We start from the raw sequence: 144,179 nt of genomic DNA, 5'->3' as shown, positions 1-144,179 counted from the left end.
CATTTTCAGAGTTGGTTGCATTACAGACAATTAAATGAGATGTTTAAGGAGGATTTAAAAAGGGTTTAAGCTATACAATTTCTAGATTTCAAAAGGAGGTTATAGAAGAAGACGTGAAACTACTGAAGAAAGCATACAGTATTCTGCTAGAAAGGGAAACGAAAGACAAGGAGGTCAAATCAGTTATGATCAAATGGGTGCAAGATATAGGACATAATATAAAATATTATTTAAAATATTCAAAAAAAATATAAAGTGTCCTAATCTTCTGGGCAATAAAATAATATCAGCTGGCATGCTTATGTCTGGTAATCAATCATGGGGATTTAACCTAATATTTGCTCAAGAGGCCGTAAGATATGGCACGGTTGTTTATAAAAAAACAGCAGTGCAACTCTATAATATTTGTATAGACATTTGAGCCTTAAACTAAATTAACAGAGTGAACCATGCTAATGGCACATTAAGACAAATAGATAAGTAACAGGGCACAGAATGTTCCTTTAACTGTTTTGCTGTTGTTTCAAGTGGCACCAAGTCAGGAAGAATGAAAATAAAGTTTAACCTTGTACTGCGCCAGAGGCAAAATGCTGAGGGGTGAAATTGTTCTCCTGTAAGAACTTGTGAGGATGGGGGGGGGGAGAATTTCTTAATTTAATATGCAGAGTTTGCAGATGCTCCTGGCTATGCTGGAGAGCGTCAGTCAACCTTCCAAGACAGCTTGCTGTAAATTGTATAAATACCTTGGAACAAGAGGAAAGGTGTCTCCAGTCAGGCAGCGCCGGATGTGTTTATGAAACCCTGATTTCAAGAGACACATGTTTATTTGACCTGTTCAGCAAAATGGAAGAGGCATTGCTGGGACAAAAAGGAGGGAAATTTCCATTACTATGATTGCTGAAATGTAGTGCAGTTTAGAGAACACATGTGCTTAACAGTGGGGCCTTCACAAATCTGTATAAAAATGGATGGAGAAAAAAGGAGGCAAGGGAACTAGGAATGGATGAGTGGGACACCAGGATAAACTCTTAGCATATGTACATGATTGTGGTACTCTGAAATGGGAAGGGGAAAGACCTGTGGTTCTCCAGATGTTGTTCAACTCCCACCAACCCCAGTTGTTGGCATCCATCTGTCTCGAGAGGCAATGGAGTGCTCGGCTTCTCTTCCTGTTTGTGATCCTCCACACCCTTCTTCTGGCCACATCACCATAGATCTGTAAAAGAACAAAAGCTAATGGTCTGATTTGTATTCGTGAGGCAAATCAATCTATGTACCAGCTCTGCTGAGTAAGTGAGATGCAATCCAGAACCTAGAGCCCTGCATGAGGCGTCACAGATACAGTGTTGGGACTGGATGCAAGGAGATCTAGAGCTTGGCCTCAGGTAATTACAACAAGTGAAGTGAGTCCAGCAACCAACCATAGCCGAGAACCAGGAAAATACACTGGTTCAAAGGTTTGGGGATGTTGTGTCAGGCTCTGCCTTTGTTGCCTGAAGTGCTTGCTGAAGGAAAGTACTTTCGTCTAAAAGGCCACAAAGATTTTCCTTATGGGTCAGAGGCTCAGAGCTGATACAGCAGCAAGAGTATGGCTTACCTAATCCAATATAAAGCACAGTAAGCTACAGCCTATAAGTATCATGTTCATAATGTTAATAAGTTCACATGTCTCTCACCCCATAACATCCCAGAAAAAGCATATTTCAAGCCAGCAATGGATAATGGAGATTTCCCTTTGAAAGGACTATCTAGCAGATGGATCCAACGGAAATAAGCCAGCTATGAAATCTTTGGCAAATTCCTCCGGACCACCATTTTCGTTTTCTAAAAAATCTGAAACAGCTGGCAGTGGCAGCAGATAATATGCATTTGACATTTCATTAAAACTAAATTGGCAATTACAATAAGATAGTGCAGAAACTTGTTTTTTCCCCCTCCTCCATGTGATATTTGAGCACTTCAAGTCCTCTGTGTTCCTTCAGTGGTTCTGAGAAACGATCGAGTTAAAGACTGTCTCGAAAAGAAGAGTTGACTTTGCATGAGCAAAGCAAATATCTGAGGCCCAAAAGGTTAATATGTTCTTGTTGCGTGCAATGAATATTTATTCATTATCTCCAGAAGGTGTTTATATTCTGTGAGACTTGGTAAGGTGCCTTTATTTGCCATATGTCTCTTAAATGGAATGCTTAACCTGTATGATATTTAACACATTTGTCGAATGAAGGAAAATACACAGAGAGTTGTGTTTTTGAGCAAACAACGTTGCCGTTTTAAATATTTTTTCATGTATAGCACAGCAGCTGGAAAATAGCAGCTGTGAGTTAGGGCATATCAACAGTCACTGCTTGCTAACACTGTATGCCCTTTTGAGAGGCTCAGTCTCTAACCCTGTCAGAATGATCTATTGGGCTCGTCTAATAGACTGGCCGTTTTTCCAGGGGGAGGAGACTTCAGAGACATAAACCATGTTATAATTAAAGAATAGTGACATCTAATAATGAATTAATAAACCAACCAGTTTAATAACCTCAAGAGGAAGGAAGGAACTTGAACTAAATAGGAACCATTCATGAGGAATAAATACTTTTTCCGGATATATTTTACTAGAGAAAACAGGAGTGTGTGCTTGAGGGGATATTTTAAAGTACATGATGTAAAACTAGATTTAATAAAGTTCAGCCTAATCTTACCCAACAAAAAACAAAATCTGAGGTTGATTTCTTCCCACTGCTGGCGCGCATCCTTCAGTATGTGCCAGATTTCTAAAATTGCAAGGTATCTCAGGTAGGTGTCTTCCTATCTTCATTTAATTTGCATGCTGCCTTTCCATAGTTTAAAACCATGCTCAAGGCAGCTTACAACATGAAAAGACTACATAATTGCAAACATAACAAAAGTAGTCATAAACAATAAAACACATCAAGAAGTACACAGTCATAATTGAACAGTTTCCACATAAGTCATTATAAGATCTAAAAATAAAGATACCGGTACAAATAAATGACATCAACACCCCCCCCCCAAAAAAAAACTCCTTAAAAACACCCCAGCCCAAGTATCTGTTCAGCAGCATCAGCTTTTGCAGTTGGAGTCAGTCAGGGCCCTGCCCTCTCAGGCCAGTTGGGAAAAGGCCTCCAAGTCAGGGAGCAGGTCTTAGAACTCCCAGCCAATCTTGTTTTCCAGGGCAAGAGAAGGGGTAGTACCAGGTTTGGTGAGTGGAAGGAAGTGCGCTATCCACACCAGAGCAAGAGTTGGCCTTGGCATTATAAGTAGCTAAAGAACGCAGGGGATGCTAGTGTAGAACTCCAAGCCTCTCTACCAGACCCCTGAGATTCTGACCAGGCCATGGCCCTCACTGGCCTTGTCCACACACGCCTAGATTACCTTTGTGCAGAAAACTCAGACCTTTACAGGGCTGCAATGAAGCCCACTGTACAAAGGCAAGGCTCACATCTGTTACCGTGCCCATGTTCACCACTGACCTCACATACTACTGGCAGGCTAACCGTGGAAGATTGTCTATGAGGAAATACAGACTTTGGTTGCATATTTGCATCCCAGTGCTCAGGTATTCAATTTGTCCAGCTTTAGCAAAAAGGGAATTTAAAAAAGAAAATATATATAGTGCTTTTTCTGGGGAGGGGTGCAGGGGTACACCTACCCCTAAACATTTTGTGAATCTAAGTTTGGCTTCATTGAGGGGCAGTATTTCAATATGAGTAGAAAAATGAGAGTACCCCTAAACTTTTTTTAAGAAAAAAAACCACTGTGTATATATCATAACACCGAACTGAACTGCAGGCAGTAATATATGTCGAGAGTTTCATGACTACAGGAAGATTAAAGAAGCAGCCAGCACAAATAGACTGGGTTTTCTTTTTTAATAACTGCTCTAGACAGAAGGGCTGTCTTGCCAGCCCCAGCCCAGGAAGAAAACAAACTGCTAGGTCAGCAGTGTGGTACAGCAACAGCAACAGCAACAAAAAAGATGAACAGCTTTGCCCCAAACCTGCTGCTCCAAACTAGAAGCTCTTGATTGTTTGAGAAAGGAGAATAAAATGGCCATGTTCCTTGTTCTAAACCAAATAAATTCCGTGCGATCTTTACAAACAAGTTTACAAGAGTTACTGCAGAGAGTCAAATTCCAAAACATAGCCCACAGTCTCCTAAAACGTTGTTTCCTCAAATTGAATTGATCACTGGAAGAAATCCATCAAAACTGGAACAAGACGCACAGCTTTGTCATTCTTCTGAGATCTTGTGTGTGTGCGCGATTAACCTGCCTCACCCACTGTACTAGTTTATTATATTTTCTCTTCAGGAAAAGTCAAGATGAATCTGCAAGTCTATAATTCTTCGTACATATGAAGTCCTGGCGGCTCTGGATATGAGTAATGGGATACAGCAGCTTTCGCCTCTTGAGTCAGTGCCTCAAATGTAGTCTACATTGGTTATGCATGAAAATCATTATTTTTTAAAATGCCCATTCTGAAGTAGTGTTGGAGGCATCTGTTCCACTGCTAGCTTGGGGTGGGGGGGTGGGGGTGGGGTGGAAACCTGTGTCCAACTGGCATTGATGGATTTTCCAGAGGTCTGAAGGCATTAGGGAAATAGAATTTTCTCTCTTTCTCCCCAAGAGGGCCAAGGGGTCTTGCAATGGCATATGAGGAGAAACCTCCTACTTCCTACTGACTATTCCTCAGTAACAAATCTTAATCCCTAAGGCTAGATTATGGTGATACATTTCCAAAAGTAATGTGTTTGGTTCATAACATAAGCCCTCACATTTCTGGACTCTCTCCTAGAGGAAAAAAAGAAAAGAAAAGAAACATATTAAAGGCTGCTATGGGCCATTTAGTCCCTCCAAATAACAACCGCTGCTTTATTGGCAAGATTATAAAGCTACGGTGGGCTTCGGATCTCACAAAATTGAACTGTCAGCATCCGTTCAGTGTAAAGTCTACTCTAGCTAGAGTTGCTCTGCACTGACAAACCTTTGATTCTAAGCTCTTGGGGCAGCGAGCTGTTATTTCTGCTCAGGCTGTGTGTACTCACTGTGCTGCATAAATATAATAACTTTAAAACAACAACAGATCTTTCCCAGGCATTCCTGCAACAATCTCAGCTCAGCACCCAGCGCTAATTGCTAAGCTTTTTGCTGTGTATTATACTTGTGTTTATTTGATAGGGTTCGGATTTAGGATGTGTTTCACACACAGCAGTTTAGCGTGCATTCCATGCACTTTGTGTGCTATTTCTTTTTAAGCACTCAACCCTGCTTCAGACTATCATCTCCCCCAATGTTTCAATGGGCTTTTTTCACTTAGCTGTGATTCCTCCATAGCAGGGGGTTAGAGTAGATGACCCTTGGGGTCCCTTCCAGCCCTACAATTCTATGATTCTACAAACTAGTTTTCCATGTTAAAAAAAAACTGATTAAACTCACATTTAAGCCCACCTGTGTACAGATGAAGGCAGATACAAATAGCACCTTTCTTTCTTTCTTTTGCAGGGGTGGTTCCCCATGACAGTGATGTACCAATGGGTTTGTACAGCAGCAGAACATCCCATTTTCTTCTAGAGCTGGTCAATCACCTTCATCTTAAGAGAGCCAGTATGGCATAGCGATCAGATTGTCAGACTAGGAACTGGGAGACCAAGGTTCAAATTCAAATACCCACTTGGCCACAAAGCTCACTGGGTGGCCAGTCAGTGCCTCTGAGCCAAACCTGCCTCACAGGGTTGTTGTGGGGAGAGGGAGGACTAGGCCCATCACTTTGGGCTCCTTGGGCTATAAAGGCAATTAATTAACATTTCCTTCTGCTTTACCAGTGTTGAAATGGCAGGCCTTCAGGTTAGCAATAGGTTGTGGTGTTTCATGGAAGTATCAAGAAGATTCAGGATCAACCGCGTAAAAAGCCATTGTAACATGGAAACCTTTAATTCAATGAGGGGACTGGAGGGTTTTTTGGTTGTTGTTTTAAAAAACCTATTGTTATCACCTTGCAGGGCTCAATTTAATCCAGGGTTCTGCCTTCAGACCTGGGACGTATGAAACAATAATAAAGAGGAGAGGGAGGGTTTGAACATGTACAGAGTGCCTGTATACCTCCCAAGTGGGGGCAAAGGGCTTCATAGAAGGAAGAGAAGACTTCAAAGCAGGTTTGGATTCTGCTGTGTCTCATGAGATGTTCAGCATTGATGGCATGGAATGGGGTGCGGTGTGGGGTTGATATGAATTCAAAAGAGTGCATGGGGGCAGTTTTGCAGTAACTTAAATCTACAGAGAGGGCTGTCCAAGTTCAGTGAGTGATGGTTCCGTGAAAAGAAATTGCTTGTTAGAAAGAATTAATTGGTATGTGTTAACAATTGGCATAGCAGGGAGGGGATGTTAATCGCCAGCCAATACTCATCCGTTTACTTTGGCACCGGGAGCATTTCGCATTTTGCTTCTGCCATTTCTGGAAACAATAACTCCGGGCTCTGTTGCCAAACAGATGAACAAGGCAGAGATTTAAGGTATTACATTTCGCCACTGTGTGTAGCTGTGTATTAGGTTTTTAAGCATGAGACACCAAAGATAACACGAGACAGTAAGTGCAGCACAAGGCAAACCTCCAGTTGCTTCCGTACCGTCGACTTTAATCCTGTTAGCATATTGTGACATAAACGTTTGCAAGACCCAGCCTGACACCTGGCAACGGGATGCTTTAATTGCTATTCAACTCGATGCTTCCACTGGGATAGCTGTGGTTACTCAGAGCAAACTCACTTCGTAAATCCGATGACTGAATAATAAAGAGAACGTATTCCTCTTCAGCCATAAATTGCAGTCATTAGGTGGTAAATATATCTGCATTATTTTTTAACATTCTCCCACATAAGAGAAAAAGTCTAGTGTCATTGCAAGGGGATGAGAGGATTTCCACTGTTCCGTTCTTTTACCATTTCTCTAGTTTGCTCTGCCCTGCTTTCCATGCCTCCTGAATTCCTAGGTAAATCAGGAGAATTTCTGAAACAATTCCAGAACTAGAGCATGTGCTGTTTCAACAAGCAGCAGGTGGTTTCCTAACACACACATTAGAATGGGTGACTCATTACAATGTTTAAAATATCACTTCCTTTCCCATAAGATTTAAGGAGACTCTTTGCTGTGCTCCATGTATAGGAGCCTTAAAGGTAAAGGTAAAAGAACCCCGGCAGTTAAGTCCAGTCACAGACGACTCTGGGGTTGCGGCGCTCATCTCACTTTACAGGCTGAGGAAGCTGGCATTTGTCTGCAGACAGTTTTCCCGGGTCATGTGGCCAGCTTGACTAAGCTGCTTCTGGCGCAACGGAACACCGAAACCACAGCAGCGCAAGGAAACGCCATTTACCTTCCCATCGGAGCGGTACCTATTTATCTACTAGCACTTTTGGGCGTGCTTTCGAACTGCTAGGTTGGCAGGAGCAGGGACCAAGCAACGGGAGCTCACCCCGTCCCAGGGATTCGAACCGCCAACCTTCGGATCGGCAAACCCAAGAGGTTTAGACCACAGCGCCACCCACATCCTAATAGGAGCCTTATGTATGCACAAAAGAGATGGTCTCTTTTGGTGGTGGCACCCTAACCAAGGAATGCTCTCCCCCCCCCCAAAAAAGCAATATCTCAGGCAGACACTATTTTTTCAGCACCCAGTCAACACCTGGGTGTTTTAGATTATACTAATTTGTGTGTTATAGATTATAACCAGGTGTTTTAGATTATACTAATTATTTTATTATTTATACCCTTCCCATCTGGCTGGCTTGCCCCAGATTGTAGTATTTTCAACTGGCTGAGGGGTTTTGTTCCTCTTCATTTTATTGCATTATTGTTTTGTATTTAGAATGTGTTTGTAATGTTCAACTCATTCATATACAGCCCTGAGATCTATTTGTAAAGGTTGGTTCATACAGTTAAATAAAGAGGGTTCATTTAAAAATATCAAGAGAATAAAGATGTCTTAACCTGGTGCTTAAAACAACCACAATTCAGGCATCAGATGAATTTCCCTGGTGAGGCAATTCTCTAAATATTGAAAAAGCTCATTTGATGTTCTCCTGTACATTGGCAAAGTACCGCACAAAAAGAATCTTGTTGCGAGTGAAGATTTGATCCCATTTATTGCTTTTCATCTGTGTGCCTGCGAATGCACACATGCTCATTGATAGCATAGACATATATGCACACGGAACTTCACATGCTTCATATAAATAATACGTAGAAGCAATTGCTGAGAGATAAAGAATTGGTAAGTAGCTTCTGCTCATCTAACTCTGATGAACCTCAGTAGTCTAGCACTGTAGTGTAGAAACTAGAATTATTGTTGCCATTATTAGTTTATTTATACAATGCTTTGACAGCCTAGTCCCAAGCAGGCTTCCTTACAAAACAAATGGAATTTACCTCCATGTTGCTGTGCAGCCTGGATGTACAATGGGCTTGCTTGCATGTTATTTAGCTTTTCCCTTCCCAGTAATGCATCCACTGCTGAAATCATGGCCAACATTCACCCCTTCTCGTCTAATTAGAAACTATCATGTGCTAGCTTAGAGTGAAACACCTATTTGGTCATTTTAAGCATAATGTTATTCAGTCCAGAAAAGAGTGGCTATGCCAGCGGTAAGCATCTTGTTTTGGCCTTTGCCAAACCCAAGCTTACTCCAAAACCTGCAATTTACAGGAAACGTCCCACTAAGGACTCTTTATATCATAAAAGGCATGATAGTAGTCCAAAACTCTACACTTCACATTGGTATTTATTCCAATCATGGCTTTCATGTGCTGTAGCTGTTCTGCTTTTATAAGGATTAATTAACTAGTCTGGTATTTTTATAAGGGGCTGATATCACAGACGTACATGTGTTTGGTAAAAGGAAGCGTCAGTGTCTTCAGACTATGGAAATACTATGGGATCCTAAACCATTGTTGTGAAGCAATTTGCTCCAACTTCTTTGGGATTTTTCCACGTGAGCCTGAACGTTAAGACGCCCATGGAGAACTGGCTGTTCCTTCTCCTTTTTATTTCCCCCCCTGGAACTGTGGTTTTGACATTTTCTACAACAGCCATTCGGTGTTTACTGCTGTTCCACTGGCCATGGCTGGAGGAGTTATGAGGCAGGGTGATGTCATCAAGTAAAATGTGGCAAAGGAGGAGGCCAAAATATCGCCTAATCAACATGTATTGTTGTAATGTTTAACTGGTCTGAACAGCTCCTACCTTATGCCAATGTTTCACACCCACTTTCCTTTACAAGGAGCCTGTGAAAAGTGACGTGAAGGGAAGAGAAAGATTATGAGAGGCCCTTAGGTGCAGCAGGGGTTTTTTGGGGGGGGGGAGTTTAGAGGAAAAGCCTCCACCAGAAATGGTATGAATTAAGAAAACTTCCTTTTCGTGGCAACTTGTGGGAGGCTTGTCTTCTTAATTAGCTCTGATCAATGGAGAGTTAACTCATCCAGTCTTAAGACAGATGTAGGAGAAGAGAGTAGAGGTCCAAGCACAATGTCTTAATGCATATTGAGATTTAATGGCAAGAAACACAAATTGCCCAGAATGAAGAGTGCAGAGACAAACGCTTCTATAAAGGTTGCATTTAAATATAACTTGAGGATCTGTGTTAATACCACAACTACCAAGTGTAACCTATGCACACATTGAGAAAATGTGTCCTGTCCACTGCCAAGGGCCAAACAACCTGAGGTGTGTATTTTGTGGTTTGAAAATAAAATCATACAAATGCCCCCTTTTTGAAGGTGAAATATGTATGTCTGGACTCTAATGAGTGTTTCCATTTACAGATGCGTGATGTGGCCAACATTGCCCTTTGCAAGACTTGTGAGGATGCTAGCATGTTTCAAAGCACACATCGGCCACAGTCCTATTACCTGGAAGTAAGTCTCATTGAATTCAATAGCACTTATGTTTCAGTAGACACATAAAGGATTTGCACATATGAACTCGGAGACATATGGAATTGTAGTAATTTGAGAACTACTCCTAAGAACATAAAAAGAACTCTGCTGAATTAAACCAGAGGTTTATCTAATCCAGCGTTCTGTTCTCACAGTGGCACTCTGGCTCCCCCTGGGAAGCCTACAGGTAGGACATGAGTGCAATAGCAACCTCCTGTTTGTGAACCCCAGCAACTAGTATTCCAAGGCATACCGCCTCTGAGAGCCAGTGTGATGTAGTGGTTGGAATGCTGGACTAGGACTTGGGAGACCAGAGTTCAAATCCCTGCTCATCCACTAAACTCGCTGAGTGACTTAAGCCAGATATAGCTATGTGTGTAGAACTTCCTTTTGTATTGCCAAGCTTTATTGGATGACCTCAGATTCCAGTATTATGAGCTAGGGCTCTTAAGAGCTATTTTAAATTTTCCTTCATGGAACTCACATTGATATAGGAAATGGCACGAAAGCTGTGTGTTCCTTCATGAAATTCGTTGTATGTACCCAAGGTATGTACACCATTCCATGTACACTGTCAAACAACCTCTCCCACTCAACTTATACAATCAAAAAGCACACATTATGTTTTCAAACGATTTTTGACCACTATACTTCCAAAGTGAATTTTCGAACATTCAGGATTCCGAAACCTCCTGAGTCACTCAGTTTTCTACTTGAGAAGGAATGCCTTTCTACATCTGCTCTAACAACATGGTCCCCCAATCTGAGCTGCTTCCAGTTTTGTTTCTTTCCCCCTGGCTTGCTTAGTGATCCCAGTTTATCTGCATCTGACTCCCCTTTATGTCGTACCAGTACCAGTACACCTGCTACTTTCTTTCATAATGAGTTAAAATAACCATTACCTCTGGTCAGGTTGATACAAGCATACAGACTATGTCTATGACATAGTCATTTACACCACACCAATTACTGGTGCTTGGTGACATATGTGAGCATTTATAGGGTGCTAACATGTTGGTTAGATTTGATTGTGCAAGAGTGTTTTGTTCTCTACTAGCATGCGTTTTGGTTTTGAAAAACACTTTTAAAAAAACGAGAACATAGACATGATATACTAAAACTATAAAACTATTTTTTTTAAAAAAAGATGAGAAATAATGGTTGTTTGTTATATCTTATATAGTGCTTGAGAAGTATTGATGTAGATTAGCCAGAGGTCTGAGTCTAACACAGTAAAATGTTCTCATTTTTATGCATAGCTCAATCATACAGGGCTTGGATTTTAAAGAACTACAGTTGTGAGCTCCTGCAGTTTGGGAGATCTGTCTGAACCAAGTGCACTTTGATTTCCTCCACGTTCCTGTGGCTGCTTTTATACCAGTCCACCTGGTCTAGTGCTAGAAACAAGAGTTTGAATTATTTACCTTTTTCTCAACTGCCTAACCATACTGATGTTAAGTATGCTTCAAATTATAGTTATAGAGGCAGGTGCATTGCCAGCAATTGAACAGTGAGGCTTCTCTTCACTAGAGCAGGCTGTAAAGAAGAGAGGTAAGAAATATCAATTTTATTCTGTTCTGCTTTAAGAGAGATGCATTGCCTTTGAGAAGTCAATCCTGTAGCATTTGGCATTGCCTGCTATACCACCTGCCTTTCTGTTTCTCTCCCTCCCTCACTCACTATCTCTGTGTGCAACCAGAACATTAAACAAGAACCAGCTTGCTTGACCTAATTAGGCTTATAAAATGGAAGGACGCCATTCTGCATCTCATTACAGCCTTCATAGTACAGAAGATAAAAGACAGATGAAGGAAACTTTCTTAAACCAATTGTTTATGTTTTCAAAAAAGTGTAGATAACTTCTATCTGGAGGGATTTCAAGGCCCTAGGACAGGGGTAGGGAACCTAAGGCCCGGGGGCCGGATGCGGCCCAATCGCCTTCCCAATCCAGCCCATGGACAGTCCGGGAATCAGCATGTTTTTACATGATTAGAATGTGTGCTTTTATTTAAAATGCATCTCTGGGTTATTTGTGGGGCCTGCCTGGTGTTTTTACATGAGTAGAATGTGTGCTTTTATTTAAAATGCATCTCTGGGTTATTTGTGGGGCATAAGAATTCATTCATTCCCCCCCCCAAAAAAATAATGTGTGGCCCACCACATGGTCTGAGGGACGGTGGACCGGCCCACGGCTCAAAAAGGTTGCTGACCCCTGCCCTAGGAGGCTATGAAAATGCAATTGTTTTCAACATAAGCAACTCACATCTTTGCGGGCCCATGCTCAACAGGCCGGGGGCCACTGAGGGGGTGACTGAAGATGTAGAAGCAGCAAAATGGCTTAGAGCCAGTGTGGTGTAGTGGTTAAGAGCGGTAGACTAGTAATCTGGGGAACCGGGTTCGCGTCTCCGCTCCTCCACATGCAGCTGCTGAATGACCTTCGGCTGGTCACACTTCTTTGAAGTCTCTCAGCCCCACCTACCTCACAGGGTGTCTGTTGTGGGGGAGGAGGGGAAAGGAGATTGTTAGCTGCTTTGAGACTCCTTCGGGTAGTGATAAAGCAGGATATCAAATCCAAACTCTTCTTCTTCTTAGAATCAAAATGGCCACAGTTTTATTGATTACAGATAAAACCAATCTGTAATCAATTTGGCATAGGCATTGGGTATGTATCCTGAATTAGCCAACCTGGTTGCTGGCTGATAACTCCTTCAGGGTTGATCCTAGGGTTAAGGCTCACCTCGAGATGCAAATCAAATAGGGCGATCCTTCCAGGTTACCATTTTGGGGTGTTCTATGGCCCGTTAGTCCCAATTTTACCAAATGCATCAGTTCCATTTTGGAAACTTGGCTAGGTAATCTGGAATGCTAATTCTGTGAGGGCATTCGGCCAATATTTTCAGAAGCATCCCTGGGGACATAACACCCCAGCTCACAGGACTGAATCAAAGTTCCACTATGAGGGCACATTCATACTGGTTCTAAGGCACAGTAATAGGCTAGGCCTTTTCATGCAGCGAAAGAGAGATTTTCCATGTCATGACATGATAAGAACACAGGGAGCTTCTTTACACTGAGCCAGACCACTAGTCCTTTCAGCTCAATATTATTTACACTGATTGCAAGTGGCTCTCCAGGGTTTCAGATAGGGGACCTTTGCATCCAGCATGCAAGGCAGATGCTCTACCACTGAGCTACAGACCTCCCTGTGTTTTTGCATAGCAGAAGAACATCCAGCCAGAAAGCAGCAACAACAACACTAATAATAACAACAATAACAACAGTGGCAACCATTTCTCATCTGCAGCTCATTTTAGGAAACAATATTCAGGATCACTGAAGAAGCATTTGTTTGTTTCATTCCTTATAATCTCAAAATTGTGAGCGAGTTTATTTTAATATATTTTAAACAATTATATAAAAGGCATTCAGACCCATCTCAGCTGCAATTAGAAATGCAAACAGAAAGCAGAAAATCTTCATTAGGAAATCGCGGGATGATGGCAAAATCTTATGCCTTTTAAGGCATAAAGAAAAATTGTATGCAGTATTTAACAATAAAAAGCAATGCATATGTTATACCCACACACAATATTATAATGTTTGCTGCAACATCATCATCATCATCTGTGACCTGTGCTGTGTTGAATTGTAGAACTGATCTTAACAGGTTGGAAAGCTTTACAGTGGCTCGGTTTATGAACACCTCGGTTTATGAATTTTCGGTTTATGAACGCCGCGGACCCATCTGGAACAGATTAATTCACTTTCCATTACTTTTAATGGGAAAGTTCGCTTCAGTTTATGAACGCTTCAGTTTATGAACAGACTTCCGGAACCAATTACACCCATGTTTCAGTTTATGAACGCTTCAGTTTAAGTACTTCGCGGACCCGTCTGGAACGGATTAATCCACTTTCCATTACTTTCAATGGAAAAGTTCGCTTCAGTTTATGAACGGTTACTCCGCGGACCGTCTGGAACGGATTAATCCACTTTCCATTACTTTCAATGGGAAAGTTTGCTTCAGTTTATGAACGCTTCAGTTTATGAACAGACTTCCAGAACCAATTGTGTTCATAAACCGAGGTACCACTGTATATAGTATGGTGTTATTGATTTCGGGTACTAAATGTATTTTCAATGCACAAGGTATTCTAACTATATAGATGTCCTAATATTTCTTTGATAAATGCATTCACCACTACCTGAGAAACTAGTGAACTATGAGCAAATGTCAGAGTTTCCAGAGCTGCCCCTCGTCCCCTTTTTTTAATTGGACCACATATTGGAGGTCAACACATTTCACATAATTAGCTCTCAAATAAATGATTTGGAGGTTTTCCTCTGAAGAATTTTGCTGAATGTCCTCCTTAATTGAGCTTTTGACAGGCAGGTGAAGAAACAGTGCTTTGTGCATAATTTCAGGGGTGCAGGGCCACACTCCTTACATTTCCATCCATAAACATCTTACCTCATTTCTGGTGTGTGATGACACAAGTCTATACCAAATGTTATGCGGTGCTGTGTGGCTACCCATTCAGGCAAATGAAAGGTGCCCTTCATAACCAAAAGCTCTGGACTTTATAGTGGTCCATTCGCTCACCTTTTAAGAGATTTCAGAGAGAACACTCAAGTCATTGTTCAGACGTATTTGCAGAAGGAGAAGAAGAAAAAAAGAGACCAGCTTAAAGTTGGATTGGTTTCCCCCCTAAAGTTTGAAGGACTGCTGCAGATTTGCAAGACAGCTTAACGGTGGCAATTAAACACTTTCTGGGGCACCTGTTTTTCCACGTGGGTGTGTGGTCAGCGCCCACCATCTTCGTTTGCATGCCAAAAATGGGTCAAAGAGGTTTGCAAGGTAATGCAATTTATTTATTTATGTCTCATTTTCATGTCCAGCCATATGGCAAAATTATCCCTCAGAGTGACTTACCATATACAGCAAGTTGCTCTGAGGGATCAGTTTGGTTCATATATATGAACCATATATATAATCATTGCTTTAAAAAGAACTATAGGAAAATAAGAATAAAACATAAACTAGTGAAGTTTGTGGTCAGAAGAGAACAGAATGTGAATTTATAATGGATATACTGACTCATTATACTACTGACTTATTTTGTATGATATTTTGCCTAATTTAAGCATTTTGGAAAGCAATGTTCCTGAACAGAATGATTCTTATACTTTATTTTCAGGCACATACACCTTTTTTGTATTCTTTGGTGGGAGAACAGTATTGCAAAATTCAGAGAAGTACAGATTTCAGGGGAGAAGTATGTTTCAGTTTGTGTGTCGCATCAGAACATGCGGATCTGGTTTGGATTAAAATACAAGCCAAACCAATTTCTCATCCATTCCTGGTAGCAGGCACCTATTAATAAGAATAACTTTAAAATATAGGGTAAATAGAAACTCCATGAGACATTAGATTGTGATTTGCACCCATGGCCTCCTGTTGTTGTTACTGAAACAAAATCAATAATTGGTTTAATCAGTTGTTGCTTTAAGAGCACAACAAAAGACTTTTTATGAAGGCAGATAATAACTTCAGCATACACTGGTTCTATTTGTTGCTGGACAAGTCCTTCAGAACTTGGTTTGCTGGGGGATGACAAGTCTTACACAAAAGTTCTTTTCAGTCAGTGCAATGAAAATAGACTAAAGCTGTCCACAAAAGGCATGCTGATTGACACAGCGACGAAGGCCTACTGTAAGGAATGAGCCTTGAAAGATGCAGCTTCGGATTCTACAAATGGCCACCCAACTCCAGCTACACCTTGAAGACACACACACATTGTTTATTTTTGTCTGGGATTTGCACTATGATTGATGCATGCTCAGAACAGAAGGTCTGTATTATTGACTGAGCAAAGAAAACAGTGCAAAGCATTAAGAACATCTGAAGCTGAAAGCAAGGATTAGTTAGCTAACTAACAAGGAAGGCCTATCTTCTGAATACATTTTCAGGCCAGGCTCAAAAAAATCTCAGGTGTCCTATGGATGGCCCAAACCTGAGACCTCAGTCAAATGACTGCATTTGTTTTTCCAGCTTGGGTATGAACAATCCTCTAATCATTTGTATCATTTTTGTGTGTGAATGACAATGTATGATATTATTTATATGGAGGGGTACTTCCTAATCCACCTCTAATCACTCTCATCAGCTTGGGGGTTGGATAGGGAAGCATCCCTTATGATTCCAGACACTGGACAGCAGTGGAGGCATGCAGCTAACAACAGCTCCCTCAGCACACCTCCGGGTGCCCAGATGGGGGAAAAAAGCACGTATCAGTTACTATTCCTATCAGCCGATTAAAGCCAGGGTGAGTTCACCCTCAGGGGAAACTGGGAGGTATACTCCCTTTTGTCTGAACTTCTTGTGATACCTCCACAGAGTGATTTTACCAATCCTATTTGCTGCAGTTCCTTGAGTTTGGTAATTTAATAAAGCTGTGGCTTTTCATGTCTTCCTTCCTGGGTGTGGGGCAATCTGATACTCCCTGCTCTAAACAATAGAACTGTTTTGAATGCTGAAGCTTACAACAAAAAGGGTGGGGAAATTGTGACACACTCTGTAGAGAAACACTTGGGAAAGTGCAGGAAATTTATGAAGAATTTAGAAGGGAAAGGGAATGTGGGAAGCCACTGTAATTAATGCACAGAATCATTTTGGAATTGACTTGGTAGATGCTGACTTGTCTGAATCAGCCCAACCCTTACTATGATGCATGCATGTTTACAAAAGAATGAGAACTTTCCCAAAGCTATTTACTGAGTTTCTGAAATTGTTGAGCTATTCAATGAAAGCACATGCATACACACAAACAATGGCATATGGGACTAGTGTTGACAGCAAATCCCCTTAGCTTTTGCTGCTGACCAGTATTTGATATTTACTAATAATACTATGGAATTAGAGAGTGAAAAGGAAAAGCCCGTCTGGAGGGCTTGGGAGCTGGGGGCACTGTCATGCAGTGGTTCCGCTCCTTCCTCCTGGGCCGTGTTCAGAAAGTGGTGGGGGGGGGAATGAGTGCTCAGACCCCTGGGCTCTCACTTGTGGGGTGCCTCAGGGTTCTGTCCTCTCCCCCATGCTTTTTAACATCTACATGCAGCCGCTGGGAGAGATCATCAGGTGGTTTGGGCTGCGGATGATACCCAGCTCTACCTCTCTTTCAAATCAGAACCATTGAAGGCGGTGAAGGTCTTGTGTGAGTGCCTGGAGGCGGTTGGAGGATGGATGGTGGCTAACAGATTGAGATTGAATCCTAACAAGACAGAAGTACTGTTTGTGGGGGACAGGAGGCGGACAGGCGTGGAGGACTCCCTGGTCCTAAACGGAGTAACTGTGCCCCTGAAAGACCAGGAGCGCAGCCTGGGAGTCATTTTGGACTCACAGCTGTCCATGGAGGCGCAGGTTAATTCTGTGTCCAGGGCAGCTGTTTATCAGCTCCATCTGGTACGCAGGCTGAAACCCTACCTGCCCGCGGACTGTCTCGTCAGAGTGGTGCATGCTCTAGTTATCTCTCGCTTGGATTACTGCAATGCGCTCTACTTGGGGCTACCTTTGAAGGTGACCCGGAAACTACAACTAACCCAGAATGCGGCAGCTAGACTGGTGACTGGGAGCGGCCGCCGAGACCACATAACACGGGTCCTGAAAGAGCTACATTGGTTTCCGAGCACAGTTCAAAGTGTTGGTGCTGACCTTTAAAGCCCTAAATGGCCTCGGTCCAGTATACCTGAAGGAGCGTCTCCTCCCCCATCGTTCTGCCCGGACACTGAGGTCCAGTACCGAGGGCCTTCTGGCAGTTCCCTCGCTATGAGAAGCCAAGTTACAGGGAACCAGGCAGAGGGCCTTCTAGGTAGTGGCACCCGCCCTGTGGAATGCCCTTCCATCAGATGTCAAAGAGAAAAACACCTACCAGACCTTTAGAAGGCATCTCAAGGCAGCCCTGTTTAGGGAAGCTTTTAATGTTTGATGGATTTCTGTTTTTTAATATTTTGTTGGAAGCCGCCCAGAGTGGCTGGGGGAACCCGGCCAGATGGGCGGGGTATAAATAATAAATTGTTATTATTAAGTACAGACTTCCAGAACCAATTGTGTACTTAAACTGAGGTACCACTATACATTAATCAACAAATGACTAAACTAACATTTTATGATGTGAATGCCATGTAAGTAGGCTAACTTTAGCAGGATAAAGTTATCATTAGTTGAGGGATTGCTATTAAAGAGTAGAAGATGAGTCACCACTTATCCAAGATGGCTACTGTTATCTGTATCAAATAATATGATGGGGAACTTGTGGCCTATTTGATGTTGTTGGAAGGGAGCATGTGAGCCTGCATGGGATTATATTTGTAGCCCAACAACATCTGAAAGGCCACAGCTTCCCCATCACTGGTGTAAAGTGCTGGCCAACAACATTATGTATGCATGCACTTAGCCGCTACACTAGGCCTACTGCAGGCCGAAACTGCTCAGGCCACTGGAAACAGGAATGCTATTTATATGGAAAGGGGGCTAGTTAGAAATTCTTGAAATCCAGACCATGACTCTGAATGAAGATGAAAGGTCAAGGGCTCCATTAAATGTAATCTAGCACATATTTTAACCAAGGCCAATCTCTAGATATAGATTCAAAACAAAACAAAACACTCTCTCCCTGCATTGTGCTGCTCTACCCCTTTTGCCTCAAGGCAACGAGTTATCTAGTCTGACTTTCGTAATATTTTGGCATTGTCCTCCCACAAGCTGATTTAGTACTTGGAGACGTTAATAATTAAACTGTGGGTTCTATATTAACTGAGGCCCTTGGCTTGGTCTTTCGGCTTTATTAAATGCCTCCTCCTTTGAACAGCCACATAAAAGTGATATATGGCCTCTCTTTACAAGCCAGCCACCTAGTAGCATTATGCTTTATATTACTTTGGCAACGCAAAACCCTCCCTGGTTAAATATAGAAGCATAACACAGATAAGACTAAGTAAGATGGCTTCTATGAAATCACCCAGTCTGGACTCTGTTAAGATAAGCAGGCTGGGGGAAGAAGGAAGAATGTTGTGCCAAATTGTTCTGTCTTCCCCACCTTACGAAGAACAGAATAGGAAACATGAAAACAAATGGAGCTGAGGCCAAAGATGTAAGTGGTCAGGTCTAGTCATGATAACACAATGAGAAGCTGTTGGCATTCGCTGGAGAAGTTTAATGGGGCTGTGAACTGTTACCTTGGCATGGGCTGTATTTTTAAAGACTCTTCTGTCAAGAAATGAAACAATTGCGCTCTCTCTGTCTCTCACACTTTTTTAAAAAAATCAATTTTTATTAGATTTTCACTTACAAATCAATCATCCGAATCAATTATTCCAAATTATACAAATATATATCTATTAAACCAAATATAATGCAAAATTATAATTTTTTTGCTTCCCCATGCTTCAAAGACCACATAACACCGCTCTTGAAAGTTCTACATTGGCTCCCAGTACGTTTCCAAGCACAGCTCAAAGTGTTGGTGCTGACCTTTAAAGCCCTAAATGGCCTCGGTCGAGTATACCTGAAGGAGCGTCTCCACACCCATCGTTCTGCCCGGACACTGAGGTCCAGCGCCGGGGGCCTTCTGGCGGCTCGCTCATTGGAAGAAGCCAAGTTACAGGGAACCAATCAGAGGGCCTTCTCAGTAGTGGTCCCCGCCCTGTGGCACGCCCTCCCATCAGATGTCAAAGAGAAAAACATCTACCAGATTTTTAGAAGACATCTGAAGGCAGCCCTGTTTAGGGATGCTTTTAATGGTTAATCGATTATTTTATGTCATTTTTCTGTTGGAAGCCGCCCAGAGTGGCTGGGGAATAAATAATAAATTATTATTATTATTATTATTATTATTATTATTATTATTATTATTATTTCAATAATTGCTGGCATTCTAATCAAAGTTCCAAGTTTTTCCCAATCCTTTTAATCCAACATAGTCCAGATCTTTTCCAACAGCCTCTGAAACGTTTTCAGGTGAGATGTCTCTCTCACTTTTATAATGTATCCCTGGAAGATTCCAGTATACCTGAAGGAGCATCTCCACCTCCAGCGCTCCGCCCGGACACTGAGGTCCAGTGCTGAGGGCCTTCTGGCGGTTCCCTCGCTTGGACTACTGCAATGCGCTCTACGTGGGGCTACCTTTGAAGGTGACTTGGAAACTACAACTAACCCAGAATGCGGCAGCTAGACTGGTGACTGGGAGCGGCCGCCGATACCACATAACACCGGTCCTGAAAGACCTACATTGGCTCCCAGTATGCTTCCGAGCACAATTCAAAGTGTTGGTGTTGACCTTTAAAGCCCTAAACGGCCTCGATCCAGTATACCTGAAGGAGCGTCTCCTCCCCCATTGTTCTGCCTGGACACTGAGGTCCAGTGCTGAGGGTCTTCTGGCAGTTCCCTCGCTGCGAGAAGCCAAGTTACAGAGAACCAGGCAGAGGGCCTTCTTGGTAGTGGCACCCACCCTGTGGAATACCCTCCCACCAGAGGTCAAAGAGAGCAACAATTACCAGACCTTTAGAAGGCATCTCAAAGCAGCCCTGTTTAGGGAAGCTTTTAATGTTTGATGGATTTCTGTATTTTAATGTTTTGTTGGAAGCCGCCCAGAGTGGCTGGGGGAACCCGGCCAGATGGGCGGGGTATAAATAATAAATTATTTATTTATTTTTTATTTATTTACTATTTGTACCCCACCAATCTGACTGGGCTGCTCCTGCCACCCTGAGCAGCTTCCATCATATATGAAAACATAATAAAACATCAAGCATTTAAAAACTTCAGTCTACATCTTCATCATCTTGGGGAAACGTATGGGCTTTTTTGCAAACTCATCTTGGTACATCGATATATCATGGGACTCAGTAAACTAGACATCTGCCAGTGTTTGTATGAGCAAAGTTAAATAAAAAGCAGCCTTCTAAAACATTTTGATCAACAGCTTTCAGTTCTTTTCTTCTTCTTCGTTTTTAAACTGATTATCAATTGGGAGGATGTCCCATAGATTTCATGGACCTTCTTCCTGCCAACAGCATTTTACAGGACATTTGCTGGCCTGCTTTAATTCAGTCGGTATAAAAGGATCACAAATTTCCCCATTGAAAAATAAGGCTATTTAGCCAATTATGTCAGCATGAATTGTACAGAAAAGACAGAAGATTATGTCTGACTTTCTCTAAAAAGTCTCTTCTATTGGACATTGTAGCAGCCAAGTAAAAAAAGCCGGCTTGAAGACTTGAGTGATATGAATTCACGTCTTCCCCCTCCCTTTCCTGTGCCATTTTGACATTACCTAAGTACTTCTTTAACTAATATAACTTTGAGATGTTGTGAAACAATACTCAAGGTCTGGGGTGATATAAGAACCGTGAGGATCCATATAAAACTAAGAGAAAACTAAGAGCATTTGTGAATCGGGTGAGTGGTTTTAAAAAATAAAAAATAAATCTTTTTTTTTAAAAAACAATTGTGTAATACATCAGCGGGTGGCACTGTGGGTTAAACCACTGAGCCTAGGGCTTGGCGATCAGAAGGTCGGCGGTTCGACTCCCCATGATGGGGTGAGCTCCCATTGCTCGGTCCCTGCTCCTGCCAACCTAGCAGTTCGAAATCACGTCAAAGTCCAAGTAGATAAATAGGTACTGCTACAGTGGGAAGGTAAACGGCATTTCGTGTGCTGCTCTGGTTCGCCAGAAGCGGCTTTGTCATGCTGGCCACATGACCCGGAAGCTGTATGCCAGCTCCCTCAGCCTGTAAAGCGAGATGAGCTCCGCAGCCCCAGAGTCGTCCGCAACTGGACCTAACGGTCAGGGGTCCCTGTACCCTTTAATACTTGAGCAGAATTTGATAACCAGTATGTAGTCTATGTATAAGGAAAATGCTGCTGCTGTTGAAAAGTTATTGCACAGTCCTTTAAACATCTAATACACAGTCTACTAATCCAGTCCTCTACTTTGCACCTAGATGCCCCCCTACAATTCCATCCCACCCTCAATGGACACATGGCACAATCATTTCCCATTTCCTACGTTTTTGAACTATTTGAAAATGCAGTACCTGCTTTTCCGATTTGAACTGCATTTCGTACAGCCCTACCTGACTTCTAATGCCTTAATAATCTTCACTGTCCTCCTCTAAATCTTTTTTTATTTCTCAAAATTACTGCACTCTAAGCAAGTTCTTATTTGTGCTTCATTGAGCAGAACCATTGCTTCCCAGATTTTACATACGTTTCTGCGAGGACAACCTAAAGATGACCTTAATTCCTTTTTTTCCTCCATTATCACATCACCGGTTTTCTCTATAACTCCTGAATATTACCGGTGTTCAGTGGTAAGTACCGTTCATTATGTTGTCAAAACAACAACATATTTGAAAAGCTATCAACATTATGAATTGATCAGTGATTCAAGACCAGTTCCCCATTTGATCTTCTATGAGGATCTAGAACACATTAGCAGTTCTCAGTTATTTGGCCCCCTGCTGTAGGGGAATTTCAGGGATTTTTTAAATGGAAAATGTGTTTATTTGACTAGAGAAGTTAAGGTTCAACAAATAATAATTACACCTCCTTTTTTTTACTTACTAAGAAAAAAGTTCACACAGCTTTCCCAAAGGTAAAAAAGATACTATTTCATAGTTATTAAGAAGCAAACCACACTGAAAGTCTTCTTAGTTTCATAATTATAAATTGTGACCTCCATGATTGCTTCTGTGTTTCTGTATGTATTTAGGGAGGAGAATGGGGGAAAGGAGATCAGAGTTTTATCATAAACGGTTGTAATGGGATTCAAATAGAATGCATTCTTGGGAAAGAAAATCTATTTATAAAATCTATAAACCAGGTCACATTCCTGAAATGGATCATAATGATTCAAAATACGTAGTTCACCCTTGGCATCTTTTCCCCACATCTTTGAAGTGCTTCAACAATTCTTCAAAGTGAAAAATTATTAACTGCAACCCAAAATAAATGTTCATCTGTTAAGATCATCCCTGAATCTGTGATGTATTTGACATAAAATATGTTCATACGAGTCCAATATACACATACAAAAAGCAGTAAGATAATATTAGAAACAACTCACTGTTAGGATAATGATTTACACAATTGAAACCTTGCTGTCTATCAATATTAAAATAAATAGCTCTGAATTGTTCTTGGCTTTAGAACAATAGAGGATCGAATAGTGGCAAACATATTTCTGTCACCACTGGAGAGGGGAAATGTAGTGCTCTTAGAAACCTCCAGAAAAGTTTTACAAACAAATTCAGAGCAGGCAACCACCATGGTTCTGAATGAGTAAGGACCAGTCGGCACATGGAATAAATCTTCCATACATCAATCCCTTTTTAATTAGGTTCCATATGTATAAAAGGATGAAACGCATGCACAGTTCATTTGCCACAATGGGGCTACATGCGTGGCACTGATTAAACTGATAGACAGAGTTATCAGGTCTGACAGCACCAACCATCGCTATCAGCATATGTCTGGCAGGTGAGAGCTCACAGATTCTTGCCCTCTGCTGTGCTCAAAGATCTTTGGATCAAAGCCAGTGCCGGATTTATGTATAAGCTAAACAAGCTATAGCGTAGGGCCCCACTCTCTTGGGGCCCCCCAAAAAATGTGAAGGAAAAAAAACTGGATGTGCATTTCCAAAATATAAAATAAAAAACAAATAAAATAAAACCTACATACAGCAACAGTGTTTTGTGTTGTGTAGGCTCCTATGATGTAAGTAAAGGGGCTGCCTGCTAGCCTGTTCCCTAAAGTATCACTGGTAATTATAAAATTACTTTGATAAAATACATATTTTGTTACGTGCAAATGGCTTTAGATACCTATTAGGTCCATAAATTATCATGTATCATATATTCAACACAAAAAACAGTGACAATTTGTTGTTGACATATAAAGGGCCCCATTACCTTCAGTAGTTTCGGCCTCATCAAACCTAAATCCGGCCCTGATCAGCGCTTAGAAATTTAAGAACTCGCTGTACAAAGGCAAGGCACACAACATCGTTCAAAGCCTTTAGGAATAACCAGTCCATATTGCAATGGTCACTTCAATCAGTCAAAGACCTTCATTTCAGACCACAGTGTAATCAAAGAACTCGTAAGGAACAACAATCTTCTCCATACAGACTGAACCTAACAAGCTTTATGTAGAAGCCTAATCTGTAGAATTTTCCTGGAAGGCACATTTTGCTGCAGTTTGGGTAAAATGTGAGTTTTGGTTCTGCTTCATAAATAAAAGATCAGTCTTCCTATGAGGTCAGGAAGTTTGAGCAGCAAGTCTCACCATTTCCAAAATGTACCTGCATGTGGTTCATATCAATCTGATTTCAACCTCAAGTACAAGAATTGACCCAAACATGTTCAGGTGTAAAGAAATGGAAGAATGCAAAGACCCAACAGAAATTATTGTTTAGGTCCCTCGATGGAATAAAACCCAAGAGAGATGCATGGGACTGAATCACTCCATTTGAAAACACCCAAATCTCTTAGACTTTTAGGGATAAGACGTTGTCACGTGACATTTGCTTAGACAGAATGTGTATGCTGTGGGATTCAAAGAAGTGAGTCTAGGCATGCATTTCTGCAACCCAGGCAATGCCATGTACCCTGTTGAAACTTTTGATAATAGCATATTGGAGGAAGCCAATATAGGAAGTTGCATTACAGTGATCTAACTTTTTCCCCAGCAGGCATTCCTAGAAGCTCCAGTACTCTGGCTAGCTTCCATAGAACTAACAAACTCAGCAGGGTCTTATATTTCCAAATTACAGCAAGCACCGAGGTCAACATCAAGCAAACAAAACTTGATATTTTAAAACTCCTAGAGCTGCAGTTCCCACTTAGTTGCTTGGTATTTCATTTATATGTATGATAACAAGTGCGGCCCTTACTGGGATTTGATACTTTTGAACAGACCACCAACCCATTTGAAGAATCTTGCACTTAGGGAGATGGAAGCTTAGGTGAACATCACTTTGAAAAATAATAGATCCAGTTCCCAGGGTACCAGCATGCAAATCACATTGCAAATGCAACTATACAATGAGCTAGAAAGTTGGCTTTTCTGGGTAGCTCCACTGTTCCTACATAAATGTACTTTGGCTCAATAACAGGAGCTGATTTTGCAATATGTGAATGATTGGAAAAAATTTTTTTAATGTAAATGGCCCGTGTGAGATTAGAGTTGCTTTTCAAATATTTAACCATCATGCAAAATGTAACCAACATCTGATTATGTGTTTCTCAGCTACTTACAGCCCAATATAAAGGATACAAGCCTCATCTATTCATTCAGGCATTTGCTGGCTATTAATACCAAGCTTTTGTGGTAACTTGAGATGTATGCTGGTGTATTTTACTGTATTTCATTTTAAAGTGTAGATTTTACTGAGAGCGTACTTATTTCATTGTGAACCAACCTGGTACCTTTAATTCGGCACCAAGCTGTTTCAAATCAATAAATACATGCCATCGTCTTCCTGTCGCCTGCTGAACCCAATGCAATACTTTTGGGAAGAACTGTTCTGTTACCAGTGCTTTCAAATTTCAGTGGCACCCTGTGCAATGCCAAAATTCAGTGCCACCCCACCTCTCAGTCTGCAGCAAGGTCACTGCAACTTCCATTCAGCAAAAGGCAAATGATGGTTTGGCTGGAGATTGTGGTAGAAGACAAATGGCAAGATAAAAAGTTCAGTTTTGATTGTCAGATCCCAGCTGGAAAAAATATGTCAAAATGTTCTTCCAAGTACAAGTTTCCCTGTGCTCTTTTGGTTTAACTCAAATGCCCACCTGTATTTTCATTCCTACTTCATTGCAGCCTAAAGGAAGCTTCACCTTTCTTTACATCAGGCATCCCCAAACTTTGGCCCTCCAGATGTTTTGGACTACAATTCCCATCTTCCCCGACCACTGGTCCTGTTAGCTAGGGATCATGGGAATTGTAGGCCAAAACATCTGGAGGGCCGCAGTTTGGGGATGCCTGCTTTACATCATTTTGCCATATGAAATCCCTGAGAAGTAACAAGGGCCACTGGAGATTAAAATGGTCCAATGCTACGATGTAGTGTAAGTCTTGCAAAGGATGCTTCTCTTTTCCTCACATTAGCCTAAGCTTCTGAGTGATTTAAACATTTGTTAGAATTTTTCCTGGAATCCTAAAGTTTAATTTGGAAGACTGTCATGGAGAAAGTATAGCAGTCAGCGCATAACACAAAAATTACAGTAGCTAAGGAGAGAAAGAACGAGGGAGAGGGAGACAGATTTACTAGAGGGCAATGATGGCAAATCCCACATTTGCATACAAATAAAAATGCATTTGTTTCACAACATTTCCACTTGCTTTCGATTCAGATTCTAGATTTCAAGTGAGTAGCATCAGGGCAAAACAAAATGTCTCTAGATGTACTTTGCCAAGTATCAGAAAAGAGGTTCTCTTCTCAAGTGAACCAAACACAATGTCGGAACTTGGATACACATGCTCTAAGTTTGTCTTTATTATGTAAGCAAATTGCATTTGTCTATTATGAAAGTCATTTTCTGCCAGTCATTTCTGTCTTTACTTTTTTGTGCTACTTGTCTTAAAAGAACACAAATTAACAGCAAAGAACACCATAAATCCTGCTTCCCTGGCTACAAATTGTAAGAAAGGCACAAAACAGAGCAGAGTCAGATATCAAACAGACATCTCCAACCAAGTTACCAGGATAGCACTATGAGGAGCAACATGGAGAAGCATTTATCCACGCCTGGGTGGTTCTTTTGTTAGCATATATATTTGCAATGTATACAGTAATGTTGATTTCTGAGAGTTGCACCAGTCAGAAGTGTCAGCTGAACTATATTTTAGACCTAATAGAAATCAAAATGGGCATCATAAGGAATTAAACAGCAGCTAGGAGATAATAAGCTAGGAGAGTCAAATAGCACGGAAAGAAGAGAACAAGTATCAAATGTGTGGGGTTCAGTACTTGTTTTTGTCATTTTGGTGGTTTCACCCCCCTGGGATTCAAAAGTGTTGTTTCATTCTCTTAGCAAACACCCCAAGAATGCTGAGTTCTAGTCCATTTCTCTCTATCAGGAACAAAAACCTGCAGCAGCCTTTAACCCGACAAAGCTTTTTTCCCTAAAGAAATTACAAAAAGCCTTGTGGCACACACTTCAAAGTCAAACAATCCTCATTTTATTTATTTTAAACTTGTGTACTGTCTTTTGAGAATACGGTACTCAGCGTGGTTTACACTACATACTAATGGCAAAATGTTTGCCAAAAATCACATTGCCGTAATAACAATTCAAAATATATATATAATAATAATAATAATAATAATAATAATAATAATAATAATAATGCTGCAATTTAGGAATCTATTTCATATATTGTCATGAACTGGCAGGGCTACAGGGAGGAGGAAGAAGATCCTGGTGAGGGATGTAGCCGGGACTGGGACACACCAGGGCAAGCTGGGGGTGGTGAAGGAGAGGTTGGTGTAGGAAGTACTCACAGAGTGATGGAAGATGACATGGGGAGGAGGGTCAGTTCACAGAAAGCAGCTGGACCCACCACCAGAGCCAGAAGGTCCCTGTCCATGAACACAGCAGGCTCTGAGGCATAGTGAGCAGCAGTCGGGGTGCTCCAGGAGGCAGAGGCAGGCAAGGGCCCAGAGCCCAGCTCCCTAGCTGGCCAGGTGGGGCTCGCTAGCTCTGGGAGGAGATGTGTGATTCCTTAGCTGGAGTGGGCTTGGAACAGGTGAGGGTCACCTGCCTCATCAAGCCCAGATGCTGCAATCAGCATGCAGAGTAGCAGAGCAGAGGTGCTGTGTCTGCTTAACTGCCCAGGCTGATGGACCTCAGCTTGGATGCTCCTGGAGCTCTATAAGGGACTGTGCTTCAGTTTGGACTTTGGATGGATCCTGGACTGGGCACTTGACATTCTAACTTGCCACAAGGTAGGCCAGGGGTTCAGGGCACATTTAGTATCATGTCATAATGACAAAACTATCAGCAAACCATAAATTGAATCTACAATTACACATTATTGTGTGCACACATTGTTGGAGTAGCAATCTCTTCTTAAAGTGGCCAACCAGATCCCTAAGGGAAGCCTACAAGCACATCTGATTCTAAATAGTCACAGGAATCACTTGGTTCAAAAACAGAAGAACCCGTGTCCCTCTAGATGTTGTTGGACTACAGCTCTGTAGTCTGGAGGGTCACAAGTTCCTTATTCCAGACTTGGTTGCTGGTCCATCTAGCGCTGTTGCATCCACGCTGAGTGGCACCGAGTATCCAGGCTTTCAGACTGGGGATTATCCAATCCCTCCATGAAGATGCCAGCAGAGGGCCATAGTTCAGTGGTACAGCATCAGTTCTGGATACAGAAAGTCCCAGGTAGAGCATTTCCAGGTAGGGCTTGGAGGGTCCCCTGCCTGAAACCCTGGAGAGCTGCTGCCCGTACGTGATGATGATGGTAATTTATTATTTATACCCCACCCATCTGGTTGGGTTTCCCCAGCCACTCTAGATCTAGATGGCTCAATATTTTGACCCTGTATAAGGCAGCTTCCTATGTTCCTATTGTTAAAACTTGAACCTTTTCTATGCAATGCTCCACTGCTAAACTGTGGCCATTCATCTGTAGTTATATCACTTATACATAGACCCAAGACATGTGGGGGTGCATTAGAGAAAAGGCAGCTTGTGTGTAACTAGGGGCACTTGAGTTGTCAGCTGACTGCATGTATTAAAAGAATTAACACATACATAACCACATTCCCTTCCTGTGCCTCAGCAAGAGATATTAGAATTATTTTCTTATTATCATCATAAACAGCTTTGCAATCTCTACAGGGAAAGAAATCTGTTGCACACAAGTTTTTTGCCTCAATGAAAATACTACAAATTCCCAGGGGAGAAAGGCAGGAAGCTTTGTAGCAGAGCAGCAGTTTGCACTATAATTAAGGATTCGTTGGGTCCTAGCTGTAGTAGTTCATAAAATGAGCAACAACAAATATTACACCACGCCAGGTGGGTTGGGAGTTCTGGAAGGACAAAGTCGGATTGTACACTGGAATGATGTCATGTAGAGGCTACAGAGTCTGAGGACATCAGGCCGAGAAAGGAAGTCTGTATGCTCCTGGGACTCTACAATTTCTAATAGCATAAGTCAACTCTTTCTTTAGCTCTCCCCCCACCCCCCAAGGTATATAAGATCTTAAAACTGTCACTGGCCGCAATGCTTAGTTTGGCATTTGACCAGGACTGGCGATAACAAGTCTTAATAGAGAATAATTTTTTGGTTCATGCTGCAGCCATCATTCATAAATACCTCTTCTATTTTGTATTACGTGGGGGAATGGCTAAAAATGTTTTAAAATAGAAAACGGCTACAATTTGAAAGCATTCCTAGATTTTGTTCAATAGCAATAAAAGAAAAAAATGGGAAAGGGGAAAGTACCTTTTGGGGAGTTGGGGAATGCCCAATTAATACAAAACGATTTAAGCAATTTCTCCTGAAAGATACAAAGCCAAGTTGACAAAATGTGAATGGACAGGATGTTTGAACAGCTGATTCAGCGGTAAGGCAAATGCCAAAGCCAGTTCCTAGAATGTAAGGATGGTGACAGGGCATGATCAAGGGTTAAGGGGATTCACAGCAAAGTGCTGTTCTGTAGACTTCCTTCCATAGGCACCTCTTCCAACGTCAGATAGCTTTATAACAAATTTCCAGTGTTCTGCAGCTAAGTGGCTTCCAACCACCATACTTGGAATTCCTTGGAAGTTAAAGCACTGGGACAGTGGGGGTGAGGGGAGAATAATCTGTGGCCATATGTTTTTGTGGGGGTAGTAACTATAGCTTTCCCCATGCAATGCACTAATAAACATTATTCATTACTGAACATACTATTAAACATGATTTGATAATGAACACAACTGGTGTACCCCCTATGAACTTTCTAGAGTTGGCCACCTCCAAATTGCACTCCTTTAGCATACTTTTCAAGGCTACTCTTGAAAGGCATCCAGAAAGTACATCTTATGCAGAATTCAGTAGCTAGACTGCAGATTAGAGCCCATCAATGATATTGTTGTGTTTTGGGGGGGGGGAGTAGGCTGTATGTTAGGCCCTTCTAACCACTGGATCCAGCAAGTGTTAAAATGGAAGCCAAGATAGCTTTCTGTGTTGACGTGATAGCCTGGGTGATGGGCCATTAAGGGAAACAATGGAAAGGAGCTCTGTGTGAGAAGGTCTGGTCCCCTTCCCCCAGCTCATCTTTAGAAGGATGAAGCCAGAGTTTAAAGTGGCAGTGGCATTACCTGGAAGCAAAGCAGCAAGCTGGAAAGAGAGAGGGAGAACAACGTCTTAATGCCGTGAAGCCCTCCATTGTAGGATCAGGTTGTATATATGTGTAAACAATATATCCTAAAGACACCACAGTCTCTTCTGTTCCTCATTTCCCAAAGGAAATGTGAGCCCTGAGAAAGTGCCCGGAACCACTCAGAGATCAGGGTGGCATGGAACAATATTTTACAAACCCCATTGTCTGTTTTTGAGCCCAATTCAAGGTTCTGGATCTCCCCTTAAAAGCCCTAAATGATCTGAGCCAGAAGACTACAATGGCTACTAAGGTCTATGTGGGCATTTCCATGGCACGTTATGATGTGGAACTGCTTCTCGGCAAGCCCTAAAACTCACATAGCCATTATTTGTACTGCTTCTCGTTCCACTACAAACAGTGTGATTTTCCCATCCTCATTCAATGACTAGGACAAACTATTTTTCTACTTTGAAGTTAGGTTAAATGCACACCAAAGTGGCGAATTAAACAGATGAGCAATGAAAATATTTTTGAAAGATGTGAAATACAGTACTCATAAAATAATAGCAGGAGTCTTGTAATGTAAGATGCACATTCTGGCAAGTGGAGAGGTTGTAGGAACACTACAACCTTAAGATTTTTTGACTAACCTTTTAAATATAGGCTATATTTTTACGCGAGAGAAAATATTAAACATAGACAAAAGCTGTACTGGTATTGAGTGCGAGAGAGAGGGGAGGGGAATTGTGTTTCTGATCTATTGCGATGTTACGAATGCTAATAAATAGATGCCCATGATATTTACAGAGACACATTTTTAAATGGGATTGCAAAAAGACTGGGTATATGTGTTGGGGTGAGACTTGAAATTTCCCAGCAAATTTCTTTGCATGGACACTACATTGTCAGGGAAGGCTGAGAGGTTTTTTTTAAAAAAAAAAAGTGGGGGGGGGGACATAGCTTCCCTTCCCCACACATGAAAATATATGTATATAGAAGAGATATATGTATATAGAAGAAAGGTTTATAGCGAGGTTTCTTAATAGCTGTTCCACAAGTGAAGAATAGCCTTTCCCCGAAGACTGAAAAAAGTACAAACTTGTGGCCCAAGCAGAAATTGCATACAATAATTTTCTTTTAGATGGCATTTAGTGGCCAAGAATAAATCATTGGGCAAGTTTAGATAGTATATTTCATATTTTATGATCTACATTAACTGTTATAACTTGCTCTGATGCCTTTGGGTAGCATATGCTGTAAAGAAAGTAGCAAATAAAATGAACTGATGGCAATACATATGAGAGGGGAATAAAAGGTTTTAGGTTTTCGTAAGAAAAAAACAATCAATGCTGTTTAGTTACAAGTTAATGATGGATGGAAAAATCACTCACTTAATGACTTTCAGTCATATTATATGCATGGGCATCACAAGGGTGGCCTGTAGCATGCAGGGACAGTGAGGCAATTAAGCACATCTTTCTCAGATCAACTGTTCCCTTGTCCCTTGGTGGAACTACTAATTTCCTGAAGAGATTTTCATTCCTTGGGATTCAGTTTACAAATGCAGGAACATAAGTACTAGCATGTTTGCATATTTATGTCTCTAGGTCAGTCTACCCCAGTGATGGGCAATCTTTTGAGCTTGGTGTGTCAAAATTCGCCAAAAAACCAAGCATAACTCGGATGGTGTGTCACTTCGAGAAAAAAACCATAATATCACGATATTTATAGTTTAAATAAAAAAAATGTATAATTGTATATATACCGGTAACTGTATTTAATAAACCAAAACCTAATTATTTAACCAAACCAAACCAAACCAAAAACCCCTTCTTTATCACAAAGTGCCCAGAGTTGTTGAGCTTTTTGGGGGGGAGCTGCTGACCAAAGTTTTGGAGGTTTTTTGGGGGGTGCAAAAGTTGCTTTGCTTTTTTGGGGAGGGTGCCCCAAAGCTGCTGCGCTTTTTTTTGGGGGGGGGAAAGAGAACAGAAATAAATGACGAATAATACCTTCACTGGAACTAACACGCAGCACCGACATAGTCTGCCAAAGCGCCAAAAAACCCCAGCACAGAACGGGTTAAAAAATGAACACTGTTACACCCAATCATAGTCTGCCAAAGCGGCAGAAAAACAGCACAGAAAGGGTTAAAAACCAATCTCTGGCCACCAGCAACAGCGGAGACAAGCTGTAGTGGAGACAAGCTCTAACATAGGAGGAGCGGGAGAACAAATTGGGGGGGGACCAACAACAACAGTGTGAATGGGCCGATGAGGCGTGTGCCAGCAGTGAGGGCTCTGCATGTCACGTCTGACACACGTGTCATAGGTTTGCCATCACTGGTCTACCCCAACCTAGTGCACTCCATATTGATGCTGGACTACAACTGATATCATCCCTGAGAAGTGACCTTGCTCTTTGGAGCTGAGTCCAACATTTGGAGGAGCACAGATCCGGGGAAAGCTGCTGTAGGGCATCGAAACAACCTGGGGCCATTTGACCAAAATGGGCTACAGCCTGTCACAATCGCACCCTGCCGGTGCCCACAAGTCTCAATTATGCAGCATACACTGGTGAAATGTTCTGTTTATACAAACCTCCATGATCAAGCTAAGCTGTATCCCAGGTCGCTTGAACAGAGAGGATTTTCTGAAATGGACATCTAAAAAAACAACAACAACCCAAAACCTGGAGCTATAGCATCCTACTCAAGCAATGCTCTGAAACACTGCCATCTTGTGTCATTTCAAGATTTTTAGGGGAATTTATTTTATGCCAAAATAGATATTTAAAAGATAAGGACATGACCCAAAAAGTTATTTGACCTGGAACATAAGGACAGGGGGTTGTTTATACTACAGCTGTATAAATATTAGCACAGCCTTGTATTTTGATACCACTTCCACACGTACTGTCTTTCTCAGCTAACAAAACCATTCATCTATGTGCTCATATTAACTCTCAAAGTGATCCCTTCAATGTGTAGTCCCACCACTAACTTAGGGGCACCCTACTCCTCACTCTCTCTTTTGCATCAGAAAGTAGAACGAGTTGCCATTTTACGTTGTCTATGCTTCTTATGTGTTTTTACTTTTTATCTTGTTGCTCTGTACAGCTACACTCTGATGGAGTGTAAACGCAAATGAATCTGATGCCTTTAGAGTATAAAGAACCCAGGAAGCTGCTCTATAACAGCTCAAGCCATTTATCAATCAAATCCAATGTAGTCTACTGTCTATACACAAAGGATTCAGGCAAAAATACAAGGGTGCAAAGCAGGACCAGTATGGGGTGTAGCCTGGGGAGGACTTCAAGGACCACATAGAGAAGCATGAAGGGAGTGAGCTTCCCCATACCTGATCTAGTCTGCAGTGCCAGACCTTAGGGTCTCAAATTTCAGCAGTGCCCTGTGTGACGCCAAAAATCGGCACCCCCGCCTCTCGTACTCCATTCTACATAATAGTTGTAGACCCCTGCAGCACCCCTGAGGCTCTGCACCAAGTGCGATCGAACTGGTCACATGCCCCTAATTCTGCCTCCATAGTTTAATGCCGGTATTCTGTAGCTGACATCAGGTGAGTGCAGATCTGAACTTTCATCTCCCCTGTTTAAAGCCAGCTCTGTTCACCTAATAGGGTCACCGTATTTTGAAGAGCAAAAGAGAGGACACATTTGCCAACTTCTACTTTTAACTATGGATCGCTATGACTACTCTCACTTTGGTTACCCATGAAAAAGAGGATGCATCCTGGGAAAAGAGGACATATGGCAAGCATTGGAAGGAAGATTTTCCAGTACTGCCCCTGCTGCTCAGCTCTCACTCAAGACGTGCGGCTCCTCGTGTACAAGCATGCATTGGCAAAAAGCTGGTGGCACAGTCTTTAGTTAGTGACTAGATTTATGTATTGGCAAAATAATCTTTTTTAAAAAGTTATGAGCAGTTCTAGGACAGTTTGAGAGAGAGAGAGAGAGAGAGAGAGAGAGAGAGAGAGAGAGAGAGAGAGAGAGAGAGAGAGAGAGAGCATCTGCCTTCCCCAACCGGGCGCCCTCAGCTGTTTTGCACTTTGGTTCCCATCAGCTGACTACACGGGGTGAGCGCGGATTTGAACTCAGGTTGTCCGTGGCCATGCTGGCTGGGGTTGGTGAGGGTTGTAAACCACACCATCTGAAAGGCCTTCTATTGGAGGAGGCTGCTCTAGACTGTTTGAAGACAAATAATGAAATAGTCACAACGTTCAACTTTCTCTTTTGAGCTGTCATGTTCCCTATGTCATATGTTTCCTATTTTAGTTCACACTGTCAGTGGCTGGGCTTCTAAAATGTGCTTTTGATTGTGAAATTTCCAAAGCAATGTTGGAGATTTTCTCTTCTTCATCCCGGTGCTGTGGCTTTCTCCCCAGTTGGTTCTCGTTTAAGAGAAACACAGAGAGCTCAAATGACACACAGAGAGAAGCATCATGCAAACTGTAAGCGAAATGTGGTCCCCTAATGACTTTACGGTGGAATGCTTTAAGGTGCTGCTGCCTAGCAGCACTCCTAAATGAGCTTCTCTGCATCCTGTTATGGCTTCTTACTCCAGGCCTTAAATAATACACTGTATGCTGAAACGGACAGGAAGAAAAGGACAGCCCCAGCATTTTGAATTTCTCTCAAACATGACTTTCCGCAGCCAAGGCAGCATTCTTAACAGGTGATGTAAGGGCTGGCAAAGTTAAAGCAACCTGGCTGTTGAAATGATGATTTATTGAACAAATATATCTCCCAGCAGTAACCGGTCTCTTTCACCTGAGGTCACTTAGGCTCTTACCTTGTCATAGCTTATTGAAAAGGTTTAAATCTGTAAAATCAGTCTCTGGAGCAACAATTCACCAGAAGTTGAGAGGGGGAAAGAACACACAAACATGTACGAGCAAGTTTGTTGATCTGTGCTTTCAAAACTCTGACACGCCAAGTCTTTCCTGTCATAAATTTTCCATGCCCTCCTTTCTTCTGTCAGTAAGATATGTAAACTGATCTAAGTAACACACATTTCAAGTTCTAGATAGGGTCTTCAAGCCTAGGTCAGATGGTTTTTTAAGTACCATAGTTTGCTTTTCACTCTGGAATCAAGAAACCACTGTTTGTTGACTACTTTTGAGCCAAATGCATTCATCATCTATGCTTTTAACATATCTGTCCTCAGAATTTTGACAGGATGTTACAGAGGTCTCATGGAAAACCAAATGTTCTCCAATAATCCACCAGTTCACATTAAACTACTTGAATCAGATCATTTCATTCTGAATTATTTCCACAGTTTTAAGAAAAAGTAGTCTCTGCTTTCTCTTTGCAGAGCAATAGGATTTTTACCTTTCAAGACAGTTAAACAAAAAAGCAGGATTTTCAAGAAAATATTTTATCAAGTGATAGGGGGCAGAACATTTTCTACTGCTATATTTTTCAAAATATTTCCCTCCCGATTTCATAAGTTCTTTAGTATCAATGAATGGTTTCCAACTGCAAACACAATATTAGGCAAAATTGGCAGTTTCAAACAATTTAGCTTTGTTTACTAAATACAAAGTCAAACAAACAATAGTTCTAGTTACAGGTAGGTAGCCGTGTTGGTCTGAGTCGAAGCAAAATAGAAAAAAAGAAAAAAATAGAAAAAGGTGCTACTGAAGGAATTTTTTTCTATTAAAACAAACAAGTTAATTAAATTATTCTAGGGCACCAGCAATTTTTCTGATGCAAACTAATTTTTTCCCAAATGCAAATTGCCATATGCATATCATTCTAATTTTAAATAGTTATTTTTCCACGAAAAGCCACAACACTGCTGCTATTCTGCTAAAATGTAATATTGGGGCTGCCATATCATTAAGCACACTTTTAGATTAAAATAACTACTGAGCTTGTTTCTGTTCCCCACAACAATCACTATTACATGATATAATTAAGTATTCCATATTATGATTCCCTGATCTCTGCTGCACTCTGCTGGATTAAATATGTAAGAATGTCTGTGACTGTCTTTACTAAAGGAGCTATGGTTATCATTTACAGGTTAGGGCATTTCATTGAAAGCAACTATTTTGAACAGTAAATATCATATGCACAGGAGTAGAAAGGAAAACATTTATTCTAAAGAAGAGTCAGTCAGCACCTACATTGTGCTAGGTGTCAGAAGGTAACGGAACAGTACCATCTTTCCTAATGATATTATCATTATGTAATCTAAAATATAATGTAACACATTTATTTCATTTACAGATAACATTCCTTCTGCTACAAAGTAGGGCACAAGACAAGTCACAAACATAAGAAATTATCAAAACAAGATTGCTATATTGTTTTCTTCATTTTTGTCTTAAAACAGTAAATTCATACCTGCAACAGAACAGGGAAGCAATAATCAAAGGTCATATCATAATATAATAATAATTTATTATTTATACCCCACCCACCTGTCTGGGTTTCCCCAGCCACTACTTCCCCAGCCACTACCGAGAAGGCCTGGTTGGTTCCCTGTAACCTCACTTCTTGCAGTGAGGGAACCGCCAGAAGGTCCTCAGTGCTGGACCTCAGTGTCTGGGCTGAATGATGGGGGTGGAGATGCTCCTTCGGATATACTGGGCCGAGGCCGTTTAGGGAGGAAAGAGAATAAGAGGAAAGTTTGAACTTCCATCCCTGGGATGGGAGTGGAAGTGCTGGACCATTGTCTTGCCTCGGTAATGGACTGGATGGCATTCAATATAATGAAGCTCAATCTAGATAAGACTGAAGCACTGTTAGTGTGTGGTTCCCTAGACCAGATGGATTGGAGGTTGCCTGCTCTTCATGGGATTTACACTCCCTCTGAAGGATCGGGTACACACAGATTGGGGGTACTTCTGGATCCATTGGTGCTGACTAAGTTACCCCTAAACATGGGGAAGCTAGCACAAGTCACCACCCTTTCTACTTGCGCAGCCCTTTCGTGGCTGTGATGTACAAATAAGAATTCAGACTATTAGCTATGCAGGGGGGAAATGCAGTTTCATGGTATCTCTAAATCTTGCACATGGTGAGTTATTGTTTGGCAAAAGTCTTCTATGGAACTGAAGCAAGCATACTAAGCGTACAATTCCAGCCTCAGAACAATGCATTCCAGTGAAGTGAGTGACATGTGTATCAAGCTATCTGGACACAGGAATAATTTATAGATTGATTCCTTAACTGGAAAAGGCAGCATCTCAATTGCTGCCTTACTGGGGGTGGAGAGGAGAGGAGGTGTGCATTTGAACGGTTCTGCCAAGGGCAATCGAAAATGGGCATTTTGTGGTATTCAGCTTGGTCTTAGAAGGAAACGAACGAAAATAAAAAGGGTAGCTCTAAACCAGAGATCTCACAGGCACCATAGTCAAAGGATTCCTGATGGGCACAGGACCCCTGATGATGTGCATGCTTAAGCTTCCCCATTTGTTTGAATGGGGGAACAGCTCTGTTAGTTTACACGTTCTTGCCTTGAGCAGCAGCTCTGGGTGTGGATCGCAGCATACATTGGCCTGGGGCTTTGGGCATTGACTGCTTTACAGCATAGGATGTGTGATAGAGGAATGGGAGGCAGGCCAAATTAGTAAGGTATACCCACTGTATTTTTGGAAGCCTTTGTAGCTCACTTCCTGGCTTTTATGCCTCGCGGGTTCATATCTTTACATTATGTAGTCTGCCTTGGCCAAGTTCCAGGTCAGGGAACCCAGTCGAAGTGAGTCAAACAAGAGCAAGTTTGTTTAGTGCCTGTGTCTCATGTTAGGGATAAGAAGTGCCCGAGAGGAAAGGTGGGCGGGGGGCATAGCCATGAAAACAAGAGCAAAAGAACACTGATCTGGCAAATTACTTCCTCCGAGTCTGGAAGGCTCTGTTAAAAAGAAAAGAAAAAAATAAAACAAAGGATAAAATGAGCCCTGCTGATGAAATGCCTGTTGGATGTTGTCATGAATGGCTTAGATTGTTCCTTAAGAAGGATGCTTGTGGTTTTGCAAAGTAGGAACAACAACATTTAAGAACAGCCATTGCAATTAATTTGACTATAACGAGATAATGAGAGGTCTGAATGGAAGACAAGCTGGTAGCAGGAAATAATTCAGAGGAAACATAAGGGGTGGCTCTTGCAGAACAGCTCTTTCCGCATCACTAGTCCTCGGATTTCATCAACCAAAGTTGAGCCGCTCTTGCTTTTTTGTTCCATGCAAGAACTTAGAACCAGTTATTATTTTAATACAGTTTAGTTCTCCACCTCCTGAGGGAGTCCGTTGCACTGTCTAACAGCTCTGTCAGAAAAAAGTCTCTCCTGGGGGAGGGGGGGTCTGGAAACCTTTTCTCTCAGCTACGTATTAATCCATTTTTGGGGGGACGACTTACACTTCTCCACGCACTCTGAGGCCTCTAAAATGAAGGCTGACATTTACCATTCCTACTAAGGGTACCGAATGCAAGTATTCTTACAGCTCTCATTATCTCAATACATTGGGAACTAGATTTTCATTTGTAAGGTTTAAGTGCGTGCTGCCACCAGGTCCCATTAAGTTCAGTAACATGCTAAACATTGTGCTGTTCCCAACATGTTACTTGTACTTCTTTATAGAAATATTAGTATGTCACTATATCATAAAAATCAAAGTTTATAATCTCTAAGTTTTTTTAAAATAAAAAAAATAAAATTAGAGACCATTAACTATTGCCTGCATAAGCCTGGCACAAAGACCTTTTCAGCATGTGTTTATAGTTTTTATAGTGTTTATAGCCACTCTGGGCGGCTTCCAACAGAAATATTAAAATACACTAATTTCTTAAAGATTAAAAGCTTCCCTAAACAGGGCTGCCTTCAGATGTCCTCTAAAAGTCTGGTAGTTGTTTTTCCTTTTGACATCTGGTGGGAGGGTGTTCCACAGGGCGGGTGCCACTACCAAGAAGGCCCTCTGCCTGGTTCCCTGTAACTTGGCTTCTCACAGCGAGGGAACTGCCAGAAGGCCCTCGGCACTGGACCTCAGTGTCCAGGCAGAACGATGGGGGTGGAAATGCTCCTTCAGGTATACTGGACTGAGGCCGTTTAGGGCTTTAAAGGTCAGCACCAACACTTTGAATTGTGCTTGGAAACGTACTGGGAGCCAATGCAGGTCTTTCAAGACCGGTGTTATATGGTCTCGGCGGCTGCTCCCAGTCACCAGTTTAGCTGCCGCATTCTGGATTAACTGTAGTTTCCGGGTCACCTCCAAAGGTAACCCCACATAGAGCGCATTGCAGTAGTCCAAGCGAGAGATAACTAGAGCATGCACCACTCTGACGAGACAGTCCGCGGGCAGGTAGGGTTTCAGCCTGCGTACCAGATGGAGCTGGTAAACAGCTGCCCTGGACACAGAATTAACCTGTGCCTCCATGGACAGCTGTGAGTCCAAAATGACTCTCAGGCTGCGGACCTGGTCCTTCAGGGGCACAGTTACCCCATTCAGGACCAGGGAGTCCCCCCCCACCTGCCCGCCTCCTGTCTCCCACAAACAGTACTTCTGTCTTGTCAGGATTCAACCTCAATCTGTTAGCCGCCATCCAACCTCCAACCGCCTCCAGACACTCACACAGGACATTCACTGCCTTCACTGGTTCTGATTTGAAAGAGAGGTATTTAATTTTTAAATTTAGTATCTGGCCATTCCATTTCATCCAATCTAACTGTAACACAACACATCATGGGTTACTCAAGACAGCTCCGCACTATGTAAGAACTGAGAAAGGTCAGTTCTTTCCATTGCAAGCAGTGTTCATATGTCTGATCACATTTCAGCCTCATCTGGATACATATTTCCTCCCATACTTTGCTCCCACCAAGATCTGCAGTGAGGAAGAGTAATCTTATGGCAGCTTGTCAGAACCAATAGATCAAAGGTGAAGCATAATTGAAATAGAAAAGAATGACTTAACCTGTCACCAGCCTGCCTTCGGAGGAATCTCTATTTACATTTCATAGCAACAGAACCCTCTCGCTTGCAGTTATGAATTTTATCCACTTATTTTGAAGAAAAGGGAGTGATTACATGCTGCCAGCATATATTTGGGCATAAAGGAAAGTGTAAAGTATTTAGTACATGAAAGCTCATTTTCATATGATCCATGTGGCCAGGCAACTGAATTGTTAATAATGATTTTCCCCACCTGCTATACCTTTTGCACACCACCAGGGGCAGCAAGAGAGTTCAATGTAGCCATTGTAGAAGGGAGAAAAATTCCAATTGATTCTTATGTTTTAAGTAGTTTGTGCACTTTCCAGTTCTAAAGCTTCCCTGTTTGCTCCTGTCCCTAGCCTCTGTATGCTTTCTCCCAAACTGATCTCTTTCTTTGAGGAAGAACATTGCTTGTCAACACTGTGTTGACAGTTTCCTGCATCTGTGGTACCACAGCAACTCAGCCAATGGCTTACAGATGGACGAAAACAGATATAACACACCAAAGCTTATGGCACAGTGATGTGAATGACACTTTCACTAAGTACCTCTGTGCAATATCAGGGTACACCCACAATTTCTAGGATTACAACACGCTTAACTGATTTTGAAACTAAATTTTAGTAACTTTTCCATGACTTAACAACAAAAAGCATTTTACAATGATTTGTTCCATCTTTGTACAATGAATTGACGGGGTAATTCATATTGTGAAAAATATACAAACTTTAAGGCTGTAATGCTGTGCATATTTAGTTGGGAGTAGACCTAGCTGAACACAGTGGGGCTTACATCTGAGTAAACATGCACCAGATCATGCTGTGGAGCACATAAACCCACTGTAAGTAAGACTTCTCTCAACGTCAACGATTTCCAAACATGATGGTACTGATTTAAAAAATATTAACTATCACTATTGTGAAATTCTAGAGTGGCAAATGCACAGCCTTGTTTTTACAAAAAGACTGCTGCTGCTATACATGTCTTAATGATGGAGCCTACTGAGAGCATGGCTGGCAGTATGTTATGTGACTTAGCCTAAAAGTTAAAGCCTCAAGCCAGTTCTGTTGTGAATTTACCCAAGGCCAAGTTATTACATGTTCTCTCTTTACCAATGGACCAGGACATTGCTGTGTTGACTTTCAATGCAATATTATGTTTAGCACCTCCTTCCTGTATCCCACTTCAAGTTTTTGTCTACAGCTTGCAAGGGGACACGGACACTGAATGCAGTGATGTGACAGTAGCACACTTTAAAAAAAACCACACAAAACCCCGCGAGGTGTTTCCAAAGTGAGTTGGCAGGAGTTGCACACTTCCTGTATTGTCTAAAAGGAATGCATATTGTGACAAGTGAAATGTGTTGAGGAAGATGTCTAGAACACTTCAAGACATTATAATAATAAGTCCACAAATTTGGAGACTACTGAGCAACTTTAAGTAATTGTGTGTCAATTGAATTAAAAAGGGTTTCTTACAGGCGTCCTAAAAAGAGGGACATGTCTTTCATAAGGAGGAGAAAAGAAAGGGAAAGCAAATTTAAGAGACTGGAAGATATATGGAAAAAATAGACTACAAAAATTATGAATATTGACAAACCGCTAGCAAATGAGTAAATTATCAAAATCAGGATAATCAGTTTTCTGAACATTATTCACTCAACAAGCACTATTTTGAATTGACCAGCTTTCATGAGCACAAATAACATATAATCATGTTTTTCCCCCAGCCAGTATTTCTAAGAGATAACTTGACCCGCAATACAAAAAAATAGATTATTTTTTTTGGGGGGGGGGGATGTCACTGTGAACCAAAGAAATAAAAATGCAGTCATCATATCCTAGACCTGTGTTTTTTCTGATAGAGGTATTTCTCCTGTGAGCTGCCCTATTAATTCCAATGAACACAGCATTTTCATGCATGTGGAAGGAGATGCCCACAGATCTGATGCTTCAGTCGAAATTAGTGATATCCCTCCACCCAGACTTTTACAATTCCTGTCAGATACAGTGAATGAATGGGATAGGTCTTGCAGGCTGAGAATATCTGTAAGCAAGCATCTTCATACATTTCTACAGCTTATGGCCATTTTGCTTCCAGACATCATAAATGGGTTTTGAACAGATCTCTACTTAGCCATGGTATATAGTACCTAGCATAGTTTTAGGATGTCTTCAAGTGGCTAACACTACTGTTTAGCACTAGCACAGAAGGCAGGCCACTCAAACAGCCTTGTTAACCACAACAGCCTTTCAACCATTGCAAAGACTCCCTGTATTTCAAGAAGTCTGAGGATATGAGTAAGACTATTCTCAGTCTAAAATTCTAACAATTTTGAAATCACAACTTGATGAAAGAGGCGGCATCAGAATATCCTCTACTGCACAGATCCTATGAAGCAATCTGTATGAAAAGGAGTCAAAGGAGACATTCAAAATACAGTTAAATGAATCCACAGTTCAGTGCACATTACACATTGCCAGAAACCAATAATCCAGTTCCCAGAGAAGTCGAAAATCCAACCAACATGAGCATTTCTCTCACGAGAACTTGAAAAGGGGTCATTTTGTTGTTCTTCCTTTGGTAAGATATTTCATTTCGCCCTTCGCTGTGCCAAAGTGGCATTAGCTGTTAAAGGCAATGCAGCCGTCTGTGTGGTTGCTGTGATCCAAAGCAGAAACACTGGTTTCACATCAATCCATCAGTATTGCACAATTAACTGATTTGTTTAAACTGGCAAACAAAGTTGTGTTTGAAGACCTAGAACCCATTTCTAAGTGCAAGTCATAAGTGAAATTATAAAATCATGGAATGCAAATAGATCCTGACAATACACCCTTATAATTAACACAATGAACAAAATAATATGGGCAAGTTTAAATAACCAAATCCCAAATGTGCATTTTCCCCCTGTTTTCTTGTACTCTGCATTACTATTTTATTATTATGAAGCCCATGTAGGTAGGGAATCTTCCTCCCAAGGCTGTAGTTTTATAAAGTCTTCATGTGTTTGCTCATTTCTGACTCTCCATCCCCACCCATAGGGTGCTTGCTTGTGAAATATACATTTGCTCTCACTGAATGATTTACTACTATTTACGACTATCTCCTACTATCAAGAATGATGTAGGGGGAAGCTGTCCCAAAGTGATAACACCTTTTTCTGCTCTAAGAATGAGTGAGTGCATCATGGAATTTGGTACTGTACTGCAGCTATACATTTTAAGCACAGTATACCCATTATATTAGATTAGATCATCAGTCGAAAAGGAGGAAACTTTTGTGTGCTTCCTTCCATTGAAGATGCATACTTATAAAAACAGAACCCATAGATACCTCCGTGGAACCAAAGCGATTCAGGAAGCCATATATATTGTGCCACAGTGATGATGAAAACCCATGCTGATTTTCTGGAGGAGAAACGCTGCATAAAATATTTAAAAATATACATTATTTTTCATTAATAAAGCTTTAATGTATACAGAATGGGATGGCAGCCTCAACACAGAGAGACCAGGCCGTGATCAGAATGTATTTGAGCGTGCAATTAAACACACACATAATGCCCAATATACAAATTGAGAAATAAAGAATTAGAATAATAGAAGTGTGCTTTCTTCCTAAACCTACAAGCTGTAGGTTGAATGTGTCCCCTAAGCCTCTCTGGCCCTTAGAGGTTTCCTCAGGCCAAGACCCTCACTGGCCTGCTACCTTGAGTGGTTTTGTCTGGTGGGAATTTATTTCATAAAATTTATATAGTCTGTAAAGAAAACACACATAAAAAATTCGAAAAAAGAGCCCTTGAACTTTGATAATGTTTCTTGCTTGTAGGATCAAGGACAGAAGAGCTGGAGTGGGGCTTTCACACGACTGCAATGTAGACTGCACTACAGAAGGTAAGAGTTTTATTTGTTGCTCCACCTACTACGGGCCTTGGGCCCCACCAACCACTGGCATGCAGGCCACACAAGGCTGCCCCCACAGGGAAATGTGGCTCTGAAAAAGGGCCCCCATCCCAGTTCCCAACAGAAAACAACATTATGCAACTGGCAGAAGTTTAACCTCGGTTTCATTTAAACTAGGTTAGGATTATAGGTTTATTTAAAATAGCCAAGAGAGCTCAGTAAAATGTACATGAGAGCATACTCTCATTTTTAGTTTTATTTGCAAAATGAGCAGCTTTAAAGGAGGATCGGACAAAAGGAGGGTAAAGCTATTATGACCAGGAGTCACGATAACCATATACAACCTCCAGAATCAGAGGCAGCATGAGGGGACTTCTGCATAAACGTCCAGCATGAAATGGACTTTTGCACTCATGCCCTGCTTGTGGGCTTCCCATAGGCATCTGGTTGACCACTGTGGAAAACAGGATGCTGGGCCAGATGGTAGGTCTTTGGTCTGATCCGGCAGGGTTCATATGTTTTTTATTCAAGTCCACTTGAAATTTCATCTATGTCTCTTGCTGGGCTCCTTCACAGCAAGAACTTGGGAAATTCCAGAGCTTGTCTGACAATGCTTGGGAAGCATCCCAACAAGGTGCTAAAGCTCATGCAGGATCCCATCACACATTTTCTCATCCAAGTGGCAGCAAGCAAGTCCACAGCAGGGCTTACTAGTCATGTGGGGTGAAGGAAGACATAGACAGAGATCATGCTTTAAAACGGAATCCTGTCCAAGCTTTTCCTCAACTGGTAAGGAAAAATGGTCAGACAAGCTCTGGGAATTGCATAGCTCCTGTGCTTTTGGGTGAAAGAGTCTCCCCCTTTTTGAAGATGCTCACTTTGAGATGAAATACCAGGTCATCTCCAGTATCAAGTGAGCAAGCTGCTTAGATGTTGCTTGAAGCAGTGATATATTTAGCAGAGCGAGTGAAGCAGTGTACAAACTGAAATGTATGCTCCCTTTCACAAAGCCACAGAGGATGCTAGAGTGCAGGACTGAGTCCCAATATCATCTGCATCATTGCAAGAGATTCTGCTGGAAATGTCAGATCATGTGATATGGGTGCATGGGGGTTGCAAAATGTTGGACTGCTCCTGGCTCTGTACTTTTCATTCAAAGACACCAGAAGAGGAATCATTTCTTTACCTTAAGTAGCTAAAAGTTATTATGAGCACTTGAATTTTGGTTTAAGAGAAATGCAGACATTTCCTTAACTCATTATCTCTACAAATTAGGAGAAAATTCTGTCCACAGATGACATTCAGCATTTCCAATTTCTACTGTGACCAAACTGTATTTTTCACCATAAAGAAGCCACCTTCATTGTCTTTTAAAAGAGTTACTTCACTGATGACTACATCTGATGGGAAATCTCAGGTTTTAGTGGTTCGCTTAAGAGCTGTCATTCTTCTTCTTTCAGCTGTTCAAGTTCATTCAATAGATCTTTACCAGCTGGTCCCGCTTTTGAGGCAAATAAAGTGGCAGCCTGTTTAAACCCCAGAGTCTTCAGGCTTCTGGCATAGTCTGCAAATATTGCATGGATGAGTTTTTGTAAAGTGGGGGTTAAGGAATGCACAGAGTGAAGTGAGTAAACAGACAACCAGCTACCAGACCTCTTCTCTCCCATCCCCCACAAAACAGAGTCATCATAATGACTCCAGAAAGTGATGCAAATTAATTTAAATTAAATTAAATAATTAAAATTTAATACTTGGCTCTTGAACATGAAAATGCCCAATACTACTTGTGCTATTTTTCACTGAACACTCTGCTTATAATCACCTGGATCATCCATTTCATTTTGGGGAAAATGTTATCCCTTCCCTCAACAATGAATTTTTCTTCTTCTCCTCTCAAAATGAGTAATTCAGTTGAAACACACATTACATAGTACAGAACCCCCAAAGCAGTCCTATTTAAGAGACGTCTTGTATTCAGTCACTGAATAAAAAGGATATTTGCATCTTCGTTGACTTCAATTGTGCCATAGTTGAGACAAGCTTCAACAAACAAGGCTGCCCTGTCAAAATACCTCATGCTGTTAAAAGAGAATAGATTATTTTTATTTTTTAAGGGCAGGGCAGCTTACAACATTCTCTGTCACTATGAGAGTATGTTGAGAGGCTTGCGACTGTACTCAGGAATGCCTCTAATGCAAAACTTGGAAAGGGTCACAGGCTCAGCTCCCTAATTCTGAGCAAGAATTTATATAGCACGTGCATTTGTGCCACCAAAAGTAAAAGTACTACTTTCTAGCCTCTACTGATTAAAGAAATATAACAGTTCAAACACATTAACAAGGAGATACAAATAGTAGTTTACTCATTTTGTGGCTTTTGAGGCCCACTGCGTGAAATTATGTCTCTTGCGTACATGTATCTATCTGCCACCTGAAGATTCCCCATAGCATTTGATGGAGTGGACTCTAGTCCATGAAAATGCTTGTATTCCATAGACCTCTGCCCAGCATTTACATAGTTCTCTTACATTGTATGTTTGTGTGCAACTGCGCTCACACACCTCTATAGTATCTACCAACTGAAAATGACACTTCAAGTGAGCTAATCCATGAATGATTATACCACAATATATCTGGCTACCAAAGGACACTTATTGTGTTTACTGTAACAGACTAAAACACAAATAGTAGCACAATACAATAAATGTCTACTGAAGTTTAATGAAGCTCACACCCAGGTAACTGGGTACAAGATTGGAGCCCAATCAGATTACTTACTGAAAAATTAAGGTGCTCTCTCTCAGAGAAAACACATGCACTTGAACTTATTCTGCTTATTCAGATACGCCCTTTAGGTATAATTGCTGTTTTAATTCTCAATTGGATGTGCATCTTTTCTACTTTTGGTTTTCCTCTGTTTGAATATATGGTCCTGTTGTTGACCTCAAAAATTGTAACAGTATTTTTACGTATGCCGCTGAGTATATACATCTATTGAGGAATGCCTAGGAAATTTTCAAATAAACAAAGCAAAGAAAAAATGTCACATTTGACCTGTGCAACATCTCTGCAACTCTCACGAAGCAACCCAGGGAAAGGAGGACAAGGATGGCCTTGGATTTCTGATTGATTTGTGGAGAACAAAGGTGATCAACCCAACGCTTGAACACATCAGCACACTCCTCTGGATTCAGACGAACCTGCGACAGATTAGAAATATTTAAATATTTTAATTTTGAGCCATCTTAGAAGCCAAGAAACAGCACAATAAGGTACAAAAATATACGTAATATTGTATACCAGTTATATTGCCTCTCCTTTGGAAAACAAAATTTGGGGGTGGGGAGCATTCTTACAGATTTGTATTCGCACAATTGTTTTGGTGAACATCCTGCAGAAAGCACCAGTGTTCCCGCCATGAATTCCAAGGTCAGGTCCTGCCAAGAGCCTTGAGCGGAAATATATTTCCCCAAAAGCAAGAGGGTTCCAGTTAAGCATGGTAAGTGGAGTAGCAGAAAGCAACAATAACACCATCACAAGAGGCAAGGTCAGGGAAATGTCTTGACCACCATAAACAGCACAAGGGAGCTTGAGAGGCTATAGAAACTGGAGGCAAAGAGTAACATAGGGTCAGAAGGAGACTGTGAAGGAAGACATGGGGAGGCAAAAGTAAGAACCTGGAAGTAAAAGCTGGGCCTGAATATAATAAATAAATAAATAAATAAATAAATTCCAGAGATCTGTGAGTTTCCAAACAAGCGACACGGGCAGGACTTACCTGGAAGTATTTTGAGGGAAAACAACTTGTCAGCTGTTATAGACAGACATATCTTATATCTCACTGCCAGAAGCAGCTCATTTCCAAAGGCAATGATTCTGGTTAAACAACTCTTCTCCCTTGGAATTGGCATTAACAGCCTCCCACTGCCATCCCAATGTTTGCTGCTTCCATTCAGAAGTCTGCAATACTCTCTTTGATGTGTATCGCTAAAACTGAACAGTCTTCAGTGTGATGTTTCCTGAACAGGCTGTCACCAAATACATCAAAATGTGCATGCGTGGAATTTACCTCCCCCCAAGAGTGAAAAACACTGAAGCTGAGAATACCTCACCCTCCTGTGAGTGAACTAAGAGTGTGCCGGCTTTAAACATTTATTAGCAAGGAGAAACTTATACAGGATAGACTGAGGAAAATTGCCTACTTTTGCAAGCCATGCTGCTCGATTCCATTCACCGTAGGTCTGCAGGTAACGACAGGCATCAGCAGCTTTATCTATTAAACACAGTAACTGGACCCCCTCTGAAAAAGAAGTTGTCTGAGCTTAACAAGACACAATTTAAAAACATGGAGAATATCAAGGAAATTGTAAGTATTCCAACCTGGAGAGTGCAAGCAGCCCAATTTCCCTCTGACCCTTAATGGGTTCTGGAGGCAAACCCTGTAGAAAGACACTTAAAAGAGCCCAAAGAAACTTTCTAAGAGCTCAAAGAAACCATTCAGTTGCAGTGCCGTGTTTGCACCTAACTTTATTATCCCCCTTCTTTTAATGCTCCATTAGCACAAAAAAGTATAGATATGTCTGCTTTTATCTACAAAGGCAGTCCCTGCACAGCATAAAATCAGCTGAACTTTATCCTAGCTAAATATGATGCAGGCAATTTTGCAAGTGTCTAGCGGCACTCAAAACTGGGAGCGGTATCCAACTAAGTGCTGCTTTGGGCTGCACAAAGGAACTTGCCCTCCCTCTCCTCTCCCCCCATGACCCCTAAGTCAGTTCAGTAATTTGGGCTCAAGAAACAGAAAGAACAGTTCACCTGCCAGCTTTCCATTTGCAATCATGTTGGTCGCTACCAATTTAATAGTACTTTGGGAAGGACCCGAGGAAGTGACTGTTGTGACCAGACATGCCTTTAAGGAATCACAGTAGTAATAGGGATTCTCGGCACTTGTCTCCAGAAGCAACTGTACAGCTCTGTCAGTCTGGGAAAGAGGAAAAACAAAACATTATGCAGCTTTCAATGGTTCCTTTACACTCAGAAATACCTAACCCACCACACAAGTTTTTTTTTTAAAGAAAACAAAAATGACATTGTAGCGATGCCTAATGTCAATGTTTTACTCATTTATTCATAGCCTGCTAATAAACTGAACAACTGTAGAAAGTCTAAACTAGGTGCCACAAACCTGTCCCAAAAGCAGCAGCTGGTCAGTGCATTTTTTGGTGTGGTCGTAATTTGATCTCTTAACTTCTTGGAGATTGACCCTTTCAAGCTGGAATTTCTGCAAATAATCAAGTGATTAAGAAACTGAGAATGATTTTTTCAGAAAACAAGACATATGAGACTACACTACCAATGAATCCAGGTATTTAGATTGCATCACTTTGGGTCTATGATTGACAATACGCTGTGGGTTTGCCTGACAATGAAGTTAAGCTATTGGAAATTTAGCCAATTTGTACAATAGGAGACAGGAATATTTCAGTTAACTCCTCTGTTTCTGAAAGCTCCTCAAATTCACAACCAAGACCAGTGAACCTGTTGATTGTAATTCACCTAGTCTTTAGAGCAAAATTGGTATAAATCAGGCCACAGGCTATGGGGCAATGTAGGCTATAAATGCAAAATAAAAAATAAATACTATTTCTACAGTGATCAGTGACCAATGTTCTCTAAATTCAACAAACATTGAACCGTGCTGCACATCTATTTACATTCCTTGTAAACCACTTAGAGATTTTATTATAACCAAGTAGTATAACTGCTTTAAAAAACCCACACATAATTAAATATTTTGGTGCATGAATAACAAAAACAATTAGACATGCTCTTAAATATAAAAGCTCTGAATAAGAGAAGAGCCTTTATGTCAAAGAGATTTGACTTAGTTTTAAAATCTTGCAATACCTGGAAATAAGAATTTTCACACAGTATATCATAACATATATCTAGTGGATTGATCCATTTTCCTTGAGGAATCAGTGTGTCTTCTGCTTTTACAGTTAATGGTTTCCCCCGGGAAAAAGTATGCAAATAATGGGCGGCAGCAGTCCAGAAATGCAGCTCAGATTCATCTCCATACAGCCTAGCAAAATAAAACAACTGCCATTATATTCACCATCAGCAACACAAAGAAGTAAGAAAATAGGCAATTTATTTATCATATATAACCCATTTTCCTCCAAGGAACCCATCTTGCCCTCACAACCTTGTGAGGTAGGTTAGGCTGAGAGTGATGACTGCTTCAAGGTGAGCTTCATGGCTTGAATGGGGATTTGAAACCTGGTCTCCCAGATATTAGAACCCAATACTCCCAATACTTTAACCGCTACACCACATGGTTCTGCACTGTACAATCTTCCCCATGAGGAAAGGTTACAACAGTGGGGAATTTTAGTTGAGAACAACATCATGTAAAGGATATACAAAATAAATCATGGTATAGAGAAGCAGACATAGGTTTTCCTTCCTATCTAAGACTCATACAATGAAACTGAATGTTGGAAGATTGAGGACAGACAAAAGGTTGCACTTCATCACACAGTGCATATCCAAGCTATAAAATTTACTGCATATCATGGAAGCAATGGCCACTAACTGGGACAGCTTTAAAAGGAGATCAGGCAAATTCAGGGAGAATATGACTATCAATGTCTACTAATCAGGATGGCTGTAGCCAGTATCGAAGGGATTATGCCTCTAAATACCAACTGCTAGGGATCTCAAGTGGGGAGGGCACTTTTGCGCTCATGTCCTGCTTGTGGACTTCCCATAGGCATCTAATTGGCCACTGTGAGAACAGGAAGATGGATTGGATATAACTTTGGTCTGATTTAGCAGTGCTCTTCTTATGCTAATTGCTGTGTAACAACAAAGAGCAGGCAACATACCCCATTTAGGATTATGATGCGACCAGTGGTGGCTGGTACCCACTGGAGCTACTAGGGCAGAAGACAGTGAGTCCATCAGTAAGTAGAGCCAGAACCAATGACAAGCGGAGACAACTAATTCTACTTGCCACCAACTTCCTCCCTACTGAGTTCCAGAAGGGCAACACCATGCAGTGATACTCCCTGTACTGGTTGTAAATAGGAAGGTGGGCAGGTGGAGGCTGACTGAAAGCAGCTTGAGGTTGGTGGAGCAGTGTGCTATTAGCTCAAATGGGCAAGCCTCCTTTGGCTACTACAGATGGTCCTTTCTACTATTTCCCCACATGTACAGAAAATTAAATTAACATGCTGGTTTTCTACAGGCAAGAACGTTCAGCCACACAATCTTATACCAGCATTCTGACCTGGCAAGTCCCAAACCTTGATGTATGCTTTCCGGACGATGTATCTTGCACAAGTAAATAGATGCACTCGCACAAAAAGGATTAAAGGTGATTGGACAGGTAGTTAAAGACAGAAAGGCATCTGCTGTACAGTGGTACCTCTGGTTATGAACGCTTCTGGTTACGCACGCTGTGGGTTACGAGCACTGCTAACCCAGAAGTAGCTGCTCCTAGTTGTGAACTTTGCTCCGGGAAGCAAAAGTGCGCCTCAGGATAAGAATGGTTTCTGGTTACGAACGGACCTCCAGAACAGATTCAGTTCGTAACCAGAGGTAACACTGTACATAGCTTTATAGATAGCACCACCAAATGCAGAACTTCAAATGATTTTTTTATTAGAAACATACCCCTTTGCACCTATCATTTATACAGGAATGCTGATTCTGATACAGAAAGCTTGCTCTAATAGTCCTATTGGTTTTAAACAAAAAGACCAATCACCAGGCTCAGGACTACAGACAAATTACTCGCGAAACAGGGATTGTGCTTTTGACTTAAGTTCTGTGTTACCTTGAAACCAATAGACATCGTTGCAAGAGGGTGAACTCTGGATCAAGCAAAAGTTTCTTGATGTCACTAAGAAAAGATAAAACCATTTATAGTTCCGTATCTTGCTATGGAACACATTCAGACACATTATGTGCATCAACCTAGATACTTGCAGGTGGTTGTTGTTTTTACTTTAAAGGAAACCATTTCCCACACATTTTTATAAAAAGGAAAAAGGTAAACATGCAAATTATAACCACTGAAACTTGACAGGGAGCTTTGTATGCAAAAAGTCCCAGGTTCAATCCCTGACATCTCTAGGTAGGATTGGAAAAAAACTCCTGTCTGAAATCCCGGAGAGCTGCTGCCAGTCAGTGTAGACAATATGGAACTAGACCAGGCATCCCCAAACTTCAGCCCTCCAGATGTTTTGGACTACAATTCCCATCATCCCTGACCACTGGTCCTGTTAGCTAAGGATCATGGGAGTTGTAGGCCAAAACATCTGGAGGGCCGCAGTTTGGGGATGCCTGAACTAGAGGGACTGATAGTCGACTTTGTATAGTCTGACTCTGTATAAGGCAGCTTCCTGTGTTCATATAGAGTCAGTATATCACTATTACAGGATTTAAGTTATTTATACAGAATGACATCCATCTTTACAAAACCATTCAATCAATGACTCATTTAAAATCAGATAATTTGTACTCTTTAATTGGTGATTCATAGCCATTCAATTAGAAGCATGGAGCTGTTTTGTATGCTTGTCAATATCAGTGTTTTATTGCACTAGAATCCCAATAAGATTCTCCTGCTGGCATGCTATTTCTAGTATTGCTGCTAGCAAGACAAAAGGATGGCTGTCCAAAAAGACATTACACTGCCTATTTAGCTACAAGTACAAAATTCTAGGGCATGACTTCATCAATGGTTTGCCTCCAGAACCCATTAATGATACTATATTCTTGGCATATATGAAAATATGTTCCCATAGCCCCTCCAGTATTTTGGGGAAACATTTATTATTAAGGGGATGTTGCAGATTTTTAAAGAAAAAGTAAGCTTGAAGCGTATGGCAAATTTTGGACATGATAAAGCTGAGTCATGCATTAAAACTGTATTTAAGTGCATGTAGTATATGCCTGCACGGATTCTGCATCACACTAAACTATTTTGTCAATAGGTAACATTAATTTGGCTTCTAGATCAATAAGACTGCCAGTAGCGGTACTGTCAGGGGGACTCCTTACAGAGAGCCTCCCCCAGTCATCCTGACCAGGACTTCACCCAGCAATGATGCCAGCAGCGGGTCAGGAGGGAGCGATATGGAGAGAGGGCTCCAAGATGCTGCTGAGCCCTTGCACCGACTCAGATGGCCAGTAGAGGAAGGAAGGCTCAGAGACGCAGCGGAGTCACAGCAACTTCCCAGCCAACAAAGGGAGATGGGACGCAGCCCCTTCCGGCGCCCGATTTGAGGCGCGCGCCCAGACGTAGGGCTAATGGGAGGCGTTTTGGGGTCCCCAAGCTCTTATGTTGGATCAGAAACCGGAAGGCGGTATTGCCAGGTTCTGAATCGGACTAGGCAGTCATGTTTTCTGATGTCTCTGCACTGTAAATAGTATGCACAATAAAACTCTTAATGACAGAGCGGACTGGAGCGGCTTTACTCGAGAGTAGCAGCAACAATCCCCTGACAGATACTAACACAAAAAGTATAAATATAAAACTGTTCTATAAGTTTCCTTGTCTGTCACGCAGTCTTATACACTACTCAGAAGAAACTCCATTAAACTGAATGGTAGTTATTCTGACGCTAGCATGTATAGGATTTTAGTCTATATAGGTTTGAAGTTGACTAGATCTGATAAGAAATATGAACTGCCACATTAATATCCCTCAAGATGGATATCGGGGAGTAACAGAGGAGAACTCAAAAGAAAACAATGTTAATGCATTTTAGTAGCATAACACAAACTGAAATATGCTTACTTTGACAGTGAATGCAACTGTTCCTGTAGCAGATTTTTAACACTTTCATTCTCTGGATAATTTCTGCAAAGCAAACATTTGATTTAATAGACAAGTATCTACAGCCTCAGATGAAACATCCCAATCTGATGAAGAGCATGGCACATGCTGCAGAATCGTGAACATCCTGTGCCATGCTCATAGTTCAGATAAGCCAAAGGAAGAAAAAAGCAAGTCTAGAGTGTGAGACTAGGGTCTGCTGTTTCCAGGAACTGCTCTCATTGTGAAACTTTTCTACCGTAGGTGAGCCAAGTTTGTTTGGATGCTGGGTAAGAACACAGAGGGAGGGTGTGTCAGAAGGAAAATGAATTGATATTGATTTATATATATATATTACTTTGTATTAATGTAACATTTTTATATGGAACCATATATTTTTGTAATATTTTGTTTAAGCTGTCTGTTGTTTCTTCAGTGTTTTGTATACTACTTAGATATATTTTAATATATTAAGCAGTATAGAAATTAAATAATCAAATCAAAAATAATCAAGAGCAATCAAAGTTGAAAGAAGTGGGTTTCTCTCAGGTCTGGATCAGTGTTTAGATGCTGACAGGATGTCCCACAGTCGCTCTGAGCACTTTTCTCCATTTCAAGTCAGGACTTTGAGTCACCGTCTCTCAAAACATCCATATCTGTCAACCAAGGACTCTTACAAAGTCCAGTGAATGGAAAAGTTTTCCCTTTTAATGCAATGTTAGGAGCGCTCCACTCATGTAAAGGGAGAAATGGATGCTCAGAAATCCCAACTCTGCAGTCATTAGCACTTCTTAGGGCTATTCCAAATTGAACCAAATTGCATTTATTTGTACTTCAATACATTGAAGCTCTACATGTGCATGTATGCAAGGAACCAGTGGATTATTCATGCATGAACAGGAGAGAATATACTTTGCCCATGGATGGATACACTAAAATGATGATTAACTATCACTTCTAGATGGGTAAAATTCAAGTATTTAAATGGAAAGTAGTTGGGTTTTATCACCCACCCACATACCCCTAAACAGTTAGTGGGCACGTTGCCATTTTATAAAAAGCAGGTGTTTCAATATAATAATATATATTAGACTTACATATGTGAAATATCAAGAGAGTATTTATTGTTCCATGGTTGGTGTAGCAAAAATGCTTTCAATGCTAAGGAAGCTCTTGGAACAAGTAGATATGGGCACCACACAGGTTCTAGAAACAAAACAAAAAAAAGGGAGGAGAAAGAAAATCTGTTGTTTGTCAATCTGATATTAAAGAACTTGGGATCTGTGCTTGCTTACAGTGAATCTGCAATGGAGTCCGAGAAGGCTTGTTTTCATTAGAGTGTTCCAAAAAGAACTGCATCTCCAGAATTGTTGCCATTGCACAGACCGTAATATGGACCTGTGTGATTTTGAGTGCATACCCTGGGAATCATGACCAAGGGTTAAGAGACTGGTTTTCTCTTTTGTTCTCGGTTGTCAATGCTTAGCTTCACTGGAAATATTTGGCTTGCAGGCATACTGTAGTCTGGGTTTCAAAAACTGATTTGTAAAGGTAACTGGGTTGGATCCCCTTCATCAAATTTTTGTTAAAGAAGTAGGGGCATGGCTTAACAAAGTCCAGCACAGATTTGAGGCAGATTATCTCGGTAATACATAAGAGCTCCAAAGCATAATTTTTCCTTGGAATCATACAGTTCTGCTGCTTTGGTTCTAGGGCATTAACCACAATTTAAGTAAAGATCTGAGCAATGATGATAAAAAACCCAAGTGGATATACTTATAGTTAGACAGCACTAGAGGAATTATAAAGAGGCTCATGAAAAGGCAGAAGCACGGAGGGGAAAGATGCATTCTGCAGAAACAGCACAAGCTATGTCACAGAAGTGTCTGTGTTTGCAGGGGATATCTGATAGTAAATATACAATAGAAAATCTGAATCTGACTCAAAATGCAAGACTGTGAATAGTAATAGAATTATTTATTTATTTTAAACCACACTGGCAGTAATAAAATAGCAGAGAGCAGAAGCACCATTATTTTACATTGCAAAGAGAATTAATGATGTACTCAAACACATACTTAAAAAGTATAATTTTTTTTAAAAATATGGCCTGAAATACCTTTTGAATCTGCTGAATAGAAGATGGTAATTTATTTTAAACATGGAGCCTGCATACACATTTGTGTATAAGTATCTTTAGGAAAGTGCCCTGTCATGATAGCAATAACAAATATATTGAGTAATCGCCAAAGCACAATGATTAAACTCTAGTACAGTGCCATGTCTAAACAAGTAAATCAGATAGATTTCAAAGCACACGCTGGCGGGATTCTGGCCGTTTCAATAGCAAACCAGAGAAAGGACCCCAGAATGGGTCAATTATTTTTTAATAATAATTTTAAAAGGTAGAATACATCGTCAACAAAGAAACATTCTTCATTTCATTCTGAAGTGCTGTCATGAAGTACAGTAATCATTTAAGGCAGAGATATTGTAACATTAATATTATTGTGAACACTCCGTTTTGGAGCCTTTCCTGGTACCACTGGCAGGAAAACTGCTACCGTGGTGGTAGCTTCCTGTCTGAAGTCAAGAACATTTCAGTTCTTCTGACTCCACAATCCTGGTAAAAATATATATATGCATCTATCTCATGCTCTGGCTATTTGGGCAGGGAACACTCCTTTGTCAATCACTTTATGTGCCAAATGAATGCAATCTAATAAAGAACTGAGCTGTATTTGCTTGGCATACCTGTTAACTCCTGCTCATCCATTCTAAAACATGCTGATTTCATTGACATCTCTAGCACTCTGATGCAGCCATCATCTGATGCCAAGATCACTTTATCAGAGGTACACCAGTCAACATCAAGTACTCTAAAATTGACATTTCTTCCAGTTCTTAAGCTGTTCACCATCTGTACCTGAAAAGCAACATATTTTAGCTTTAGAAGACTAAGTGGTCTCCCTTTCCATGTACAGACACAGTGAAATTATGTTGTTTCCATGTTTCTCAGTAATATAGTCAGGCAAGGGAGAAAAGCTGTCCTTTAGAGCCCATTATATAAGACAAACTTTAAAATGTAAAAGCCTGCCAGCTAATATGTGGCAGCATTACTGTGACAGTTTACAAAATGTGAATACTTCGTAAATGCTTTAAATATTTTCCACTTTACTACGGTCAGTCCTGATTGCAAATATTACTGGGTTCCTTTTGTTTTATAAACATCTAAAAAAATTAAATTTAACACCACACATACATTCAACTGTAATTAGTAATACTTGGTTCTCCCTTCCACCCTTGTGGTTGAATTTGAAGCTTTCCTATTCAATTAAATCTAGTCAAGATGTTAGTGATGTGTCTGAACAGGGGACAATGCCTGTTAAGCAAAACCCTAGTATTGAAAAAACAAGGGCAAGCCATCATTCAATAACTGTAGTTGTCATGCTTGGTTGTATTTCTACGTGGAATGTATTTAACTTCCAAGAGCCTTTGGTCTGAAAATCAGAAAAATTAAATACACTGAAATTGATGGACTGATTTATTCAAATAAATATATACCCCACACTTTTTCACAAAGGAGCCCAGGGCAGCAAATGCATCTGTGATAAATAACAAACACAATAAAACAATTACTCAAGTCCATTGATTTCAGTGGCTCTGCTTAGAGCATGACTGATGCTGGATTTCACCCAATTAGTTTAGCAACACTTCAATGGCTGAAATATCTAGGCGAAAGCGACTAAGCAGCTGGCAGCAGTTTGAAAGAGCCAGGAAAAGTTAAACCTCCTTTGTGACACAAGTAAGCATCATTTTAGACAAGTAAAGCATTTTACACAATTCAGACAAGTAAAGCAGAATTGGTACAGACCTCCTTTGTGTCCCAAACTTCAGCTCCATCATTGTACATTGCTATTAGCTTTTGGTTTCCTTTTCCAGGGGCGAAGCGTATCTTCCTCACCCAGCCTCGGTGTGTGGGGATGCCCCTGGAAAGGAAAAGGTAGGACACAAATAGTACATTTCCCCCTTGAGTTTACTTTAAGGACAGGTGGAAGAACTAAACTTCAGAGACCATCTAAATGGAAGTATTCCACCTAAATGGAACTTGTCATCTAAACCACCACTTCGCCCCTCTACAGATATTCTTACTTTGATTAAATACATAGCAAACTAGTGAAGCATCAGTGGTGGGCTTTGGGCTCTTAAATTTCAGCAGCACGCTTTGTGATGCTAAAATTTGACGCACCCCCCCCCCAACCTCTCTTGCTCCGTTCTGCAGTATTGTTGCGGGGGTCCCTGCAGCACAGCACCCTGTGTTGCCACACTTGTTATGCTACCCTAACACCGCGTCAGGAAGCATCACTATAGCAACAGCATCATGTCGACTTATTACAGACACAATCCCAGTACTTGTGTGGCTGTGCGGCTAGTGTGCTCATAGACAACTTGGGTCTGACCTGGTTTTGTGGCAAAATGTAAAATTATTTCAAACACATGCTATGAATTAAATCCACTCTCTCTATTACTTTGTAGAGTAGTTGCCAGCAAGAAGTAAACACACCCCTGAACTCCTACATATCTGCATGGTTAGCCATTTCTGCGAAACATAACCCATGTGGTTTGGGCATTTTCCAGAAATGTCAGGAAGGTTCTGGAGGTATATGTGTAGAGGAGCTTTCCTGGGCAGATTCTCATGACGGGATTGTTGATTCACAGAAAATGACTTTCCACACCTCAATCTCTGACTTTTTTGGGGGGGGGGTGGGCAATCATACCACTTGAGTCATGCGTGAATTAGGCTTCATTACAGGGGTTTGCTTTGTTTTGTTGTTGTTTAACTGATCACTACCTGGATACTCTGGCTTTTAAGTCCCAAAAGTTCAAATTTCCATCAACATCTCCCAGGACCAAGATATCTCCTTTCCACGCGATGCATGTTATGCTGCCCATGCTTCCCTGCAAAGTTTTAAAAAGCAAAGATTAAAGCTGTGAAACAGAAACTACACAAAATAGGCCTAAGTGGCAGTATAGAGCAATCAATCATTTGTAAAACAGTTAAACCGTGCTTGCATTCCAAATTAAGTTAGCTTAAGAAAGTTCACGGAAGGAAAGGTTCTTCTGCAGACTCTTCCTGCTCCCTGTTGCAAAGCCTCTTCGGAGGGTGAGAAGGCTCTTCTGATCATTGTGGAATCCAGGATGGAGGCTGGGGGATGCGGGAATCATTCCAAACTGCCCCAAACTCCACTCACATTGATCATAAGGGTTGCACAACTGTCTGAAGAGGCATGTGGGAGTAGCATGCAGGTGGCTGCAAGGGATGGAAAACTTTTCTTCTGTGAACTTTGTAAAACAAATTTGCTTTAGGATCTAAGCCATAATATGCTAACTTGTACTTGCTTTTTTTATTATCAACTATGTGGTTAATTTCTAGCCTTTGTGATGTTGTGCCAACTCATGCTGAGTATTTTGACCTCATACCAAAAAAGAGTAAGTCAAATTCTTCCATTGTTGATACAAGAGAGGCCACTAAAAACAACATTAATATAGATTTGAGGCCAGAATCTTATTTTTTTATAATATATTTTGAAAGCTCAGGAATATGTGTACTGCACTGTAGAGCTGTGGTGTATTTCTTCCTTGGTTTGAAAATGAAAGCTTCCAAATGCTAAAGCACAAATGTCAATAAAATGATCAATGGGGAGCAGCTGTATGTTTGCTTTAGGGAAGAGAGAAGCCAAGGTCGAATATGCAGTAACCTTTTCTTTTAATCCTATAACTGAATAAAAGGTCCTCCCTGACAAATCTACTTGCTTAGGATGAACTATTTTATAATGTAGCCAGAGAGCCAGGTTCTGACCCTTAAACTACTCGTGAACCACAATTTATTTATTTGTTTAGCACTATACTGCACATTTCCATGTGCTGCTCTGGTTCGCCAGAAGCGGCTTAGTCCTGCTGGCCACATGACCCAGAAGCTGGTCACATGACTCAAACGCCGGCTCCCTCGGCCTATAGAGCGAGATGAGCACCACAACCCCAGAGTTGTCAGCAACTGGACGTAACGGTCAGCGGTACCTTTACCTATACTGCACATAATACAAAAATGAAGACGTATCTACACACAATCAAGTAAATGCACTTAAGAATCCACTGATGTTAAGTGATTTGATAATAGCAGAACATGTACCGTGTTTCTCCAAAAATAAGACACTGTCTTATACAGTATTTCTTTTTCCTCAAAAAAACACATGGTGGCTTATTTTCAGGGGATGTCTTATTTTCGGGGTATGGCTTATTTTTGGAGTATGGCTTTTTTTGAGTATGGCTTATTTTCGGAGAAACTCGGTATGTTCTCTAATTATATGTATGCCTCTGCACCGACACAAACCATTATCCATACAGAATGTAAAATAGATTATTTATCACTTGAATAACCCCCTCCCTTTACCAATGACAGTCACATAAATGGTTGTCGAAGTAGCTTCAACATTTATATATTATACATCTATATTTGTAACAGATAATTTCCTACTAAACCCCAAAGAAAACCTCCCACAAAATATGGAGTTTTGCCATTATTCTACATCTCCCCGGTCCATAATCTGACATATTTCTAAAGCCATCAGAGGCTGGATTTATAGCAGGTCACTCTTTGTGATAGCTGTCACATTATCTGAAAACAGACACTCTGACAGATTGAACAGAAGGATTTTTAAAATATCTTGATTGCTGACCTATATAGAGGAGGAGGGCAACACCACATGAGAAAAGCATCTCTAAAAGATTTGCAAAGCTTAAAATGATGAAAAGGGACAAATGAAGACTTTCAGAGTGACATGTTGTGCTGGGCCAAAAATGTCCTCTTTTGTGGCACGATTCATCTCCCCTGAAAGAGGGGGATCAGTTTTACTGCGACATGATGACATTTGGAAGCCGAACAATCATTTAGGCTACAAATGCCTGTGGGCAAAATTACACATGGTGTACTACTGCAAGGATGACTTCATGTCTTGCCTAGAGAAATCCAGGCACTTTAGAAGACAAATGGGGTTCTCGATGTCAGGTTTACAATTGTTTAGTGGTCAAATAATAAATGGGCAGTAAGGCAGGAAGCTAGCCTCTGGGGTTAATTTAGAAGCTCCTTTTGTTACTTGGATTTGAAAGCAAAGAAGCAGAAAACTAAATATTCTGTTTGAAAATATTTAAGAACTGACAGTGAAGCTGCAAATCATGTAGAGATGGTAAAGGTTGGTGGAATTTGTCAAATGTGAGTAGCTTCAGGGATGTAGCCAAGGGCTATAATTTAGAACATTTCAGCAATGAAAAGTTGTTTCTGTGGCCACAGGAGGCCAGCATTTCATATGCATAACTATGACTTCAAAGAGTGTGTGTGTTTAGGCATGCTACTAATCTGAAGGCAAAGGAAGAAAGCAGATTCTGAAGTGTTTTTAACAAGTAATCCTACAGGAGGCATTGGGACAGCATAGCAGAATATTTTGAATTCTTAGTTCTGCTGAACTCATGCTGGCATGGAGTTCCTTGTGCACACCAGAGTCATTACATGGCTACTGGAGTCGTTGGGTCAAACTAACAATGTTTGCCTCAAGAACAGGCTGTTATATTCTTCAGTGCTCCTTCCAGTGATACTAAGCATGACCCTTAGTTTGTTCTAAAATATTCTGGCACCTAATGCCAATAATTGGAAAGATCCCAAAGGTGTGCAAACCAACTCTTCATAATACAGTGGTACCTCGATTTAAGTACACAATTGTTTCTGGAAGTCTGTACTTAACCTGAAGCGTACTTAACCTGAAGCGAACTTTCCCATTGAAAGTAATGGAAAGTGGATTAATCCGTTCCAGACGGGTCCGCGGAGTACTCAACCTGAAGCGTACTTAACCTGAAGTATGAGTGTAATTGGTTCTGGAAGTCCGTACTTAACCTGAAGCGTACTTAACCTGAAGCGAACTTTCCCATTGAAAGTAATGGAAAGTGGATTAATCCATTCCAGACGGGTCCGCGGAGTACTTAAACTGAAAGTACTCAAAATGAGGCAGTGTTTGCTGCTAAGTAGTTAGTTCTCAAAAAAATGGAAGTGAAAGTGAGCTATAATGAATCAAATATCTATTAATGCAGGCAGAACACAAGTGGGTAATACGAGGGGGGAAAGGGAGAATGAAGACAAAGCCACATAAGTATGACACAACTGGCTATAAGTGCCTACTAAGAAGAGAGGCACTTCTTCTTAATTTCCTCTGCTTTCTTATTGTACTCTTGCAATATCAGGAAAAAAAAATACTCTTCTAAAATGTGGTCTAAGGTAGAGAAGGTGAGGAGGGGGGTTAGAATTGGTACTTTTTGCTGTATGTTGCTGGAAGCCGTTTTGTAAAAATCTATAAAAGGAATAAAAAGTTAGAAATATAGCACTGAACTTACATCAGGTGGAATTCTTGCACTGTCTTTGACAGAATTCCCTTCTACTGTCAAGTGATAAACTTGTCCATCAGTATCTGTAAACACGAAGTGTTCCCGAGCAGAAATGTTCTGGCTCAGCTCCGATTTACTCTCAGCTTCCTGCAATAAACTTTGAAAGAGAAGCCAACTGGTGATTTTTCTTTTCAAAACGATCAGATTCATTCAAATTACATTTACCCTATTAAATGGATAAAAATGGATGATCTGCACCTTATTAATCAAGAAAACTCAAGGAAACTCCGATATGCTAAAGAGGAGGGTTCGAGGGAACGAGACAGAAATTTGTACAACCAAGCTAGGAGCGCACTGACGAAGGAGATTATAGTGGCAAAACGAACCTATGATTCGGACTCAATTCTCAAACATGTCTTGGCTACTCTTTGGAAGAATTTACAGAACATTTCTAAATATAAGAGAACATCTTCTTTTACTGAATATAAGAGAACATATTCTTCTGCTCTGGAGAGTCAAAAATTGGCAAACGACCTGAATCTGCTTTATAGCAAATCAAGCATTATCAACTAGAGTAATTCACTCGGCGCCAGAGGCACCAACAACCACCTCAACCTGTTCTGAAGTCACTACAGGGACAGAAGGCAAAAGCTCCAGGCGCAGTCGGAGTGGCTCCTCTTTGCTTGAAATAGTGTTCTGCACACTCCGATCCTCACACAGATATTTAACAGATATTTTGTATAAAGTACGTTTACATTGTAAAATTAGCCAAAGCAAATTCCAAGTATGTAAGTACTTGGAGAATAAATTTCTATTCTATTCTATTCTATTCTATTCTAAATGAACATACTGTACGTATTTGTATTATGTAATTAGAAAAAAGCAGTATCTTAATTCAAACATTGCAATTATAACCAGCACAAACAGAAGCCAGCGCAACAAGTCCCACTAGTGCAACGGAACCTTGCCCCCCTCCACTTCCTTGCATGCCATCCCCCGATATTGCTCTGGAAGGTCAGGTGAACCCAAAAACAGTGCATGTGGGGGAGAGGAAATAGTTCAATCAGTGTACAAACTTCTGTTTGCCAGACAGAATTATCAACTTAGGGCAATGTTGAATTCCACCCTAAGTAGTCTATTAATGAAAGCAACATGAAGAATCAAACACAATCAGCTTAAAGGTGGCAAGAAACAACGGCCTTCATTTTCTGGTCCCTAGTTCCAGGGCATGGTCTGAAGGCCCATGATAAAACCAACAAATTAAAGTGAAGCTGATCTATTCATATAATCTCTCTCACACATGCAGGGCTTCAATTAAATGCTGCAGTAATGCAGGGCATCAGATTCTGACACATGCTTTGCCACCGACTGTTACTTTCACTGTACAAAGATTTTTAAAGGTCAGCCCATTTAAATTACAACATCGATAAATGTCTATAAATCCAAAATGTAGTGCTAATGCAATGCATCCTTGGCAAGAAAACAAATACTGAAAGGAGAAGCTGGTGTGATTTTTAGTTGCGAATGGTGTTGACACCTGATAACCGATGACTCCAAACTGCTCTGTTCTGTATCTGATACCACTGTTTGCCGGGCCATAGCTTCACGGGCTGCAAGCTGCTTTTTTCTTAAGCTCTTCAAGTTGTGAGAAGGCGACCATTCCTGGAAGAACAGAAGTCAAGGCTGTTCACATCTTAAGATATTATTTACCAAGCCAAAATTAGATTCAGTGTTACATGCATGAGAGAGATAACAAAATGCTATGAAAGGCAACAATATGCAAGTCAGGTCCCATTTCCTTACTGACGGTTTACACTGGGAGAATCACAGAATTGTAGAGTTGGGAGAAACCTATAGAGTCATCTAGTCCAACCCCCTAAGGTGAAAGGTTTCTAACACTAGTGGACAGACACCATTCTGAAAGAAAAAGGTATGTAAGAATCAGTTATTTGATGAGAAGCTGACTGAATTCATTCCTTACCAAAGCAGTAATTGTAGGGAAGTTCTTTGACATTTCTCTGAGAAGAGTACAAGTCCTGATATCCCATAATTCTAGAGGTTTGTCTTTAAATACTACTGCCAAATACTGTCTGAAAATTTTTAAAAAGAAGTTATTTACAGCATTATACATACGTAAGAGAATTTCCCAGTAGTCTAGAAGTGCTATTGAACTGAATGGGAGCTGCACAAAGCATGGTTTCCACGCTCCTTGGTTAAAAAACAAAACAAAACTTTTTTTCAGGGTGTCAACGTTTCCAAAAATTGCATATGTTTACTGGAAAGAGGAGGAAGAGTCGGGGGTGATTGCAGAGGCCAGGCATCTCCAAACTTCGGCCCTCCAGATGTTTGGGACTATAATTCCCATCATCCCTGACCACTGGTCCTGTTAGCTAGGGATCATGGGAGTTGTAGGCCAAAACATCTGGAGGGCCGCAGTTTGGGGATGCCTGGCATAGGCTGTAATATTTAATTCCAACCTTGAAAGGAGATACTTTTTAATATATATAATTTTTAATTGAGTTTTTGATAATTTTACACATATAAAACAAAACCATTTCAAACATTAAAATACAAGGCTCTTTCGAACCTTCAGACCTCCTTCCCTCCCTCCATGGGTTCCATATTTAAATTTAAGTTTGCTGCATCTTTTACCACTATCCATCTATTATATAACCATAATTACCACAAATAATTCCACATTACAAGTGTCATTACATCCCTGCCAAAGATTTTCTGTTTACAGTGGTCTTTTAAATAAATTACAAATTTACTCGTCTTCAGAAAATACTTGATCTTCCTGGTTTCGGATCTTCCCCTTGAAAGGAGATACTAGCTTGCTACTAGTGCGGGAAGCAACTCGAAATAATGTCTGAACAGCTGCTGGGATAAATGGAAAGTGGGAAGATTGGTATAATATTACAGCAATAACTCCCTGTCCTAATTCACAAACATAGCACTGAAGAAAAGCCTAATGTATTTGAGTGGCACACAACCAAGTTCTTCATCAGGACATTTGGACTCGTTTGCTCAATATTTCAATAATGTTTCTTCAACTGTCGTCCTCCTACAGAAAGAAATGCACTGTAGGTAGTGGATTATTCTAGCACAATTCAATGCAAGTGAACACATCAACTTTTCCTGGCCAATCTGCTTACTTCAAGTGAGACACCTTTATCATTTCAATGGCTGGTTCATCACTGCCTCGTTCGCCACGAAATGCAATGCTTCTACCTAAGATGCAAGAGATACAGGGAAAAAGATGTAAAGTAGTAACCACAAGCAAAGCCACTGTAATTGACATATCAAATGCTATTTATTTAATCACATTGATCATCTAACTTTTTCTTCTCAGCACTAAACTGCACGTTGAGTCTCTGCTGCCCATGCAAACACATTATGCTAGCATTTTGTAATATGGATATTGAGCATGAAGCATTACTATAATTCTGGCTCCAAGCCATTCAATTATACAAACCCAATTTTCCTCTGCTTTACACAAGGATGAAAACTCTGATTTCAATCTGCAATTTACCATCGTTCTCCAAGTCTTTTTGATTTAAGACTTTCCAACGATCTCTCACTGATGTTGTGCTAACTCAATCAGTTTCAAGTTACAGAAACTGAAAAATCAGCACAACACCCGAAGTCTCTAATGTGCCTTATTTGTGCAAACTATTGTATTAGGTACTGCAAGTTGCAGCAATTTCCTAAGGAAGCTATAAAAGACTTCAAATGCCCTAGGGAGGCAGGACTGGACTTCTGAAGGTACAACTGGTTACTTATTGTTTGTAAGCCGCGTTGTGATTCATGTAATTTATTATATTTCTATGCTGCTTTTCAATCAATCTCACCTAAATTTTCTGCTATTTATCGTGGGAATGTCCATAGGTGTCTAAATTTAGGTCTGATGGCTATAAGGACTAAAATCTGTAAAACCAATATTATGTCTCCTGAACTTGCTTTGTAGAATTCATGGAATGGGCATGCAGGTACTCAATACCTGAAGGATTTAGCAACATGGCTACTGACTGCAGCTCATATTTCAACTTAACAAAAATGGACTTGCACATCACACTCTGGTAAAAGAACAGATGGACAATAGCTATTTCAGAAAACCCCCTCATAATTAAAAAATTTCCACTGCCACAAAAGTCCCGGAATATCATAATGCCATATAGTGGGACTTCATTACATATCCTTCTGTTTCTGATTCAGAACTCATCTTTCTGCATAAGTGAGAGAAATTTGGGTATCTTAAATGACCTCTGTATCAATTGTGGTTATCTGTACTAATCCTGTAATTGTCCCTTTACAGTATTTGCATATTTTTAGTTTTGTTTGTTTGTGCTTTTTTTTAAAAGCCCTATGGTAAGGATTAGATGAGCATCTGTCAAAGATAATTTAAGGTGAAGATAATTGGTGGTACTACTGGAGGCTGGATACATGATCTGTTAGATCATTTCCAACTAGATGGTTCCTAGACGAGACAATAAGTATTGGATATATTCATAGTCTATGTTTAATAGAAGGATACTAGCACAATGTCAAAAATATGTTTACTTGAATAGGAATAGATTTTCCAAATCATGACAATCTTATTTTTGCTGCCTTCACCTCTGCACCAACCCCATATTAAATAGTATAAAATTGTATATTTAAAATACTGCGGGAAAGCTATTTCAGAAAATGGAAAGGATGTTTCCATTTTGTTAGCCGTTTCTAAAATTGTTTTTCCTACCAGTGGCAGATTTCTTTACTTAGTGAGAACATCACAGGAAGCAGCAATAGCAGACTGCCTGTGGAGGAAAATGAACTGATCTAGTATTTTCACATTTACTCACCAACATTCTTTCATTATAGCTCATAGTTATAAAACAGTATGAACGTTTTAAAATCATAATCCATCTGGGTAACGTTTTTGAAATTGAGAAATATGCTGAATGTGCTACAGTAATCACAATATAGTGTGAAGTTTGTTACTAGCAAGCATATTCTACTAAGAAAACGAAGAAGATGGAAGGCACTGTCCCAGCCATCACAATTCATTTCAATGGGGTTTGTACAGCGCTGCTAAGTTTGTATCATCAGTATGAAAACCAGTGTGGTGTTGTGGCTAAATCATTATTTTTTGAACATATAATCTAGCTCAGCCATGATGTTCATTGGTTGGGCTAATTACTCAACTTACAGCAAAAACTACATTTTCTAAATATCTAAGAATATATTGAGTGTACATAACTGATTTTATGTTTTGAATACTTCCACCCGTAGTTCAAAGTATTTTTAAAATTGCATAAACATGGCACATTTCCCCTTCATCTGAAAAGATATTGCCATAAATATCAAAACACTTTAATTCTTGTGATGAAAACAGAACAAATCCCATTTCCTTCAACCAACTGGTTCAGATTAAAAAACCTATACTACTGGCATATAGTGAACCAAGTTCATTTCAAGACTGGTAAAAAGAAAGAGTGGCACTACACGTTCCTCACCGCCACAAGCCATTGCCTTTAAGCTATGCAGAGAAATGGGCTATCTCCAATGCCAGAGAGTCCAGAGGAGAAAGATGAACATTTATCTGTTTTGGACATTGTAAATGATTTTAAAGAAGAGGGAGGGATGGATCAAACTGGTGAAAAAAATTACCAAGAACCAGCCTGGAACATTGCTCACTCTGTGGGGGGGGGGGGGAAGCAAGACCCATGCTTGGGTCAATTTTTTTTTTGAAGAAGGACCAGTGTGGAACATTGTTCTCCCCGTGAGAGAGGGAGAGCAGGACCCATACTAGGGGCAAAATTTAAGGGGATTAAAAATTCTCAAAGGATTGGAAAGTGGGATCTCTGGTGGTTGGCATTGGGTAGCAGTAAGAGAAGGGGGGCAGAGAAGGAAGAAAGATGTGTGCCTGACAGATTGTGACAGAATGGGAGTGGGGTGAGAAGTAATAATGGATAATATTTTCGGATTGGACAAGATGGCCCAGAACTGGATTGCTGTATGGAACTCGCTGAACCGTCTGGGAGATTCTGAGACCGGGGGGGGGGGGGCAGAATTAGATGTAAGTGCATAAATGTTATAGGGATAGTAGAAGAAAGGTTTAAAATTATGGATATCTTTGGGAATCATTTTTAGGCTAAGGGGTGAAATTGAAGATTGATATTGAGAAATTAATTAAAGGTAATGAATATTGGATGCTTATACATTAAGAATAATGGATATTGTTTATGAATCAGAGGAAGATAAAAATGTATAAGTGTTAGAAAATGGTTTAAGATATAATATGAAAATTGCTAAGGGTGAACTGAAAATGGACCCAATGAGGGGGGAATCGAGGAACTCAACAATGTTAAGTGACAAGAAATAATGTTGTTATAGTTATTGTCTTTGTAGGTTTTTTTTTAGTTTTTCCCCCCTTTTGTATTTTTCTTTTTAATTTCTTGAAAATGAATAAAGATTATTTGGAGAAAAAAAGAGAGAAATGGGCTATCTCCAATGGGAGATGTTGAAAATACAGCAAATGTAGTAAATTTAGAATGAGGACAAGACTGCATAAAGTATGAAAACTACTGAGTTAGCTGGAATTATAACCTAGTGCTGTATGAATTGGTGTTGAAGCTGAAATATATGCAGTTGTAATAGCACTCAATTCTTTGCTGACATAGACACTTCTTCTCCTTTATGCCCTGAAGATCATTCATGAAATGAGTGTGGAGCTTGCTGAGCTATGATGGTCTAAAATGTTTTGAATTCAGAGTTCAAAATAGTTACATTAGCCACCTTGCTCAGTTATTCCACTCCTGTCTTTATAACGGAGATGAAGCCAACTGATAAGGAGTCTGGGAAAAAACCTACATTACACAGGTATCACTTCTCACCTATCTTGTCATCAACAGTTATGCTTCACAATATATTTACCTGTGGGAAGATCAACCAACTGCAGCTCGTTTCTCACCTGCCCCAGATTATTAGGAGTCGATGTGGCAAAGGAAAGGAAGCCACTCAAGCTTGTCCACTCAATGCCCCTGCCAGAGTAGAATATATATAGAACACATTATGCAAACTATCTGAAATGGTAGGAAATGCTGATTAATGGGGTGGGGAAAATATGGCTCCATTTGCATGCTGCAGGGGTACGAGGGGGGGATACAACAGATTATTATAGAGGACTGCATAGCACTCGAATTGGAAACATTAAATGTATGTCAGACAAACTTAATTACTTTTTTAAAAATACAGTATATTCCGCTTGCCCTTCCCTTGAAACAGAAGAGAAGGAGGAAGTCTTTCAGCTATTTGAGGCCCAAGGGAGGAATTTAACATTTTGCTGTTACAAATGGTCTAGCAGTGTGTTTTTGCTTACCCAAGTGAACCATCTCCCTCCTCCTCCTCCTCCTCCCATGTGCTCTTCTGATGGTTCTCCTGATGCCAAATGGGGGGGGGTGGGCAATGGGAAAGAGAGTGGGGGAAGGGCCCGTTGTGCTAGCTGAAGTACTTGAATGAACTTCCACTAGCGGGACCAGGTGTTGAATTCAAGCCAAAGTCTTTTGGGGCTTTAAACACCTTGAATTAGGCCCAGAAACAAACTAGCAATCTGTGCAGAGCTCTGCTTTTGAAAAAACAGGAGAATGGGAGTTCTAAATGGAACCCCAGCCAATATATGGACCAGCTCCTTCCAGGACAGTGCAACCCCAGAAAAGGCCATTTCCCCACCTCTTGAGCTGAAAACTCTGAACATAGTAACACCACTCTTAGGAGAATTCAACTTCTGGTCAAAGTACCATCTAGCACTCAAACCCACCTCTCCTGATTATGATGGAAGGGAGAGATGAGCTGGGCATCTTCTGCATATTGATGTCACCTTGCTCCAAATCCAATGACGGCTCCCAGTGGTTTCAAACAGATGTTCGGCAGATGCCAACACTGCATTCTCAGGGCAGGGCATAGGCACCAATGGGTGATCCAGCGGACACGCTTTTGGGGCTGGCCCTGTATGCCCTTGTCTTTCAGCTTCAGAGTCCTTGCCCTCGTCCCCTGAAAATGAGGACTCTTGACTTCAGTGTGATGAGAACCATCACCATATGATACGTATGATAATGTTCTCTCCTCTATATTAATTCAGGTTCAGACAAATGTTAACTCCACCAGCACTGTAGGCATCAGCCCCCCTGATTCATGGCATGCAGCTCACTAGAGAACCAAGGCAGCCTGCACACTCCACAGTGATGACAAGGGCACTTAAGTGCAATTGTGTCAACGGCTCTACACGTCTCGGGATAAGGCAGCTCTACCTATGATGCTGAAACCAGACCTTTACAAATTGCAGTAGGACACACCATGGTCACTTTAGGTTTCCCACAATGCAGTGTTCCACAATCCAGTGTTTAAGTGTTCCCAGATGCAGGTTGACACACTCATTCCCCACAGTAATCAGTGTATGGCACTGGCTTGAGTCCTAAGTAAACATACTTGAGATTGTGATCTTAATGATTTACTCTTAACCCACTGAGAATTTAGATGCATTGATGTGTTAAGACGAGTGTACTCTATTGCACACACTTTATTGTATTTGATTGTACAATACAGTGGTACCTCTACTTACGAATTTAATGCGTTCCGAACGCACATTTGTAAGTAGAAAAAAACTGTAAGTCGAATCCCATAGGAATGCATTGGGAGGAAAAATTCGTAAGTCAAAGCAACCCTATCTAAAAATTCGTAAGTAGAAAAAATCCTGTCTAAACCGCATCCAAGATGGCGGACGGAGCTCCGTTCGTAAGTACCGGTAGAAACATTCGTAAGTAGAGTTATTCGTAAGTAGAGGTACCACTGTATAAGATACAGGATTAAGTTTTATGGCACAAATATTCTTAATTGAGGACAAAATCCACTAAAAAGGCTCCAACACACAAAACCCATTACCCATTTTTGTCCTCTCCTTATTATCTGAGTTCGGGGGAGAAGAATCTTTTTGTTCTGGAATTCTGGGCTATTCTGCTATATCTAAACAGAACACACACAGAAAGAGAAATATAGTTTCATGCTGATGGGGGGGGGGGAACCACTTAGAAGCATTGGGAGTCAAGTGTACTTCTGCTTATAAAGGCTTGATAAAGCCTTTTCCTGCTAATGTCCTTTGAATAAAGGTGCAAGAAATTTGTTCACTGCATTAAATCAGAGCAAATGTTCCAGTATGAATGCAAGAGCAATCTATTACTGGAATATTGCCATTTTTCAGATAAGTTGGCATAAAAAAACTACCTACCTCTCATTGGATGCAATTAGTAGTCACAGAACACCAGTTTTATGAACTGTACCTATTTCTTTAGTGCAAGGCTCATGTATTTTTATATACAGTGCAATTTGTAACAGCCACTTTAACTACGGAATGGAAAGATATAAGGTGCTACTGGAAGGAATTTTTTTTTATTTCGTATGGAATAGAAAGATATAGAATCTCGCAACTTCTTAACTTCTGACTAACCCAAGGCAACCTACTCAAGTCACTATTTAATATTAAATTCATACAGCCTCTGTGAGGAAATGCGGCCTGAAGAAGAGAAATAACTGCTAGGCTCTCCTTTCCCTCCACCTTGCTATTTTCCCTCCACCTTGCTTATCAGTTCAACAGTTCTGATACACACGTGCTCGTTCTAATGAGCACCTGCATGCACAAAAACATCCCTCAATGCATTCAGTAAAGCCCCACAGAGCTTTAGAGCAGGACTAGCTGAGGTGCTGCCATCCAGATGTTTTTAACTACAACAACTCCAGTCATCCCTCATCATGCTGGCTGGGGCTGATGGGAATTGTAATCCCCAATTTTCGGATATCACCAAGCATGCACCCATTTAGATGAATACCTGCTGGAAGGGCAAGATGCTCACTGAGTAACCCCAAGCCATTCACTTTTTCTTAAGTCTACTCCAGGCATGGCCAAACTTGACCCTCCAGATGTTTTGGGACTACAATTCCCATCATCCCTGACCACTGGTCCTGTTAGCTAGGGATGATGGGAGTTGTAGCCCAAAACATCTGGAGGGCCAAGTTTGGCCATGCCTGGTCTACTCTAATCTACGTTGCAGGATTGTTGCAAGGATAAAACTGGTGTGACCACACAGAGTGCCTGAGCTCTTTGGAAATACAGCAGATTTTATTTTATTTTTAAAGGAAGGAAATGGTTGCTGACTATGTCCACATACCCACACTGTTCACATTTGGGAGTTTACTCTATTTGATCCGGCAGGACTTGGTAAGAAAAATATATGGCAGGCACTCATTTGTAAATCAGTCCCACAATGCATACTGACAAATATATTTCAAAATATCCAAGGGAGCTGGCGTTTGTCCACAGACAGCTTTCTGGGTCATGTGGCCAGCATGACTAAACTGCTTCTGGCACAATGGAACACCATGCCGAGTGCCAGAGTGTACAGAAACGCTGTTTACCTTCCCACCGCAGCGGTACCTATTTATCTACTTGCACTGGTATGCTTTCGAACTCTTACCTTTTACCTTTCAAAATATCCATAATTTCAGAACCTATATACAATAATAATAATAACCTATTTCCCAAAACAGAATTTATTTTGTTTACTTCATATATAAAACAGAACAATGAATAGGTTCCATGGTTTTGTAGCTAGAAAATGTAAAATTCAGTTGCATTTTGTCACTCTTCTGTCCATCATTAGAAAAATATTTTTTATTTCACGCACTTCTGAGGTAGCCCCAATAGTTACGGGCCACGTGCAAATTTCGGTTAAATTTAATTTAAAATCTAAAATGTTCAAAACGTTTTTTAATACTTGATTGCATTTAAGATTGGGCTTTTCCAATGCCCAAACTAACATTATCAATTATTAAACTGAGAAAAAGATGAAAGTATAATTATGTTACAGTTAAGCATATAAAATTATGTAAGACACTTTTCAAACTGCAATGAGATGAGACATTTTAAATAGTTTTAAAATTAACTTTGGGGAAATATTAGCACTAATGTTTAAAGCATTAAATGTTCCAATATTAATATAAAACATGGCAGGATTCAAAAGACTCAAAAAGCTAAGCAACAGAATATCAAAGTTACAGTAGCACATGATGGAAGAGAAAATAAATTAGACAAAGATTAAAAGCAAATACTCTTTTCCCTAGACATTGCTCTGTGAAGTAGAAATCCTCTATGTGAACTTGGCAATAAAGCTCACAGCAGATTTTCATGATCACCCACTTCTAGTTAACCGCTTCTTGTGTTTTGATGTCTTTAGCAGTGATATAAGCCAAAGCGATTTGGTCTGCCACGTGCCATGGATTAATGTCATGTTGTACTGTATTGCATAAACCACTTTCTGATTTGCTTGTAGCCTGAAAAAAGCATTATTGGAACCTACTGTGCTATCTCTGTGCACAGATAACAGAAAAAATGTTTGTCACAGACATTTTCCCCCAGCATACCACACCCTGAAAGGTTGTGGCAAGTTTTGTTTGTTCCTTTAAAAAAGATCAGCATGTAGGTACAAGAGACCAGTAGTTCAATCAGCCCCGCATATCTGTGACTAAACACCTGGTGCTTCAAGTACAAATGGGTAATTGTGTATTAAAATTGCATGCTTGTTTATTTCTATCTTGACTCTGACCAGGAGTTCCATGCAGGTGAGTGAAGCAGGAGCACAGCTCTGCTTTGCCAGCCAGATCAATGACTATACTGGCTGCAAAGGAAGTGGATTCACTTCCTCCTCGGGTGGTATATAGAAGCTGAATAGGCTGGCAAAGCAGGGGGAAACTGAATTGCTTTGCCAGGTGGACCAGCTTCTATGCAAGTACCACCCAAGCCGTGGGCCCAGAGACACTCTGGGTGAAGGATTGGCTTAGGCAGTTTGAACTGTCTCCAACAGCACTTCCCTTTGGAGGGTGTGCCGTTGGGGGGGGGGCAGAGGAAAGAGGAACAGAAAAGCACCATTTCCTGGTAATAATGAGAGCGGCACCTATGGGGAAAAATTGAAGAGGAATCCTTTGATTAAAAAAGAGCAGAGTACAAATGTTTCCAAGCTAGTAACTTCTGGAGGCTTTGCAACAAGTCTGGTTTACTCTAGTTTCAGATTTCACTGAGATGCTCACAAAACATGCTGAGCATGAGACTGTATCCTCTTGAATTGTTACCTAGGGGTAGCAACTCATAAGACTGTATATCTCCTTGTAAATGCAGTTGTAGCACAAAAGTAAGTCTCCGTGGACAGATTGATCTGCAAAGAAATATGTCACAAGAATCGTAGCAACAAGTGACTTGTACCAGCCAGCTTATTATTCCATATCCTGAAGTTTTACTTTTAAATAAATAAGCAGCCACGTAAGCCTAAGATACAGGGACGCGGGTGGCAGTATGGGTTAAACCACAGAGCCTACAGCTTGCGGATCGGAAGGTCGGCAGTTCGAATCCCCGCAACAGGGTGAGCTCCCGTTGCTCGATCCCTGCTCCTGCCAACCTAGCAGTTCGAAAGCACGTCAAAGTGCAAGTAGATAAATAGGTACCACTCTGGCGGGAAGGTAAATGGCGTTTCTGGGGGCTGCTCTGGTACACCAGAAGCGGCTTTGTCATGCTGGCCACATGACCCAGAAGTTGTACTCGGCCAATAACGTGAGATGAGCACCGCAACCCCAGAGTCGGTCACGACTGGACCTAATGGTCAGGGGCCCCTTTAAAGGTAAAGGTAAAGGGACCCCTGACCATTAGGTCCAGTCGTGACCGACTCTGGGGTTGCGCGCTCATCTCGCATTATTGGCCGAGGGAGCCGGCGTATAGCTTCCAGGTCATGTGGCCAGCATTACCTTTACCTTTAAGCCTAAGATCAGTAGTGAAGGACTGTCAGGAGGTTCAAAGGACTGGGACACCTTTTTCCTGTGCCACTTATTTTGTCCCCCCCCCCACACACACACAGATAAGGAACAAAGACACAGGACAAACAGTGGGATGAGAGTTAAGAGTTCAGCAGTCCATGGTCTTCCCATAGCTGCTGGTCCTCCATTCCTCATTTCAGACTTCCATGGTCATTTGGGGCTTTTGTTTAATACAAAACGCAGTCAGGAGGAAGAATTGTGGAACTGCCTCGCACATAGTATGGTCCTTATAAATAAAGCTGTAATCAAACTCACATTAGACATAAATTCTCTATGCTGCAATGTCTAGGGACACAAAGGCTTGTGTTCAGCCTTGATCAACACACACATTAGTAACCAATTCAAATATTTATAAAGCAGAACAGTTTTCACAGAAGTATGGCTCTATTTGCAAAAGAAAACTACCCTATTGAACAATCTTCCTGCATACTATTTTATGATTAAGCCAAATGCCAGCATTGCTTATAGCACATTAAACACTTTAATCTTCCTTTCTCCAGAAAATCAACAACTATTTAAAGAAACTCACTTGACTTCGCAGGAATGAATGCTTAACTCTTTGTGTAGGAGCCCACTGGTAAGGTTATACACCAAGACCGAGCCATTGCTTGTTCCTGCAAGAAGTCAATTGAATATTGTCAAAATTTACAGAAATCACATTGACATTTTAATTTAACTATGTCCCCCTCCCCACCACAAAAGTGAATCTCTTATTCTTATTTTTCCACATAGTTTCCTTTATTCACTCATCCTCAAGTGATGGATTAGATTGCTAGGCAGGTTTTACATCACCCACCCACAACCTTAGGCCCAATCCACTAGTAGTAACTACACTAGCCTTGTGCGTAAGAGCTCACCAGGTAGCCATAGGCTACTTAGACTACTTCCATGGAGGCAAGTGAGTAGTGCAGTGGAAGTGAAATGGGCCACTCTCACTCCTTTGCTACCAAAGATAGCGTCCAAGGAGACCAGGGGGAAGGAGCTTCTCCTTCTCTGCAGCAAGCATGGAAATTCAGTGAGCTGGCAGAGGAGAGACAGAATGTTCCACAACCCCTCCACCAGCCAACTACATTTCTATGTCAGCTGTGAAAGAAGGAAAGTCCCTTCATCTACAACCAAATTAAGAAATGAAGCAGGCTGGCAGTGGAGGGACAGATTTTTCTGTCTGCTCATTTGGTAGAAGCTACTCCGCTTTCTTTAACCAGGCTGCTAACATCACTAACAGCCTGTGCTTCCATGTTGCTTGTGGAGAAAGGAGCCTGTCCTTTTCCACAGCCAATACTAAAACACAAGGTACTGGCCTCTTAGCAGGCATGTGACTTTTGCAGCCTTTTTTTCTCACAAGGCTGAAGGCATGCTTCATAAATAGTAGCACTTGGGTAGGTAGTGGTGTAGAAGATAATCCAAGTAGACAGACTTTATACAGTGGTACCTCGGTTTTTGAACGTAATCTGTTCCAGAAGAGATTACCATTGGACTTCCAAAACGTTCGAAAACTGAGGTGCAAAGGGTGGTCTGCAAATTCAATAGAGAAAGTTGGGGGGGGGGACTCAGCGGAAGCCATTTGACTTCCAAGGTGCGTTTGAAAACGGAAGCATTTACTTCTGGGTTTTTGGCATTCGAAAACTGAAATGTTCGACTTTCAAGACATTCAAAAACTGAGGTACCACTGCATATTCAAGTAAGGAGGGTGCCAGACCATAAGTAACCTTCATGGCAGAATCGCGATAGACTGATTTTGATTTATTACCTTGTCATTACACAAGCAGAATGAATGCATTGAACTTAGAACTAATTTCATACATAAACGCTACATAAAAGGCAGTGAGAAACTTGCCACAGTAAGCACCAAACTTCAACTTGCGTCAGTACTGAACCTTCAAAAATCTATTGTGCTGTGAAAAAACTAAGACAAGCCATGACAATATCTGAGTGGGCACAATTTGGATTTCTTCACATAGCATGGGATCAGGTCAGCCATTATACACTGAATCCATTAACTGCTTTCAGAAGATGTATTTTAATACCTCACTAAACCAGTTTTAGGAATACATTATATTAAAACATAAGCCAGGACTTAATGTGCTGATTGGCATTTTGGAGCTAGAGTTAAGCAGGTATTTAGCTGGGGTCATTTAAATTCACTGCTCTTTTAGCATTTTGTTTTTTAATGAGTGGGAAAATGCATTTTTAGCCATACTAAACGTTTGTCTTAGAATGGAATACAAATCACAAAATTTATAATGTATATGGCAGGAATATCAGATTCAGATTCATTTATTATTACGGTCGAGGACCAGCTCTTAGAAGTAAAATAAAATAAGAATAAAATAAAAATAAAACGGATCCCTTTGAAAAACAGTTTCCGGGAGCATAACGTATAAAAGTTGCTTTGAACAAAATGTAAAAGAAAATTATTAATTATATAACAGTGCTAAAAGTTTAACCCTTAAAATAGTGGCTGCAGAAAGCTGAGCCTAGCTCGCTCGGGGTGCCATTGAGGAAAAAAATCAGACGGGCTGGGAAGAAAGTCTGAGTCTGCATATTTGGGCACAGAATCGGGCGACCGCCCTGGTTGTTTTCAGGTCTTTGCCTAGCAAGAGCAGGTTGTATAATTGCTTTTCCGGGAGGCTTGCTAAGCTCACCAGTGTGGGGTCCAGGATCTCCCTTCGAGCTTCTTCATATAGGGGGCATCTGAAGAACAGATGCTCAGGGCTTCCTACTTCCCCCAATGGGCATACGCAGAGTCTTTGGGCGTATGGGATTTTTTTGTAAAGCCCCTCCAGCACAGGCGTGGGCAATGCCGCGCTTCTGGCAAGTGTAAAAGCCCTTCTTGTGTTTTTTGACAGGAGAAAGGAGAGGTAAGGTGCCGGGGCGGCTATATCTCTCTCGATTTCTCCAGTTCTGTATTCAGGGCATCTTGAGCAGTCCTGTTGTCTTTCGATGTCAATGATTCGTTGTCTGACTGTTGCTTTAGCTTGCCTTAGGTCCATCTTTAGGAGGGCTTGGGGGGCAAGGCCCATATTCTGGAGAGAGTTCAGAACCTTTAGCTGCCAACCGGACTGGAACTGGTCACATAGGATCAGTGGCACAATCCCTTGGGGTTTCAGATTTAGAGCCAGCCATTTATAGATTGATGATAGGCAGATTAAAGCCTCCACTCTCGTCGTTCCCGTTTCGAGTCTGACCCATGCGTTGGATACGCATTTGGGGACGTGGTCGTATAGTGGTTAGTACTCTGCGTTGTGGCAGGAATATCTAAGAACAGGAAAAACTTTTTCTCTCTCTTTTAAGACAGCATTTATTCTGGGAAGTAATTCAAGCAACTCAAGGGCATGCTATTTCAGACAGCAATAGTCCCCAGACTGACACACAGTTTATCACACAAACGTATCACTGCAAAAAGACAACCTGAGCAATATATTCAACTGTACTGTTTAAGACACTTACCGACAGCAAGGAGAGGCTGATACTGTTTTAAGTTTTTTGTGGTAAGAGGTGGGCACATGCGGATAGCAAAGGGAGGCAAAGGGAGTCCCGAAAGAAGCCCTGTTAGCAGGAACTTTAAATGCACTTCTTGCAAACAGTAACTTTTTTGCTGCTCTTCGGTAGAAAGTGTGCCTTGCCCTGATGTACAATATAACAGAAAAAGCAAAATAGATTTCATGATGCATGATTTGGCCATAAGCAATTACCAATCTCAAAACTGTGAAACACAGCTTTTTGCTTTAGAATACTATAGTAAGCTAAATTAGTTACCAAAGCTGCAGTAAAATATAGAAGACTGTTATGGCTCACATACTCTTACCTATCATATTATCCAGTGACAGGTCCGGAAGTTTATTCTGAGATGCCCCAACAGGTATTCCACAGAATGAGACCGGCGAGTACAAAGGTGATGCAGTTGAATTGCTGCAAAGAGACAATTACATGTGAAAAGGACCTAGGAGTCTTGGTAGACCACAAACTTGACATGAGTCAGCAGTGTGATGCAGCAGCTAAAAAAGCCAATGCAATTCTGGGCTGCATCAATAGGAGTATAGCATCTAGATCTAGGGAAGTAATAGTACCACTGTATTCTGCTCTGGTCAGACCTCACCTGGAGTACTGTGTCCAGTTCTGGGCACCACAGTTCAAGAAGGATACTGACAAGCTGGAACGTGTCCAGAAGAGGGCAACCAAAATGGTCAAAGGCCTGGAAACGATGCCTTATGAGGAACGGCTTAGGGAGCTGGGTATGTTTAGCCTGGAGAAGAGAAGGTTAAGGGGTGATATGATAGCCATGTTCAAATATATAAAAGGATGTCATATGGAGGAGGGAGAAAGGTTGTTTTCTGCTGCTCCAGAGAAGCGGACACGGAGCAATGGATTCAAACTTCAAGAAAGAAGATTCCACCTAAACATTAGGAAGAACTTCCTGACAGTAAGAGCTGTTCGGCAGTGGAATTTGTTACCAAGGAGTGTGGTGGAGTCTCCTTCTTTGGAGGTCTTTAAGCAGAGGCTTGACAGCCATATGTCAAGAATGCTTTGATGGTGTTTCCTGCTTGGCAGGGGGTTGGACTGGATGGCCTTTGTGGTCTCTTCCAACTCTATGATTCTATGATTCTATGAATTACAATAAAACTGAAGCATGCTAACATGCTCCAGGATGTCCTATGCAGAAAGGTTCCGTTTCTACAAAAAGGAGCATCCTTGATTCTCAGTGGCTGGAATTAACAATTGCTTAGTCCCCCACCCTGATGGTATTCCTTCATGAAACGAATGGCATTCATGTCCAGGGGCAAGAGTAAAACACTGCACATTACTGCACTGTTGCAATGAATGGCTGGTTGCCCCATTCTGTGTCAACTGAGATCCCTTAGAGTGGCTCATGTACAGATGACACCAACATGCTTCACCTCTTTGCTATATACAAGTTTGTCCTCTGCGCAGACACAGCTTGTTGTGATCATGCCTATTTAAATTGATGGAATTATATTGAGGAGCTAGCTGAAATCTTTTAAGAATGAGAGCTCATTTTATGTCAACACTGATTTTGAAGGTGAGAGAATAATACACGAAACAAGACAACCCATGCTGTATCACACAAGTGCAATAAGCCTACTAATTGTGACATAATACACACATTAGTATAAATAATATACAAGTCTTGTTAGCCATAGTCATCTGGCTGATATGCTGCTCATTTTAAATGACAGCTTTGCTGAACAACAACCCTTGTTGTAGAAATTTGTACTAAACAACATGGTTATAAACATTAGAAATGAAGCAGCATAGTCAAGTCAATATATTTCTTGTGTTTAAACTACTAATTAAAAAAACCTGAACATTCAGTAAGGTTACCTAGTCCGTTGACTTCGGCCTGAAATGGTGGACTTCAGCTCCCATATCATTACTCTACCATCACTGACTATGAGAGCTGCAGAATTTTCATTCACAGGACAGCACACCATAGTGAAGGGGCGAACGGTCTTGGTAACTCTGATGGCATCACACTGACTTCGTAAGTCATAGACCAGCTCCTGAATGGGGTCAGGTTCTGCAAATGTCAAAACATGAGATAGCAGATATGCACAGCTTTCAGTCAAATGTAGCAACCGCCAGGCTCTTGTGCTAATTCTGCTGGTTACCACTGTTATATCTATAGTATTATAGAAATGGACAGTATTTTTTATAATATTGAGATACACAAGATAAACTGGGAGATTTGAAATAGAGGCAGCTCCGTGCACTGGAAAATTTACATAATAAAGACATAGTAACTAGAGATGTGGGTGGTGCTGTGGTCTAAACCACTGAGCCTAGAGCTTGCTGATCGGAAGGTCTCCGATTGGCAGTTCGAATCCCCGCGATGGGGTGAGCTCCCGTTGCTCGGTCCCAGCCAACCTAGCAGTTCGAAAGCACGTCAAAGTGCAAGTAGATAAATAGGTACCACTCCAGTGGGAAGGTAAACGCCGTTTCCATACGCTGCTCTGGTTTCGCCAGAAGCGGCTTAGTCATGCTGGCCACATGACCCAGAAAAACTGTTGACAAACGTCAGCTCCCTCGGCCAGCAAAGCGAGATGAGCGCCGCAACCCCAGAGTCATTCATGACTGGACTTAACTGTCAGGGGTCCTTTACCTTTACCTGTTAACTGATTACTAAAAAGACCTTTGGAATGTGAGGGTACAGGGTACATTTGTCACATCTACAGCTTTATGTCTTCCATACCCTGTTCAAGTCTATTTTAATGAATCTGTGCCAGGGATCACTAACCTATTTCAGTGTGAGTGCTACATATATTGCTGGTCAACACAGCTATATTTGCCAGTGGAATGCAAGGCCAAAGTTAGTATTGCACTCATCTCCATCTCAGCATTGGGCTTGATGGAGGGATTTTATTTGACTTATGTAATTGAATATCTTCAAGGTATTTACTACGCTGGAGATGATACAGCTAGGAAAATTGATGGCCAAAGTTTTAATAAGAATAAATGCAAATTTTGGTTGTAACATTGAATTTGTAACTTCAAATGCTAGATACCTAGTTCAGTAGACTAGAGTAGTTTGCTCACCTGGATCGTCATTTAATGTACTGTTTATGCAACCAACAGATCTGCGAACTCTCAAAGTTATACAGCCATTTTCATGCAGGCAAAACAACCCATCACGCTGAAAACATGGGATTACCTAAACAAACAAACAAGAACCCCCAAGTTTAATATTATTCTTCATGTTTCTATTGAAATCATACCCTCAATATTAATAAACCTGCACAAATCAGATAAACAAGAGAAGCACTTGTTACAGATATCTCAAACATGCTAAAAGTTTATTGCCCCATTATTCACTATGGAATAGGATGGGACTCATTTTTTTAAAAAAGCCTACTATTTTATTAGACAAACAGAAATCTGTCAGTCCATTTCCCCCAATTATACACACACTTGTACATGTCACAGGGTAGTCTGGCAGGTTACTTGCCAAAAACAAATGACTTGAAATGTTAATTATTAATGCTAATAATTAAGTTACTGCTTAGAGTAAATGCACACTTAACATCATATAAAGTTAGAATGATTACGGGTGATCACAGTGGGCAATTTCCCTGGAAACAGCAGTGGGCAGTACTCATCTAAATAAGTGCACAAGCAGCACTTCAGATTGCACAACAGGACATTTCCCCCTTCTCCTCCACCCACATAACCCTAAATCTGATCTGAGGCTCCCTCCACCCTCTGGACAGGATTTGGGGGCAGCACAGGGTACACAGAGGGAGTGAAGAAGGGCTAAATTGCCATTGTACAAGATGAAGTTGTTCTGCTCATGCAATAACTTAGTTTAACACCGCCTACAGAACTTGGATAGGAGAACTTTAACTCAGCACCGCCACACCTTAGAATTTGCATAGAAAACCTTGGGTATATATGTATAGTGAGTACATTCAGTTTAAGAAAACTGCACATTATATGACAACCAGCAGGTACACCACTTCTTTAAACATCAGGTGAGAGGCTCTATCCAACCCGCTCTTGCAAAGACAGCTTCAGCTGTTCCCCCATACCGAGCACAGCAGAGAAAGACTAGGGAATGAGATTAAAAAAAATAAAATGTCTGACAGGACACCCAATTACATGCAGCTTTGCAATGAACGATTTTTCAGATGTCTTGAAAGCTGATTATAGTTATTTATTATTATTTAGTTAAAACAATATTATTGTTTAATTATAATGGGGATTTCAGCTACTCTGTCCTAATACACATGAGTTTTGGTATCAATGGAATCATTCAGGTTTTAATTTTTTCTTAAAATGAGAAACCTTTTCTTAAAAGGTTTATTAACCTCTGATGTCATAATCACATGAAGGGGAATTTTATTTTTTATGAATACATTCAAAATAGCACCATCTTAGCAGCCATAAATGCAAGCCTTCCACATAAGTGAGCAAACACACACATTTTAGTTTCAGACAAAAGCTATAAAGCTTAGCATTATTTCTTTTTAGCTCACATAAATAAAATATTCTAAAAGATCAAGGCAGCTCAGATAAGGCTTCAGACATGACTTAACTGCCTAACCAAGCTGAAACAGATGTTCAAATAAGCTTGTGCCTTTGTTGGAGGAAACTTCTACACAAGTATAACATGCTATTTCTTTTCACTATGGGGTTGTTTCCACTTTAGTAATTTTTATAATGCCATCTGTTAGATGGAATTTTCTAACAGACACTAAAGAGCTGAATCATTGGTCATGTCAGACTCTTAATTTTCTCATACCTTACTGCTTTTCACTACACATTGACTGCAAGACTACCAGCATCCAAACTCACAATAAAAACCCAGGAACTGCTTATTGTATTTGTGGAATATATATATATATATATATATATATATATATATATATATATATATATATATACATACATACATACATACACACACATATACACACACACACTACACACACACACACACTTTTTGCAAAGCCAAGCAATGCCTACTTGGAAGTACAGTAAGTCCTATTGAGTTCAATGATTTGGATTACAGCCTTATGTTCTATTCTCCATTTTGTGACCACAATCCTCAACAGCTCACATCCATCAAATTGTCAACAATTATTCTGGAATAGTGCTAACAAGGAGGCAAAAGTGATCTCAAGGTTATAGCTGTCAGTTGCAATGCCCCTTCAAGGTTAGTTTAGTTTTTTTACCAATCAACCTCTGCTTTCATGTTCCCCACTGACTCACAACTTTTGTATTGGATGATTATTTCACACATCCAATGTATCAACAGAAACATCTGTATTCCATAAGGAAACAGAGCAAGTGAGCCAAGGCACTACTGGTAAGTCTCAATAAAACCTTTGGGAAATGCTTTGTGGAAGAAACAAGCTTATTTAGCACAGGGCTGCATTTAGCCTGCAAATTAAAGTGTTTTGTCTCTTGTGTCATCTACAGCTTTGGCCAAATACAGGGCAGAATGGAAATCTAAAGATAAAATGAAAACGAAGGCATGCACAATGGCAAGATGGATTTATTACCTGGAGGAAAGGCACTCCTGTTCTTTCAATTGCTATCACACCTACTGTCTGGTTTACTTCAAGGTCAAGAATCAAGATTTCTCTTGGGTAGAGTAACAACATGTAGTTTCGCTTGGAAGGCAGGTAGGATAGCTGAAGGCAGTCATTCAGTGTTACTGATTCAGCACTAGACACATCATAAATAAGTCTTATTAAAATACATTTCATTGCAAAGGGACTAGGTTTTCAAGTGTTCCAATACCCAAAATGCAATCCATGATCAAATGAAACAGCTATATGTAATCAAGCTTTGCAAACAGCTACCAAGCCCATCTCAGATGCTTCTCTCATCAATAATTAATCATGCAACTATAGAAGCAGCATCTCTCCATGTTCTTAAGAACAGCAAAGTCATTACATTAGTTACTAAGGGAAGCAGTAAGCATTTTTTTAAAGAGTTTTGCCAGGGCCAAGAAAAAGAGGGTTCTTTCATTAATTGAGCAGACATATTGGTTGGATAGTGAGAACAATCTTACAGGTTACCGTATATTCAAGTACACACTTAAGTTTTAAGTATAAACCTTAACATGTAAACTGTGACAAATGTGCCTTTGGAAACATAGTACAGGGAGTACATAAATCCAGGCTCCCTACATGGGTTTACAACCACCACCATCACACCCCTTTAGTTTTTAGCTACAATAACCCACCTGTCATTTTCAATGCCCTCTTCTCCCACCCCTGATTACAGAGAAGAGCAAAAGAAAAATGGAAATTCACCACCATTATATTACATTTATTTATAATATTTCAGCCTTTCCAGCTTATTCATACCTGCATTTTACCCATTTAAAGCAATTTGAGAGGGACATGGAATACGGCAAGCACTTAAAGGTAAAGGGACCCCTGACCATTAGGTCCAGTCGTGACCGACTCTGGGGTTGCGGCGCTCATCTCGCATTATTGGCCGAGGGAGCCGGCGTACAGCTTCCAGGTCATGTGGCCAGCATGACTAAGCCGCTTCTGGCGAACCAGACCAGTGCACGGAAACGCCGTTTACCTTCCCGCTGGAGCGGTACCTATTTATCTACTTGCACTTTGACATGCTTTCGAACTGCTAGATTGGCAGGAGCAGGGACCAAGCAATGGGAGCTTACCCCATCGCAGGGATTCGAACCACCAACCTTCTGATCGGCAAGCCCTAGGCTCTGTGGTTTAACCCACAGTGCCACCTGCGTCCCAGGGCAAGCACTTACATCTGTCTAATCCTAATAAAAGGCTCCAATTCAGACAAAGTTAATTATACTTGTCCCACTGAAATCGATGAAACTTGGGTAAGACCCATAATTCTTAAGGGCATGTGCAAGTCATCACCAAAAATACTTCTATCATTACTGGGCAACAAAGAAATGGCAGCTGCCCCACTAGTTTCCTTTTTGACAAGGAGGAAATGTAAATAGTTCGAGGCTTTTCATGCCCTTCCAGTTGACACAAGATCACATTTCACAAAGAACTGCAAAATGAGACGCCATCAAGCCTATTGTTTAAAATGTAAAGCTCTCATTAAAGTATTGATCTTACCAACATTAACATGTTGCATTCAGCACTGATTCACAATATAGTCTGATGAATTTGTTAAAACAATTACTGACACATTTAAAGGTATTCAGGATGAAATACAGCAACAAAGAAGGAAAATTGTGCCATATGGAGCTTAATGTTTGATTGTTTGCAGAAAAATTATCAAAATGGTTTAATAGATGGTTATATTTAAAAAATCAACATAGATATCCCCCCTACATTTACACACCAATAGACATGTCCAAGACCCACAAGACCACACATTTTAAACAGGGCTTTTCACAGGAGAGCTTTCCAGCAGACTACATAATCAGCAAGCCATTTTTACCACATTTCCTCCCTGTGATCATTCTCAAATGCCCAACCATGTAGAAATACCAACACATGTGAACAAACAGATCAATTCTGAAGCAATTGATATTGACTTATTTTTTATGCTACAACAAATACAACCAACCAACAACAAAAATACTGGGAACTACCCATCCCTCCCTTCAAATGTTCTTATTGCATTACTGAATTTTTTATTCTCAGCAGTTTATAATGACAATTATCATGCACCCTCATTTTTTTCATGAGATGATGATTCAGGGTGCTGCTTTTTTCAGAATCCAATTCCTTGGAACTTATCCATGAATTCCAGTGCTTGAAAATGCACGCAGTAGTTAACAGTCCATTCAAAGAAAGCATTGAAAGGTCCAACTGGCTTATTCACTGAATATAATGCAGTGGTTCCCAACCTTTTTTGGGCCATGCCTCACCTAAGCATCTCTAAAATCCTGATCCCCCCCCCCCCGGTGGCATATAATTATTATTATTCAAAAAGTGAACTCCTACTCATGTGGAGGCAGCCTAAAAGGCCATTAACTGTTAATAACTCATTCTCAAATTGCCCCCCTTAAAATCAAATTGCCCCCCTGTGGGGCGTGTGCCCCATGTTGGGAACCATGGATATAATGTCATTTTTGTTCAGAAACAGCCCTAGTGGCCAAGACAAACAAAAAACTCTATGTAAGACTACCCTCAAATGGCAAAAAGAATATTAAAAAACCAAATAACTTATCATTTTCTGCCCTGCAATGGTACTCCAAAATCTGAAACTTAAGATGAGCTGCCTTCCCTTACCTATTGGTATAGCTGACCCAATTATCACTTATTGGAGTAGAAATTTACTCACTGCTTCCTTCTGGGAGGAGTCCAATGCTGCATGAGCACATTTGTGCATTGGGACCTCGCTTTCCTCTCCTCACCCCGCAAGCAGTCTCAAACATGCCCCGAAAATTTTCTCCAAATGATGCCCTGAATAACTGGAGCAGATTTCAAGGGTACACAGGTTGGATTGCACAAGCTCGTTGTGCTGGTTACACAAGCAGAAGTCTGCTCCAGTTGGCAGCAATCTTGTTTCAAAAGTGAAAAAGTAAATAAACTTTTTTGAAGCAAGATTACTTAAGTCACAAAGGGAAAATTGGTAAGTAACCGTGTCTACATGGATAAAGGAAATATCTCATTTTGAAAGCCTGATATTTCACAGCCATATATGGCTTGAAACTGACAGCAATCCCAGGTCTCAAGGACAAAAATGGAACACTGGTCTTACCCTATCCCATCCTTGATTGGCCAGATCAACATGCCTTGCACTGTAGATATTATAGAGGTTTATCTATATAGAACAAGTCTTGTGAACACAGTATAAAACGCATGCTTAAGACTTACCTTGGTTTTTCATTAGTGATGAGAATTTTTACTTTGTCCAGGGCCTTTTTAGCCCCTGCAGCAGATACCAGCTTGTTATGAACAGGACTAGAACGAGGGCTGGAAATGTAAACCTTTTTCCCTGAACTGACAGGAGCCTTGGAAGGAGAGAAGTCCGAAATGAACACTATTCCCTCACTTGTAAGCACTGCACCAAGAAAAGAGACAGTTATTACTGTAAAATATGAGGAGAAATTTGATGGTAGCATTTCACTTTTCAATTTACTTCTGGAATGAAAAGTGGTGACAAATTTTACGAATGCTGAAATACATGGCAAACTGATCAAAGTCCTTGTGGAAAAGAGTGATAGATGACCCATTCTTATTTGAGGCCATAGAAGTTTAACCCTTTAAAAAATTATGTAAGGTTACTGGCAGACACAGTTGCCCTACACTAACTTTCACCTACTCGCAGCTCCTCAACTATATTGTGTTATCTCAAAGCAATCTCCCCAACCAGGCACGTTCAAGGTGTTTTGGACCACAATTCCCATAATCTCTGACCACTGGCCATGCTTGCTGAGACTAAGGGGACTTGTAGTACAAGGAATCAGGTTGGAAAATGCTGCCAATTCTTATATGCAACACTTTATATTTTGTTGTTTAGTCGTTTAGTCATGTCCGACTCTTCTTGACCCCGTGGACCAGAGCACGCCAGGCACTCCTGTCTTCCACTGCCTTCCGCAGTTTGGTCAAACTCATATTCGTAGCTTCAAGAACACTGTCCAACCATCTCGTCCTCTGTCATCCCCTTCTACTTGTACCCAACATCAGGGTCTTTTCCAGGGAGTCTTCTCTTCCCATGAGGTGGCCAAAGTAATGGAGCCTCAGCTTCAGGATCTGTCCTTCCAGTGAGCACTCAGGGCTGATTTCCTTCAGAATGAATAGGTTTGATCTTCTTGCAGTCCATGGGACTCTCAAGAGTCTCCTCCGGCACCATAATTCAAAAGCATCAATTCTTCAGCGATCAGCCTTCTTTATGGTCCAGCTCTCATTTCCATACATCAGTACCATAGTTTTAACTATACGGACCTTTGTCGGCAAGGTGATGTCTGCTTTTTAAGATGCTGTCTAGGTTTGTCATTGCTTTTCTCCCAAGAAGCAGGCGTCTTTTAATTTTGTGACTGCTGTCACCATCTGCAGTGATCATGGAACCCAAGAAAGTAAAATCTCTCACTGCCTCCATTTCTTCCCCTTCTATTTGCCAAGAGGTGAAGGGACCAGTGGCCATGATCTTGGTTTTTTTGATGTTGCGCTTCAGACCATATTTTGCGCTCTCCTCTTTCACCCTCATTATAAGGTACTTTAATTCCTCCCCACTTTCTGCCATCAAGGTTGTGTCATCAACTCACCCGAAAGCAACTTCAGTGAATTTAATTGGATCATCTTCTGAGCTAACATGCCAAGCTATGTATTTCTTCACATGTAATACACAGAAGCTGTCACGGCTAAAAATTGGCCGCTGTTTCTTTAATGCTGGGGAAGCTGAGTCAGCATGAGTCAGCAGTCTGCGATGACTCATGCAACCTTTCACCTAATTGTATTGTACCTGTATATATGTTAGTGGTGTTTGTTGGTTGGTTGGGTACATTGGTTGGTTGGTTGGAGAAAGCTGGTGGTGTTGATGTCTGTCGTTCTGCAGTTGGAGGCTTTTAAGAATAAAAGCAGAATATACTCTGCAAGGACACTCTTCGTGGAGTCTTTTGTGCCAGGCAAAGCAGGTCAGAAGCTTTGGCATATTTTTTCAAAACACTGACAGGTTATGGGCCCAGTGTTTCTGAGCATGTGCAGAGTGCAAAACGACTAATAGCATCTCAGCAGGGAGCTGGTGAGTCCTGGTGGTGTATTGAGCCAGTCGTGACAAGCTGTAACTGTCTGCAGCGACGCTGGAGCGGCAAGAAGGCACCCAGCATGGGCTACTGGAGCAGCTTGACTCACTACAGGACCGCAGGTGACTCACAGAGCGGCTACATTGGTTGCAGAGCCAGGTGGAACCTGAGGGTCAACAGAGGCAGCAGCTAGAAGCCGGTGAGTGCCAGCCAGGATCATCCAGTCGGACTCTAAAGAGAGAGTCTGGAGAGATTGCTGGAGGCCCTTCTGAAGGGGCTCAGCAAGCACCAGCAGAGATGGCAGATTTCCAGTCTTCCCAAGTTGTAAATATTGGGGGAGGCATTCCTTTTGAACTTCTCTCAGAAAGCAACTGGCTGAGTTGGTCAATAAGAATGGAGTTATTGCTAAGGAGAGATGGACTATGGGACTGTGTTGAGACTGAGGTTTCAAGATGGGACTCTGCTGATAAAAAACGACTGGATGAAAGGGCTCGTACCCAAATTATGCTGTGTTTGAACAACTCCCAATTACTGCATGTTGCAAATGCCAGCACAGCGTTTGAGTGCTGGAATTTATTAAGGGCAGTGCATGTCAGAGAAACTGCTGGAACTATAATTTCTCTGACCAGAAGGCTGTTCAGGACTGTTATGAAAGAAGGTGAGAGTTTGACAACTCATCTTCAAACGCTGAAATCTCTGTTTCTACAACTACAGCAGAGAGGTAAGCGTTATGATGAAACTGATCAAACATACATTATTCTTTCGAGTTTGCCTGATAGCTGGATGCCCGTGATTAACAGCATGGAGAGTATGCGTCCCCGAGATCTGACCCTTGAGTATGTGGTTGGAAGATTGACCGAGGAAGCAGAGAGAAGGTCAGATAGACAGGCTGAACTCCAAGAGAGGAGGAGTTACAGCCGAGGGGGCCAGCAGCAGAATCTGCCAAAGGAGCAAAGTCAAGATTTGGACTTGGCCATGGCAGTGAGGAGGTGCTTTAGATGCAACCAACCAGGGCATCTCCAGCGTCAATGCAGGGCAAGACTTCCAGGAGATGACGTGGAGCAGAGACAGCAATCGACACAGAAACGTAAGCAGAAGGGGAAGAAGAACACGTGTTCTGCTCAGTTTGTTTCTGCATTTTCTCGAGAGGAGAGGAAGATACCCCGAGGAACGTGGTTGCTGGACTCTGGCAGCAGCAGCATAATCTGCAACAAACGGAAGGACTTTAAGACCCTGGGAAAGCCAGTCGATGGAAAAGACTCTATCTATCTTGCTGATGGTCATAAAAGCAAGATTAATGGCCAGGGAACATGTTTCCTGCAGTGTTTGAACACTACTATGCCAGAAACTCTGTATGTAAGCAGTTTGGACTATTGTTTACTGTCTGTAAGTTGTTTGATTAAAGCAGGGTATAGTGTTGAGTTCACGCAGGATGGTTGTCTGATAAAGAATGGAACTCAGGTATGTGGCCATGCAAAGACAGAAAATGGGTTGTATGTAATGCAAGACAAGCCTGTTAAAGCAGCCCAGGTGGTTCAAGAGAATTTGCCAGTTCATAAGGGGTGTATACATGAACTACATAGGAAACTGGGTCATGCAAATTTTCATGTGCTTTCAGAGATGCAAAAGGTGTGCAAGAACCTAAAAGTAAAAAGCTGTAACTGTTTTTTAGACTGCAATGTATGCAAAATGGCCAAATATAAGAGGATGCCTGTGGCTTCTAAAAGTGACAGAGTATCTAAAGAGGTTTTAGAACTTGTCCATTGTGACGTGATAGGCCCTTTTCCACAGAAGACTGAAGGGGGCGCCAGATACGCTTTTCTGGTGATAGATGATAAATCACGTTTTAGTTGGCTGTTTTTGCTAAAACAGAAGTCAGAGTGTTTCCCCACATTCAGAGAATGGGTTGCCCAAGCTGAAAGGCTCTTCAATCGCCCTGTTGTGCAGTTGCAAACAGATAGGGGCGGGGAGTTTTTGAATAAACAGTTTGGGGCATGGTTGAGACGTAAGGGGATCACTCATCGTTTAACTAACCCTTATAGTCCTGCAGAAAATGGTCTGTGTGAAAGACGTGGGGCTGTAATACAATCAGTAAAGGACTGTCTGCTAGTGGATGCAGGATTAGGTCACAACCATAGGCTGTGGGGTGAAGCTTTGCTCACAGCGAACTTCCTGATTAATAGAACCTGGTCTAGCTCTATAAAGGATATTCCTTATCGTGTGTTGTTTGGGAAAGAACCAGAGTGGACAATGCTCCATAATTGGGGTTCTTGGGCACATGTAAATATCCCCAAAGCTCAGCGCCAAAAAGGGGGTGCTAGAGCACAGAGACTGCGTTTTGTGGGATATCAGTCCTATGGCAAAGGGTGGCGTTTCAATTTACGCCCAGGACGCGTGGTTTTGTCACGAAGTGCAGACTTCGCTGACCAGGACAGGTGGACCATGATCCACGCGAATCCAGATTGCCTACTGCCCCTGCAAGTAAGAGAGGAGGCTTCTTCTCAGCCATTGGCAACACAGGAGCAGGATGAGGAGGAGGCACAGGTTTCCCCAAAAGATGTGGCAATAGATGATACTTCTTCTCCAGAGGTAGAGGAAGAAGAGCCAGAGATAAGTGAGCAGGAAGAAGTAGTTTTGCCTAGACGTTCTCAGCGTTCAAACAAGGGTGTACCTCCTCAGCGTTTGACCCTAGGAGTGAGAGCATGTAATATGAATTGTATAGAGCCACAAAGTTATGATGAAGTCTTAAACTTACCCCCTGGGGAACGTGCTTTGTGGCAACAAGCTATGAAAGAAGAAATGGACTCTTTTAAACGAAACAAAGTGTTTGAGGTCATAGTGCCGCCACCTGGTGGCAGAGTGGTGTCATGCAAGTGGGTCTACAAAAGAAAAACCCTTGCATCGGGGGAGCCACGTTTCAGAGCCAGATTAGTAGCCAGAGGGTTCACTCAGATTAAAGGGGAGAGCTATGACGAAGTGTTTTCTCCCACTTTAAGGAGTGAAACTTTTCGTTTAATGCTTTCCATTGCTGCTGTAAGAAAACTAGCAGTCCACCATTTTGATGTTGATGCTGCATATTTGCATGCAAATTTAGACCATGAAGTGTTAATGAAACAACCCCCAGGTTTTGAAGAGAAGAATGGTGCAGTGTGGCGTTTAAAAAAGGCTGTTTATGGACTCAAACAAAGTGGAAGATGTTGGAACCAATGTTTAAATGAAGCCCTTGTAAAACTAGGTTTTAAAAAGAGTGTGGCTGATCCATGCCTGTACACCAAGGGGACAGGCGACAAATATCTAATGCTCTTAGTCTTTGTAGATGATTTGCTTGTAGCAGGGAGTTCCACAGATGAAATCCAAAAGCTCACTAGTCAGCTGGAAAAGAGGTTTAAGCTTAAAGCCTTGGGGCCTGTAAGCAATTACTTGGGAGTAGAAGTAAGGCGAGAAGCTGATGGAAGCTTCCTATTGAGCCAGAAAGAGAAAATTAATCATTTGATAGAGCAGTTTGGTATGGAAAACTGCAAACCAGTTCAAACTCCCATGATACCAGATTTCACAAAGATAGTGTGTGATGATGAATTTGATCAGCCTGAGTTGTATCACTCAAAAATAGGATCACTGCTGTATTTAAGCCAGTGGTCAAGGCCAGACATTGCATGTGCTACAAATGTTCTGAGCCAACGTGTATCTAAACCCAGTACTGTTGATTGGTGTGGTTTGAAAAGGCTTATCCGATATCTAAAGGGGACAGCAAGTGTATGTTTAAAGATATCTAGTACACAAGATGAGAGGCTAGAAGTATTTGTTGATGCAGACTGGGGGAGCTGCGTAACTACCAGAAAATCTACAAGTGGAATGGTTGTGATGTTTGCCAATTCCATAATTGGATGGCGGTCCAAGAAACAAGGATTTGTAGCAACTTCATCCTGTGACGCAGAATATGGGAGCCTGTCGCTAGCATGCAATGAAATCATGTGGTTTATACAGATACTAAAAGATCTAGATTGTAAAATAGATTTGCCTATCCAAGTGTATGAAGATAGTCAATCATGCATTGCACTAGCGGGCTCGGAAATAATGAAATCCGCATCAAAACATATTGCCATCCGTTATGCAAATGTTAGAGATTGTGTACAGAATGGGTTAATCAAACTGGAGTATTGTCAATCACAAGATAATATTGCTGATTTGTTTACCAAGCCTTTGCCAGCAACATGTCATAGGGAATTGATGACAAAACTGGGTTTATGTATATAGTATATGTATGTTTTGTTTTTCTGTTGGAGTTTTTGCATTTAAAGAAACAGAAGGGGTGTCACGGCTAAAAATTGGCCGCTGTTTCTTTAATGCTGGGGAAGCTGAGTCAGCATGAGTCAGCAGTCTGCGATGACTCATGCAACCTTTCACCTAATTGTATTGTACCTGTATATATGTTAGTGGTGTTTGTTGGTTGGTTGGGTACATTGGTTGGTTGGTTGGAGAAAGCTGGTGGTGTTGATGTCTGTCGTTCTGCAGTTGGAGGCTTTTAAGAATAAAAGCAGAATATACTCTGCAAGGACACTCTTCGTGGAGTCTTTTGTGCCAGGCAAAGCAGGTCAGAAGCTTTGGCATATTTTTTCAAAACACTGACAGAAGCTATTTCCTCGTTTCTAAGTATTACACCCCAAAGGCATGATAAAGCTGTATATGCATTGTAACAAGAGCTACAATTTCACTCTCCACAACTTGGACTTGAGGCAAACTTTGTAATCAACTAATTCATGACTTCCCTTCACAATCTTATTTGACCATTCGGATTCATTTCCCCACAAACCTACCTCTAAAATAACACAAGGTTAATGAAACTGTCCAATGTTGTTCATTCTCAGTTCTCATGTTCTATTTTTAAGCCTCTGTGGCACATGTTACAATCTAACAGCAAGATTTTGTATCACAGCAGTATCCAGTCCTGTAGGACAAAAAGGTAACATACTTTCCTAAAACAGAACTCACATGTCAAATTTGAAGGATCAAAGGGATCGAACGAAAAAGAAAGGATGTTTTCTGCATAACTTTTCTTCCAGAGTTTTGTGCCAGTATCTGCATTCCATAACACTATGTAATTTGGTGGGTGAACTGCAAGGAGAAGATCTCGAGAGGCATCCTGATTCCACAGCCACTGCATGTCTGTCAAAAAGTAAAAGGAAAGGAACGGAAAGGAAAGGGGAGAGAGAGATGAAAACAGTCAGTCAACCTTGGAACTAAAAATAACAGCTCCCTTTTTCATCTTCTAGGTTTCTGAGGCAAACATCAGAATATGGCATCAGTAAAACATAAAGCTAGAGCTCTCATTATTGATTTAAAAATCTGTTTATTAAAGAAAAACTGAAACCAGAATTGTAACGAGAGCCATGCAGAGCCAGCACCTCTGTCCTCATACCCACTCATAGTCCCAAGAGCTCCCACAACTCAGCCCAATCCTGCTCCCTACCCATTCCAATGTATCTGGCCCAAGGAAATCCCAAAACATTTGTAATCAGTGACAGAACATGGCATTTGTAACATGGTTAGAGCTTGACATCAAAAGAGACTGAAGCTAGTAAAAACCAGCAGTTAAGGAATCCTGAGCCAAACCCACATATGTGTGCAAGTGTAAATGGCATTTTCCCTTTGTTAACTGGACAAGAAGATTAGTTTGAAAATAAAAACTGAAAACATAGCTACTGTAACAACATGGTGTTAACACAATATTTTGAGAGATCTGAGCTGGCTTCAAGCAAGCAGCCCATTAGGCGTACACAATTGCTTGTTTCCACATGCAAACAGAGGACTTGTTATTCTTCAACCAAAGTATTTTGTCCTGCAGAAAATGCAGAAAATTTTCAGGGTACATTGGAAATATTTTTCCAAGCATGCTTATTTACTTGTATTTAGCAAAGTTTAGCTAAAAACTTTGAAGCTGCCAACGTTACCTAATGCTGTATTTGCAACTTTCATGGTTATGAATGAATTAATTACAACAGGAAAAATTCTGGCTACGGTGACTTTGGTAGTTCAGGCACAGGTGACATCAATGGTGCATTACTTCAAAGCTACATCAAAGCTACAATCAGCAATCCAAATCACGCTGTAGTATTCTCCACTGACAGGAGACCCAAACATAATACAACACCCTGCTCAGAGATATGCACTGGCTGCCAATGTGTTACTGGGCCAAATTCAAGGTGCTATTTATTAGTATATAAATCCATCAACAGTTTGAGACCTCTTTACTTGATCCAATGTATACACATTTAAGCCCTTAGGTCTGTGAAACTAGCACTTTTGCAGGTGCTATGTGATGTTTCTTTTGTACTTCCAAGAAAATTGTAAACCACTTAGAGGTCTTTTGTTCTAGTAAGTGGCTTCTAAATGTTAAATGAACAAAAATTTCTGGTGGAATAATTTTAGCCATCCACCCCATGGGAAACAGAGATGAATGAAGACCTGATTAAAGGCAACCAATTAATACACATTCTGTATTTCACAGGTAAGCATGGAAACTGAAATATAAACCCAAAACCTGCCACTAATTTCTGCCCGGACACTGAGGTCCAGTGCCGAGGGCCTTCTGGCGGTTCCCTCGCTGTGAAAAGCCAAGTTACGGGGAACTAGGCAGAGGGTCTTCTCGGTAGTGGCACCTGCCCTGTGGAACACCCTCCCACCAGATGTCAAAGAGAACAACAACTACAGACTTTTAGGAGACATCTGAAGGCAGCTGTGTTTAGGGAAGCTTTTAATGTTTAATAAAAGGTAAAAGTAAAGGGACCCCTGACCATTAGGTCCAGTCGTGACCGACTCTGGGGTTGCGGCGTTCATCTCACATTATTGGCCGAGGGAGCCAGCGTACAGCTTCCAGGTCATGTGGCCAGCATGACTAAGCCGCTTCTGGCGAACCAGAGCAGCGCACAGAAACGCTGTTTACCTTCCCGCCAGAGCGGTACCTATTTATCTAGTTGCAGTTTGACATGCTTTTAAACTGCTAGGTTGGCAGGAGCAGGGACCGAACAACGAGAGTTCACCCTGTTGCGGGGATTCGAACCGCTGATCTTCCGATCAGCAAGCTCTAGGCTCTGTGGTTTAATAGATTATTGTATTTTACTGTATTTTACTGTTTTGTCGGAAGTCACCCAGAGTGGCTGGGAAACCCAACCAGATGGGCAGGGTATAAATAATAAATTATTATTATTATGAAGAGAATGCATGATTCAATTGCACTTTTTAAACAGCAAGCTGTTTCAGCAAATCATGAAGTCTCCCCCCCCCCCCTTTTTTTACAGCTAGGATCACAAAGGCTCAGATCAATAACTGTTCCAGGACAGAATATCTGACATAATGGGTATAGATTTTATTTCTTTGCCCATCAGCTAGCAATAAAGATCTTCAAATGGCACTTTCAAATCTATTAAATCTAAACCTTAGGATTATACTGTAACATCACTTTTCACTAGGAAAGTCCTGAAGCAATTTAAAATAATACCTAAGTCTACACAAAACTAAGCTTTACGTCAGAGGTTGCCAACCATTTGGGACCAATGGGCACATTTGGAGTTTTGAGAAAATGTTATGGGGTGCCAGGCAGAAAAAAAGCTGCAGTTGGATATGTTGCACGACACAATTTTGCTGCAATTTGGTGTGTGGCATAATACAAATGGGCTGCCACTTCTAAAACAGAGCAAAAAAGGAGACAGGGCCACAAAATGATGTGGGCATCAGCCACCTCCATCAGTGGGAAATAGTAATCTATTTATCATTGTTCTCATTTTAAACTATTCCTTATCTGTGGCAGAGGAAGCTAAAATTAGTAAGTAAAAATGACATCTAAGAAAAATGAATTCTGAAGAGAATGTGAATAATAATTGGAAGGGAATTACAATGCTTTCATTTTTATGTTGCCAACAATTGAGGGATGCATTAAAGATTACCTTACATATGTGGGCAGCTTTATAGATTACTTATCTGAATGTGCCCGCAGAGAAACATCAGAATTAAATAACAACAAAACCTTCTCAGCAATTAAACAGTAAAAGTATTCAGCATTGAATAGTTAAGTTATGCATTGTGACCATTTCCTTTTCCACATCATCATCAGAAGCAATCAACACAGATTTCACGTAACTTCACCAGCTTTTTAGCAATGCAGTAAAGGGGAAAAAATCTTTGGGTCATTATGGTACATGAAAAGTTTTATGAGACGACTTGGCAAGCAAACTATCAATTATTCATGAAAGCCCATGTTGGAAATTAAATCTCACCAAGATGCTGTGAATTTTACTTCAGGAATAAAAGACATCTATAACTGTGATGATAATGAGGAATGTGGGTAGTAGTATACACAGCAGGAGATGCACAGCTTCCTGGAAAGTTGGAAGGGGGAGAGCGAGCGGAGTGCCACAAGAGAACTGAGAGACATTAGAGGGCATTAATGGGGGGGGGGTTGAGAGAGAAAATGTTGAATACAGTATTTTCTTTTTGCTCAAGATGCCACCGTCCACAATTTAAAGGGGAATCCCTGTATATTATTACTGCCTTTTACTGAAAGATATTAAATTGAGCAATTAGTGCTATTTGATAATGAAAAATCTGGCAGGGTTGCTATAAATACCTTTATTGGATTTTAAACCAAACCCATCTTAGATCAATTACATGGTACCAAAGGGTTGAAGAAAAAGATAGAGATGACATGAAGACCTTTTACAGGGGCTCAGCCACTGAGCTATGACTCCATACAATGTTTCATTTATGCAAGTTAGTCTCTATCATTATCAGTCTTCTCCAATATTGTTTTGCTGGCATCAAGAGAAATTATCACAGGCTCATTTCAAGATACCTGTTACTTTTCACATGTAAGATCCCAAATTGCCTCCCCCACATGCCAGGTATTGTGATGAAGCAAAAAATATCAACAAGGCTGGGTACGCAAGCTTCAGTGATAGTGTAGTTTGTTGGTTATGGATGCAAATCAGCAGTTATACAACCTGTACCACAAGCTGAAATGCAGCTGCTGAACTAATTCACTGTTGCCTAGCGAAGGAGTGGCCTTCTCCAGAAACAAGTTTAGGGTAGCCTTGAACAATGGGGCATTGTTTGTCATATTTAACAAGGCTGGAAAGTCTATATAAGCCCAACTCTGCAGGTTTTAAACCCTTTCCCTATGGCACTGATAGAAATAGATAGGAGCAACAGAACACTGAAATAAACACATTTTTCAAAATGTATAAACCACACAATAAATTGAGGGTCATTTATATTTATTAGACTTTGTCAGCACTATGAGACAGTAAGTCAATATGGGACAAATAAACCAAGGGAAGCTGTAAGACCATGGAGAATGTGAGAGGGGGTAGTGGGTACAGAAAACTAAGGGGAGAGATTGTTATGCCCAGATGAGCTGAGATGAGGAGAGAGTTATGACCTTGAAATGCAAGGATTTACCATTGCATGATAGAGTTGGAAGGGATCTTAGAAATCATCTAATCCCATTTCCCTCTCTCAATGTAGGATCTGCACTGCAGGATGCAACCACAGGCTCCCTGATAGGTGGCTGCTCCAAGTTTCATTTAAACAAGAGAGGCTTCAACCTCTTGTGGCAGCCTGCTGCACTGTTAAACCAAATCTTTCTTTTAGAAAGTTTTTACTAATGTTCAACTAAAATCTGCTTTCATGCACTTTGCACCCATTAATTGCAGACCTGTGCTCTGGAGCAGCAGATAACAAGCCTGCTCCATCTTCTGCATGAGAGCCCTTCAGATATTCAGAAGACCACTATCTTGTCTCCTCTTAATAAACCCACTCAGCTCTTTCAACCATTCCTCACAGGATTCGGTTTCTAAACTTCTCACCATCCTGGGCCTCTGGACTTTCCTAACAGATATACTTACAGTACAATCCTATTCAAAAGTTCCAGCAGCAAAGCAAATTAAATGCTTTAAAACAGGCAGGTATATGAACTATGTCTTCCATGCAAGAAGGAACACACATGCAGGAATTACTTGAATGTAAATGGAAGCATACAGATTGACTACTTCTTGTTCTTAACTTTCTTCTTTTAGCTAGCAAATCCATTTATTACTGCAAGATGGTGTAACACACACACACACACACACACGTTTCTTTACCTTGAATGGGTTTTGTGTGCTCTTGTATTTCACAGCGAGCAGCTCCTGTAGCAACATCCCAAACAATGATCTTTCCAGTGGCATCAGCAGAAGCCAAGCGCAAAGAATAAGGGGATCCAATATTGTGATGGTAGTTTTCCTTAGCCCATTTAACCTAAACATAGGAAGATAAGTAACATTCAGAGATATTTGTAACATAAATAGAAGCATGAAATACTATTTTTAACCAATTGTATTTTTATATTGTACTGTATTTTTATGTTATGAACCACCCTGAGATCTACAAATGAAGGCATGTATATAAATTTAATATAAATAAATAAATAAATAATGGAACTGAAGAAATTAGAACCTGAGACTAATACTATTATATGCAACTTACAGATCTGTAACATGAGGTGGTATAGCAAGTAATAAATGAATTGGGAAGAGTAAATAAATCCCATGGCGCAAACAAATCTAATACCACCAATATTCTTATATGGCAATTTGAAATTAACAAATTTCAAATTAACAGCACTCTCTCTGACAGTGAACTCAAGCGGTAAGTGTTGACAGAAATTAAACCAAAGTATGATGAGGACCACCAAGATGTGGAGAAGTACAACAAACTTTTAAAACAACATAACAAGCACCTCCCCCCACAAGAGTCCAGTGAAGATTGAATATACTCTGTAGCCACAAAATGTTGAGCATTAGGTTAGATAGCAATACACTTGTTACTTCTTACAACTGAAACAGCATTATGAAAACAAATGCAATTACTACCTAAACATGATAGGGTTGGTGTTTGATTATTTTCTCTTACCTGATTTTTACATTAAACAGGTTACAATGTTTCAAAGATATTTGTTATTAACTTACCTTGACAACGTTAGCTTTGTGCCTTTCCAAAACCTGTAGGGTCTGGGCAGTCTTGGAATCAATAACCAGAACGAGAGAATGGCATCCATATGCAATCAACCCTTGCCAGCCCCTAGAAAATAGTAATCATACTGTCAGACACAGAAACATAATTTTGGTAAGCCGTAGAACAAAAACAAAGCCAAAACATATGAAATGCATGATTAAACTACTCAGCCTTACTGTGCACTGCTTGGAGACTGGTGTTAAGTGGTATATAAATTATGGAAATAAATTAGATCCAAAGTTATAGTCACTGAATATCTCAAACCATCCTCCAGTCCAAAAAAGGGGGTATGTGAAAGCAACTCTCTAGCTCAGGCATCCCCAAACTTCGGCCCTCCAGATGTTTTGGACTACAATTCCCATCTTCCCCGACCACTGGTCCTGTTAGCTAGGGATCATGGGAATTGTAGGCCAAAACATCTGGAGGGCCGCAGTTTGGGGGTGCCTGCTCTAGCTGAATCACTAGAGAACTGAAAAAATATTTTGGCAACCACTCCTACACATAAAAAGAACCCCCAAATTGTTATATTTACCAACTGCAGGAGACTTTTCCCTTCAGTTTTCCAGCAAAGTAAGTCTTGTGCTTTTATTTCTACCCTACCTTAAATGCCTCCGCTCGTAACCCCTTAAGTGTTTTACACCCAGCTTTCACTTCAGCTTAATCGGGACAGGCTGCCCCAGCTGCAACAAAACATGCCTCTCCTGTATGGGTCTCTACAGCCACAGCAAGCGCTGTAACTCTCGAGTTCGACTTTAACCCCCGAAGGCACACTCTTCCATCGTCTCCCAAGATAGAAAGATGCCAACCAAACCAGCTCAAGTTTCGTGGTCCCTACACTTGATTAAAACCAACCCAGTTGCCAAAGCTCATGCCTATGACGCTGCCTGCTCCCATCATTGTGCACTACACCTGTCATCCTTTTCTTCATCTGTATTGTGGGACCTTGTAAGAGCATGCCTTCGGCAGAGAAGTCAAACTGTTACATACATGTCAACCCACACACATTCCATACACACACACACACACACACACACACACTTGCACTATAACCCCAAAGAGGCTTTAACAATAGTTTGCGTTACACAGCTCTGCTTGAAGGTTCTGTGAACTTCACACTGTGAACTTCACTCAAGCACAGGGTCTCCAAACTAAGGCCCCGGGGCCGGATGCGGCCCAATCGCCTTCTAAATCCAGCCCGCGGACAGTCAGTATGTTTTTACATGAGTTGAATGTGTCCTTTTATTTAAAATGCATCTCTGGGTTATTTGTGGGGCATAGGAATTTGTTCATATTTTTTTCCAAAATATCGTCCGGCCCCCCACAAAGTCTGAGGGACAGTGGACAAGCCCCCTGCTAAAAAAGTTTGCTGTCCCCTACCAGCTTACACGCCTCAGGGAAACACTGGATCCTTTGCCCCTAAAAACCCCTCACACATTAGAGCCATAAGGCTGGTCGGTCTTAGGCGCCTCACTCACGCCCATACACTGCGACCGTATGCACGCCTACTCGAGAGTACTGTAAGCCTCGCTGAAAGTCTACGGGGCTCCAGCATGAGAGATGGGGCTGCCACCTCCCGCATAGCTCTCTCTCTCTCTCTCGTAGGTCGCGCGGAGCTATAACGACACTCTCTCCGTCACCTGCCGGCCTGGGTGGCCTACCCTCCTCTGCCCGCCTCCTCCCCGGTCCACCCCCTCGCCGCTTCCCCCACTCACCAGTCGGCCGCCCCTCGGTTCTGCGGGTTGAGCGCCCCGGTGAGGGTCCGGGCCGACAGCTTGATGTTGACCATGTAGGGCTGCATGGCTGTGAAGGAAACAAAGTGGGGGCGGACCGGGTGCCAGAGCGGCCGACAGGTCAGGGAAAAGTACCTACGGAGAACTAAGGAAGGAAGCGATCTCCGTTAGTTGGCGCACCACCAATCCTGCTCCCCGACTGTTCCGGTGTACCCCCTCAGCTGAAGAAGATTGGTTCCGCCGCCCCCCAAATGATAGTTCAGTTTGGAGTTTGTGTTGGGGGGAGGGGGGGATCCTAAGAAAGATTAGTCAGGGCTCCCGGCTGATTCTTTTCCGCGTACTAAGGCAACGGAAACTGCTGTTGCTTAACCCACCTTCGTTCTCTTCTGAGCATGCTCAGGAGCCTTCAGAGCAGACATTGCCTTTAGTTTCTCGCTTTAGTCACGCGGACGGGATTTCTGCCATTTATTACAGTATTTTACTGCCTTGCGATAGAGCAAGGAGGCAGGGATTGCGCAGGGGACCGAACGAGATGTAACTAAATCTAGAGGAGGAAAATGCACGATATTCGTAATTCTAATTTATTTTGGGAGGGGTGGGGGAGGGCGGCATGCCAGAAGCAAAAGTGTGTGTAGAAGAACTATGAATGTCGCGAGCAACTCTGGGGTTGCGGTGCTCATCTTGCTTTACTGGCCGAAGGAGCCAGCGTTTATCCACAGCTTCCAGGTCATGTGGCCAGTATGACTAAGCTGCTTTCTGACAAACCAGAGCAACGCACGAAAACGCCGCTTACCTTCCCGCCAGAGCGGTACCTATTTATCTACTTGCACTTTGACGTGCTTTCAAACTGCTAGGTTGGCAGGAGCAGGGACCGAACAACGGGAGCTCACCCCATCGCGGCGATTTGAACCGCCAACCTTCTGATTGGCAAGCACTAGGCTCTGTGGTTTAACCCACAGCGCCACCCGCATCCCGTTTTCTCTTTCCTAGTGTAAGGTAATTAAGGGTTCTCTGGAACACGTTTGAAAACCACAGACTTGCTGCTTGTTGCCTTGAGGTTGTTAGAAAGAAACAAGACAAAGTTACCTGGCCAAGCTTGGATGAAAACTCGTTCCTTAAGAATAATTTTCTGCTTGATAACTGGCAGCTTTTTACAGAAGATATCTATTTTTAAGCCTAACAAGCCTTGTGGGACTGAAAAGCACGTTATTTTGTACTTTCCCTGTGAATTGTTCTTCGCAAGTGGGCAGAGGCTGGCTTGTTGCTGTATTGAAGACAAAAGAAGGCAGGCAGCTGGGTAGTAGGAAGCTCCCTGGAAGCACAGATCAGAGAATGTCTCTCCTGCTGCTCTTTTACTCCTGGCTCTGCATCATTCATGCTTTCTATAATTACTTGAGGGTTTTTCTGTTTTGGATAATGCCTTGTGTTGATAAGCTGTTTGCAAAGAGTGATTGCTATTTTCTCCTTTGTCTGGCTTGAATAGACTTGTGAGGTAGCAAGGTGACAGCAGTTTTGTAGGATCTGGAGTTGTATAGGTTTTTGTAATACTGCATTGTAATAATTCAGGAATTTAATCCCCTGATGGGAAGAGACAAACACATTTGCTTTGAGAAACAATAGGATAATTCTGTTTCCCCGTCAATGTGCTGTTATCAGAGACACCACCAGATTGATACATCTAGTTTTCTAAGTTATTCTTTCCAGTAGCACCTTAGAGACCAACTAAGTTTGTCATTGGTATGAGCTTTCGTGTGCATACACGCTACACGAAAGCGCATGCCAATGACAAACTTAGTTGGTCTCTAAGGTGCTACTGGAAGGATTTTTTTTATTTTGTTTCGACTATGTCAGACCAACATGGCTACCTACCTGTAACTAGAACTATGTTATTCTTGACACACAGCCCTTTGTGTGTAGGTTACACAACATTCTGGGAAGATGCATCTTGCATACATATTGTGCAGGGTGACTCCCCCCCCCCCCCGGTGCCCACCCTAAAGCTATTAAAGTGGCCTTTCCCAGCCTTGATTCCCCATATGTTGTGGAATCACATGTTATTATAAGGTGAGCAGAATCTGAGAAGTGGATATTTTTCATTCCATTTTGTAAAAGACAGCTATAATATTTTGCTATGCCTAGATCAGGGGTGTCAAACTCAAATTCATCGGGGGCCGCATCAGCAGTTTGGTCACCCTCAAAGGGCCAGTTGTATCTGTATGACTATGTGTCCACTCTTTATTATCTTAAATTATTGTCACTGCATTCAATTATTACTGTTTTTTGTAATAATGTAAGTAATAACTAGCTCTGAAAGCAGAAACATAGTCAGAATAATGGCAAGTAGATATTCAAATGTACAATTATTGTACAATTTATTGAAAAATGATTTTTGGTAACTGCACTGGGTGGTGGAGGCTCGCTAGGGTTTCATGCAGGACCTTTGCAGAGCTACTAGTACCTGGAGATGCTGGGGTCCTTCTGCATGCAGGACAGATGTTTTGCCAGTGAGCCACCACCCTTCACCAAAGGGACTGGCTGAGGTTGACTCACTGGAGCTACTCTCCTGGTTCCAGGGTTTAAGGGCCAGAAGTATAAAGCAGCATCCTATGTTTCTGAGGAGAGGGAGAGGGAGGGGAGGGGAGGGAGGAAGGAAGGAGGGGTGGGAGGGAGGGAGGAAGGAAGGAAGAAAAGAGGGAGTGGGAGGGAGAGAGGAAGGAAGGAAAGAGGGGAGAGAAAGAAGAGTAGGAAATAAGGAAGGGAATAAACAAGGAAAGAAAAAGAAAGAGGGAGAGAAGACGGAAAGGGAGAAAGAAGGAAGGAAGTAGAGGGAAAGAAAGAATAAGAATGAGGGAGAGGAAGAAAGATGGGAAGGACAGAAGGAAGGAAGGAAGGAAGGAAAAGGAAGGAAGGAGGGAGCAGGAGGGAGAGAGGAAGGAAAGAGGTGAGAGAAAGAAGAGTAGGAAAGAAGGAATAAAGAAGGAAAGAAAAAGAAAGAGGGAGAGAAGACAGAGATAAAGAAGGAAGGAAGGAGAGGGAAAGAAAGAATAAGAACGAGAGAGAGGAAGAAAGAAAGGGAAGGGAAGGGGGGGGTCACCGCCTTGATTCAGCGGCAGAAAAGAGCGTGAAGGGACCCAGGGGCAAAAAGCATATCCTGTGCAGCGTGAGGCAGCGGGTGTCCGTTTTAGGAGAAGTGCGTAAAGCCTCAGAGTTGCATGTTCGTGAGGCTGAGCCGCTGCTGAGCTCACGTTCATGAGGCTGAGCCGCGGCAGGAGGAGGAGGAGGCGGCTTGCCGGGTCGGTGCCCAGCAGCGCCGTGCAGAGAGTCCCGAGCCTCTGGGACGCAGCAGTGCTCTGTAGCACTTTGAATCCTCCTTCTCCACGCGGCGCTGCTTGGTGCTTTGTCTGTGCTTCAGCAGCAGCAGCAGCAGCAGCAGCCGTTTCCAGGCGCCAAGCTGTGGCAGGAGGAGGAGGATTCAAAGTGCTACAGAGCACTGCTGCGTCGCAGAGGCTCGGGGCTCTCTGTGCGGCGCTGCCGGGCGCTGACCCGGCAAGCTGCCTCCTCCTTCTCCTGCCGTGGCTCGGGGCGCTCCACGCAGCGCTGCTCCGGCCGCCTTTCTACCCCCCCCCAGCCCCAGCTGTTTGACGGCGCTTTGTCGGCGCGGTGCTTCAGCAGCAAGGTCCCGCTGCTGGGTCCCGCTGGCTGGGGCGCTCGGCGGGCCACATGACGAGGTCTGGCGGGCCGGATTTGGCCCACGGGCCTTGTGTTTGACACCCGTGGCCTAGATAGAAGAGGCAGATAGGATTCCAGCCAGGTATGAAGTCCTGCCATGTTGCAATTTCTTGCCACCCACAAGACTTTTACACTTACTGTACAAGCCCCCCCCCCTTTTTAGAGGGGAATAACAAAGATAGGGCTTCTTGTCCCATTTCCATGTAGGTACTGTGCAACATTTATTCTGTGAATATCATTAGTAAAAAGTTTCTCCACCGCTGTCACCATCTGTGGAACTTTAGTTACTGTGCATTGAATGGCACCCACACATAAGATGCTGTGCAGCTGCTGATAACATGGAAATATTATAGTGTCTGATTCAGATAGCATTCACACATTCAAATTCAAGATGCTTTACTTGTGTCTTCTACTAGCCCTCCAACATAGTCAGGTTATGCACATGAGCAGCTAACTGACGGCCAATGTATTTGAAGCAATCAGTATTCCAACGGCTGCTTCAGAGCTGCCTGTATTTTGCTCTCATCCCATATACGGTAATCAAAGAGATCAGTGGTCTTGCTATGGTGCATTTTTTTACCTTTTACCTAACCCATTTGTTTGCAGCCAAGATCTGTTCTGCACAGATACATACCAGTTTCTGGAAACAAGGTATATCCTGCTGCAGTGCAACAGAACATTTTGGGGTGCAGCACCAGAGCACAATCCTACAATGTTCCTAATAAGGGGTGCATTTTTACAAGGTGCACCAGCGTTCAACAAAATCTGCTTCTTTAAAAAAGTAATCAGTCTTCTTGCAGTAAGAAAAGTGGTGGGAAATGCACTGGAAAATATGGTATAACTAGCCCTTGACTATGATGTAGGGCTCATCAAGACTTCTTTTTGTGCTGCATTTCTAGGCACATGTCCGTGCTTTAAAGCTCCCTCTGATTGCTATTTTTGTTGCCTGGTGTTTCCCCCCAAAAAGTCATTCTTTACTGCTGAATAGCAGCAAACTGCAATCCTCAGAAAACCCAAATTGCTGTTTGTTCTGATCCAGTGTTAAAGAGCGTGTTTCCTTGGGGAACGTGGTGGGAGAAAAGAAAAAGAAAAGAGCTCAGACATTGAATTTTAAAGTGCAGACCTTTCCCTGGAAAGTGCAGGACAAAAGGTAAGGTGCCTTCGTTATATATCTTTAGGTGCCAGGCAAAAACATTCCTCTTCTCCAAAGTCTTTGGCTAATGAAACAATATATGTTTCATTACATTAAAATAATGGATGGGGATTGTGTGTGTTCATTATTATGTTATATATTTTTGCATTTTTATATTGTAAACTGCCCTGTGATCTTCGGATGAAGAACGGTATAGAAATGTAATTAAATAATAATTTTTTTAAAAAAAATACAAATCAGGAGTGCTAAATAAACAGATTGTCTGGATGTGCCCTGAGGCAACAGTGCCTGTTCTGTCAGAAATTCCCCAAAGGTTGCCTTTGCCGATTGCCTTTTTTTGGAGCAAGTCGATTGATTTACAGCATTTTTAATCGAGCTTCACCTTGTAACACCAGCTTACGAGGCTTTAAGCCTTAGAGTTTAAGGTGAGCTGCTGAGGAGTTTCATCAGGGGAGTGCAAAAATAGTAATTTACAGTAGCTGCTGACAGCAAGGTTAGAGCCAGCGTTATTGCCCTAGTAGATAACTACTGCTCACCTCTCTGCAGTTATCAAAGATAATATCAATCCAGTGCCTTTGTGTGTTGTGACTGGCTGCTCAGTGATTCAGGGCTATCTTCTGCTAGGTAAAGATCGAGGCTGAAGGCAAAAGCAAGTGATAATTGAGAGGAGGTTGGACACGAAGAGAAGTGATAATTGAGAGGGAAGGTGAAGGGGGAAATGCTGAATTGGAATTTGCACTCCTATGAAGTTGTCTCTGTTTGAGCACCTTGTTCGGTGGTATTAGCAAGATGCCCAGCACTATGAAGGACAAGGTGTTGTGTGTGACTATTACAAGGACCTCAGATATGGGGAGAACATCTCTACATGCTCAGCACACACAGAGAACATCCACACATGCTGGGGCCTCCCTGTGTAAGGAAAATCACAGATCACCAGCTAGAGATATTTTCTTTTCTTAAACATTAATTTGAATGATGCCTGTAGAATCTCTACAGGAAGGGCATTCCGCAACATTTGGCCACTAAGCCTGACGACTCAGTTTCGTGTTGACATCAGATGAGCCTCGCCAACTTGGGAGACAACCAAAGATGCTCCTATAGATATTCTTCTCAGTGATCAAGGTGGGATAGAAGGGTACAAGAAGCACTTAACTAAGCTGGTCTGAGCCCAAGTTGTTTAAGGCTTTGCAAACAAGAAAGTTGAACTTTGGTCGGTAGCAAATAGACATTGCAGATGTTTTAATAGTGGTGCCATATGTCAGCTACTTGCCCCTCTCAGCAGCCACTACATTCTGCACCAGCTGGAGCTTCTAGACGAGACCAAAGGGCAGTCTAGAGTGCATTGCAGTAAGCCAGCCTGGAGGTTACCAGCACATTGACCACAGTGGCCAGGCTATCCCTGCCCAGAAATAGCTGTAGCTGGGGAAGCATGCAAAACTGATAGAAGGCATTGTCAACTGCAGAGTAACTTGAGTAAGCTGCATCCAGGAGCACCCTCAAGCTATAGGACAGGACATAGGACTCAGCCACTCACAGAGCCTCCATCTGATATTTCCTCTCTGACTCTATCCACTTGGGCTTGATGGGGGCGAGTCTGCATAGAACCATAGAGTTGGAAGAGACCACAAGGGCCATCCAGTCCAACCTCCTGCCAAGCAGGAAACACCATCAAAGCATTCTTGACATATGCCTGTCAAGCCTCTGCTTAAAGACCTCCAAAGAAGGAGATTCCACCACACTCCTTGGTAGCAAAATTCCACTGCTGAACAGCTCTTACTGTCAGGAAGTTCTTCCTAATGTTTAGGTGGAATCTTCTTTCTTGTAGCTTGAATCCATCGCTCCGTGTCCGCTGCTCTGGAGCAGCAGAAAACAACATTTCTCCCTCCTCTATATGACATCATTTAATATATTTGAACATGGCTTTCATAAGGCATCATTTCCAGGCCTTTGACCATTTTGGGTGCCCTCTTCTGGACATGTTCCAGCTTGTCAGTATCCTTCTTGAACTGTGGTGCCCAGAACTGGACATAGTACTCCAGGTGAGGTCTGCAGATGGCCTCTGGCCCAAGGCTCTTCATGGAGGAGCCCTGCTTACTATTCCAACCTCTTCCTTGTCTCCACTGAGCTCCTTGGCACACACGCACACACCCTCACTTTTTGGTTGGTGTGGTCTCAGTGTCAACAAAAGTTTAGACTCTATCTACCTAGACAGGGCTAAGGTGTCAGCAATAATTAACATTTAAAAGATTTACCTGCACCTGGCCAGCAGGGGGAGTAGAAACACCATATGTTTCTGGAGTATATTGTAGAGGACAATATAGTATTAACAAATGTAGAAATTTGAAGTTACCCCACATCACCCAGGTAGCTGCCGAACACATAGTCAGAATATTCTATACCAGTGGTTCCCAATTAAGGATTTGACTTACGAGTTTGGGATTCACGCCTCATCTTCCCCAACAGGGGAAATGGCTAAGCCAATTGCCACTATGATTGGAATGACAGCTCACCCTCTGATGATTTAGTTTAGGGCTGGGCGATACTTCCTTTTCAACATCATGATATATCAGCAGCTAAATACTGGAATATGCTGATTTATCATGATGACTGAAATTTATCTCGGCTGCTTCTTCCCCGCTAGGGAAGCAAGAAGCAGCCGAGATACATGGCCCAGCCATACACAGTGAGTTCTGTGATCACTAAAAGTCAGCATAGGTTTCTGAAAAATAGGTCATGTCAGACTAATCTGATCTCATTTTTTGACAGAATTACAAGCATAGTAGATGAAGGGAATGCTGTGGATATAGCCTATCTTGATTTCGGCAAGGCCTTTGACAAGGTGCCCCATGATATTCTTGTAAAGAAGCTGGTAAAATGTGGGCTAGACAATGCTACCATTCAGTGGATTTGTAACTGGCTTACTGACCGAACCCAAAGGGTGCTCATCAATGGCTCCTCCTCATCCTGGAGAGAAGTGACTAGTGGGGTGCCACAGGGTTCTGTCTTTGGCCCAGTCTTATTCAACATCTTTATCAATGACTTGGATGATGGGCTTGAGGGCATCCTGAGCAAGTTTGCAGATGACACCAAATTGGGAGGGGTGGCTAATACCCCAGAGGACAGGATCACACTTCAAAATGACCTTAACAGATTAGAGAACTGGGCCAAAGCAAACAAGATGAATTTTAACAGGGAGAAATGTAAAGTACAGTACTACACTTGGGCAAATAAAAAATAAAAAAATGAAAGGCACAAATACAGGATGAGAGACACCTGGCTTGAGAGCAGTACATGTGAAAAGGATCTAGGAGTCTTGGTAGACCACAAACTTGACATGAGTCAACAGTGTGATGCAGCAGCTTAAAAAGCAAATGCAATTCTGGGCTGCATCAATAGGAGTATAGCATCTAGATCAAGGGAAGTAATAGTACCACTGTATTCTGCTCTGGTCAGACCTCACCTGGAGTACTGTGTCCAGTTCTGGGAACCACAGTTCAAGAAGGATACTGACAAGCTGGAACGTGTCCAGAGGAGGGCAACCAAAATGGTCAAAGGCCTGGAAACAATGCCTTATGAGGAACGGCTTAGGGAGCTGTGTATGTTTAGCCTGGAGAAGAGAACGTTAAGGGGTGATATGATAGCCATGTTCAAATATATAAAAGGATGTCATATAGAGGATTGTGAAAGGTTGTTTTCTGCTGCCCCAGAGAAGCGGACACGGAGCAATGGATTCAAACTACAAGAAAGAAGCTTCCACCTAAACATTAGGAAGAACTTCCTGACAGTAAGAGCTGTTTGGCAGTGGAATTTGCTACCAAGGAGTGTGGTAGAGTCTCCTTCTTTGGAGGTCTTTAAGCGGAGGCTTGACAGGCATATATCAGTAATGCTTTGATGGTGTTTCCTGCTTGGCAGGTGTTTGGACTGGATGGCCCTTGTGGTCTCTTCCAACTCTATGATTCTATGAGTCCCAATGCCTTTCAGACTCATGTATGAGCTGAGGTGCATCGGGGCTTCGCTGAACTGCTCAGCTGGGGGGTGGAAGAGGCCTCCCCTCTCCCAGCTGAACGACTTGGGACTCTGTTAACTGCTTGGCTGAGGAGAGCGGTAACAGTTTCACTGAGCCCCGCACCCTGCCACCAGCTCATGCAAGCCGGTGGGGGCTCTATAAAACTGCTTGGCTGAGGCTAGGGCAGCTGCACACTCCTTAGCTGAGCAGTTTAAAGAAACAGGGGGAGGAACAAGCTGTATCACGACTCATGGATGCAGCTTGTTTTCCCCTCTGCTGGTCTGAGGGCAGAATGGGATGGTAGCTTCACTCAGCGGTAGCCTATATTGCTGGCAAAACTGCTGGCACTCCTGAGTCCCTCTGCTAACAGTGCCAGCTGGAGGGAGCCAAGAGTGGTGATGGTTTCACTTGCGATATACCACCGAGTGAAGCCACCATCATGGTCTGCCCCTCATGCCAGTCCTAGGTGATGCATCAATACATCACCCAGACCCATTTAGTGCAAAAGGCAGCCTGTGTGGATGTTGTTTTCTTCTTCTCTTTGGGAAGCTATGTGGTTACATTTGGGGGTGGGAGGAAACGGATGTACTGTACAGCAGAATCCTAATACACGTAAGTTAAAAAGTTGGTTGTTCCTGTTGGGTAAGAAGCAAGAATAAAAACCTCACTCCAAATAAGTATTGTATTTAACTAATTAATCTCTTTAAGCCAGGGATGGGACTTGGGTACAGGAGGACTTAATAATAATAATAATAATAATAATAATAATAATAATAATAAATGACTACCACTACTACTACTATTACCAACGTTACAAATTTCCATCTGTTTTCTACTCAGTCTTCACCAATACTTCATCAAGCCCTGATCAAGCCATCAGAATTATCTTTGTTGGCCTAAAGGGGAAAAAATAAATAAAAATTCTATGTTAAAGAAAAGTTAATTTTCCAACATGCATAATTTATACAGAACCAAGGATATTTGCATAATTTATTCTGTTTGGGATAGTCACAGGAAGGAACTCACTGACCACTGGTTGGTCCCATGTTTCACTTTTGAGATGTCATTCGTTGCCCATATGCTTTCATGCCCACCTTTAAGCTTCAAACAACAACAACATTTTTTTAAAAAGAAAAGAAGTTTCACAGTATATTACATTCTAAACCACACATATGGACTGCAACTGCAATGGATATACTTATATTTTATTGGAACTCCCTTTAGTATAGACCCAAATTGGGAGAAGCCACCCCTACTGGTGTGTGTGTGTGTGATTTGCTGTACCACATCAGGCAGAAAAAATGTCTTTGTCTGGGCTTGATACCTAAATACAGCACCTCTCTCTCTCTCTCTCTCTCTCTCTCTCTCTCTCTCTCTCTCTCTGTTTTATAGCTCTGGCTTGTGCTTCTGAATATAAAAGCCATAGCCTCACCCACTTCTATCTGCAATTTTAAAACAACAGCATTTGCTCCCGTCTCTTCTAAGACAAATCTTCATGGAATATTCTCCACAGTTTGTCATAATTGCAAAAACCAGATAAATCTATCTTTAAAAACTGCCTCAGCTGAAATTTCCCTGGTCCATAGACAATGAATGAGATTTGCATTATTGTGCAATCCTTCATTAATGATTATATGAATTACTGCAGTGACGGGTGGAAACTATTTTCACATTTTTAACTTTTTCAGTGAAGCATGCCATGAGTTAAGAGAGCCAGAAAAAATAGTTCTTGGTGTTTTTCCTATTGTGACCTGTTCCCTGTTTGAATTTTAGAGTTGAAAGAGCTTATGTAAATGTTTCCCTCAAGTATCCCCATGATTTGATCTGACTGTGAAATAGTGCTGAAAAAGCAAGTTTTACGTTCACTGCTAAAAATTAATGTGGAAATTAAGCATCCTGCAAGAACCATCATGACTCGCATATAAAAGCGTATTGCACTTGCAAATGTCATTACTGAAATATTATGTCCATTAGTAGAGTTGAAAATATATTAGGCTTCTTAAAGAATTGTGGTTGTCACAAACACTTTTAAACAAAGATATTGCATTTGCCAACCTGATTCTAACCCTGATCACCAAATACCTGTTGACCAAACAGCAGTCCTATTCAGAAGTTTTATTTGCAGGTTCTCCTTACATGTGAGCATGGAATAGCTGTGCTGACCAGCTATGTTCCAACATTGCACATCTGGCATTTGTAGGACTCATAGACTCATAGCTGCCAAGTTTTCCCTTTTCTCGTGAGGAAGCCTATTCAGCATAAGGGAAAATCCCTTAAAAAAAGGGATAACTTGGCAGCTATGCAGAGAACTGGAGAATCAAAGTCAATTGCATCGTTTTCACGAAAGCTGAGAGCAGGCCAAGCTGACATGCATTTTACAAGCTGTGGATGGAAACAAACGACGTTTATACTGTGAGAAAAGAACGAAGAAATAGATACACGATTGTGAACCCCATCCCTAGTCCCAGGTGATGAAATTATTTTCAAAGCATGTGAGGAAAATCTACTGAGATACAACTTGTTCCACTTAGAAAGTTTGTGTGTGCGCATGTGTGGGGGTTTCCTTCTTCAAGGAACTTCTCGGAAAGAGCAGCAGAATTTCCCAAAGGTACAACAGATGGTCCCTTAAAGCATTAGCTGCCACTGATGTGTACTCTTCTGTCTATGCATGTAGCTTTAATGACACGTTTTGGCAGCACAAGAGATCAGCTTGTGAATCCCAGGGCACATTTGGCAGCATTGTTATGGTAGGTTTTATTTACAGTGTACCTGTTTATAACTGCTGCTTTTTTTCTCTCCTGAGAACCATGGGAAAGCAAGGCAGCCTTATTTTCCTCCAAAACAAGGGTATGTTGGGTAGGGAGTGAATATGAAATATTGATCCAAAGAAATACCTAATTAAGGAGTCCCAGTCTCAGAGTTTGAAGGTAACGCTTACAAAAAGGGCTCTCTGAAATATAAGAGCGTCCTCCCACAGCAATGGTCTGTCACTCATTTTAAAAACAAGCTTGGCCTCAAACAATCCCATCTTCTTCCAAAGATCTTTCAACTTTTCTCTCAAAAGTAGAACTCCCATCCTTATAAACAGGATTTTAAACCACTCGAGGAACTGCTACATTTTCCACCTTCTTTTCATTTATATCCCCACAGAATTTCAAAAGGATCGTGTGGAGTTTCTGTAGCAAAGCAGATAAAATTATTATGCTCTGTTTCCAAGTTTCATATTTTTAAAGAAGATACACAAATGCATTATATTAGGACAATTGCTTGCCGAAACCCTGTTTATTAGGCAAGGTCACATACAGAAATGTGTATTTTAGAACTGGGCATAAAAATGCTGACCAGTTTTTGTGAGGACTTAAAAATGCAAGCTAATGTAGAAATCATGACAAAGTGAGCTTAAGATTGATAAAACGAGACACTGAGAGAAACTAACATTGACAGATTCATCCCTCTCAGAGCTGACAATAGCACCCTTTGCCCCCCTCCAGGGATGCAATTTAAGAATACCTGAATGGGGCTTAAACAGATACAAGATCTTTCCACTTCATTCTGCTCTTTCTCATTCAAACCATTCTGCTCTCTGAAGCTTTGTAATTATTGCCATAATGCTACTCCTTGCCATGAGATGAGTTGCTAGATTTGTTACCTGCTATCCATTTAACTGATAAATTCTAGTAACAACAGCATAACTACAGAAAATATCTTCCTTAGCCAAAGGCTGCTGAGGGGCTTGGAAGTGGAGCATTATTCAGACTTTGTCCTGACATGACCAGAAGGAAATGAAAGTAATCAGCTATGTGTACTGTTCCATCCCTGTCCAGCATCCCACCCCAATACTAATATCACAATAGCTACTGCACTGGAGAATATTTGTAGGCCAAGACCACTAAATCTCTTATCTTTGGCGACCACTTGTAGCCAAGTAAGATTGTCTTCCATAAACATAAGTTTCCGGGTGGGAGTTGATCTTGGTGAGGCTTTGCCAAGTGTGCCTTCCTCTTCGCATGTTTCTCCCTTTGTCCTGAATTCGAGTGTCTTCAAAGCCCATGACACCTTTGGTAAAGGCTGGAGCACTTGCAGGCCAGTGTTTTCCAGTTGTCAATGTTTATACTAGATTTTTTTAAGATTTGCCTTGAGTCTTTAAACCTCTTTTGTTGACCACCAGCATTACACTTTCCATTTTTAAGTTCAGAATAGAGTACAGTAGTTGCTTTGGAAGACAATAATCAGGCATCTGCACAACATGACCAGTCCAACAAAGTTGATGTTGATTGTTGAAGAATCATCGCTTTGACACTGGTGATCTTTGCTTCTTCCAGTACACTGACATTAGTTTGCCTGTCTTCTCAAGTGATGTGTAAAAATTTTTGGAGACACCGTTGATGGAATCTTTCGAGGAGTTGGAGATGGCGTTTTTATTGGGAACCCATTCTTTTGAGTCATGGCGGGTGGCAAACTTTTTTGTGGTGGACAGTGAGACACAGACTTGTGCACACAAGCACACACATGCACACACATTCGCATAAACACTCCCACACAGAGGCAGAAGCAGTGTGTCAGGGATTGGCTGGACTAAAATGCTGATGGGAGGCACCAGTCGGGGAATCCCCAATGGACACCCCAGCAGAGGGGAAAAAAACCCCTACATTTTTCTTTAAAAAATGTTTAAGGACACTCTCATTTTCCTACTCATATTGAAATACTGCCCCTCAGTGAAGCTGAACTTAGATTCACAAAATGTTTAGGGGTATGCGCCCCCCCCGAAAAAAGCATCGCCTACATACAGTCATACCTTGGGTTGAGTATGCTGTGGGTTGCGTACATTCAGGTTGTGTACTCGGCGGACCCAGAAGTGTTTACTTCCGGGTTCCACCGTATGCGCAGAAGCGTTCTGCGTGCTTTGCGCATATGCAGAAGCATTCTGTGCACTTTGCACGTGCGCAGAAGCGCTCTATTGGCGCTTCACGCATGCGCTAAAGCACCACTCGGGCCGCATACTTTTGGGGGTGCAAATGGCACCCCGAAACGGATTGAGTATGCATCCCGAGGTACCACTATATATCAAAGGCTGGACTCAGCTAGACTGGCAAAGAAAAAGTGATTCATATGCGTTGTATGTGCGATATAACATTGTGCCACCAGATGATGACGTGGAGTCCCGCTTTTCTCTACCTCTACTTCAAACTGAAATGCTTCTTTGATGTGTCTAGATCCAGCCACTGTCACATTCACAACGTACTCTGGGGAAAGATTGCTTCAGTATGCCAACATAATTCTAGTAAAACAGAGTAAACAGCCTATGTACTACAGTTAAGGATTGTTCTTCAGAAAACGCATGCCCAGGTGGCAAGCATGCATTAAGAGAGACAAAGTCAGTGGAATTCGTCATCTTGTCTGATTTCCTTTGGCAGTACATGACTATTTTGACAGTTCTTGTAGAACAATTGGATGCTATCTGCTCTCAGGAGTATTTACCTCAAGAAATTAGCAAGCTTTAGGCTTGCATGATCTACATTTGTTTTTTACCAGAGCCCTGGGGTGATATACACCTCAATTTGGGGAGGGGGGCAATGTTTGTTATTCCACCTCAGACACCAAAATTTATTGTCATGCCCCTGGAGGCAGCTGCTAGGTGGAAATCTCACAGATGAAAACAGGTGACCCAGGGCTCTGATAGAGGTATTGGCAACTTGCAGCCCTTGGCCTAATTTCATGCAGATGTAGGAGGAAACCCAAAGGAGAAGAGGGAGATAGGAAGGAAAAGAAACAGGGAAGGGGAGCAGAGATGGATGGAGAGATGGAAGAGGAGCAGAGAAAGCCATCAGTTCAGAGTGATCTGTCCCTTCCTCTGAAATCCATTGGGCTGAGAGAGAAATAGAGAGAGGGAGAGAGGGAGGGAGGGGGAGGGGGAGAGGGAGAGGGCGTCCTACCCATTTTTGGCTCTGGCTCCACTTACGGCTGGGCAAATCTGTCAATTCAGTTTCTCCTGGTTTCTCGTGTTTCCTGAATCTTAATTTCAGTAACACCAGCATGTTAATGCCCATATCTCCTAATATGCACATTATTGGGGGAGGCCCTTCTCTTGGTCCTGCCATCCTCACAGGAATGCTTGGTGGGGGCATGGGAAAGGCATTCTTGGTGGCAACTCCTAGACTCCGGAGCTCCCTCCTTGTGGAAGCATTGTGTTGTAAAGCTAAACTGGCTTCCTCTTTGTCCTTGTTCCAACAGTCTTTTGGGAACTGACTGCTTTTAATGAAAGGGCTGGTGCCATGCTGTTTCCATTGCAATTATTTGTGTGTTTTACACAATATTTATATATAGATTTCCCCCTATGTTTTAAACAATTCTTGTTTTTATCTGTAAGCCACCTTGAGGCCTGCCAATAATGATAATAATAATGTGCATTTTTGTGCATATATAGGCATGTGCATATATAGGCATTTTTTGGGATGCAGGTGGCGCTGTGCGTTAAACCACAGAGCCTAGGGCTTGCTGATCAGAAGGTTGGCGGTTCAAATCCCTGCGACAGGATGAGCTCCCGTTGCTTGGTCCCAGCTCCTGCCAACCTAGCAGTTCGAAAGCTCGTCAAAGTGCAAGTAGATAAATAGGTACTGCTCCAAGCGGGAAGGTAAACGGTGTTTCCGTAGGCTGCTCTGGTTCGCCAGAAGCGGCTTTGTCATGCTGGCCACATGACCTGGAAGCTATACGCCGGCTCCCTTGGCCAATAACACGAGATGAGCACTGCAACCCCAGAGTTGGTCATGACTGGACCTAACGGTCAGGGGTCCCTTACCTTTTTTATAGGCATTTTTATAACACAATGTTCCATATTATAATGCATTTTGTATGTTAGTTTCAATAATGTATGGGTTTTTACCCTAGTATACACATTTTTGCACACATTACTTGGCTGGAGAATTGCACTGCAAAATATTGGGAAGTGCACTTTTTTAAAAAAATGGCTGTGCTGCAATTTGTTTTTTCAGAAAGTGCAAATTAGGTAGATTTGTCTTTAAATGCAAAGAGGACCAAATTTCTCTCCTGTCCCTGCCTCTGATTTTCCTCACCCCTGTTCTGATGTGAACATAATTTTTATGCAATTCCCAAGTAGGCAAAACATTTTTATTGCACTAGTGTATATATGTATATGTGTATGTGTATGTGTATGTATATGTGTATGTGTAATGTGTATATATATATATATATGCACTGCTTATGTATTCTGCAGCTGCTCAGTTTCCCCCATTCCTTCATCTTCACCCTGTATTATTCACACAAGCAATAAGTCAGATTGAGAACACATTCACCTGACAAAAGCATTTGGATTCACCTTCTCTGAAGCAGTTTAAATAATATATATTACATTTGAAGATCAAATGTATTGTTGGAGAGCAATCATAGCCTTGCATCTGAGCTGAAAAGGTACCAGAGATATTTTACCATTTAGCAGGAATTCTTCAATAGTAAAACTCAAGACTCAGCCATTACGTTTGCAAGATGCTTTAAGGTTGTCAGTGAAATTCATTAAGAGAAGATAAAGGCAGTTCTGGACTAGGCAGAGATAATTCTATCCCATCTCAGTCTTAAGCTCAGTTAACAGCAAGTTATTATATATCATTCTCAGTTCACTTCTGCAAAATAGGAAGCCTCTTCTATGGGGCTGGCATAAGCAGGAAGAAGGCCTTAAGTAATTAAAAAACCACTTTGTATGTTTAAAAGTTCTATATAAATAATATGTTGATGCTAGCATAAAATAAGCCACAAATATAGTTGCTAAGTATTGACCTTGCAATCTTCAGCACGCCCATATGTTAAAACACATAGGGCATGGTTACTACAGTATAGTCATGGTACAGTATTTGATCATTTAAATTACTCTAGCTATTGAAGCTGGTGTGAAAAGAGGTGCTTAGTGCCCCTGCTTAGTGTCCCTGAAGGAATATAACTGTTGGGCATAGGGTCCCGATTGATCCAGGAAAGCTAACGAAAGAGAAAAAACAACAACTCTGCCAATTTACTTTTGTGCAACTATGCAAGGGCAAACTATGTGACGAATGTCACATTTAATATGACCCTTACCACCACATAAAACATTAGTGCAGCATGTTAGAATTTTAATACCAAATGAGTACAGGATGCTTTCTGAACTCCCCCCCCCCCACACCATTTATTTTTCTTGATTTTCATATAAACAAAATGCTTAAGATATTACAAGTATATACTTTCAGATACATCAAGTGTGCAGTTAGTTGGAAATTCGCTGAGTGTTTCCAAACTTTAAATGATGAATAGTAAATGGAACACTTGTGTTTACCTAGCTGAGATGGGATCTGGCCTTGTTTATTTAGAACAGCTACCGGTAGTTAAAATATTGCTGATGACTTAATTATTCCTGATATCTCCCTTTCATTTTGTCAGGATCCAAACCTACAGAAAACACCTGACTCTCTTTCTTCTCTATTTACCTGTGATGTTACTTGACAGGTTGATATGAAATTAATGTTTTATTAATCTGACTTCTCTCTATATGCATTTTATCTGCATCAAATATTGCAAGTTCTTCCCCTTAGTAGAATATTAATGATATTCTGCTGTCTAAAAATGGACTGAGACCCCACACTATTACCTTGGCTGGCATTAAAAGCATTTATGGGTCTGTTTTTCAGGCTGAAAAGAAAACTGCAATGTGCTGTTCCTCTTCCCTGGATTTATATGCCATGAGTTTCATTATATCATAAACTCTGTTGTTGTAAACACATTTTGGGTTACCTGATTTACATATATGATTTTCATTTATGAAAATCAGGTAACCCAAATGTGTTTTGCCTGGAATTTCTAGAATAGTATGCAACCCAAAGCCTTTTTGATCTGTTCTATGATGCTTCTGACTGCTATTTTATGATGGTTTTTAATGTTTCAACGAGGAAACTCTGATGTGGTGCTGTCTGCTAAGGGAGACACAGTTTGCTGGCTCAAATCCACACTGGGAAAGAAATACATAGAGCCAGGCACTAGCAACAAGCGAGGAAATTCTGTGGTGCTGTCTGTAACAGCACCACATACACTCAGGAATATATATATATATATATATATATATATATATATATATATATATATATATATATACCTTCAGTAGCACCTTAAAGACCAACTAAGTTTTTATTTTGGTATAAGCTTTCGTGTGCATGCACACTTCGTCAGATACACTGAAACAGAATCCACCAGAATATACATAATATACATAAGGGTATATTACAGAGTATACAGAATATACATAAGGGTTTGGTGGATTCTGTTTCAGTGTATCTGACGAAGTGTGCATGCACACGAAAGCTCATACCAAAATAAAAACTGGTCTTTAAGGTGCTACTGAAGGAATTTTTTTATTTTGTTTCGACTCAGACCAACACGGCTACCTACCTGTAACTAGAACTCAGGAATATGCTCCTTCAAATCCACACAGAAGAAAATATTTTACCTATCCTCTCTCACCTCACAATAGAAAAAAATCAAGAAAGGCATACAACCCGGCCCCAGCAACAGACAAAGGAACTCTGGTGCAATATGCAAAGCAGGAACAAACACAGCCCATATACTCACACACAACCATGGTTGACACAGTATGGTCTCTATCATGGTAATTTTGACCTACTCACCTCACATCCCCCCCCCCAAACTAGGAAATTATCTCCCTGATCAGGTGCAGGAAGTAACAGTGCCACCCCGCATGTGTCTACTCAGAAGTAAGTCTGATTGCGTTCAATGGGGCTTACTCCCAGGTCGGTATATATAGCACTACAGCCTAAAACTCAATAATTCTCAAAAGCAGTTCGAAAATAAATGTACAGCACAGGAGCTAGAATATTACAGTCATACCTCTGTTTAAGTACTCTGCAGACCTGTCTGGAATGGATTAATCCACTTTCCATTACTTTCAATGGGAAAGTTCGCTTCAGGTTAAGTACGGACTTCCAGAATCAATTACACTCATACTTCGGGTTAAGTACGCTTCAGGTTGAGTACTCCGCGGACCCGTCTGGAACGGATTGATCCACTTTCCATTACTTTCAATGGGAAAGTTCGCTTCAGGTTAAGTACGCTTCAGGTTAAGTACAGACTTCCGGAACCAATTGTGTACTTAAACCAAGGTACCACTGTATTCTGTACTTTCTTTGCCATTGAAGGAGGCCTCTGTTTGAGATTCACATTCATTCACATTCCTGGTGCACATTAAGTCTCTTAGATGCTTAAGTGCTTTCCATCTGTCCAATTTTTGCACCACTGGAGGCACAAGCATCTTTGATTATCAAACATTCTGCCCACACCACAGAAGTTAGTATTGATGCTAAAAATGTGCCGGTGATTGGTCATGTGGCTGATCCTAATAGTAGCAGTTGACAATGGCAATATGCTTTAATTACCACCCCATAATGGTGCACAATGAAGCCTTGCAGAGTTCTTACATCCCTGGATGTGTAAGCCCAGATGCCAGTGTCACACGTAGTAAACCTTATAATCTGTTCCTGCTACAAAAGCACCGTGGCAACAAATTAATTTTGTCGCAGTGACAACTTGCTGCCCTCTCAACAAACCTTTTGCATTCTCATAGTAACAAGTACTAAACTTGAGACCTTCACATTTCGATTCTGTCTTCCAAGGAGTATTGCCTTTAACGAAGACTACAATAGAAGACACTGGCAGTGACCTTAGACCCTTCGATGCAAATAATTGTGACTCGTAAGCATTATAGCAAGACACAGCCCTTCTGCAACAATGTTAGCTCTCAATGGTTCTGGACTAAGGATAGTTTGAGCAAGATGTGGCAACTACTGTCTTCCTTCTCTTCTCAGAGCTAGCTGGTGGAGCATGCTCAGTACAGTGGTATCTCGGGATACAGACGCTTCAGGTTACAGACTCTGCTAACCCAGAAATGGTACCTTGGGTTAAGAACTTTGCCTCAGGATGAGAACAGAAATTGTGCAGCTGCCGCAGCGGGAGGCCCCATTAGCTAAAGTGGTACCCTCAGGTAAAGAACAGTTTCAGGTTAAGAACAGACCTCCGGAACAAATTAAGTTCTGAACTCGAGGTACCACTGTACATGGAATTTCAGGAGGGGTTGACAGCTCTGGGAAGATCCCAGAAGTCCAGTCTAGAGAGGTTGAGAAGGACTGCAGATATGGGGGTGAGGTTAGGTGTTGTGCAGGAGTAACAGATTGACAATGGCATTCCCAGCAGAGCAACTTCACCACCTCAACCTCGCCACTGTCCACTCTCATCCAGGGAAGCAACTCCAAAGCTCGTCTTCGGAGGGTGGCTTTGTCTTTCCGCATGCGCTGCTACTGCTTACAAGTCTGTTTTTAGCTGTTAGCAAGATTTGAGCAGGAAAATCAAATCCAAAGGAGCCATTTCAGTTAGGCTGTTTATTTGTTGCCCTGGGCATTCTAAAGGTGCTGATATTCGCAACCCCTTATATAGAGAATGGGTTTACTGTTAAAAAGCAATAGCAATCATATTGTTTTAAAGTGCTGAGAGTTATGAACATCAGCCACATGCTGTGATTATATATAAACAATTGCATTTACTCTGAAGTGTTTAAATGTGATGTCTATTGTTATTTTGCTTCTTTATTATTGCAACTCAGGGTTGGGCTAGTAGTGCAACCATGGGTTGTCCACTCTTCCAGCGAGTAAAGGGATATTAGTGTGTGAGAACTGACACACCTCTATTGCCCAGCTTGTAGGGATGGCCAAGGAAACATCAGAGTTCTGCAGTAGCTGGTACAGTAAGTTAAAATGGTGAACAAACATTCAGAAAAATTGCACACCATGAATTGCACACCTTATGATGAGTAATCTGCTGAGCCATCCCAGGGTTATGCACAAGCTAGTTTGGAAACCACAGATCTTCTATCGCATAACTTTGCTATAGACACCCAACATTCTTCTTAAGCAGCTCAGACCATCCATTGAGCAACATTATCTTTGGATTTAGCAATTCCCTTTTGTACATAGCTAATGTTTTTAGCTCTGTAGCCTCAAAGAGAACAAATAATTCCTGTTTAATTTTATTCAGGCAGCTGCTTGGAGCTACATCTATATTTTAAACTTTGGAACTTATCAGACTAAATTCATGTTGCTCCATATGTAATATAGAGAGCACATCTCTTTTGGATAGAACATCCCTGTTTCCATAGCTAAAAATAAATTAATCTAGAATGGATTTGTTTGCCTTTAAGACTTATCCGATTCTGTGAATTTGTATTAATTCATACTGCAAATGGTTTTTTTGGGGGGGGGGTAAGGAAATAATGCTCTGTTTACACATAAATATCCCCTTCCAAGTTCTTCAGTTTGCTTTATTGCCCTTAATTATTTTTTATTAATTGCTACATTTTCCCAGTGATTAGTGTGTCACCCCAAGTTCTTCCTGCGACTTAAAACTTGGAAGAAATTGCATCATTGCAGGTCGCTGGGACACAGAGATAACATTGTTGCCTGGCTGAATTTTAATTAGAAATGTTGGTGTTTGCTTTACTAAACTAGGGTTTCAGGGCACCAAAGAGCTCTCGTGTGTTGCTGCCTTTCCGCCTTCACAATATGTGTGAGGTAAATAAGTGTGAAATGAAAGATTTAGTGCTGCATTTGTAACATTTGTAGCCCTTTGGGCTGTTTCTGTGCACCATTTATATACATGGTGCTTGGGGAACCTCATTTGTTTTCATATAGAACATTCCAGAAGTGTCCTTTGCACACTGCAAACCTCACATAACTAACTCCCGAAAAGGGGGAACCCCAGGTGTGGCCCTCATTTAAAAGGCCAAAGGTCTCCTCCAGAACTTCTGCTTGGCCCATTTAAATGGGCAAATGCCTGCTCACATCCCACCCTGGCCCCCAGGAGGGGATAACATGGCCGCCAGAATCCAGGCCAGAGCCTCAAGGGATATTGTCATGAGATGTGTACCTTCTGCCTTTTCATAACAAAACAACCAACTAGCTTTAGCAGAGTGGAAGCTTTTTAAACTATGCTGGTAGTGTGGCTGCTGCAATAATCACTGTGAGTGGTCAGAGTTGCAGACTGGGACCAGGAGGGCCCAGGTTCAAACCCCTAAATAACCAAGAAATTCACTTGGTGACCTTGACTCACCACTACTTCTCAGACTCACCTACCTCTCAGGGTTGTTGTGAGGACAGCAAGTAGGCTAGCAGGCAGGTAGAATCATGGACACTACCCTAAGCTCCTTGGAGGAAAGGTGGTATGTGAATAGATATGCAGTCGTACCTTGGAAGTCAAATGGAATCCGTTCCAGAAGTCCGTTCGACTTCCAAAACGTTCGGAAACTAAATTGCAGCTTCTGATTGGCTGCAGGAAGCTCCTGCAGCCAATCATAAGCCGCAGAAGTCCTGTCAGACGTTCAGGTTCCAAAAGAACATTTGCAAAACGGAACAATCACTTCCTGGTTTGCGGCATTCGGGTGCCAAAACGTACGAGTTCCAGGGCGCTCAACAGCCAAAGTATGACTGTATTGTTTATTTGTTTTTAAAAGGAGATCAGGACTGGAGATCCAGAGTAAAATATTAAGAAAGTAGTTGTGCAGTGTCTGGACAAGGAATCACCTGGATTCTATAGCAGGCTCTTGATTCTCTGCTCTAGCTCTTTCCTGAATGACAAGTCTCATTGGCATGTACTGCATTGTCACTGCTCTCGTCTTATTGTCTGCCTCATCACAGATTAAATCCAGAGAAAGGCTATCCATAGACCAACCATCTGGGAAACAATTAATCTAGGAGAACATTGTAGTCACTGCAACCTGAGCAGCATGATGTTTATTTTATAAGAGCTGAGCAACATTCTACAAATGAGTCTGATCTGCCTTGAGGGCATTACATATGCTAGCAGCAAAAGTCAGTTGTACACTCATAAATTATCTACAGCTTATTTTGCCATTTTCTTTGTAAAGGTTTTAATAAAGGCTTTTGTTTGTTGTTGTGTTGTCAAGTAAACAGGCACAGCTTCTGCACTGCTCCAGTCATAAGCTTTAAAAAGACTCGTACATTGAGAAGGCAGTCAGACTCCTCCACTTCCATTCTAACTGTGAGCAATCACACCGGCCCACTGAAGAGCTGATACGTTTAATTGAAGAATTATAATGCAGCAGTAGCAAACATACTGGTTAAGACTAGACTGAAATCTAAACTCACCCTGAATGGAATTTCAAAAGAAGCTGCAGTGTGGAGTTGCATCTCATATTTCATGCTTTTTAGTGTCTGCATTAAACTGCTGAGTTAGTCATGTGGGGTTTTGAAGTTGGACATTATTGGTATGCAAAATACACCTGACACAACCCCCCCCCCTGTCCTTCCCTGCTTCATATCTGACTCAGGTGAGGTGATGGAAATATTGAAATCAGTGTCTGGGATCACATATAGACTACATGAGAACCTAGAAAGGAATTGGTATGCTGTGCAGCTGTAAAAGAAGCAGTGTGATATGCTCACGATGCCTGGACCCAGCAAATTAACATCTTTCCTCATCATATTTAGAAGTGAGGGGGTCAAGGCTAGGGAGAACATATTCCATCAGTGGACTGAATGAAATGTTGGGACAGCTCCTCTGCTAACTTCCCTATAGCTCTGTGTTTGCTGAGGGACTGAAAAGCGAGGGACCCCAGGCATGGGAGCTGGTGCCACTGTCGGCTTCTAGTTGGCCTGGGAGGACTCTGTGTCTCTCTCTGTTTTATTTACTGTATTTGTTTTAGTATTTTAAAATTGTAACCCACCATGGGTGTCTTGATGTATAAATCCAGGGCTTTTTTCCGGGGGGACGCAGGGGTACACATACCCCTAAACATTTTGTGAATCTAAGTTTGGCCTCATTGAGGGACAATATTTCAAAATGAGTAGGAAAATGAGAGGACACCTAAACATTTTTAAGGAAAAAAAGGACTGTATAAATCAAAGTGAGCCAAAGTGTCCAGACCATCTTCAGCTCCCAACCTCTGACAGCCCTAGATCGCTACTCGATTTGGGGTGATTTCCTGCATCGGGCAGGAGCCCCTCTCTGCCCCATCTCACCTCATTCACGAGGGCCCAATTAAGTTTTTGACTGGGCACTGTGACTTCAGGGGGAGAGGGCACAACAAGACACTTTCCTTCCACATACGCCTTTTAAGTGAACATTTTAAAAGATCCAAGCCAATGACAAAAATATTCAGTAGATGTGAAGAAGATGTTATCTTCTATAATAGACCAGAAAGTTTCCTGTTCTGTGTTCAGTTTTTGATAAATGCAAACAAGAGTTTTCCGTTTGACAGATAAGAGAAACAAGAACAGAAATAGTAAGTTAAAAGAACCAGATAATCATACCAGAACACACAATACAATATGTTTCAGTCTTGGCTACTCTAAGTGCTTCTCAGTGTGAAGCTTTTAGGAGTACTTTCTGAAACAAACTTACTGTTCCCATAAAAAAGAGCTTTTGACATATACATCTTTATTAATGAGGAGGAGAAACTTTGCTATGTCTAACAATTTTAGGAGATTTTTTTTAAAGTAACTGAAACCACAGCAAACATTTTGTAATTGTTGCCATGTGGCAGCCACCCTGCCCCCACACCCTGCAGAAGTCTTAATATTTCTTCTCTGTGCTAAGTGGCTCAGTGGAATTAACGTTTCTCCCTTTCAAACAGGATCTTTAATATCCACCTGAACAGCCCTTGGGGATGGATACATGGGCCATGCTTTAATGTCTTATTGATTTGCCAGATGCAGCCTTCTTAAAATACAGTTTAATAAGAATCCATTAAGACTTAATTCCCAGATTATTGCCTACTCCGCTGTTGATAGAAGGACATAAACTGCAGCTTTGCAACATAGGAAAGTACACTAAGAGACAAACTTTGACCCTGATTTGTATGCTGTGGCATAAGCCCTTATTACCCATGCATAGGATAGTGGAACAAGAATCCCATGCTCACTCATATTTCTGCATATTCACTCTGTTTTATCAACAGAAAGCTCAACTTCTACATGTTCTGAAAACTGCACACATGCATAAATATGTGCTATGCACACAGATAACACACTCCATTTTTGTAATATATTATTATACCAACAGCAAATTCTATATATACTTAGAAGGAAGTACCGCTGTGGGAATTACTCATGGTAAATGAGTGTATAGATTGCAGTCTGAATTGTGGAGGCACGACTACTGATTAGAACCACACACCACGAATCCCTTCTCAGATTTATGGAAGCCTCAAGAAGACCACTTCCATCTCGCTCTCTTTTCAAACAAACAAACAAAACCAAACAACATTGACGCTATAGCAATGTCACAAACGATTCATGGTTGGAAGAAGAAAATGTGGGAATACCAACTGGGTGGAATAATATTGTAATAATGCTATACTTTTACTACGCCATCACATACACACACCCCTTTGTCCTGGTTCTGCACCCTCCTGAAGTGCTTTTGCCTGGCTAAATATATTATTGTTGTTATTATTCTCATCATTCCACCCTTCACCCTAAGATTCCAGAGTAGTGGTGCCAATTTTAAAAACAGCATTCAAAACAGTTTAAAAACTTACAATGTATCGTTGAATTCTGATCACTGCTTGGGTGAAGATGTGTGCATATGGGTGGGTGGGTAGAGGTGTTATGTAAAAATCTCTGTCACATCTGACTCTTCCTGCTTTTACCCTCTGGCCTTGTACATCCCTGGCAGGCTGTCCACAAAAGGTTGTCCATGGGAAATGTGGCCTTAAAGCTGATGATATTTCCCCACCCCTGCTGTAGATAAAGTGATGGTTGCTAGGAAATTATGTGTAACTCTTTTGCATCATCATCATCAAAAGGATAATCTGGTACGTAGGTCAGGGACCAACACTGATGAGGTTTAGTTGGAAGGAAGGCAACTTTGGCAAAATGTCCACAGTATCAGTTATCCATGGATATGTGTGTGGCCTAACAAATAATACCCTACAGATATGCAAATGATTCCTGAAAGTCTTCATTGACTGGTGACATTAAGCTAATGGAAAAATAACAGATTGTTTAAGATTAATGGGGTCTTTTTTTGGGTAACACAATAATTGTGCATTTTGAATCATCTTCCTATGTCATTTGAACCACACTTAATACTGTTGATTCTGCCCTTCTGTTTCCAGAACAGAATTGCCAGCTGAAACAAGCCGTTGCCATTCCCCGCATTGATTACATAATGTGTGGTCGTAATGTGAAGTTGGAGCACCCACTAATTAAAATTTCCCGTGACAAGATCATTGTAATAGGAAGAAAGGTCAAACTACACATTACAAGTAAAACTGTAGAATGGAGCCCTAATCATGATCATATAAAAGAAAAGCAGTCAGGCTGCAATTTTGAATTGAGAAATAGGAATGGAGATTGAAAAAGACAACACATAACACATTCCCTAATGGGCAGCATGGAATAGTGGTTAGAGTGTCGTGTTAAGACCTGGGAGATCAACCATGAAGCTCACTGGGTGACCTTAAACTGGAGATCAGGGGGTGAACCATGCAGGACACCTTGAGCTCCTGGGTGGGCTATGCATGTAACAAAAAGTAAACAGTCATTTCCCAACACAAATTCACTCCAAACTGCTCCCCTCAGGGTGCCGCATGATGTTCAGGATACATGCACTTGTAACTAGTTTGTGAAGTGCAGCTGGGGGCAACTCTCAGCAGAAAGGAGGCCTGTGCGTAAAATCTTATGGATCTCTTTCCTCGTTCCTTCCAAAATTGCTTTTCATTTTTTTAAAACAGGGAAGCTTCAATACATGCATTTGGAAACAATTTATTATATCTTGCCACTGAGGTTTTTTTCTTTTCTTTTGTAGTTTAGGATCCAGGACTGACATTTATTTTGGCACCTGAGGTGAACCACAAAATGGCAGGCCCCACCCCTGACTGCGGAAAATGGGCAAGTGAAGATCTACATCAGAGACAGGATGGAAATAATGTCTACACCAGAAAAATGGGTGGGAGGAGACTAGCAGCACCTCCTATTCACCAAGAGACCATGGCAGAGGTGGCATTGGGGTGGGGGGGCAGATCTGTCCTCCTAGGAGTGCACCACAGCTGTTGATGCCACTGTGGCGGCAGCAGCAGCAAGTGATGCGTTCCTAGGAGGCCAGTTTTGCTGCTTCTGTGTCTGCTGCCACCCAAGGCTGTTGCCTCACCTTGTCTCATTGGTAAGCCGGCCCTGTCAGGATCTGATTCCCTTTGGTAGACCCAAACTCAAAGCAACTGTCAGATAATGCACCTCGAAGTCTGCTGTCTTCCCTTTTCCATCGGTAGCCGCAACAAGATGTCATTCTAAAGCCCACAGAGTACTGACAGAAAGAAGTAAGGTTTCGTTTACTGGCGGCTTTGCTATGCTTACAGAAAAAGCCCAAACCCTTGAAATTAAGATTCTACAGACTCCATGGAGCCTGTAAGCATGTTAGCTGCCTGCCACAAACTTTCCCACTCCACCAATGACAGTCATATCCAATGGTTGCCACAGGGACTATTGCAGCCTTTGTCAACTAAGGTCTAACTCATTCTAAGTCTCCAAACGTATGAAGTGTATGAAGAACTTAGAATCGTATTTTCTTGCAAAGCATTGTGAAGTATGAGCAGGAAGTCAGAGACCTTGTACGTATGGTCTGAACCAGATCAGAATCTCTGATTATATTATATTGCACACTATACCAGCCTTCTCCAACCCTTTCTTTTGGATCACAATTCTCATCAGTCCCAGCAAGCCTGGCCAAAGGGCGGGGGTAATGGGAGTTGTAGACCAACAACATCTGGAAGGCACTGGATTGGGAAAGTGTATGTTCTACAAACTACACAGACTAACCACCCTAACCAATGCTTTCCCAGAAATATAGAGATAGGAGGAGATGTGACATATTGGGGTATGAGCTTTGAAACCTGTTAAAATTGCAGAGGGAATAAGCAAACCAAGAAAAGGGGGGAAGATTTGGCTACAGCCCAGATTTTGAGAGAACTAGAGATGTGAGATTAGTGAACTAAGAGAAGTAAAATGGTTCACATACAAGGGTTGCCTATCTTGCATTAGTGGGAGCAAAGAGAACCAGTTTATTGGCTTTTCACCGTGATTTAAGCATTCAAGGTTATGTCTGCATCCGAATGAGATTGCGATGGATGGCAGAATTTTCTTATGGATGGTAGATCCATAAGCAGAGCCAGATATTGGTAGTTTATGTTCTAAAAGGACTTACCATTGGTCCTCTGTTACCTTGGCAGTGGCCACACTTGATTTCAAGGCCTTGTTTTCATTTTCCAAATAAGATTCAAACTTAGCCATGTTCAATCAATCCCAATATGGGTTCTTAGGAACTCTCCCATGCAGTTTCAAAGTACTGTAGAAGCTTTCCTTTGGGGAAAAAGCAGACTTCCCCCCACAAGGACCTTAACTGATCTGAAAGAGAAACAACAAACACTGCTTAGAGGCAAGGGCAAAAAACAAACAAAACAGGTCTAGCTCAGGGATAGGGAACCTGTGACCCTCCAGAAGTTGGCAGATTGCAGCTCTCATCGTCTATGAGTTTTGGCCATGCTGGCTGTGGCTAGTGGGAGTTGGCGTTTGACAACACCTGGAAGACAAAGGTTTCCCCATCCATGGTCAAATGAAGTTAAAGACGAACCCTAGCACCCACAATTATCTACAAGTTCAGAGTAAAATGCAACTGCCTCCTGGAGGATTCCCAACAAGCTGAACCAAGGAACAGTCCAAGTGGGAAAAACTGAACTGAAAAAAAAGAAAGAAAAAGGAATTGAGAGGTATCAAGTTGTAGAGAAGAAGCTTCTTGAAAGGCATGGATAATCTTGTCCAGGACAGGGCTGGGTAGAGAGGACAGGTAATGTGGTGTTACTAAACATCACAATATGATTTTCTTGCCAAAGAGTTTCAGGGGAGTCATGAGCAACATTTTAGCAAATCAAAGCATACTCTTGGGGTGCAATTTTGTCTTCATTGGAAATGGTATCAACACTTTCCAAAGAAATGTGAATTTAAGCAATTGAATTACCAGGGGGAGATGCTTGCTGGAGGCTGCCCCTTTTAATTACTATCTAGAATTAATTAATGCCAAATAAGGGTTATCCTTGCATTAGATATGGTAGAAGTTCTGGGGACTGATTAGACATGCATATACTTGATTCATTATGCATATTAGTTACTGCAGGGACACATCCCTCTACAGCAATGACTCTAGGGAGGATCCCTGGTGGGAATCACTGGGGTTTCCCATAGATAAATGATTCTGGGCTTAAGCTCAACTTATACTTGGCATGAACTTCCTCTGATTATATGCACTAGAGCTCTGCTCTTCATTATAGTGAAGCCAAAATAAACACATAATCTTGGGGTATGTGCAGAATTCTACTTCCACCGAGCTTGTCAGTAACAACCCTGTTTTATAGCCCCAAGAAGTTTTCAAAGTAAATTATTAAAGGTTCTCATCATCTGTTCAATCACTTTATTAACTATAAGTCATATCTCCCCACCCCGACTGATTTCTCATTATAATGATGGAATACATTTTAGCTGGCTTATCCTGAATATAGGGCGGCCATGACTGTGATTCTATAACCTGACATATAGAATTAGCAATACTTTTTTTGGGGGGGGGAGTGAGAGTGGTCATCTATTGTCTCTCCTATTACAATCTCAATTTTTGATTAACTAAGAGCAATCCTTTGCTTCTTTGTTAGGACTCTGCACCTCTTCAGGAAAGGTGTATTTCTCCACACATGCCAATCAGAACTCTGTATACCTTTTCTCAAGCCCCTCTAATTTCTCAAGCACTACCCAGTTCTCTTTTATCCGGCACAACCACTTTGATCTGAAGAACTCTACCCTTATCTTTTTTGAAGTTGATATGCCACATTTTGGAGGAATTAAAGCTTGGACTGTGAAGGACAGCACAGGATTAATGCTGTAAAATGTTAGCTGAAACTGCACTGGTAACTGAAGGACGGTAGCTAAATAATCCACCAAATATGGTAAGAAACATGGCAACCAGAAAAAAAAAACTTTACAGGCTACACCTGAGACACACTTTTCCAAATAACACATTATTCATTTGGTGGTGAGCTAGAAAAAAACAGGAACTTTTCATGTCTTCTTTCTCATTTGAAATATTTGATTTAGACTGGCATTGGGAGAATAAGAAAACACAGTATTGAGATATGAAATTGTAAAACCATGTGCCTTGCTTATTAGAACTATTAATAATGATGGGTGGAACTTGCCCACTGCATCCAATTTTTCAGTGTCCAGTGACAATGACTCGAATTCCCAATGTATTGTTAGCAGCCCTAATCTTACTTGCTCCAGCCTTCCATGTCTTATACTGATCTATGACCTACATGTAATTAATACAATAATCAGATTAAAGAGTTTATCTTGCTGAAGGCAGTTGAAACTGAAAGTCTGTACAGGAAAGAAAGGGATCACAGCCACTGGTCTCTGTCTCAAATGTATGAATTACTTGGTCAAAAGCAGCATAACACATGGCTGAGGAAGCTTTTTCAGCCTGAGGACCTTTATGCCTCCTGGGCAACCTTCCAGTGGCCAGATGCCGGTGGTAGGGCAGAGGCAAAGCCAGATGAAACAATGGATATAACTGTTACCTATAATTGTTACTACTTTCTACACCCTTCTCTCTCTATCCTCCATCCAGAGAAGCAAGCATCATGTTCCAGCCAGGCAAAACACACTCAAGGAGTGTATGAAGAAAGGTCAGTGAGGGCTGTGTTCTGGAAAGAAAGGGTAAGTCCCGAATTCCACATTTAGACCTGGGTCTGAGGTTTTCTTGGGGGCAGAGTAACCCAGAAGCTCTTTGGTGTGGTTCCCATTCATTCTGCTACACACCCTTCAACATTTTTCCGATGAAAATAGGGACGGCCCTTTCCATAATGATAATTTTACTATTTATACTCGACACATCTTAATTGGGTTGCTCCAGGACTCTGGGAAGCTTCCAACATGTATAAAAACAAAATATTAAACTTTTTTTTTTTAAAAAAACAACCCTTCTCTATACAGGATTGCCTTCAGACGGCTTGGGGGTTGGATAACTCCATACCGCCCAACATTTCTCCAATGAAAATAGGGACACCCTAAGGAAAAGCGGGACATTCCAGGATCAAATCAGGAATCGGGATGGCTTCTCTAAATCAGGGACATCCCTGGAAAATAGGGACACTTGGAGGGTCTGCTGCTAGGGTCTGTACGGAAATAATTACTAATTTTGTGCCCAGAAGGCCTTTCCATTTTGGAAAGGTTCTAGCTGCTGGCTTATTTTCTTTCAATCTGCTCCTAGCAGAGAGGAAGGTTGGATATTCTGTCAGAAACTCTGACAGAGCAGAACTGGTTTTTATGCATTACCTTGTGTGAACCTAGTTTTGATTATTCTTCCTCTTACTCTGCAGTATTTTTGTTGCTGTTCTTAAACTGGCTTGTTTTTTTTATAAAACTTGCAGGAGGGATCTATACATTTGTAGTTGCATAAGGAAGAGTTAGTTTCCTTTGAGAATCTATAAATTGCTTAGTTAATGGCTTCAGTCACAAACATCTTTGTTTTAATTACATTCACTAAAAACATGACTGTGTGCTTATTTTACGTCATTGTAGGGCACAATTCTTTCTTTCTTTCTTTCTTTCTTTCTTTCTTTCTTTCTTTCTTTCGAAAAATAATAATCATAAACAGGTTTCTAAGATAAGATTGCAATGACTGGAAGAAAACATAGTTCCAAAGTGTTTTACAGGGCAATGCAATTTCTAAGTATGCCACCCAATGCAATAAAGTAAAATAAAATGTTACGGTGAAATTACCCATTGCAGTCCCTTAAAAACAAGAAAATAACCTTTCTAATACTGCAGCTTAATATTCTTGAGCACACCAAGGCTCATTTCAAGGGGTGGGGGGTGGGAAGGGGCATTGAGCAAAGTTTCCATGGCATTTGTTCTGTCACTTACAAAGCCTTGCCAGCTCCCTACAGTCAGTGTGACAGATTGTTGCCTGGAAGGGGAGTTTTTTCTACTTCTTTTCCAGCCCACCCCATTTCCCTCCCACTTACCACAGTGGGAGGGAAACGAACTGTGTCAGCTCCAGGGCTAATACCGTTTTTAGGCCTTATTCATGATCATGACAGGGAAATGAGGCAGCTTTGGGTCCTGTGGATCCAAAGCTGAGCCCTGTCCTGCCCACAACACACACACAGAATGGCCTGCTTCAGGTCCTACTGCTGGTGAGACACCACTCATACATCTATTATTCATTTGAAATAGTTATATACCACTTATTCACAGGAATTTCTAAGCAGTGTTCTAATCTACTCTGGCACGACTTTCCACCAGATTATCCTTTGTAAACATCAGCACACAGACCAAGCTCTTCTCTCTTGATGGAGCAGCATGTGCACTGTTTCCAATGGACCCTCAGCTTCTTCTGTTTTGAGCCATGGCCTTGGCAGTACAAAGGCAAGGATTCCATAGTACCATGGACAGCTCAGTGAAAGGTTCGTGCTAAAGACTCCCTGAGAACAGGGCTAGGGATTTGTTTCAACAGCAGCCATCTTCAGACTGTGCCCTAAGTAGCAGCAGCATCTCTGTCTTCACCTTCAGTGAGAGGGGAGCCTTCATATAAAGCCTTCATATCGATGCTGGTGGAGCAGGAAACACTGTGGTTCTATCAGGCCTCGAGCTGGAGTCTTCTGAATCAGAGGAGGACAGTGCAATGTCCTCAGGCCACAGAGGTATAGACTTTTCTGATTGGTTATGCAAATCTGGCCTGAGGGCAATTCCGTCTCACATTCCAAATCCTCAGCTTCATCTCCTGAAGAAAGGCAGTTTCTTCCTAGGGCCATGGCACCATCAGTCTCACACTGATTTTTTGGTTGTTCCGCCCATAATTTTTAAAGATGTCACTGCAAAATCAATATAGAATATTAATAGGTTCATTGAGGAGAAACAAAACTTTCCTTTTTTAAAGCCTGGGAGTCCTAAAATCGATTACAAAATTACTGTATCCCACATTACAGGAGGCTGAGCATTACAGATGGGCCTTTATGGATTTTATAGGCTCCCCCCCCCCATTTCATGTGTAGTTTTATTTGCATGAGTAAATATAATTGCACAAATATAGTGCTGAGCAGATGACCTCGGAATCCTAATTCTTTAGGTTACAGAAGAAAAATAGGACACTCAGAAGCTCACTAGTAAAATGCATTTTTATTCACACCTTCCCCGAGCTTGCACAGTTCCGTACATATTTCTTGGCTGGAGATTTGCATTGCAAAATTTTAAAGTCAGAAATTTGAAGGACAGCTGTGTTCTGGTTTCCATATTATATTGGAATGGACAAGCTAAGCATATTTGCCTTTAAACAACATTGAATGTCTCTCCCCACTCCCCATATGTCCCATTTTAAAGGGCAGGGTGGTGGCAGGGGAAAGGTTGGAGCTGCATGACAGCATTGGCAGAAACACTGCATAGCAGGGGGCGGCAAACTTTTTCAGCAAGGGGCCGGTCCACTGTCCCTCAGACCTTGTGGGGGGGCAGACTATATTTTTTTGGGGGGGATTAATGAATTTCTATGCCCCACAAATAACCCAGAGATACACTTTACATAAAAGCATACATTCGACCAGGGCTGGCTCTAGGTAGACCCCCGGTGGCGCAGGGCACCACGGCACTGGCCTGCCAGGAGGGCGCCGTGAGCTGCGCCCGCCTGCTGTCCGCCGGTTCGATGCACAGCTGCGCCCACGGCAACCGCACCGTGCCTGCCCACCCCCCGCTCAGCAGCGCCTGTGGCAGCCGCGCTGTGCGTGGCGCCCGCCCACCACGCTGGTAAACGGGGTGGGGGGGCGCTGGAGGGATCTGTCGCTCCACAGCGCCAGGGGCACTTAAGACGGCCCTGCATTCGACTCATGTAAAAACACCAGGCAGGCCCCACAAATAACCCAGAGATGCATTTTAAATAAAAGGACACATTTGACTCATGTAAAAACACACTGATTCCCGGACTGTCCGCGGGCTGGATTGAGAAGGCGATTGGGTCGCATGCGGCCCCCAGGCCTTAGTTAGCCTACCCATGCTGTATAGCACGGGTGTCAAACACAAGGCCCACGGGCCAAATCCGGCCCGCCAGACCTCGTCATGTGGCCCACCGAGCGCCCCAGCCAGCGGGACCCAGCAGCAGAACCTTGCTGCTGAAGCGCTGTGCCGACAAAGCACTGACAAACAGCTGGGGCCGGGGGGGGGGGTAGAAAGGCGGCCGGAGCAGCGCTGCGTGGAGCGCCCCAAGCCACAGCAGGAGAAGGAGGAGGCAGCTTGCCGGGGCAGCGCCCGGCAGCGCCGCACGGAAAGTCCCGAGCCTCTGCAACGCAGCAGTGCTCTGTAGCACTTTGAATCCTCCTCCTCCTGCCACGGCTCGGCGCCTGGAAACGGCTGCTCCTGCTCCTGCTAAAGCACAGACAAAGCACCCAGCAGCGCCGCGTGGAGGAGGAGGAGGATTCAAAGTGCTACAGAACACTGCTGCGTCCCAGAGGCTCGGGACTCTCCGCACGGCGCTGCCAGGCACCGACCCGGCAAGCCGCTGCTGCCGCCTCCTCTTGCCTCACCTCCTCCTCCTCCTGCCGCAGCTCAGCCTCATGAACGTGAGCTCAGCAGCGGCTCAGCCTCACAAACGTGCAACTCTGAGGCTTTACGCACTTCTCCTAAAACGGATACCCGCTGCCTCACGCTGCACGGGAAATGCTTTTTGCCCCTGGGTCCCTTCGCGCTCTTTTCTGGCGCTGAATCAAGGCGGCGACCCCCCCCTTTCTTTCTTCCTCTCTCTCATTCTTATTCTTTCTTTCCCTCTCCTTCCTTCCTTCTTTCTCCCTTTCCGTCTTCTCTCCCTCTTTATTTTTCTTTCCTTCTTTATTCCCTTCCTTGTTTCCTACTCTTATTTCTCTCCCCTCTTTCCTTCCTTCCTTCCTCTCTCCCTCCCACCCCCTCTTTTCTTCCTTCCTTCCTTCCTTCCTCCCTCCCCTCCCTCTCCCTCTCCTCAGAAACATAGGATGCTGCTTTATACTTCTGGCCCTTAAACCCTGGAACCAGGAGAGCAGCTCCAGTGAGTCAACCTCAGCCAGTCCCTTTGGTGAAGGGTGGTGGCTCACTGGCAGAACATCTGCCCTGCATGCAGAAGGACCCCAGCATCTCCAGGTACTAGTAGCTCTGCAAAGGTCCTGCATGAAACCCTAGCGAGTCTCCACCACCCAGTGCAGCTACCAAAAATCATTTTTCAATAAATTGTACAATAATTGTACATTTGAATATCTACTTGCCATTATTCTGACTATGTTTCTGCTTTCAGAGCTAGTTATTACTTACATTATTACAAAAAACAGTAATAATTGAATGCAGTGACAATAATTTATGATAATAAAGAGTGGACACATAGTCCTACAGATACAACCGGCCCTTTGAGGGTGACCAAACTGCTGATGCGGCCCCCAATGAATTTGAGTTTGACACCCCTGCTGTATAGGCTCTGCCGATGTGTCCACAGAGCCCCAACCTCACCACTGCTCTGCCTTGGTAAGTGGCAACAACTCAGTTGTGAGGAGGAATTCCATTCAGTAAGTTAAGAAAGAAGCTGCTGGAAGAGGGAAATAATCTTCATGAATCACAGAGGCTATGAAAGTAAGCCCCCCCCCAATCATTTGTTTGGTTTTCGGTTCAGGTTTATACATGCCTATTTAGCCTTCTCTCTCTCTCTCTCTCTCTCTCTCTCTCTCTCTCTCTCTCTCTCTCTCTCTCTCTCTCCTCTCTCCTCTCTCCTCTCTCCTCTCTCCTCTCTCCTCTCTCCTCTCTCCTCTCTCTCTTCATTTCTTTGTTTCCCAGCTGGCGGATGTCTGGATTGCAAAGGCACTTTTTAAAATACTAATTGCTTTGTAATTATTTCAGTCATTATTGCTAGGTTATTATTGTGATATAAATATGGCCCTAAGGGAACATGGAACTGGTGTGCAGTTGTGTCTTCTCTCTTCATTAGTGGAATGTACAAGCCAGTGTACACTTGATATAATATGGAAACAAAAAATTAAAAGAATTCCTTCCAGTAGCACCTTAGAGACCAACTAAGTTTGTCATTAGTATGAGCTTTTGTGTGCATGCACACTTCTTCAGATACACTGAAACAGAAGTCACCAGACCCTTATATATAGGAAGGCAACACATTGAGCCACATGAAATGGAAGTCCACCCTCTCACTATATATAAGGGTCTGGTGACTTCTGTTTCAGTGTATCTGAAGAAGTGTGCATGCACATGAAAGCTCATACCAATGACAAACTTAGTTGGTCTCTAAGGTGCTACTGGAAGGAATTTTTTTTTCCCGACTGCGTCAGACCAACACGGCTACCTACCTGTAACTTGATATAATATGGTAATGGATATCACCACCAGTCACAGAAAACAGCTTTGTGTATTCACTGCACAAATTTAACTTGTCAGGAATACTGCCAAAGGTTGAGTGGCCTGAATGATACTATTGATTTCCACAATATCTCAGGCATAACATTTCATTAAGCCCTATTAGTTGGTGATTTAAATGAATCATCTGGGGGAGGAAAATAGCAGTGTTGGGGATTTTTGTTTGTTTTTTTGTTTGTTAAGGCTTTGTATAAGATTGTGTTTTTTGTTACATAAGGAGAAAGGCAACACAATAAAGTATTGGATTCAGAAAAATGAAGGTACTACGGTAAGTAAATGGAGAGCAGAGAAAAGCATTGTTTCTAGTCTCTAAATTTAGCGGATTGATGAGGATCAAAACAATTTAGAACAAAATAGTGGGGTTTGCAACAAAATGTTGCAGTGCTCCTGGTAAGGTTCCAGCCAGTCATTCCAATGAGCTCTTCCAAACTGCCACTATTTTCAAGAGGGATTCAATTGCAAACTGAAAAATCTCCAGAACTGACATTTGTAGTTGTTTGTTTTTGTTGACTTTGATTTTGCAGCACTGCTGTAAAATGATGATGAAAAAGGAGAGATAATCAAATGATAAACAGATGCTCAATAAAGAGCAAGCATCATATAACCTCAGCACAAGCCTTATGAAAACAAATCAGATGAATGTGCAAGAAGTGACCCAGGATGCCTCATTCCATTGCTGCTCCTCTGCCACAATCCCTTTCCATTCAGTTAGCCCGAATTCCAGCCTTCTTTGGCTTTTTCAGGTTTCCCCTTGTTTTAGTACTTTTGCAAGCCTTGGGATTGCCCCCAAGCCTGCTTATGCACAGATGGTGCCATCTTGGGTAAAAAAAAAAAAGAGCAGAACGCAGAGAATGAGTTTCTTATTAATAGTAGTATACAGGATTCATATTCCAAAAACTGTTGCAAACTTCTCATTCTCCCCCCCCCCCCTGTGTGTCTGTGCTATTTCTGCAGAGTCACTTCATGATTCAGTTTCCTCAATACATGCCTTCCCTCTGTGTCACTAAGTTGCTCTCACTGTGACAGCTTGGTCCTATCTCACCATTCTGTATGTATGTAGGGTTGTCATATTTCAATAAGTAAAAACCAGGACACCCCGAAAGTTGTTGAGCTTCTTTTTACAAAAAGGCCAAAAAACAACAACATGGTTTTTCGATTGACTTGCCTAAGATCCAGGACAAAGCACCACCTTTCAGAAATTCCCCCAATGTATGGCAGCCTAGAGCAAGGCATGGATAGTAGCTCGTTTGTCAAACTGCTGCTTGTTCTGTACACTATTTCACATTGGATCCAGCAGATCTTACAGGAGCCAAGAGATTGTAACATCTAGACACTACATACAACCATACAGATCTACATGGAAATAATTTTGTATAAGCATCCTCAAGCATGTTAAAGAATTTTGCTTCCCTACCCCACATTATAATAGCCTTCTACCCCTGCACAGACCTCTAGATCCCAGTAATCCACATCTATTTTCCACACTTGCTCTCCCTCCCATCTTGTTTGTGCCCAAACTGCAGGTCCCATACTGCCATGCCACCCAGATGAGAAAAAAAGATGAAATAACGTGAAACAAATTTACATCCCTTTTCATCATTGTCGTAAGACCCCATCTGCACTATACATTTAAATCAGTATCATGCCACTTTAAACATCCGTGGCTTTCCCCAGGGAATTATCAGTTCTCACAGCAGCTTAACAATCAACCCCTCTTTTCAGGGAACTCTAGGAACTGTAAGGGGACTAAGGGCCTCCTAGCAACTCTTAGCACCCTTAACTACACTTCCCAGGATTCTTTGGGGGAAGCCATGACAGTTTCAAGTGACACAATACTGCTTTAAAGGTATAGTGCAAATGGAGCCTAAGTTATTTTTGGAGTTGAAAGCAGTTTTCTATCTCAGTTTGAATCTTCCTTGTATAAGTGTAGTTTCACTTGGACCCTCAAGTCTCCTTTGAGATGCCTGCATGCAATAAACAGGTATTTGGTGGAGATTTCCCCTAGCTGTAAACACCCAAATACATCTAACTGTAGAATCAGAGACCTGGTGACCTCATTTAAAAGCATAACAGAAGGCTTGGCCTCTGTCAGATGCTATTTCCCAACTTTTATTAAGTGAAGAGAGGATAGATATTTGAAATGTTGACAAGCTATAGCTTAAATGCTTGAGCATACATTTACCCAAAAGGGCAGCCTGAAAGGGCAGTTGTCAGATTTCACCATGCTATATCATTAATGGCCTTTCCCTCACAAAAGTGAGTGACATGAATTGTGTTTCTGCTTTACAGTTTTTAAATACTATTAATATTAGTTCCTCTTCTACTATATAGTGAGGCAGTCAGTAGCTCCATGCTCAGAGGACCAAAATGTGGGGACAATGAGTGTGGAGGGTAGAGTAGGATTGTGCCTACTGGCCCCACACCCCACATCCATATGTTGATGGAGTCAGCTCTCTCCAGGCAAAATGTATCCCATGATAAGGGGAGCCCCAATGGATACAGACTACCTAGTTCAGCATTCTCGTTCCTGTGGTAGCCAACTAGATGGCTGTGGGGAGCCCACCAGAACCCTCCTGCTCATGTTTCTCAGCAATTGGTACTTTTTAGAGATATGTTGCCTCTGTTAGTGGAGGTAGTATCATGACTAGTACCCATTGATTGGCTTTATCTTCCACAAATTTGTCTAATCCCCACTTATAGCTATTTATACTGGTGGCCATTTCTACAGTTTATCTATGTATAGGAACCAATTCAATGTATGGAGGGTTAAAATGGAATCAAATGGAATCACACTCCTAGCCACATATGGATAGCTCCACATTTCAGTCATCACACGACTTGAGTCATCTTTTATTCATCCATCCATCCATCCATCCATCCATCCATGCATTCACAATGCACACAATACTTTATTCATTCATGGGGGGATTTATGACCTATTCTTGTGGCTGCTGCCTTCTGGAACAGCTAACATAAAACTTATTCACGTTTGGAAAATAAGTCACTGTGCCATGGATATTATCTCTATTGTTCTTTTAGATTTGTCACCTTCTTAAGTCGTAAAAATCAAACATCTGTATTCTGATGTAGATAATTGAGGGATACTGTTTTCACAGGTGCTGCTTACATTTGGGTTGCACACAGCAGGTAGCTGTGACTGCTTGGAAGAATGCTGCTTTGCTTCTCATTCACCTGCAAAGAAAAAGCAAGAAAAAGCATATTAAAAAATGCAAAAATGCAGAGTTCCCTACAAATTTGGGATACCGTGTTGCAAATTCAAGCACTTTTAAGTCTTGATGTCAATGTGAAGGACAGGAGAAGTCTCAAAATGTATGGTGTAGAACTGCCCTCAGGCAACTTTTCTAGATGTCATTCTAGATGTCAGAAAGAAAGAAAAAGAAAGATAAAAAGACAATGCATTGCTCATTTTTGCCTTGCTGTGTAATTTGAATTCAGTATCTCTGCAAGAAGAACCTAGTACTTTGTTGGAGCCTGTTGATTAAGGAAGAGAAATTTGACCCTCCACGTTTTGTTCTGGATTTAGTGATGCCTGGGTTTAGATAAATTCATGGCAGAAACAACTATAAATGCCTGTTAGCAATAATGGCTATATCAGAGGCAATATGCCTCTGACTACCATTTGCTGGGAATCACAAGCAGAAGAGTGTTGTTGTTCTTATTTCTAATATTATCTAGATCCATTTCAATCAGGTTATGAGACAGTGATGGCTTTGACCACCTTGGTGGATGCTTTATGCCAGGAACTGGACAGGGGGAGTGTATCCCTGTTGGTTCTCCTGGACCTCTCAGTGGCTTTTGATACCATTGACCATGACATCCTTTTGGGTGGCCTTGCTGGGATGAGACTTGGAGGCACTGTTTTCCAATGACTCTGTTCCTTCTTGTAGTGGTGAACCCAGTAGGTGGTCCTAGGGGACTCCTGTTCAATGCATTAGTCATTGACCTGTGGGGTTACATGAAACCTATGGGAGAGGTCATCCAGAATTTCGGGGTTCGGTGTCACCACTATGCTGATGACTAGTTTTATGTGAAACGCAGGAAGCTAGTATTTTGACAATCTGATATTTTTCTTGCAAGTGAGCAATGCTTAAATTCTAAAAGATGCTACTGAAAATTGGATTGTTTGAAAGCTTAAACTTAATCCAATTGAAAAGCATTTCAGATAATTTAAGAGCTGGTAACAAAAGCCCTGGTTCTTAAACTGACATACTGTACTTAAATTGCAAGAAAAAGAGAAAATGATATGAAATTCCTTTATCAAAATAACAAATGTGCAGGTTTTTAAGAAGCAGAAATGTGTTCAAGTCACAAAACAAATAATTGGATAGGGTAGAATGTTTGTGTCATTTAGGTCTATTCAACTTAAGGTAGCCCAAGAATGTTGCCATCAGAGTTTTGGCTCATGACTTATTACATCACCAATAACATCCTGCAGAATTGCTGGTTCTTTTGGCAAAAGGTGAGAAAATCAGTTCCCAGCTGCAACAATTCTCCCAGATATCATTTATCATAATGTACCAGAGTCCTTCAGTTCATTGGATTTATATAAGATCTTATCATTCTGACCATTACAAATGTAACAAACAGCCCAACCCACCATTTTAGGAATCATAGCGACTTGTAAAAGTAAGCTATATTCAAGCCCTTCAAATGAAGGTTAAGGAAAAGAACAATGAATAAGGGAATTGTGGTATCTCAATTCAAACTGATTTTGTAATGTAGAACTTATTTCAGTACATTCCACAGCTTCACACTCAGTCTCATAAAATTATAACTGAATCCTGCTGCAGAGATATCTGGGCCATACTGGCATGTTTCCAAATTGTCTTACCTTCTGGACGATACCATGTCTCACAGTTGCCACGTTCATGCTGGATACATTTCAAACTCTTGATAATCTGTTCCGGGTTCTCTATTACTGCCATGGGCACCCCAGTAGGTTTTCTCTGGAATGGCCGAAAGTACACAACATCCCAAATTAAGTTGTTAAATATGTGCAAGTACATACCATCCCCTAGATCAGCCTTTGCCAACCTCACACCCTCCAGATGCTTTGGCTGAAGTTGATGGAAATTATCCAAAACATATGAAGTGCTCTGGGTTTCAAAAGGCTGCTGCCAGTATAGAACACTGGACTTGTCCTACTCTATTTGAATCACAAGGTTGGAGTTGGGATTTTTGAGGAATTGGAGTTTTGCAGATTCTGATACAAGGTGACTTGATCTGTGTTAATCATATTAATGTGCTTGTTTGAACTTAACTATCCACTGGATTTTACATTTGCACTCTCTCTGAATAAGCAGGCACACAATCTGGGGACTTTAGTGTCTCAACCGATGTACTGGAACTTCGAGCCATTAACAGTAATCAACCACCCTCGTTTTAGTTGTATATATTTGTATATTTACATAACTATATGTATGTGTTTATTTATTGGAAGCCACCCAAAGTGGCTGGGGCAACCCAGTCAGATGGGCAGGGTATTATTATTATTA

At 41.7% G+C, this 144,179-nt stretch overlaps 1 protein-coding gene and 1 long non-coding RNA gene across 3 annotated transcripts; one reads left to right on the top strand and one right to left on the bottom strand.

The window, feature by feature from the left end:
* The first annotated feature begins 7,147 nt into the window (after window positions 1–7,147).
* Window positions 7,148–12,271, top strand: LOC118096100 (uncharacterized). Its single transcript, XR_004693870.2, has 3 exons — window positions 7,148–7,391; window positions 9,821–9,913; window positions 11,411–12,271. It is a non-coding gene; the product is annotated as an uncharacterized LOC118096100 (long non-coding RNA).
* A 22,160-nt stretch (window positions 12,272–34,431) lies between these two features.
* On the bottom strand, window positions 34,432–102,621 carry WDR11 (WD repeat domain 11). 2 transcript variants are annotated; one of them, XM_035137578.2, is made up of 29 exons: window positions 102,391–102,535; window positions 100,476–100,587; window positions 99,612–99,765; window positions 94,468–94,641; window positions 87,611–87,797; window positions 84,338–84,503; window positions 81,873–81,987; window positions 80,661–80,856; window positions 79,126–79,229; window positions 78,768–78,944; window positions 75,847–75,931; window positions 69,342–69,448; window positions 65,582–65,657; window positions 64,408–64,516; window positions 63,964–64,088; window positions 62,436–62,583; window positions 58,849–58,955; window positions 57,871–57,985; window positions 56,751–56,922; window positions 55,094–55,202; window positions 53,979–54,041; window positions 52,011–52,076; window positions 50,075–50,252; window positions 49,353–49,448; window positions 48,983–49,148; window positions 48,370–48,467; window positions 47,222–47,367; window positions 46,167–46,246; window positions 34,432–45,759 (listed from the first exon to the last, which is right to left on the bottom strand). In XM_035137578.2, exons 4-29 carry the CDS (start codon window positions 94,637–94,639, stop codon window positions 45,611–45,613), a joined length of 3,312 nt encoding a protein of 1,103 aa, XP_034993469.2. In that variant the 5' UTR covers window positions 94,640–94,641; window positions 99,612–99,765; window positions 100,476–100,587; window positions 102,391–102,535; the 3' UTR covers window positions 34,432–45,610. The 2 variants fall into 2 exon arrangements, with proteins under 2 accessions (XP_034993469.2, XP_034993468.2); XM_035137577.2 differs by having other exon boundaries at window positions 34,436–45,759; window positions 102,234–102,621.
* Window positions 102,622–144,179: the final 41,558 nt, after the last annotated feature.

Source organism: Zootoca vivipara, chromosome 5, assembly GCF_963506605.1.
Source record: "Zootoca vivipara chromosome 5, rZooViv1.1, whole genome shotgun sequence".
In the NCBI taxonomy this organism is placed as follows: domain Eukaryota; kingdom Metazoa; phylum Chordata; class Lepidosauria; order Squamata; family Lacertidae; genus Zootoca; species Zootoca vivipara.
This window is presented reverse-complemented; position numbering and strand designations above follow the sequence as displayed.

What these genes read in the sequence shown, in the direction of transcription:
- WDR11 (XM_035137577.2), bottom strand. Translation starts at nt 102,319, where the DNA reads ATGCAGCCCTACATGGTCAACATCAAGCTGTCGGCCCGGACCCTCACC. An exon ending in CAGGAGTGCCTTTCCTCCAG is followed by an intron (nt 81,988 to 84,337) that starts GTAATAAATCCA and finishes TTGTTTGTTTAG; the next exon opens with GTAATCCCATGTTTTCAGCG. An exon ending in ATAAAGGTGTCTCACTTGAA is followed by an intron (nt 64,517 to 65,581) that starts GTAAGCAGATTG and finishes AAAAATTTTCAG; the next exon opens with ACAGTATTTGGCAGTAGTAT.